The sequence below is a fragment of the Phlebotomus argentipes genome, unplaced genomic scaffold, assembly GCF_947086385.1.
Source record: "Phlebotomus argentipes unplaced genomic scaffold, Phlebotomus argentipes genome assembly contig_42, whole genome shotgun sequence".
In the NCBI taxonomy this organism is placed as follows: Eukaryota; Metazoa; Arthropoda; class Insecta; order Diptera; family Psychodidae; genus Phlebotomus; species Phlebotomus argentipes.
This window is the reverse complement of record NW_026776171.1, coordinates 1,380,564-1,521,933: the sequence shown is the minus strand read 5'-3', so window position 1 is coordinate 1,521,933 and position 141,370 is coordinate 1,380,564. Positions and strand designations below refer to the sequence as shown.

The 141,370-nt window shown below is 41.5% G+C and overlaps 12 protein-coding genes across 15 annotated transcripts; 8 read left to right on the top strand and 4 right to left on the bottom strand.

Moving 5' to 3' along the window:
- Positions 1 to 67,350: 67,350 nt before the first annotated feature.
- On the top strand, positions 67,351 to 68,228 carry LOC132257124 (DNA-directed RNA polymerase II subunit RPB7). Its single transcript, XM_059753896.1, has 4 exons — positions 67,351 to 67,444; positions 67,514 to 67,834; positions 67,903 to 68,040; positions 68,106 to 68,228. Exons 1-4 carry the CDS (start codon positions 67,433 to 67,435, stop codon positions 68,154 to 68,156), a joined length of 522 nt encoding a protein of 173 aa, XP_059609879.1. The 5' UTR covers positions 67,351 to 67,432; the 3' UTR covers positions 68,157 to 68,228.
- A 74-nt stretch (positions 68,229 to 68,302) lies between these two features.
- LOC132257123 (glutaredoxin 3) lies at positions 68,303 to 69,268 on the top strand. The gene is made up of 3 exons (XM_059753895.1): positions 68,303 to 68,450; positions 68,521 to 68,937; positions 69,019 to 69,268. The coding sequence occupies exons 1-3, from the start codon at positions 68,401 to 68,403 to the stop codon at positions 69,194 to 69,196; spliced, it is 645 nt and encodes a 214-aa protein (XP_059609878.1). The 5' UTR covers positions 68,303 to 68,400; the 3' UTR covers positions 69,197 to 69,268.
- On the bottom strand, positions 69,244 to 70,060 carry LOC132257125 (probable prefoldin subunit 5). The gene is made up of 3 exons (XM_059753897.1): positions 69,862 to 70,060; positions 69,574 to 69,789; positions 69,244 to 69,508 (listed from the first exon to the last, which is right to left on the bottom strand). Exons 1-3 carry the CDS (start codon positions 69,961 to 69,963, stop codon positions 69,350 to 69,352), a joined length of 477 nt encoding a protein of 158 aa, XP_059609880.1. The 5' UTR covers positions 69,964 to 70,060; the 3' UTR covers positions 69,244 to 69,349.
- Positions 70,061 to 70,134: 74 nt separating this feature from the next.
- LOC132257148 (ATP synthase mitochondrial F1 complex assembly factor 1) lies at positions 70,135 to 71,616 on the top strand. Its single transcript, XM_059753934.1, has 3 exons — positions 70,135 to 70,245; positions 70,348 to 70,917; positions 70,979 to 71,616. The coding sequence occupies exons 2-3, from the start codon at positions 70,391 to 70,393 to the stop codon at positions 71,568 to 71,570; spliced, it is 1,119 nt and encodes a 372-aa protein (XP_059609917.1). The 5' UTR covers positions 70,135 to 70,245; positions 70,348 to 70,390; the 3' UTR covers positions 71,571 to 71,616.
- Positions 71,617 to 72,907: 1,291 nt separating this feature from the next.
- On the top strand, positions 72,908 to 77,289 carry LOC132257175 (synaptic vesicle glycoprotein 2B). The gene is made up of 8 exons (XM_059753964.1): positions 72,908 to 73,104; positions 73,170 to 73,331; positions 74,364 to 74,526; positions 74,605 to 74,890; positions 75,500 to 75,726; positions 75,791 to 76,047; positions 76,780 to 77,067; positions 77,133 to 77,289. Exons 1-8 carry the CDS (start codon positions 72,978 to 72,980, stop codon positions 77,180 to 77,182), a joined length of 1,560 nt encoding a protein of 519 aa, XP_059609947.1. The 5' UTR covers positions 72,908 to 72,977; the 3' UTR covers positions 77,183 to 77,289.
- A 2,009-nt stretch (positions 77,290 to 79,298) lies between these two features.
- On the top strand, positions 79,299 to 85,248 carry LOC132257174 (scavenger receptor class B member 1). Of its 3 annotated transcripts, none has more exons than XM_059753963.1 (6): positions 79,299 to 79,345; positions 79,912 to 80,059; positions 83,063 to 83,154; positions 83,233 to 84,214; positions 84,364 to 84,608; positions 84,724 to 85,248. In XM_059753963.1, the coding sequence occupies exons 2-6, from the start codon at positions 80,023 to 80,025 to the stop codon at positions 85,012 to 85,014; spliced, it is 1,647 nt and encodes a 548-aa protein (XP_059609946.1). In that variant the 5' UTR covers positions 79,299 to 79,345; positions 79,912 to 80,022; the 3' UTR covers positions 85,015 to 85,248. The 3 variants fall into 3 exon arrangements, with proteins under 3 accessions (XP_059609946.1, XP_059609944.1, XP_059609945.1); XM_059753961.1 differs by lacking the exon at positions 79,299 to 79,345 and adding an exon at positions 79,389 to 79,529; XM_059753962.1 differs by lacking the exon at positions 79,299 to 79,345 and adding an exon at positions 79,564 to 79,584.
- On the bottom strand, positions 85,245 to 89,809 carry LOC132257267 (transmembrane protease serine 9). Its single transcript, XM_059754106.1, has 5 exons — positions 89,722 to 89,809; positions 87,000 to 87,243; positions 86,231 to 86,651; positions 85,904 to 86,013; positions 85,245 to 85,641 (listed from the first exon to the last, which is right to left on the bottom strand). Exons 1-5 carry the CDS (start codon positions 89,807 to 89,809, stop codon positions 85,353 to 85,355), a joined length of 1,152 nt encoding a protein of 383 aa, XP_059610089.1. The 3' UTR covers positions 85,245 to 85,352.
- Positions 89,810 to 91,436: 1,627 nt separating this feature from the next.
- LOC132257234 (glutathione S-transferase 1-1) lies at positions 91,437 to 92,888 on the top strand. The gene is made up of 3 exons (XM_059754070.1): positions 91,437 to 91,566; positions 91,816 to 92,161; positions 92,527 to 92,888. Exons 2-3 carry the CDS (start codon positions 91,826 to 91,828, stop codon positions 92,878 to 92,880), a joined length of 690 nt encoding a protein of 229 aa, XP_059610053.1. The 5' UTR covers positions 91,437 to 91,566; positions 91,816 to 91,825; the 3' UTR covers positions 92,881 to 92,888.
- LOC132257235 (transmembrane emp24 domain-containing protein 7) lies at positions 92,888 to 94,493 on the bottom strand. Its single transcript, XM_059754071.1, has 4 exons — positions 94,197 to 94,493; positions 94,022 to 94,132; positions 93,306 to 93,528; positions 92,888 to 93,236 (listed from the first exon to the last, which is right to left on the bottom strand). The coding sequence occupies exons 1-4, from the start codon at positions 94,350 to 94,352 to the stop codon at positions 93,079 to 93,081; spliced, it is 648 nt and encodes a 215-aa protein (XP_059610054.1). The 5' UTR covers positions 94,353 to 94,493; the 3' UTR covers positions 92,888 to 93,078.
- Positions 94,494 to 94,567: 74 nt separating this feature from the next.
- On the bottom strand, positions 94,568 to 95,590 carry LOC132257233 (protein YIPF5). Its single transcript, XM_059754068.1, has 2 exons — positions 95,370 to 95,590; positions 94,568 to 95,299 (listed from the first exon to the last, which is right to left on the bottom strand). Exons 1-2 carry the CDS (start codon positions 95,467 to 95,469, stop codon positions 94,617 to 94,619), a joined length of 783 nt encoding a protein of 260 aa, XP_059610051.1. The 5' UTR covers positions 95,470 to 95,590; the 3' UTR covers positions 94,568 to 94,616.
- A 33-nt stretch (positions 95,591 to 95,623) lies between these two features.
- Positions 95,624 to 103,221, top strand: LOC132257232 (uncharacterized). Its single transcript, XM_059754067.1, has 3 exons — positions 95,624 to 95,975; positions 97,868 to 98,542; positions 100,981 to 103,221. Exons 1-3 carry the CDS (start codon positions 95,774 to 95,776, stop codon positions 101,820 to 101,822), a joined length of 1,719 nt encoding a protein of 572 aa, XP_059610050.1. The 5' UTR covers positions 95,624 to 95,773; the 3' UTR covers positions 101,823 to 103,221.
- A 210-nt stretch (positions 103,222 to 103,431) lies between these two features.
- On the top strand, positions 103,432 to 122,243 carry LOC132257230 (adenomatous polyposis coli protein-like). 2 transcript variants are annotated; one of them, XM_059754066.1, is made up of 6 exons: positions 103,432 to 104,040; positions 112,088 to 113,386; positions 113,476 to 115,112; positions 115,659 to 116,540; positions 116,899 to 120,320; positions 121,116 to 122,243. In XM_059754066.1, the coding sequence occupies exons 2-6, from the start codon at positions 112,112 to 112,114 to the stop codon at positions 121,160 to 121,162; spliced, it is 7,263 nt and encodes a 2,420-aa protein (XP_059610049.1). In that variant the 5' UTR covers positions 103,432 to 104,040; positions 112,088 to 112,111; the 3' UTR covers positions 121,163 to 122,243. The 2 variants fall into 2 exon arrangements, with proteins under 2 accessions (XP_059610049.1, XP_059610048.1); XM_059754065.1 differs by lacking the exon at positions 103,432 to 104,040 and adding an exon at positions 108,916 to 109,208.
- Positions 122,244 to 141,370: the final 19,127 nt, after the last annotated feature.

Below are 141,370 nucleotides of genomic sequence, written 5' to 3'. Positions count from 1 at the left end.
ACCACAGCATTCGACCCTTAACCTAACGATGCGGTCTGTTTGGTCTGCAGCTTTCCTCGTGTGCCGCCCCTCCGACTTTCCACCCTTGCGACTTCTTGCACATTTTTCCCCGAGCCACGCAGCCTCGTCAGTGTGATTTTATTGCATGTTGCACACAGCATATGAAATTGAGATGAAACGAACCGAAGATGACACGGAGAGGAAGTCAAAGTGGAATTTTAATTAACAAACACACACCGTTTAATTTTCCACAACAACGTCAAACTCTCCAAATGATGAAATTGGATCATATTTGGAATATGTAAAAGTAGAGAAAATATTCTATAAGTAATTTATTGCAAAGTGGCTGACAAAAGTTGCAATATTTCAATTGCAAAAGATATTGGCTTGATTTATATTTTTCATATAAAGACGAAAGGGAGCGGAAAAATGCTTTGTACATGAATTGCTTCACTCTCTTTCGCTGGGGCGGCGAATATTGTATGGAAAGATATTGTTTGCAAAGAATTTCATTAGTAGGACAGTCGCTCTCTCTCACTCAGCTGAGCAAAAACCCCCATTTCCTATTTAAAATACCCTCCACACTTTGATAGTTAAGCGACCATTAAAGTCACACCGGAAATGAATTCAACGAGAAGCTCAAAATGGCTGGGAATGTAGAAGAAAGAGTTGAAACGTCGATGTAATTTACGGTCAGTTGGACACGGGAATTCCTGCAGATGAGCTTTATGGTCTGCGGTTGGAGCTTTATAAAGTATCTATGGCAGCGAGAGGGGCTCTTTTGGAATTCACAAAGAACCCAAATGCTTTCTGCGCTCAAAAGTCACTGTGATTAAAACCATTTGCTCTGCATACGTTTCAAATTTTGCAACTGAAAAGTCCAAATAAAATAAAATCCAAATTTGTTCCACTTTAAAAGCCAGTGAGAGAGGCAAAAAATAGCAACTTAAATAGTTATACTTAATTGCAATCAAATGACTTTGTAGTCACAAAGTGACACTCGCGACTGCGATGTATAGACGATTATCTCGCGCCTGCAGAGGCTGTAACAATGCTCTCTCACTTAAGGTAATGAGATGAAGCAGTAAACCTTGAGTACATAAATGAGTGGCGTGCGGGAATCACACCTCTTTGATCCATCAGTATGGCTGGCGCAATTAAAGCTCATCATTGCCTCGAGTGACTTTTATGGGAAAAGCTCAAAGCTCATCACTGCGAGCATTCCTCGCACTCTAACACGCCATTGTTAATCCTTCAGGGATCAAGAGCACACCTCACTAGACTTGCCAACGTCAGAGGAGGCCAAGGAGTTATTACAGTCAGAAGTGGTGTACAGCTCAGCAGAAGTACTTAAGGAGTGGAAGTGTTTCAATATCTGCAATATTTTCGTTTAAAAATCCGCTTATAACTCAATTTATGCATTTTGTTTGATAAAAACTCGATTATTTTTCTCAATTTGTCCTCAAAAAAATTCATCAAAGTAATTTTCTAGGTTATGTGACAAATGAAAGCAAGATTTACTTTTTTAAAAATCGCCAAAAACATCAATTCTCACCACTAAAATGGAAACAATCTTATTTATTGGCAGATTTAAGCATTTCTATACAATAAAGACGGCGATTTTGGTTTTTGGCTAATGAAAAACACGTTTTAATTTGTATTTGTATTTTTGACATGTTTTTTAGCTGTTTTTTATGGAAAAAATTGCCAGAAAGAATGATTGAAAGCAGTTTTTGTATCACAATTATCCTGTAATTTCTTTTGAAATTCTCGTGAGACGGTTGAGAATCTTTTTAAATTCCAGAAGAGTTTAAGAAGTGTTGGAAGGGTTAGGAAGTGGTGTACAGATTTTAGCCATATTATCCACCCCTTGAGCTGTTGCTTGAGAGTCTGAAGAGCGCGCGATATTTAAAAAGACTTCAAATTCATCAAATTTCGGGTCACTTAAGCAATAGAGAAGGAAAACCAGACTATTATAAGATTATGGTTAAATCAAAATGCATTTAATCAGCACATGCCATTAATATTTCATACATGATATGCTGTTATGCTGTAGCATTGAAGCTTCAGTGCACAGCTTTAATGTCGCTCTGTGATGAAAGGAGTTCTGGGCGAAGGAGAGAAAATGTATGTGGAGATGGAGGACAAAATGTGACTTTGGGGCGAAGGAATTGAAAAATTTGCCATTCATATTTTCGACATGCGAGACAAAATCCCCACACTGTGTGTGTATCGAGAGGAAAGAAAGTACGGAATCGGGTCACAGCTCTTCGACATCCTCTTCCGACCATATCATAATAAATATTTAAGAGATCGTAAAATTCATGTGGTGTCATGAGGTGAATTATTTATATTGAAATTGCATCATGAATTGACTTCGATATGCGAATGTGGAACTGAGACATGCCCTCGTGAATATGGATTGGTGTGTTCTTGTGGAATATTTTTCGGCGGGGGTGGAAAAAAAAGCGCGCCGAGGAGCAAAACGGCCACTTAGCCGGGGCAAATTTATGATAATCACATTTATAATATTAAACCCGTTGCTTTTTCTCTCTGTCTTTATGGAGACACTAAATAGAGTCATCATATGTGCGAATATTGGCCTCAGCCTGGGTCGGTTGTTAAAACTCCTCTCTGATGGTCAATTTCGTATCTCATAAAATGCTCCTTTCACTCTGTGTTCACCAAGCTCCACACCCTCAGACACTCTTTTAACATGGCTCGTCTTATTCACATTTATATGAAATGCTGAGAATGAGCTTTTGACTATGACAGAGAATGCTCGATTTCCACCCCCTCCAGACGTTTAGGGTGTGGAGCAAAGAATTTGGCATCAGCTGGCTCCACTGAGGGATGATGCAGTGAATTTCTTCATAGGCCACCCCCAAGGGCGCGCCCCAACAGGGGGTGGGAATGAGTGGTGGCGATGCTCCAGATACTGGCGAATGGGTTTTGGTGAGAGTTTTCCATCTTCTGGGCCGCCCGAGATACATCAAGACATGTTTGAATTGGAAACAAGAGACAAGAGAGGAAAGCCAAATCTAAGGATCATTTAACAAGTACTGTATAAGGAGAATTTCTCCCATTTAATCCTCTGTAATCAATTAGTCAAATCACTACACCTATTAATTGAATAAAGCCAAATGCTGTGGGAGAGGATTAGAGGTCTCTCACAGCAAAGGGATGCTGGGCTTTTTGGGACGCCCATCTTTGGACAATATTGATTATACGGCCCGGACTACTCTCGAGAGCCATCAACGCAGAAACCTTGACTGGGCTTAAGCAAACAAACCAAAGTGTGTATGTAAACATTACCATTAGGGCTCTCGCTCCCATATTAACGCTCTCGCACACGGATGAAAGCGATAAAAGCCCCTCAGATTGGAATGTTCTCACTCTCGATGAGCTTTTCTGGCCCAAAGTCCTCCCCGGAGACTTGGGCGTGTGGAAACTCTCTCTGTCTCACTGTCTGTCCATATGGATGAGGATCGTGAGGTCAAGCCGAGAGGGATGAAAATCCTCCCCTGGTGTCTCACAATGCAATCAAAATTGAATACAGTGTGTGACAAGTTTGTCGCTCATCGCATTTTTACGATGCCCACCTAATAAAATGCGCACCCAGAGAAACTGTACTGGCACAAGTCCAAACCGCACTTTATCCTGCGCTCATGTTAAATGCCAATAGGTTTCCGAAGAAACTTTCGGGGGATTAAGGCGTCTTGCTGTACGTGAGAGCTTAAGGGTTAATGTACGCCCTGGAATGGCTGTAAAGTGCCAAAAACCCTTTGAATCTCCTGAAATAGAAGTTTCTCCTTCATTTCCATCGACTTTTTGCCAACCTAAAACACCGAAAACAAAAGTTTCACGCAAAAACACTGTGATTTAGCGATAATGACTAAAATAATGAATTTAATTGGTACAAATTTTGGAGATAAAAATGCCTTAAATGCAATAAAGCAGAAATATTTTCTCTGAGTGTTTTCATTTGTAATTCTACGCTCAAGATTATTCCACTCTCGCGTGCTATTGTCTTTTATTCCCATTTCACGAATGTGCACGAAAGTTCCTCCCCACAATGAAATGGGGGTAAAACTCCGCGGGACAAGAGAGGAGGAATATGAAAAATCTTTATTATTATATTTTAATTCCACTTGAGAATCTTTAACGATTCCGTTGAATTCGCATAAAGCAAAAAATCTCGAAAATTTTATTGTAGTTTCTATACTTTTAACGATTATGGCCCGAAGGGAATATGGCAGCTATAAAAATTTTCCCATTGTGTGTGTGTGAGTGTGTCTCCTCTTCTCGCCACCCCCGCGCAATTTTCCCGCGCGCGCCCCACCCAGAGAGTGCTCGCAAATGAGAGCTCCCGGGCGGGTGGACGACAGACGAGGGTGGAAGTGGGACAATTGGAAAGCTTCCACGAGAGCTTCGCCCTTCCTCATCCACTCGCTCTCGCACTAAATAGGTAATCCACACAGTAAAGCTCCAAATAAACACAAGTACCCCAGCGATGAGGAATGGTGAAGCGGGAGAGCTGAGCACACACTCAAATGATGGGCTAAGAGAGGAACTGCTTAAGTGCTTTTCGAGCATCCCCGGAAATACAAGAGAGGCGGGAATGTGGCCAGTCAGCTATGCTTTCTCGGCCATAGAGTGCAGAAAGCTCGCCGGGGTGCTTTTTCCTCTTCCATGCCTCACAATGTGATTTAAATTACAATTTTTCGCCTCGCACCCATCAAAATGCGAGGTGGAGAAGTTCTGCATGGGGAGTTCTTTTCTCTACTTGACAAGTAAACTATGTAAGATCAGGTGCTGTGGGGAAGTTTACATACGTGTCCTCGCAAGCCCAAAGTTGCAAAGTTCACCCCACAGAGGGGTGAACTTCAATGCGCGAAACAGCCCGCGGTGCGACAAAGTTTCAATCCAAGATAATTATGCATCTGAAAATGCCATCAGGATATTAATATTGGAGGATGGAAAGGCAATGAGCTCAATTTCCCCAGTCGAACTTGTGCGCATATCTTCGGGGGCTATTTGATTTATAATTTAGTGAAGCACAAGTGAAATATTGCGGCTGGCCATATTGCGGTAACAAGTTCTTTCATATCTCACAGGGTTACTCCTCCTCGTGGCGCATCATCAAAGGGAAAGAGAGAAGGAGAAAATTCCTATATGTCGGACATTGTGCAAACTTACACAGATTCATAAAGTTCCAAAGTTTCATCAAATATACTTGCCAGTGTGCAGAACTTGATTTATGTGCACAAAGACCACAAATCTCGATTTCCATACCCTTCCACCGTTGTTCAACCCCTTCTGTTTCCCAGACCAATATGCATATTTAGTGGCGGAGCAAGATGAACTCTGCACGGAGAGAAGATATAATGAATGGCGCCAGGAATTGGTGAAATTTTGTCCAACGAATCACTAAATTGACAGTGTGTGAATCCTAATAAAAGACCTGCACAAGCAATTAGTTAATTTCATAATCTTAGGACGTTAGATTAGTGCAGTATTTCTATAAATTCCCATTACAAATTATCGACACATTTTCAATTTACATCCAAATGTAAATTTTTACTCCAAAACACTCAAAATATGCACATGAAAATTTCAGTGAACCCTGTGTGTTGATGGAATGTCTGTATTGGAAGTTTAAAATGATTTTCTCATCATTTGAGATATAATGTGCAACAGTTTGCAAAATGTGGTTTTGTTTATGCATAATCCAACGCCGAGCTTTCATATTTTTGGTACGGCATCCACCCAGAGCTTTTCCAGTGCTTCGGCAGCCACAAACATATTTTTCCCCATCACGTTGATTACAACTTTGACCCCAGGAATTCAACATGTAATACACATTCAGGAAAATTTGGCAGACCGCAAATTTGCTGTAATTGAAATGAAATATTTTAATCAATTAATTCCTATGCTGATATTTTAATGAAGTCTGTGTGACTCTCTTTCAGGTCCATCCCCAACCCCCCGCACACACACACGTGCCCATGGTTGGAAATTAATGTCATCATTCCGCTTATTGTGTTACAATGTAAGGAGCTTTCGCCTCAAGGCTTAACGACATCACCACCGGTGTATATTAGGTAATAATATGAGTAATTGAGTAGTAAGAAGCTATTTAAAAGCGTGTATATTACACAAGAGTTGATTAATTAAATTACATGATGCCATAATCGACTCCGAGGGAGGCTCGGGGTGGCGCCCGCTCAGCGTGGCAGCCATTCACTATACATATTAGGAATTTTGGGGTGCGATCTCCACACCCCCTGCATTTTCCCCATCATGTAAAGAAAATATTGCCATGATCCGTCGTCATTAGTGATTATTATCTCGCATGCGTCATGGTTTGAGGTCTCAAATGGGATTCTCCACCCGCGCGCCGAAAGTAGCTCGCCCCAACTATAGACTTTACTGCGATGTGATTTTGGAAATTCTTGTGTCTTAATGAGGGACCAATGAATTGATTTACTTACAGCTATGAAAAGCTCATTGTCACAGCCAAAATTAACATTCAAAAGCATATTAAATCCCCACATAGAGAAGCCTCAATTTTCATTTAACACAATTACGCAACGCATGACTTTCCAAGCGAGTGCTCTTAAATGGGAAAAGTGGCGTATTGATGAGGAAAATTAATGTAATTTCATTATCAATCCATATCAAAACAAGAAAGCTCAATTTATGTTGAATCCATGAAGCCTTTTCTTCTCTTAAATCTTTTATTTGCAATGTTATGTTCTGTCCATATATTTACAAATGACATTTTACTACACATTTATTAATGTGCTTTGATTCCCCATAAATTAAACTTGAAATTGACCCCTAAATTGTATACTCTGTCATAGAATTCTGACAGAGTTTCAATTTTACATTCTTTATAAAGGGGAAAAAGCGGCAACGTTGACTAAAGTAGATTTTAAGGCGCACGATTAGCATATAGTCCGCAAACAGTCGCTTAAAATTATAATATACGAGATAATCGTCATTATCCGTGGTGTTCTACTGGGTCGATGCTGCCCCACATCCTTATAAATCCATATTCTTAATGCAGCAGCTTTTATGGTATTTTAAGCTTCCGCACAGAAGTAAACGTTTGATAAATATCAGGCCCAGTTTTCTGACTAATAAGGACATTTTTCCTTTATTACTTTGTTGAGTGTTTCATTAAGAAGTTGAATAGTTTCATTTAGACCGAAGGACACCAGAAAAGGATAACTCATTAGTCAATTTTTGAGGAATCCTAATGATCTCAATGAATTATCTTTGCAAAATATTTAAATAAAATTTAAATTTAAATGGAGAAAGTCACTAAATTTACCACAAGCTGGAACTGAATACCTAAAATTAGGAGCAAGAGAGCGAAATTGCCTTTGGAAAACACAATCGGAACTTCTGCATGCCTTTAAGGATTACAGTGCGGTCCTCTGGCGGCAATAAGTGGGAAAAATAATCAAATGTTCAAATATATTTAAGTTTTCTTTAAATATTCATAAAATTATAAAATAATCTCACATTTTTGTGACCACAAAGTTAATGGTCTGCGATTGCTTGTGACTTTTCCCCTCGATTTAGACACTTTTAGACAAATTTAACAATAAAAATTGTACAAAACTAATATGCGAAATTCAGTAGATTTCATTGCCTTTTTGTTCTAAAAATCGCATGCTCCTGACATGCTGCTCTGAATTGTTATGCAGAAATATTTAAAGCATCTGTCGGCTCATTTTGGGAGCGACATGGACAGAGGCTGGCCACTATCGCTGAATAGCAGCTTCGCTGCTCCTCCCATCTTCGAGACACTGGCCCCATTGTACAGCTCCAGTGGTTCGTAACGTATAAATCACTGTCACATTTCCTCATGCTCTCCTCGCCATCGGATATTTCTCCTGGCTTTCTCTGTTTCATGTGTTTTTCGCAATGTAAATTATTTCATGTGTGCTTAATCTGCTAAAGTCCCATTTCACTCATTTCCCCTGAACACAGAGCCACTCACATTTCGGCTAAATTATATTAAATGCTTCATCCCCACTTGAGCTCGGGCGCTTGTAGCGCGAGAAAAAAATGACTTTTAATTAATAATAGCGCCACTTTTTGCCAGATGATGATGTCAATTTGATGCAAAAGCCCCAATACTGTGACTGTGTGTGCAGTTGGGGGTGGGAAAGTGGGGGTGTGAGACTCATCGTTGCCATCAGATATGACCACTTTTATACACCATGATTTTATGTACAGAATCTGTTCGATATCTCCATCATGGACAGTCGCGTAACGCGAAATTTTGATATTTATCCCGCGTGCACATATATCGAAAATTGCCTTCCGCATGGTTATCACGGCGAATTGCATAAATAAAAAATCAATATCGCAAATCAACATTTATATGCGTGAACAAAACGGCTCACCGCCGGCATATTGGATGCCATAAAAAGACAAACACGGAGATCAGCATTCCCAGATTAATTTCGCTCTCCACGAGATGATTTTTGGCTCATCTGCGGATGGGGCGATATGGCATTAGGCCCAGGAATATCTCCTAAAATTGATGGTGTCGGGAATTAGGGACAAGTTTATGGGGGGGAAAGGACCAGAGATTTCTATATCCTCTCCGCACTCTCTAGATTCTAATATGCGGAAGGGATTCGCAACCTCAGACCTAAAAGATATTTCAACTGGAATGACTCTCAAGAGAGTCATTTGGAGGACCTTTTATGATTGATTCAAGCGGAAGAGTGGAGAGTTAATACTCGTGTAATTTAGCACAATTAACGTTAAAACCAACCCCATCGTATTGGGGCTATTTATCAAAATTTATATCAACTTCCGAATCTGCTTAGATACGCTCAAAACGGCAAATTCGCCCAGAGTGTGAAGTAATTGAGCTGAACAGGAGATTCTTTTTGTCTTTTAAATTCCAATATGAATTCAACATTGTATGTGAAATGCGATGACCTACTTTCCGGAGAGAATACGTCGCGTTTCTTCCTATTTTAATTTCCACACCGCGCGCCCGTCATGAGAGCCAAACTATATATGGCGAAGTTGTGAAATTACAGCGTTAAGCGGGAAACGAGACAAGCTAAACTTTGCGCCATTGAAAGCCATAGAAAAAAGAGTGTCTGTGTGAAATTCTTTGCTCCGAAAATGTCGAAAGTTTCTGCACTACATACTTTGAAAAAGTCATTAAATTGAATCGTTTTATAAACCCGCCCATGAATTAGATTAATTTTGCACGAGAGTTCAGCGTGTGTGCATGGCGAGGTATGCTAATTGATGAGCTCGTTGGTGAGATAATCGAAAGCATCAAGGCAAACCATCGACAAGACATATTTCACCAAGCGCACAGAAAACTTTTCCTCCGGCGAAAGTGTGGCGATGAAGATAGCAGGAGAAAAGTGGGGCGAAAAAAAAGAATATAATAATCATCTCTCGATAAACTATCTCACTCGATGGCATTGAGTGTGAAGGATGAAACTTGAAAAACAATAAAGTTCCACACACAGACGAAGAGGGATTTTCGCCCAGCAGTTGGGGCTGCAGATTGGGGTGCAAAAAGGGATGGAGAATCAATCAAAGTTCGATTTGGAGCACTTGAATTTAAAGTGCTCCTTTCGGGTGCTATGTACATACGATAAAGTTGCCGTCAATGTGGAGTTCCGTCCCGGATAACCCCACAGCCAATTGCTCATTAAAAGTCATGAACTAGTTTTTGAAGATACGTGATCGTATAAACTAATAGCATCGCTCTCCCAGACCACCGAGGCCATCATAAATTCGCTACCCCATTCGCCCCCTAATAGCATTCGGGGCGCACCCGGGGAACAACACGGCCCCCGAAGGCGGAGAACATGGGAAAATTATACCGCGCGCGCGATTCTTCAACCCCCAAATATGAGCATTGTGTATACAAAAGTGTTTCGAAGTGATTTTTAACAATTCACCCAAACTTTTTTCAACTTGCTCTTATATATGCCTCGTTCTCGCGCGAAAAGTTGTGTCTTCAGCCAATCTTTCTGTGTGTGTTTTGCCACACGAATTTCCCCGCATTACTTTCACTGTTTTCTTGCCTCCCATTGTACAGCCCCCTCTTTTTCTCGCTACATTTTGCGAACAGCATCAATCTGAGAAGTTGGAAGTTTTGCTCTTCTGTGGCATATAAAATAGTTTTGTCTGCCGAATTGTCTATTTGCTCAAAGTGGAGTCAAATTGGCAAATATTCACGCGTAAAAAAAGAATATTTCACCTATAAAATGTCATGTTGTGAAGGTGACGGAGAGACACAAAAAGACGCAAATATCTCGTGAATGAATGTCTCGCAGAGTAGTAAAGAGATTTCAGGACATAAAGCAAATCAACTCAAGTTATCACTTTATGCTTCGTACAGTTTAAACACAAGTTTTGCTATTGAGAAATAAAATATTAAGTTAAACATGCACTGAGAGAAATTTTGTTGAATGAACTAAAGCATTTTTAAAATATAGTTAAATATGATGAACTAATTTTTCATGGTAAAATTAGACCCTTTTCGATTTATTTCGAGACTCTTTTCCAATTGAAAAATACTAAGAATCAAATTAAGATAATATTTTGCATGATTTCAAGTTTTTATTCTTATTTAGCTAAAGAAAACAATTTTTATTCTATGGAAAAATCGCTCTGTTGTGAGTGTATTTCAAAATCTTATTAATATGATGAAAAAGTTTTAATTTAAGCCGAAAAAGAGTAATAAAGTAATTAATTTAATGCAAAAATAGCCTCGATTTTTGGAAAAGTCAAACCCTAAGTTTGTTTTAAAGGACTACAATATTTCTCTAAGCGCTCATGTTCAGATTTGCGTACATAACATAAATCTGTCACTCTTCCCTGGACCCTCAAATGACTCACTCATCACGTCAAGCCGGCGAAGGACATGCGGAATCCCGATGAAGTGATAGAATAAAAGAGAAGACATCAAGGTCAGTGCAGAGCTATGAATATTTTATGAGGGACAGGCGAGCTTTGGGGTTGGAGAACCACTCAACATGGCACTGATACACTTTTTGCGCCCATTCGGAAAATTGAAGATGTGTGTGATATGAGCAAATCTGGCGACAGATGTTGCCATACAATAAATTTGGTGAAAATAGCATCCTCTTCATTTTCTGCAAAAGTTGCTATGAAGTAGATGTGTCTCTTATTTATGTGGTGTTTTGGGGAGTCAACTTGCGAGCTTTCATGCACAAAATATGGGAAAACGTGGTGAGAGTGTCTCAAAGAAAGCAGATCGACTTTTTGTCGTTACACACTCACTGTAAAGTCACTTCGCCTGGGCGATTGTATTTGAATAAAGTGTGCGTTTGAATATTTTGAGTGGAAAAAGCTCGCCTGGCAGTGGAAAGTTTTGAAATGAGGGGTGCAAATTATGAGCCATCCGTGATAACTCACAAGTGGGAGTTTCATCGTCTATTTGTGTAACTTATAATGAATGCTAGAAGGCGAAAATATATAATATTGGGAGCAAGAAAATGCCACAAGCTGCGCTGGAGATTAAATTACATCGACAACTACTCTATGAGCAGCAACTATTATTTTCCTGTATGATACACGCCCTCCACGCTAAGCAGCGACGACCTGAAGGAGACGCTCTCGCGTTTGGGACACACAAGACTCGCTCTCTCTGGTGAGCTTTGAACTCTTTGATCTCCGGAAATTGCATCGACGGCAGTGGCTGCGGTTTTTAAAGCTCTGCGCCTGGCGCCGTCGACCCAAATTGCAGCTGAAAAGTGGTGGTTGTGTTACAAATTCTTACCGACAACATACTTTTTCGTCGTTTGCCACGTCCCTTGGCTTTTCACCCTCGCGACGTGGGGTGTTATTTTCTTTGAACTTCATCCACTGTGCGCTCAAAACTGTCTCACCCTCTAATGGATAAAAAGCTGCACCGCGCGAATCAATGGGGGGGGAAACGCAGAACTTTCAACTTTGCCAAGTGCATAGGAAAATATACAGGAAAGTGTGTTTTCACAGAGTGAATTGGAAATTGATGGAGTTTTAGCAGTAAAAGTTGATTTCTCCATTAAAACTCGACACATTGTCCGGTGAGAATAGAATTTTTCAGCACACAAAATAGCTCTCAAACATTGCTTTTGTTTAATCTTATTGCCCAGCAAATGAAGCCGGCGAGAATTGGGTAAAATGAAATTTCAACTCAATCTGGGCATTAAATACGAACCCCTTTGAGAGCTTTCGCCTTGGCTATCGCGGCGTCAGGGAGCACAAGCTTTTTGGCACTCTTGCTCATTGGCAATTCTTTGACGATGAAAATGAAATGCACAAAAACCAATTATCTCAAGTCTAATGAGTCCTTTTGAATAAAATAACACAATTAAATGGTGTGGAAAAGTTCCTTTTTTCTGCTGTGTCGGAGGAAAGTTTTAATGTTTCGCCAAAGCTTCCACTTTGCAAGTTTTATTATATCTTCACTGTTGAGGCGGTGGATTGTGAAGCAAAAGTGCTTCGGGGTGGGATGAGGGATGTTTGAGGAACGCCAAGTTCCATCTTCTATGTGTACCTTGCAATTTTTGACGAAGCGCAATATTCCGCGGTGTCTGTCTTTGCAGAAACCGCAAGAATTTTCCCACCACTTGACACTGTGTGTGTGTTAACATGACAAAAAGCATGGCAAATATAAATCATGCTCAGATTCTCCATGCTTTATATTCACACCCTTCATATATACTCCCCCCCTTTATCTGTTTCTTGTAATGCATCTTCACGGATGGTTTTTCACACCTCGACAACTTTCAAACCTAATCGATTGTGGAAAATCTGCGTCAATTGATTTATCTAATCTCCCTTTTTTCACCTCAAGCGCCACATCGTGGGAAACAATCTAGAAGAAATAAACGAAGGATAATCCGCGAGAGCAGAACACACACGAGCCTGACGAAAAGTTTCTCCTTCTCTCTCTCTCGACGTCAGAAAAGCTCGAGACGAGCTTCAAACTCTTTTGTTACTTTGTCTCTTGCCGGACACAATTATTGAGCATGTTGAGCGAATCCGAAATTCACTTCATGTCCAAGATTTCATTCGAAAGCTTTCGCCGTCAGATTCACTTCCTCCCCCCCAAAAAACCACCACCAACACTATGAAGCCACAACTCTCAGTGACTGAGAGTGGCCAGTTTAGTTCTCATAATGAAGGAAAGTTTTTGAAATATCACCCAGTGCCGCTCTAAATCCCGTACTTGTTGATTAACTTGAGCCGAGAGTTGAGCATGTGTGTGTGTATTTTTGGGTGGAAAGCGTGGTGTGGGAATATATTAGAAAAGTTTATCACATTTTGCAGGAAGACATCGCACTACAGTGTGAAAGCTCATGAGCTTTCGCTTGTGGGGGAGGGTTGAGTGAAGAGGTGAGAAAGACAACTTCGTGTCATATCTCTGCATTTCACTTTTCTGTTTCACGCTTGTCACCTGACAAAATGTGATGCCAACAATAGGATTATTCCTATATGAAGTTCGTGCTTCTGCTTAAATATATCGTATTTTTGCATTATTATTTTTACATGTCTCTCGCCGCGCTCTCTTTCACATACTGTCACGACGCGCGTATACCGAAAAGTCAAGACAAAAATCAAGACGAGAGAATAGAAAAGGATTCCGTATTTTTTCGCCCCCGCCTTCGTTGTGAATTGAAATGAGAAGCACCCAGAGTTTGTACATTTGGTAAAGCATACAAAAATTACCATTTTGTATGTTTGTGAAATGCCATTCAAAGGAAGAGAGTGAGCGAGAGAGAGAGAAAGCGCCTCACTGGAATATGTCAAAATGCACATGTATATAATGAATTCATAATGGGTTTTAATGCTAGAAAAATTTCCATTCTCATCCTTCGCCATGAATAATGAAAAGGGTTTTTCCTTGCAGCAACTGTGCCGGTCTGCAGAAGAAGGTTCTCAGCTCTTTTCGACACAATATAATAGACTGTGTAAAATAAACTAGACGAATTGCGCAAGCAAAGTCAGAATTTACAAATTAACCCTTAAACATTCTGAGAATCTTTATTTAAATTACACCAACGATCTTTATTCGTTTCTTTTTCCAATTCAACTAATCGAATGAGTGAAGGATTTTTTCGAAAAATACGAAAGCAAGAGCTTTAATTAACTCTCTGGGCATTTAATTATGTGATGAGCTCAAGTTGCCAACACTTTTGCACACCATTCAACAGCATTTCGCCCGTGAATCTGTGCGATTTCTAAATCCTGGCTGTCCCTAATATATAATTCTCTATGCAAATTTCTGCTGAAAAATCTCTCCACTCGCCACATGCGAAGCAGATAAATTATTCATGGTGTCCGAAATTGAGAGGCAACATGGGCATATTCTTGAATGAGTGGCGCACCATTTGAAATGTACACCAAAAAGCCGTATAAACCATTTAATATGCATTTCAAAATCAATTTTTTCCCACCCCCGCCTGGCAAAATCCACTGCGCCTAAATAATCATATTGTGTGCCTGACAAATGGAGTTTTCTGCAAAATCAATTTCCCACTGTGAGCCACTAAATTTCCAGGCAGGAGTTCAGCATTGGACCATTATTTTGTCACTCGCATTATTGCCATTTTGAGCTTACAAATTCATGAGAGAGCCGCTGATGAAAGCTCCACAGAAGCCCTTCATCGGAATCCATCCCTTGTCGCGCCGCCACTGTGGGGGTGGGGAATTTAATTGAAAAGCGAAATAGTTCGATCGCAAATTATATTCCGGCGAGTGGCTAATTAAAAAGTGTCAGGCGGACTAATTAAACCCAAATCGTTCATCACTGCGTCGAGAATCTCATCCATGGATCAACAGTATTCAGCGTAGCGGAACATTCTTGTTTGTCAAATCCATTTTGGGGTCGTTTTACCCTCTCCCCCCCCTTCGTCTGGCTGCAGGGGTCGAAAGTGGAGCTGCTGTGGATGGGAAAAAAACAGGGGATGCTGGTGGAGAGAGATCAAAAGGATGTGAATTTGTATAGATTTATACCCACTCATCGCCCTTCTATTTTGCCATAATTGCAGACAGAGATTTTTAATGAATGTCGCAGTGCATGGGAGAAAGCATTCTCTTCATGGAAACGCTTAAGGGTTGTGCACGAGGGCAGAAAAAAGGGACGCGCCTCATCCTCCACTCATTGAAAGCTCATTTTGGTGTTTGTTCTACCAGTGACATCAACTGGCGCCTCGTGACATTTTCCCTTCCATCGTCTCTCATGTGAAATGATGCTGTAATTGATAAATAAAACAAGGAAAAGTGGATGAGCAAAAAGACGAAACATCCCCATTTTTTTTTCTCCTCCTCGAGCGAGGAAAAATCACCCGCAGCAAGACTTTGATAATAATCCAAATGACTGAACCTGCCGAGTTGCCAATTTTGCAGTTCATTGATTTAATAACTGCATTGCCTCGGGGAATGCACGGTAACTTTGTAAATGATTTACCAACTTGATGATTCAATATCTTGGCTGAATCAATTAACTCGCCCGTGCGAAAATGTCACTGCGCAATCAATTATTCACATAATAATAAATCGCCGTGTCAAATCAGACAGAAAATAGGATTTTAAGCTAAAAAAAAAGTGAAAATAGCCTCTGATGACTTCATACTGAATCAAGGGGGTGGAAATAAAGACAGAAGTGGTGTTCAGTTCTGTAGAAATTAGCAAACATCTCAGGCTTTTTCTTAAGTAAGTAATATTCTAAAGAAAAATCTATTCTAATGTTTTTTTTCTAGGTTATGTGATAATTTGAGGTTAAACTATACTTTGATAAAACGCTAAAATATCTATTTTTATATAGAAATCAGAATTTTATATTTTTATTTTAGCAATAATTGTGTTTTACTAAAGTTTTTGCAGAATTCAGACTTAAAGAATTATACGCAATTACAACAGTCGAACATAACCTCAAAAATATTGAAAAAGAACGCTATTTTTATCCGTTTTTGTCCGTTTTTCGATATAAAGAAATAGTTTTAAGCATATTACGAAGTTATAATAAATATTATTCACTAATTTGGACCTTAAGAGCATCTAAAAATGCTTTAAAAAGATTTATGAAGCGAAATCATAACCTCAAAATTGTTTGAAAATCATTTTTACATTCTTTTAAACCATCTTTCCAAGAAATATGAAAGGAAAAACATTTTTTATCAAAATGTTTGGACATGATAAAGTCCAAAGTGATGTATAGTCTTTGGGAATATTTTCACCCCTTGAATTGGATAGACTTTGAAATGTGTGTTGTTTTAAAAACACTGTGTTCCGAAACACAATATTAATATGGCAGGGAAATAAAATGATTTGCCCCAAAACCAGTGAACATATTCAGAGATAATTGGCCCATTCTGTGCTTGTGTACAGAGCTTCTGGTTGGATTGTCGCGCTGAAATGAGTGGCGGTTATGAGCGTAAGTCTCAATTGTGGTTTTCCCTCAATGACTAGCTTTTGGCACAATGATTTGATTGCTCTGCGGTGGCAGACTTCCCCTGTGCGACCCTCGAAATGACACCGCAAGTCGCAGCTTTGGCAGCATTTTAATTCTGCGCAGCCAACCCTGCAACAACGCACCCTGCATGTCAATGCATATGCTAAGAACGACACACACAATACACCAGAGTGTTCTTCACACGAGAGCCTAACCCCGGAGTCATCGCATCAGAGCCATTTCAATGTCGACACTTTCGCTCCAGAAGCCCGGCAAACTTCTATGGCCACATTGGGGCGTCTGGGCGGGGGTGGGTGGCTCGGGGGGTGGGACGTTCACTGAGTGAGAATTAAGCGCAAAGTATGAAAACACATGTGGCATTTTAATCCACCTTTTATAGACTTCCACCATATAGACTCACACGTTGGCTCCGGCAGCAATTGAACCCATTTGCCAAGCTAGTGGAGCAATTTCCGCCGAAAGAGCTCCCGAAAACCCCCAGCCAGCGGATGGTATCTATTTCTCATTTTGCTGCCGAAAAGTCAATCTATTGGGTGTTTATACACCAAGTAGTTTTCCACCGCCCAGGGTTGAAGACACGATTGAGTCGGTGACGAGGCGAATTTGCATATTGTCTATAAATTTTCCTCTCACAAACTCCTCTGCAAAATCCCGTGGCAACCGCATCATCCCCGACTAATACCTAATGCCATGTCTCCCACCCCCCACCCCGAGCCGACGTCCCATCTAGATATATTGGAAAGTTCGGTGGCAGAGAGCAAGACCCTTACTTCATCTAATTACAAAACTAAGTTCAATTTAGATAATTTGTTTGATTCGGAACGTGCTCATTTAAGAGTGCGCTCAGCAAAGTGTATGCGAATATAATGAAGAACAAACACCTCCCGCACACACATACCTTGTACTCCATCACTGAGTTGGCCAATTAAATTAAGCTCTCCGGGGGTAGGTTTTGGCACAACCAAGACAACTCTATCTTATTTAGTTTTGTCATGTACAATCACCACCGAAGTGAAAATCAACTAAATGTCAAATTTTGCACATTTCCTGTAAGCAAAATTCAACCAACATCGAATCACTTTTGTTTGTCATCTCAAACTGCTGCACATTTGTGAGTTTTGTATTTTTCCGACAAAGATTAGGTCAAACAACAGCTTCGTGACTTTGGCAGTAGATGTAAAAAAAAAAATATAGCAGTGATTAATGAGAGCTTTGTCGCGGGTTAATGTAATTTCCGTTTAATTAAAATATCACCAATATATGAAAATAACCATTTTTTCAATAATTAATTGCCACACAAATAAATTATGATATGCAAAAATGAACCTTTGACGAACATTATTTGCCCCAGTTCATCAAAGGGACATTTTGGAAAAATGAAATACATTCAATTATAAAATATCACTTTGATGTTTCCCCCAAAAAATTGTCAATTAGTGATTGACCTCTCGCATTAAATGATTTAATTCCCTCTACAGACTGGGTGCTTTCGAGAGGTTAGCAATATAAAGAGCTCACGATTAAAGGCTTAAACGTTTGTATTAAAAGTGCCATTCGATTTCGGCTCGGACGACTTTTATCCCCATCCAAAACCTTACACAGAATCATTGCTCTGCAAGGCAGTATCTTTGGGAATTGCTGTGTCGGATGAAGAGGAGTTACATAAGCCGAGTGCAGACATTCCTGGTGTATTTCTCCTCCAGACGTGACAGTGGCAGTGTTTATTGGGTGAAATCGAAGAGCAAATATTTAAGGTGAGAAGTGAAAATCATATAATTTGTAAAGGAATCTGCAGTATTCATTTAATGGCTAAGACTCTCTGCCCACCCCGTTCCTCGCCATTTCCCCACCATATCTCACAAGATATGTAGCACGGGCAAGAGAAATATGGACGTGATATATAATTTAGAGCATGGGAATTGCATGGTGCCAGATATGGTGCAGTTGTATGGGTGCATTAGATGAGAATTATGGACGTTTGCCGGGCTGTATGGGTGTGGAAAACGTATCTGGAAGCTGTGCATTTACGTTTTCTTTCACATCCTCCGCCCCAGACGGGACTCCGGGCCCCGACAGGGGCCGGGGGTGGGGGTCGAGGGGGGCTCAAACTGATGATGGTGCCAAAAATTGAGTCGCCTTGCACTCGTACACCAATTCTACGGCGCACTGCATGTTCCCCCAGAAGACGACATCAAATAAGAAATATGAACTGAAACAGAGGATGAAATTACGTGTTTTTTCTCCAACCCCCCCAGCGTCTCACCCTCCCTCGGGCGCCCCGGGCCAAGCATCGAGCCTCTCTCTCTCTGTGTCTCTCAATATGCTCGGTGGTTGCCTCCTAAAAAATTAATACATGACACATTTTGCACAGTGATGAACCACAGAAACATGAGTTTGCTTTTTGGGACATCCACTCTCTCTGGGCGGCTCCTGGGCCGCCACGGAAAAAGAGCCCTCATCATTCTCAGCACCGACAGACGCCAAGCGTCGCCATATATCAGGTTGGAGGGAATATTTATGAGGCGTACACTGGCGATGCCACTAAATAATACAATGTGTGTGTGTGTGTGTGTGCATAAAACATTTTTTCCCTCGCGATTCAATTCCTCCGCATCGCGGTCCTGCGTGAACTTGTCTCGGAGCCTTCGCTCTTGATTATGAATCACAATTTTATCTCCGGCAACATTCTCTGACATATTCGCTGTGCCACACCGCATTCATATATCTCAAAAATTCGCCCCACGCGTCAAACGCGCCCTTTTTTTTCAACTCACCCATCGCGAATGCATTGAATGGACGAAGGGATGATAAATTTGTCACGGAAGAACTTCTGTAACTGAAGATAATTAATATCATATTTCAAATAGCACGTGACGAGATAATTTGACACGATGAAAGTTGGCACACATTAGCCAAATACCATCAGAATATGCTCAAATGTTGATTGGATGTGCGTGAAAAATGTGTGTGTGAATTGTGTGACTGTTGTCATGTGGCATTTGAACAAAGCCCGATGGTTCTGTGTTTTCGCACATCATTAGGTGCAACAGAGAGTTACCAAAGCTTTGAATAATCCATCTTCAGCGCAATCAAACAGCGTCATTATGACATTGTTGTCCAGTGCTATAATTTGTGGCACCTTCTTGAATTGCTTAAGACAAGGCTTAAGATCAAGATTGTGAGATTATGAACCAAACAGTGTGAGCTAAACGGTTCCTTTGCAGCTACTTTCTTCTCACAGATCCTTTCATCCAGAGTAGAAAAGATTGACATTTCGCGACGCCGCGTGTCTTGTTTAAGACCAAGTCGCGGTCCTAATTCGGCCATGTATCCAAGAAATAGCTCAATTTGCAGAGTTTTCTATTGTCAAAAGATCAAAAATTGTGATTTTGAAAATTTTGATGATGTCTAACAAATATTTCCTTTTCTTTAATATTCATTTAAACGTTGATAGGTTGAAATTTAATATATTTCATAATCCATTTAAATTCTGCAACATAATTTCCAATTTTCTAAACAGCCATAGAAAATGCCGTTTCATTTAAACAGCTTTTCGTGTAATTTATCTCACCCAAATTAATACCCCTATTTTAATCTATCACTTGCAATTTCCAACACTGGACTGAATTATGTTGCTCTGCACTTCTGGACAATATGAGTTTATTCCGTCCTGATTTTGGCTCTTTCTGTCGCCGTGGTCAACCAACTGAGGCAGGACATGCAAATTCCCGTGGCATCACCTTCACGTGGCTTTAAAGGTGGCTCTTGGCATTCAGGCTGGCTGGCTCTTGTCACCGGGGACTTAATGACGAAAATAATTAAAATGATATTAGGATGCAAGTTGGACCATCAGCGGGAAATTTGTTAAATCCCCATCGCCGCTGACTTTTTAACACACAGTCGCCAGAGGGAGTGGCTCGGGGGTGGGCGATGGGGTTGATGCAAAAAAAAGGCTCCTAAGAGAGATATTTTATGGAGAATTCGCAAATAGTGTTATTGCCATTTTCTCTGGCCAACATTTTCGGTTCATTTGACACGGGCGAGGGAAATGGCAAGAGTTGCTCCGGGGCTTTTCTGGGGTGTGCAGAAAAAGAGAAGCATTGGCAGTCGTCCATGCACCGCTGGGGTTTCGTTCACTGAGAGACACACGATGATGGAATTTAATTCTGTGAATATGTATGAATTGCACATAATACGATATCAAGTACGATATGTACACTGAATAGCTCTTTATGGTTGTGCAAAAGTGTATAACAATGAGCTGAGGCAACTCCCAATGATAATTTTCACCCAGGAAGGGAAACAGACTTAAAATTTAAGCTCCACAATTGGTGTACTTTGGCGCGAGTGAGAAGAGGTGAAACAATTACCCCGCGCAGTTAATTAATTGAATACTAAATTACCAGTAAAATGTTTCATCTTCCACCAAAGAGCACTCCGCCCGCCCCAAATGTACATATCATCGTTGGCATCTCTTGGCATTAAATAAATTCATTTGCATCAAAATGAATAATTTATTTAAAATTGCATAATCTCAGCGCCATACAAATTCATTGTTGCCATTATATGGCATTCAAGAGGCGACGAGTGTTGTTGTAATACAATTAATGCCCACCCCATCGCGAGCCGCCCACACTTGACATTCTAAAACTTATGCAAATGCCCCACCGAAATATTATTCATATTCAAATAAATTTATATATACTTTACACTTTTGACACGAAAATAGTGAAAGATTCTCTGGTGTTTCTCGCCACCCGCAAAACTTTTCCTCCCCGCAGTGCAAAAAAGCCCCAAAAGCACCCCCAAAGTTGCAAATGGCATTGTACTGTGGCAAAATGCTATGTAGTCTATTGAATTTGCAGCATTCACCCAAGTCTGTAAATTACTGATGAATTCCACACTATATAGCTTTATATTATGCAATGAAAGGGAATTTAATTGCAATTTTCTTACTACATCACAAAGCATTTTCAATAATTGAGCATGTTCAGCAATGAATTTGCAATTGAAGAAGAAATTGAGAACTAGATTGTGTAAACACGTCAGCTCAAGTGAGCTTTGAAAGCGCACAATTGCAAAGTGACTGAAAGCTCCTTTCGCATCAGGTGAAGCAACTTGGGTGGAAAAAGACATTGTCAAATTAAAACATTGAATGCGCGCGTGTTCTTAGCTTTCGGCGGACGATTCGGCAGAGGGAGGCAAATGAATAAATTGTGTGTTGAAAGCAAACCGAATTAATAAAACCCCTCAACGGCATATAATAGTTTTGTGTGTGTGTGTGGCTTTCAGTCGCCACTTGCAAGTCGGGACCAAAACTTAATTAAATTCAATTAAAAATTTTCCCGCGCATTGCATGTTGCCGGAAATGTTACCGCATTGAAGCGCACACACACACACAGGCACAAACACACCACAATTTTTTCATCCCCCAATTTACAACTCCTCAACTGTTATTTTATTATTCATTCAACATTGCTTATGTGTGTATTTTGCAGTGGCGGGAGATCAAGAGAGTGTAGAAAGTTGTAATTTAGCATTGTTGTTCATTCAATTAACCTCCTGGAGACGAGTGTGTGCTGGCTGGAATTTGAATAAAGTGCCACGGAGAGAAAAACTTTCCACCCTATATTTTTGCCACCCACGCCAAATCCCACACAGTCAACCTCCAGGATTGCACGTGGCTAAAACATCCGCTGAGCTTTTGCCCGTGAATGACAATGGCTGAAAGCAGACACTTAATCGACTCTCCGCTTTTTTGTCCACCCAATCACTTTAGCAACTCTGTGACAAATTCATACAACTTCAAGAGGGATTAAAGGAGAATTTTGTGTTGGCCCAGCAAGATAAAAAGATCTTTGGCATTTACCAGAAGTGCTTAGTGCATTGACTTTAAGGTTTGGCAGTGTGACAACGCTTCATTTTCATCCCCTTTTGCATACCATTTTCGCCCCCCAACAAGGATCACCACCAAACTATCTGGTCTTTCTTTGTAAGCTTCTTCCTACACAACTTGTTGGTTTAGACACAATCGTGAAAAGTTAATCCATAACAAACAATTGAAGTAAAACAAGTTAAAACATCAGTCATGTATTCTTTACGAATTGCACAAATAAATAATAAAATATATTTGGATAATGATTACAATTAATGAATTAAAGTATTTTAATTAACAGCTAAAGTCTCAACTTTAATTATTGGACAAAATATGAATAAACGAATTGTTACAAAGCATTATTTCGATTTTTGGATCAATTAAAATAAGTTAAAATTACACATTCAGGCGGTACGAATTATATTAACACGTGTGAACCAGAATTGTAAATAAAACACAAGTGGTGGAAATTTTAACACGACTTGTGAGATTTAAAAAAAAACTATCATAACATGAAAATTGATCCAAAATTCATGATTTTGTGTCACAAATTATTTCTGCAACTCTTCAAAGCACGCGATAAATGCTTCACATAAATATGTTCCATGAAAAAAAACCCTTTTAAACCACTTCATTTCATTCCACTGCGTTACATCAGAAGCTCCAGGATTTCTTTCCACGAAAAAAAAACACTTGCAAATACTAAATACCGAATTCAGCAAATTTGTCCCACCTACAATGAATGGTAACCGGTCACATCTCTGCAATTGATTTAAATCTGATGGCAAATATCCCTCAAAATTGCGGCGTACATTGCAGTTCCACAGAGGATTTCCTCGTGCAAACAAATTGCACATGGAGATACAAGTGAATATTAATCATGCCGACAAAACATTCTCGTCTGGAGCATCAGCGCTCGGATATAAATTGGTGGTGAAAAGGGAGGCAGAAGTGGAGGAATCACGCAAGAGGCTCAGCATCCCTCCTGGCAGGATGTGTGTGTGCGAGTGTGTGTGTTAAGAGGGCGAATTTTTTTTCCGCCGTCCTGCCCTTTCTGGGCGGCCTGGCCTGGCAGAAAGTGGGTGTACTTGAAACGTGCCAACACTTTTTGTCAAACGAAAATTCCCGGCGAAATCTTGACGGGTAATTTATATCAGGAGAAGCTCATTCCCACTTGATCGATGAAGCACGAAAACAGGAAAATAATGTTGATATATGATGTTATTTGGAGGGCGCGCAAAAAAATTTATTGAAGTGTACACACACTCACGTAAGGCTCCACGTCATAGGAGGTGAATTCCCAGAGACTTGGACGACCTGTTATGCCATGTAAGACACCAGCAGAAGGGCGTTGTTTGAAGGTTTTTTTTCTCTCCTTTCCTCCCCCCCAAACTCTACGCAAAATGTGGAGAAATCTATAAGCAAATTTCATAGCGACTTTGTAGATTTATGGACATACATATTAAGGTGGCAGAAGCAACTAAGAAGATGCCAGAGGGAGATCAAGTGCGACAGTGTGAATTGAAGGAGAGTGTTTTAAGGAAAAGGTGTTTTCTCAAGAACATCCAATATTTAGTATTCTCCCAGAGACTTCACAGTCAGAATTAACTCCCAACCAAATCCTCTATGCCATGAATTGACTCCTCTTGCATAAGAGCCACGTGTGGAAGGCAAGTTGTCTACCCTTCTATGGGTAATATTCCGCCACCAGTACAAGTGAATATATGAGGGGGGTGAAGTGGGGGAAAAAAATCTATATTCCGGGGATCACACCCCCAGTCTTCCCAGGAGTGTCGACAGTGTGGGTGCAAAAAAAGTATGGGGAAAATATATAAACTTCGACATGTTTCTTTATTTATAGTCAGGGAAAATATAAAAGTTCAAATATTGCCACCCTCCTTGTCGACACTCCCACCCCCCAAGCCTGGTGAGGAGCACGAGAGTCCCCGGGAACTGTGTCAAGAGCTGAAGAGGAGAAAAATAAATATCAATTAACTTTGTGAGTTTATTAGCACAAGTTCCAGATTCATCTTCGCAGCACTCATTTTCACTGTGTCGACTCAGCTTCCGCCCACAACTTTCAGCCCTCTCTCCTTCCACCCACCCCCGCTAAACTGCCCTGATGAGGCCATGAAGTTGTCCTCAGCCCAGGGCGACAATCTCATGAAAAGCGCGTCAAAGCGAGCACAGGTTTCAATGGGGCGAAAGCACGCTCTTTCCCTTCAATCGGTAATTGGACTCCTAAAAGTGCTCCTGAGCACCCCAATAAGCCCACAACGTGTGCTCTTTTCACAGATACATCATGTCTCACTCTTCTGCAGGGAGAAAAAAGGCAGTGTGTATGAACTCTGCGCCTGAACAGCATATGGATAGAGGCAATTTATGAATTCCGTGGCATTATACGATATATGCTCTTCGCCATCCTCACACGACAGACACCCCACACACCGTCGCCCTGTGAAGCCTTTCTCTTTCACATCTCCTTTTTTTCCATCCGACATCCGTTCAACCTTCCCTTTTCGCCACTCTTCTGTGAAATATAATTTTTAATTGAAGGCTCTCGCCGCACAGTAAACGAATCTTTTATGTTTGCCTAACCCATAGAATGGGAAATAACAAAACCGAGTGCCGCCACGAGCAATAAAGAATGACAAACAAGTTGAGAGTGGAAAGGATTTTATTAATTTGTCTCTGCCGCACCGGCAAAAAGGAGCTCCAGGGCGGCACAAAGTGGAGGAAATTGTACCGAGTGTGTGTGTGTGTGTGTGGCGAGAGGATTGAAAAATTAATGAATTTAATCTCGCAATAAAGAAAGTTTTCTTGTATTTAATTATTTTCCCTCTCAGACGCAGGAAAACTTGGGGGAGCACATTATTAGCCAAAGGAGAGGATTTCCAGCGCGCCTCTCTCGTTTTTTTCCCCACCATCAAATTCAACAGCGAACCAGCAGCAATTTTTCACTCTCCTTGGGGAGAATTTCCACCCCCATTTAAGCCCCCCGCCACACAGCATTTGCCCACCGAATGGAGATAATGTGTTGCCAATGAAAGTTTGTTGCTGAGAAGCTATTATTCTATGATAATGAGAAAATTGTCCAAAACTCCATCGCACAAGCCACTCAGTAAAGTAAGCTAACATTTCCCGGTGGAAAATGGGGAAAATAAAATATTAGTTTGGAAGTTCAACACTAACTGACTGGCAAAACAATCATACAGAGTTTCTCATTTTACATCCAATCTAACTCGGGGATTATTCTTTCACCCTTGTTTGGCGCGCCCTCAACGACTCTCATACAACTTTGCTTGAATGAGCTGGCGGAAAAAGGAACCACATTGGCTGCCCGTCTCGTTTTTCAATCACTATCAATGGGATTTGCCCCGCATGTGGAGGTTCTTTTATTCGCCAGGGGGCAAAAAAAAATGCGAAGCCATGAAAGGAAACCTCAGCATCACTTGAGAAGTAGCACACCATTGAGACAGCATATTGTGCAAAAATGAATAACAAAACCGACACTCGAGGCTCAGCCCTAGAAAAATTCCACAGCATCATTCAATCGCACTGGGAAATTTCACTATATGTTGCCCATGTTGCGAAAGCGCAGCAGAGTTGTGCGCTTTGTAGATGGAAAATGAGGATCCGCAGCATGAATTCATGTTTTTCCGCCTCACAATGGCTATAAATTGATCCTTCTCTCTTGCGATCTAGAGCAAAAACTCATGAAAATAATATTATTGTAATATTCAAAGGGAAATAATACTGATTTATATACGAAAATTGATGTTTTCACACACTTAGATTCACGTATATTCGTTGCATAACATAGAAAAAACAATTAAGATTGATTTTCCTTAACAAAATTATCCAAATTGTGTTTAAACTTGATTCAAATCCATTGTCGATCTAAATTTGAAGTCTTCAGCTTCAATTGATCGGAAATCAGAAGAGGAAATCTCCCCAAGAACTAGAAAATATCATTGCAAACTATAAAGGAATTATTGTGCTCTCTCTAATCAACAAATAACCGCCAGTAATGTGAAAAGTTTTCCTACAACACACTTTCACTTTGAAGCTCCTGTAAAATTCTTAACAGCAATTTTCCTGAATTCACTCCGCAGCGAAAGGTAAGGAAAGACGCCAAGAAGATTTTGGGAATGATCTTGCCGTCTAATTAAAATTAGGCATACATTTATTGAGGATGAGCAGATAAATTCGGGGAAATGCTTAATGACACTTCACTTTTCCACCCTGTGAGACTTATCTTCAATTCAACCTCCATAAATCCTCCTCCAACTCTGTCTCAAGTACCCACTTGTGTGGCGCAAAAGAGTTGTGTGTTTCGCCTTTTACATCGCGAAAATGGGCACCCCGGCTTTCCTGGCGGTGGGAAATTCTCCGTTTGACTGTTCAATTTGACGCTGGTGGCAAAGAGCCTCGTGTGTGTGTGCCGTAAATTGACTTTTTTATCCCGACGAACTCACATGTGACGAAATGAGAAATAGCCTCGAAGCGATTTGCAAAATAAATTTGTTCTCCTCACTCCATCAGCACGAGAGTCTCAATGTCCTTTTCCCATGGACGAAAAGTGCCCCGAGGAGTTGGGCATGCAAGTATCATTCAATTACACCGGCTCTGTTTTCATCTCTGTACATAAACACGTGAATAATGGCATTAATGGGTTGATGACACATGAAAAGAGACAAGGGTTGTGGGTGTTTTCGGATCCTGTACGAAATTCTATGGCTGAAATCAATCGGCTTCACATATTTTATTAATCCACACCCGCAACAGACTTTTTTTTTATCTCCTCTGTAGATTCACATATGATGCATTTTCAGCACAAAATATCTCCCCAATCGACAAGGGTAGCAAAAAGTGGGCACAAATTGCAGGAAAATATGCTGAAAATTCTAGGGACTAATTAATTTTAGCCATTTGCACAATGCTGCAGCAGACATTGTTTGCCTTTCAATTGCATTTGACTTTGTAAATGCCAGATAAACGCTGACTTTTTCTGCATTCCTCGCACCACTTTTTTTTCTTCCTCCCTCGCTTTATTTGTTTTCCAAGCGACGAGCTTTCAGCTCAAAGCTCTCCGGCACATCAAATGGTGAAAATGTCCAATTTGAAGTGTGTTTGTGGTCTAAAATGCGAATTTTCTTACCCAAACTTCAGTCACACAGTCATTTTTCAAACTTTTATTGTTGTTTTTATCAAAATTGAACAATCACAAATGCTTAACTCCCATGAAATTGTCATTGTCCCTCTTTGCTTGGCTCCTTTATTGGCTCCCAGTGTTCGTATCTCCGCAAGCCGGGAGAAATGAACCAGTGAAAAAATTAATTGACCATAAAAAATGCCCCATGAAATAAATTGTTAGTCTATATCTTCATCGTTGATTTTGCAATCCTCTCTATACGCTCTATATATACATTTTTTTCCAGCGGAGAGAAAATATTGAGGGGTGGTTGAATTATTTTGCAATTGTTGCATATAAATTCTCCCGAACCACGCGCAATAACAGTGGAAATCGACGGAAGGAATGCACGGGGACATGGCAAAAATAAACACGATAGAATTTGGAAGAATATCAAAAATCAACAAGTCTCACAGGATATTGCTGAATATGAATTACAGTGTTGGGTCGCATGCACAGAAGGAGCCACCTGAAATTGTTCACTATCATGTAAATATGACAGAATGCAGTACACACCCTGTCGGAAGTTGCCTTTTACGACAACTTCCCCATTCACCGATCGCATCTGCACGGGGGGAAATTTTTATATTTTCACCCTCTTTTCCCATCCGCACACAACTTCTTTCATGATGTGCAACTCAAATGCATTTTGAGGCTTCGTCGCTGCGACGAGCAATCTTTATTGGTGCATTCAATTTAATTCGCCGTCCTGAACTTGCTTACGTGTAATTTATGGCTCACTTAAAAAGGACTCTGACTTTAATGATGGCATTGATCTCTGAGATGCACTTTGGCATTCGTAGACGACAAACACTCACAACACTCTTCTCAATTGACGAGTAATATTGTATAATTGCACTGCGATAACTGAACGAACACTTCAAAGAGAGAAAGAGAGAATAAAACAGCGATTTAATCACTATATCAATTAAAAAAGTAATTGTAAATATTTGTCAGAAGAATTATGTTTACCATCCAGGGAATTCTCATTATCTGATTGGCAAATGTAATTACCTATTTATCGATTGACATTTCAATTCTTTATTACACAGCATTTACAGTGGATGCTTGATTGTGATTGCTATTAAGATCGCGACTTGGTCTCAAGACAAGACATGCGGCGCTGCAAAATGACATTTCAGATTACAGCGGATATTGTTCAAAATCACATAAATCGTGTGAACTTTAAAAATAAATCACCTGCTTATTATTGGCGAATTATTTGATCATGTATTACAATCTATTTAACACGTACAATTGATGGTGTTTTACTAATTATTTCAGGATGTTTAAAATAGTCTACAATTTATACCTCTAGTTATACAAATTGTCATCGCATTCATGATGTATTTTTAGAGAATTATTGTATACAGTAGCGCTTTCTATCTACGTGTTCCTTGCATGTGACCCTATTTCACATTTTTCGGCAAGGCACATTCGCGCCACAGAAGGGATGCTAAAGCGAAGGATCCCCCACTGTGTGAAGCTGGAATTGCATGCGAGAGAGTGGATTCATGGGTGTGGCAGAGACGTCGAAGCATTTTCCGGCAGTGGAATTTTCCTGTCTTTTGTGCCATGTGTACCCCAGCAAACTGCTGCTTTATGTGCTATGGCAGTATAAATTTCTATGACAATTCCCCGGTGTGGCGTTAATTCCACCATCGCCGGCAGTGCGCAGGTCGAGGGAGTGCTCTCTCTGCATCCCTTAGCAGAGGGCCGTGCGGTGGTCCCTTTCGGCCAGACGCCTTTTCGAACACGCCGGAGCTCCGTGCTTATTTGCAAGGAGATTTGTCTCCTCGTAATTAAATCACACGTTCACGGAGCGCTCCGGCTTCCTGCGGTGCGAACAGGAGGGCGACTTGGGCAGGACGAGAGTGTGTGTGTGTGTGTGTTGAGGAGGAGATGCGAGAAAAAGCTGCAACTTCATCAATACTTGATCCGGAAATGAAGAGTCCCCATCGTGCACACGGTGAGGAGGCGCAGAGCGCTCGGAGAGCGATTGAAAAATCCAACTGTATAGAGAGCCATCAATCATCCATCTCGAGGACCATTCAAAATGTTAATCACGGCATCCCACATCATCGGATATGTATTTTATTTTATAAAACAGGATGCTTTGACGTCCATACTCGAGAGACCACCCTCCGCCCAGCACGATGCTGCGATGATGAAAAGCAGCATAGAAAGCTTCCCATACAAGAGGATAGCAAATGATGATATCTACCCAGAATCACTTCATACATTTTCCCACTTATACACATTCATACAATTCTTCCCGTTCTTTTTTCTCCGCACTTTCGTGCGATTGTATAAATGGAAAATTCATGAAAATCATAGACAAGAGAATTCAAGACCAAAATTGTAGAGCTTTCTATGTAGCATTTTTCCTCCTTCTGTGCTTTTCGCTCTGGGACAGACGAAGAAATATTTCTAGTTCGATGCGTTTTTAGAATTCAATTTATTCCTTATTTGCCATTTCTACTTATTTGATTTTGCCAAAAAAAAACCATTGAATGCGAATCCGTGAAATGTCATTCTCTACATTGATTTATCAACGACGCGCCGTGTTTACTGTGCACTGCATTATGTGTCGTAAATTAAGGGCAGAAATGAAAATAACAGGGCACAGAAAACCATGAAATTGCGATTGAACTGCGTGGATAAAAAATGGCATTTTCCCTGTCATTTTTGGGTAAATAAAAAGTGTGATATTTTGCGTTTTAATAAATATGACCCGTAGAGTTGATGACAATGTAGAAGAATGATTGTGGAAAATGTGATAAAATAGCCAAGAAATTAAGCTTCATTCTCAACTCTAATCCATCGGAAATATCAACACTTTGGGCAGTGAAAAAAAAGTGTGACATGCAATGCAATTGGAGTGGGTGTGATACTTAATTCGGTCAATAATGACATGACAATAAATATTAATTTTGTATTTTGTAAGCCGTGTGTGTGTGTGTTTATGGATGGGAAAACAAATTCGCATCTCATTCAGTGCTAATTAATTATGCATACGATGATCAATTGAAAGGTCATTTGTTGAAATGGCTAATTAACTCCCCATTAGTGCGATACACACGTGAACTCTTTCCTCCACCACAATTCGCGATATTCAATTAATAACAATTCCCTAATACTGCACCCGGACACCATTCCCCCAGTTCGTCTGTATTTCCGAAATAGAATAATTACGCTATACTAATTATTTTAAATTGATGCTTCGCCACTCTAGCCATTGTTCACATGCCCTTTTTGCCAGAATCCTTCCGCCATTCGGCCTCCAGGATCAGGTTACAAAAATGCACAACATTATATTCTATCATGGCAATGTTCAGCCGCCAAATTTGCGGTTTTTGGTCCAAATTTGTGTGAGCATGATTAAAATTATACCTTGTAATACTTCACGTAGTGCAAAAGGCTTTTGATGTTACAATACATGCAGCTTTTAAAACCCACAACTCTTTGGCCCGCAGTCGGCAATTTCATAAATTCTGTTTCAATTCCGGGCCATTTGTGATACAACCATCCTACAAATTCGACACAGGCCATTAGGAATTTGAGAAGGAGATTTATCAAATAGTGGGTAAATTGTTGGACGTGGGTGGAAAAATTATACCACCCAAGGCATTGTGTTCTGGCTGTGTGCTGATCCCGAGCTTGAAATCTTACACATTTTACCCTGAATATTGACAAAATGAGAAATTAATGAGAATTTAGGCATTAAAAATATATTTAGTGAAAACAAATTTACAAAAATCAACGTATTTCCGGTGCGAAAAGTACTTTTTCCCACTTTCTATTCACCTAATTGATGCAGAAACCGGACTTTTTCTACGCAAAAACTTTATTCTTGCGCTCAAATTTCCTTCTCTCCTTACCAGGATCACATCAGGAAGTCATAAAGTGTGAAAATGCATGAGAAGACAGAGAAAAATCTGTGAGAAATGCAATTGGCGTCCCTCACGTCAACTTTACCGCCCTCTGGTAGCAATATGCGGAGAAAAAAAATCAAATACTCAAGTATAATTAAATTTTGATTAAATAATCAGGATATATTGAAATATAATTTGATTTATTTCAGTATTTTACAATTCATGCAGGAAATTTAATGATTTCCATCCAATTTGATCGAGAAAAAAGTGCAAAAAGTCCTTCAGGATTATCAATGAACTATTTCAAGAATCTGTCAAGGAATTTTCATTAAATCTTTAAAGCAAGTACATAGTTTCAAATTCAGTTCGCAATTGACAAAGGAAAGTAACACAAAGAGCACTCCTTGCAAACATCCTTTCTCCTGAGAGCTCTCGAGTGACGTGCAAGTGTATCGTTGGGCGAAGCAGGAAGAAAGGGAATCAAATCACCGGAAAAGAGAAAACCCATCGATTACCGCATCGCTCTTCCGGCGCATTCAAGTGGCAAGGATGGAGCAATGGAGCACCAGCGGGGGTGGCAAAAGCCACCCCCGCCATCACATATTGCTCCGTATGAGCGCCCGCAGAAATGTTGATTGCTCCTTCGGTCAAGAGTTCGCATGTAAGTTTTGAAAAGAGAGTGGCCCGAAGTCCATTAAATTGGCGGATGATTTGCAGCAATTCAGTAGCATATTTACGATGGGGCAGCAGCACAAGTGAAACTTTCTGCGCGAGGAGCTGTTTTCATCCAGCCAATTTAAATTGCACTACAACACAATTTCCACCCATAGCATTTCACCTCCACCACGCTCTGCGAGAGGGGGTGCGAGGCGCTCTGGGGTGGGACTCTGAGAATTGCCTCATCACTGGGAGAGATGGGCTAAATGAATTATCCTCGGGTCCCTGGCCATGAGATGCACTTTGTGGCCCAATAAAAATGTCTGTTTTATTTTGCAGAGAAAAGCCATCGTCCAAAAGAGAGTGTGTATGTATTGTGTGAGAGCCAATGCAATGGTCCATTTGCTCCGCCAAGCCAAAAGTCGCTCTTTCTGTTGGCATTATGACTTTCGTTTCGCTATTCGATTTTCAGTGGGTGGATGGAGAAAATTGAAAATTTCCCTCTGCAATCGTAATTCAAAATTTTTTCCCACAGTCACTTCTCACCATGACCATCAATTTGCTGGTAGAATTTACCTCTGCACGACCCTTTTTTCCACATCATCGCCCAGCGCCAGAGACTCTTGCTAAATATTCCCAGTCAATTATCACACATCATCAAAGCTGTACGAGGGAAATTGTCCCTTGGGTTCGTGGCAAATGAAGGATATAATTCCACCTCTATCCAAAAGCTTCATCCTGAAAGAAAAACAGCACATAACACACGCTCACAAAAAGCTCCACAGAGCTACATATATTGGACGATCTGACGCACTGGCAAACATTGTAGATATAGTTTTTGGGACAAGCAATTTCCGCTACACAAGACATCCTTTGCGACTTTGCAAAAGCTTTTGCGCTTTGTAGGAAAATGAATTCTGCCAGTGAAAATCTGCAGAAATTAATTTACAGTCTCGCACATGAGATGATCGAAATGAGACAGCAAAATATGAGAAGCTATGTAATTAAATTCCGCTGATTAAAAATCTTTGTGAAACTTTTCACAAGTTATCAGAGTGTGAAAATTGATGACAGTCACATTGTGCTGTAAACTTTTGCTATGCGAGGAAATGAAAAATACAAGAATTTGTCGAAGCTTTCAGCTGATAAATTGATCCTCTCCATCCGCACGGCAAATTCCCGTGACATTTTGCACCATAACGCGACATAGAAATTAAAAAGTACTTTTTATCCCCCACTTATACAATATTAGGGGAAAGTTTATATATGCAGAGGGATTTTCTATGTCACTTGCAGAGATGCACAAATTGGAGAGATCATTAAAAGTCACTATATGCATTACAAAACCATCACGAATTCACGAAGTGATTTTTTTTCCATTGTGCAATTTTAAATTCACATGTTGATTAATTAACATGAAGCTTTCTCAACACTTTAATTAGCATAAAACGTGGTTGGCAGAGTTGCAATTAGAACAATCTCTGTCCATCCCCTAACACACACAATTACGCCCCCATTTTTGCTTCCCCCAGACAGCGAGAGATCGAATTAATTAAAATTATCTCCTCTCGTCCATGTGTTCCGTCGCGCTTCGGCAACATTGCAATTTGGTGGTCAAGAGTGGAGTCCATTAGTCGTGATCGTGGATGAGAAAATGGTGTTCCAATATGAGGAATCATGGTCTCCGAAGCCCAGGAATTACCAGTAATTATGGTAAGCGGCTTTGTTGTTGCGATTACTCGATACGAATCAAATTCAATTAAGCCCCAAATACGCCAACTCATAATTCCATGTATGAATGTTGGCCGATGATACTTGTTTCAATATGAGAATATAGTTAAGGGTGCACTATCAGATAAAATGAGGCCTGTGGCGGGTTCGAACGGTGGCAATTTGTGGGCAAGAAAGTCAATTGAACGCCAAAGGGAATATTAATTTGTATAATATTCAAGAAAATTAATATTTGCCACAAATTACCGCCAGAGGGCAGCGGTTTCAAGGCATGTGGAAGTTCTGATGACATTTCGAGAGTTCCAATCAAGGTTTTGGCAGATTTTAGTACGAAAATACAGAAGATAAATAAGCAGTCCAAGAAAACAGTGTGCTCTTGAAAAACATTTCAAATGTGCACAATTCTAATTGGAATTTAATTAATTAAATTTCATGCTGAAAAGTACATTTTTGCCCATGTGCATTCCGGCATCGATCCACTGTATTCATTCATTAGGTGAGCGCCGAACATTTAGAGCGAGCCATGAATTGTGTGTGCTGTGCTGTTGGAATTTCACTAGCTGTCAGAGTGAATAATGAAATGAGTGACGAGATTTCGAGATATGATTTTGCCAAAAGGCCCCCAAGCTTCACCTTCGCTCTCACACCCGCCCCCCGCCCCCACCGAAAAACCCACCCCCCAAACCCAGCATGTCCCCGACGATGAATTCGTCTCTATCGCTGGAAGGGAAGAAAATGTGCGAGCGCACCAAGTTGTGTGTGTGTAAAGTACATTTGAGAGCAGTTTAATTTCCGGTGTTGTCCCAAAGTTTTGGATTAACTTAAATACTAAGTTTCCACTCCTCATGACTCCCGATATACATGTGATGAAATACTGCCATTATGATAATAAGAAGTGAGCCCCCATTTGAGATTACTTTAAGCGTGACTTTCTGGGGAAACACAATATGACTTGTGATGTTTGAAATTTGATTTTCACTCCGCTAAGGAGTTCGCATTTACGTCTTTTGATGGCACTTGAGTATGTGTGGTGGAGAATTATTAAATTTCATCTTCAAAATGCCTTATAATTGTTCCAAAACCAAGTCAACTTCTCCCAATGTCAGACATATTAATTTTCCACACTTACAGCGACTTGCATTGTTCTTCCCAAATGAATTTAACACTTCTTTTTCATAGTCAAAACTCAACCCAAAAGTCTCTCAATCTATTATATATTGTGTCATATCACATGACACACGGAGTAAAGTGCCGGCAAAGAGGCGTTCTGTGGAAGTGCTAATATTCTTTGGGCGCGCGAAAGGATGAGAAAGAGAGAGAGAATTACTGTGTAGGAAACTTTTCTTATTAAATCCTTTTCAGCTACGGAGTCAGAGTGATATCAAATGGCAGTTTTGATTTACACTCATCCCCCAACCCCGCATAGTGTCAATAGGGGATGATTTTTGCGCTTCAATTGTGTCGGAATTTCGTGAGATTTCCGTCTTGTTTCACCCAACGAATTCCCATCATTTCATCTCTCGCACTTTTCTCTTGTGTATTTTTCCCCCATCCGGACTGGATGGAATTTTCCTGGAGAATTTTCGTCTATTGGGTGGGAAAAATACTCCTCAGTTGAAGAAAATACAATAAAATTCTCACCATGTCACACACACAAAATTGCTGGTATAGCGACAAAGAATCACATTACAACCTCTCTCTCAAGACAAAAAGCAGGAGGCAATACAATAGCGTCCGTGCATTCAAATGTACATAATGAAATAAATTTCCCTCTCGCGAGAGGTGTAACAGTATGAGGGGAGTAAGTATGAAATACCAAGACTTTTCCGCGCATAATCGCATAATTCTCTACAATGATGAGCCGGATTTTCGTAAAAAAAAAAGAAAAGCACGCATATAAATCTTTTCAGCTTCAAAATTGCATTTCTAGAAATCACTGAGCATCTCTGCCAGTGAAGATGCGTCGTAAAAACTAATAGAAAATAAATCAGAGCCCTGAAGAGCATCCCATCACTCTTGGGGAGATTTTCCCATTAAACGTTCTACGCATTTCTTCCACAGCTCTGCGCGCTCTTCCAAGTTTCGGTAGAGGCCATAAAACTTTCCTTCATATTTGACTAAAGTGTCGAAATTTACGATTTTCAATTTTCTCGACAATTGAATTCAACTCAAACCGAATTAACTTTCACGACCCTGATCGATGAGCCGCATTTTCTTCGGGGAGGGTTGAAAGAGAAACTTTTCGCGGGGATCGGATATATCGTGGAGGGCAACTTGGAAATGTGATGATGAAAGTAATCAAAATAGATTTCAATTAAATTTGCTCTAAGTAAAGTGAATTGCTCACGACTCATCGTCCATCTCGCATTTCTGCAAATGCACATCCTGGGCTGAGCGACCGATGCTGACAGTGAAAGGAAGTGTGCGGTTGTGGGTAGAAAAAAAAACTCCGCGAGGATATAATTTACTACATGGGAAATTATCATAAATTAAGTTGATGCCACGCGAGTAAAATTATTATCATGGAGCCGTAGAATGTAAAATGAAGTCAATATGAGGAAGAGGATGATGTTCATATCGTGGAGCCGAAATTTATTGGGTGTATCGCACATGCAGCTGGCCCAATAATGAATTTTCTGTTTTCATTATATGGCGCACATATATATTTTGCCAGGGCGCGCCGGAGTCCATAGTGTAGAAAATACAATTTTCTATGAAAACATCATTAATCAATTTTGTGCATTTCATCAGACACACACAAACACCGCTGGAAGTCCATCGGTAAATACAGACGTGTGTGCGACAGGATATTCACTAATATCCATGGAGCGAATTATACTCCATTAATAACTATTCGTTTTCCGAATAGTTGTGCAATCATTTCGCATAATTAATTCGTCTGTGGGATGAAAAAAAAACACGCTAATTGATATGACTGATGTGGAGTTGTCGCGCGCGAAAAGAGCTGCAATGAAAATTAATAATAATTTTAAATTTTACTCGTTGAAAATCCCCTCCAAGGGGCAGATATTATGGTCTAAAATGGTGTACAGCTTTGCGGAAGTGTTAAGAATTGGAAAAGGTAAATTATTTAAGCTTCTATTTAATAAATATTGCTTTTCTAGGTAATGTGATTAATAAAATAAGCCACAGAATTATCAAATCTCTCTTTTTTGTAGCAGAATTGAGCATTTGTGTCCGGAAAACTTCATATTGAATGAGAAAAATCCCTAAAATCAATCTTAACCTCAAAAATGTCAAATCAGTATGGAAAAATATCTCTTTTTTAAGGAATTTCCGAGGTTTGTGCTTTGGCCAAATCAAAAATCAAGACAGAAATTGTCTATAAGCAAATCCTGCGGCATTAAGATACCTTCTTATAATCTAAAATCTAAGAATTTGAAGAGCTTTAACCTCTTTAGACGGAAAAACCTGGATTAGATTGTGAAAAATTCAAAAATCGCGTCTAAGCACCGATGAAAAATGATTTAAAAAGCGTTCAGAAGTGTTACAAATTCTGCACAGAAACTTGTAAAAGTCCCAGGAAGTGATGTACAGATTTCAGACATACTATCTCCCCCTTGATCCCCGCAGTGTTTATTGAGTCGAGATAATGGCACAAAAACGGAAAAATTTAAGCACAAATATCAATTTTTCTCCCTGCGGCTCCGCAGACTCTATGACTCCTCATAAAAGCTCTAAACTGAGATTTCTCGTCCTGTTTGGGCGAAAATACGAGGTGGAATATCGAACAGGAAGGCGGCGTTTCGTGGCGGAAGAGGATTAACGTTAGGCGTGTGTGTAAAAATGTGTGGAAGCAACAATGTTGTATTTTAAGCATCATTTAGATTATGACATCCAAAGTGCACATCTATTCTCGTTAAGCACTAAATTATATAGCTTGAGGACCTCGTCGGAAATGGAGCATGTGAAATTGCACAACATACACAGAGAGAGAGAGAGAGGAGTTTTTCACTCGGCATTTCCACTTTGGTAAATGCACATACGTATCTTTGTGGTGCTATTTCTGGCCAAAAAGTATATGCGCGACCCCAAAATGAGACTGCAAGAGTTTTTCGCCTTGAGCTCTCTTTGCGGGAATGTTATTTTTGCGAAATTTATTGTGGCCATTATGTGAAATTCCTTTTGAAAGCTCTGCGGATACATTGCTCCAATAAAAGCCAAATTACAATTTGTCTCCTCCTCGGGTAAATAACGTACAACACCGCGCTGTATTCCATGTCCAAAAATCACATTGCTCCACATCGTCAAGGGGTTGTTCTGGGGCTGTTCTGAGCTGTGTGTGTGTGTGCGAAAGCACAGAAAAGCCTCCCCCGTGTTCGCCCCCAAAAGAGGAACTTTTCCATTGTGGGGTCGGCTAAGGAATGCAGGAGGACTCACAGAGTCGCTTTGACGAAAAGTTTTTACCATCACCATATATGTGTATATATGGAGCGAGAGACAAAAATGAGATTATACAAATGCAAGGAGAAATTTTCAAAAGGGTTCAGCGATACACGTCCCACCCCAATTTGGGGCAAATTCCTCACATCTGTATACGCCAGTACTTCGACAAAAGCTCATCTCCATCGGAAATTCTATTTCGTCCTCCAAGTCCTGCATGCTTCATTGGCTGCAGAAGCCAATTCCACCCTCCTTTGCATCGTCTTCCAGTCCTCAAATATATCGTATGCCAGAGCATGGGGGAATTTGTCGAAATCCAAAGTGACGACGATGTTGGAAGCATGTGTGCGAGTAATTTAATAGAGCTTTCCGATGAGGAGCGCATCCCTTTTTTCACCCTCCCCCCCCGCGACGCAATATATATTTCACCATCCTGGGGATCATGATGGAATTTTGATGCAACAAATTGAACAAAATTGCACCGCCCAGCGCCAGCTAAAGCTCCCCCGCCATCTGTCTGTGTAAATTCTCGACAATTTTAATCAATCAACACCTCGAAAGTGAAATATATATGTTGACAATATATAATCTTGGTGCTGCAGAAGCTAAATCCCAGCCAATTTACTCGCTCAACTCCATCACACTTCACCCCCCTCCCCAGCGCGCCAGAGCGCCCAAAAGAGTCGCATCCCCAGGATGAAAATTGTATGATTTGCCTGGCATTTCATATAGAAAAGCCATTTTACGATACACTGACCCCTGCCGACAGGATAGCAATTTCATTAAATTTGTTATTTATAACTGGTTTTTATGAAATAACGTGTTACATATAGATCAACATAAAAGTGGCTGTAAAAAGCTCGCGCGCAGTTCGCCCCAGCTTTATGAATTTTTACTTTCACACTGTGATTCAGTCGAGCTTTCAGCGCGCCACACAGCTTCGCCCCCAAACCGCCACAACTGATCCCAAAGTGCACCCATAAAAGCGTCTTATAATACATTTATTTTTTAATATAAACCCCTCAAATCGCACCCCATAAAAATTGCGATGCGTCTAATAACGATTGAATGGCAGGAAGTGCTTTGCGCGGATCAGGCAGAAAAAGCTCAACACCAGAAAATGAAATTAAAATTATGTCCCATCCAGAAATGCTGGCGAAATCTCTTCCTTTCCTCCTCAAACCCACCCGCGCGCCATCCGGATGGGTGTCCATAAAACTGTCCAAAATACCCCTCATTTATGGACGGACGAATAAAGGAGATGAGAGAGAGAGACATTAGAAGTGGAGGAAAAATGTCACTCAATAATTTCTATGGTCGCCATTCACCATGAATGAACCAAATGTGTGGCGAAGAGTAATGTTCTCGGCGATCATAAAATCATTTTCGCTCTTCATTTGAGGTGCGTGGTCTGAGTGAATATTGTGTGAGGAGTTCTTGTGCTTCGCGAATTATGATTTAATAATATACATATTCCATTCGTGAAGTTGAAAAGCACAACATCTGCAGAAAAGTGAAGGCAAGGAGTCTCTAAACCGCCTGAAAACTTTGTAAAATCGAAGTTTCCACTCTCTTGCAAGATACTTTATTCCTAACTGACTTCCTGCATGTGATATTTTTATCAAATTACGAGATACATCTTACCTCCAATCCCATCTTTTTCTAAAGTCCTTCAGGGTGCATTGGAGAGAACAAAACTCCCCCGAAGAAATTCCCTGCCATCGTGACCACTTTGATGGCAAGCAAGGGGAGCTTAAGCTCCCAAGGATTGAGTTGATTGCTTATGATGTCTGTGCAATTGTACATAGAGAGAGGATTGACTCCCAGGGAGGTAAGTTTAATTATTATGAGTGAACTAACAGAGCTAACAAAACCTAATATCTCCGTGGAAAGTAATTCTATTTAGCTAATTAAATTTTACGGTTACTTGATGCTTACCTATCAAGTTTCAATCAACATGCTCACAATGGAACAATATTGAGATTAGAATTTACCTAATTTACCTGGCTGATGCTGCCACTCCCTTGAAAATCGGCTTTCTGGCATGTGTGAGTGTGTCTCTGCATGTTAACACAACCCAGTCAACATTCAGAGACGTGCTCTATACCTTCAACCAGCTGCACTCCATGGCTACATTTTCCACCCGAAACACTCATTAGCAGACTGAGTGGTGAGCGGTTGAAAAGAGAGAAAATAACTCCGGCAAGAGGTGCAAAGTTGAGCTTGGAATTCGCCCCCTCGCATTGTCCGAGCAGGTGGAGCTTTGGACGGGGGGTGGCTGGCCAAACTCATATCAACAGCCCATCGACTGTCATTATCACTCACGAATACAGAAGCAATTACTGCACGGTGTGACTCACAGGATCGAATTACGTCCGTCCTGAGTGGAATAATTAATCAGCAACAGACACCCTCACCGCAAATAGACTAACTCATCAAAATTATCTGCTGTACTTGATATGGTGCGGCGAATTGAATCTGTCTAGCATGGCTTCTCAAAAGTCCATCATTTCCAGCCCAAAAAGCACGCCCAACTCATGTCAATCACTGATTTTCATCAATTTTCTCCATTTATGTAATTCATTGAAATTTGATATGAATTGAATACATCCCACTCTGTGCGTGCTTCGTTGCTTTGTACACGCATCAGCGCAAGTGAACTCGATGGGCTTCTAAGGGGTGAGAGAAAAGCTCACAAGCGTCCACCATTCGTCCGCGTGTGTCAATGCCGGAATTTCCCCGAAAATCTGCACTAACAGTCCCACAATTTACTACAGATTTCGTTACAGCAGAGCTAGTTGCTCTGCCCAGATTGAAAATAGGCGAGAATTTTAGCTACATTGACTGACATTTCGCAGCGTCACGTGTCTTGTCTTAAGACCAAGTCGTGATCTTAACCAGAATAAGAAATTGTAAATAACTCACGATTTTAGCAAAGATCTAAAAAATTGAATCCCACCAACTCTGGAGCACTTTTCTCAACCGAACCCAAATTGATTCATCTCACACATGAACTAATATCAAATATGAATTCCAGCATCAAAATCTGAAGGGTTTCACCGTGATTTTCAGCATAGAAACTCTTTTTTTTCATGCACTGTAAAAGCATGCCCGATTAAGTGGATGAACGACGGTGGAAAAAGCATGCAACTCACGCTGAATCGTGATTTATGCACAACAATGGGGAAAAAATATTTCAATCGTGCGTCGAGAATCCATCACAGAATTTCAGTTGCGAAACCACAGAACTCTCTAGCATTTGTCAGGGGGTTCTGGAGTGAATTTGGGGGTATTGAAACACGATGATTGAGTATTACGGGAAATACGAGGACATATGGATGAATGCGAAATGTCGCTTAATCGGACTTAAAATGTGCCCATGGGATGGAAATGTGGCGCAATTTTGCAGACAAGTCACTGCTTATGCTACCCTTGCTCCAAACTGATTGGATATTAATCAATTTATTGAGGGGATGACATTTCGGGGCCCTCGTGAGCAATATGATGCCCTCTGAGCTTCGGCCCTTTTGCCATGTACGAATTTCATGGCAATCGTAAACTCAACTAGACTCGATCTCGCGAGTGTGTTTGCTCAATTTTCCTCCCCCTTTCGGTCGACATTGTCTCGATGCTGGGCGAAGAATTGGAAGATACAACCCACTTTTCTGATAAGCTATCAATTCGTAATTTTCCTCTGTTGACAAAGCTCGCATATATACATTCGCTCCCTTGTATCTCACCCGCTCTTCTCCACTCTGTTTACTGTTGGCCCCATAAACGAGGAATCGATTTAACAATTTATGCTGTAACTTTGGAAAAATATTTAAAGAGAGTGTATTGCTACAAGGGATGAACTTGAAGAGGAAATGACGGGGTGGGTGAAATGAACTGTAATGCCATCGCGCGCCCTAATTTTGCTCCGCGCAAAAGCTCGTAGCATGAAATGATTAAAGTTCCCTACCGAAAAGCGTTCATTTGCTAAACTAAACTTTAACATGGAGCTGGCAATAATCCAAATCAGTGTCATGGTTTCTCTCCGTATTCCCACTGTCTGTAATTCCCTCTGTCTCACTCAATATCATGGCCTCGGGGGTGCAAAAAGATCTCCTCAGCGGGTGTTCTTGGGCATCCGCCACACCCGCACCCCCACCCGATGCGAAATGGCATCGGGAGGGGCGAGAGCGATTTAAGCCAATGACTCTACTATTAGAAACTTTTTAATTTCATATTGTGAGAAGTGATGGTATTTTTAGATATTTAAAAAGTCATTTATTCAGTGGCAGGAAAACTTCCATCGCATTTTTCACGTCTCACCCAACCCACCATCAATTTCACCCACAAAAAATCCCCGACAAGTCCTGCAACCCTCCCAACACACACACACACACACACACGGGCCCTAACCCCAGATGAGGCAGGAAAAAGGAGTGTGTTGCACTTTCTTCAAGGATCAAACTGCTTAAAATTCACACAGCGTCTCTCAAATCGATTCATTCTTCTCTCCACTTTTCAAGAATGGAGCATTTTTCATCTTCATCCATTTCACCAAACTGTCTACGAGGCAGATTTCGAAAAAATCTCTTCACTCACTTTTTCCACCCTCCCACACTATGAACTTTTCATCCCCCCCACCCCGTGCGCACGCCTCCCCTGACAGTGTAATCGTGTGAATTTATCGATCTGATTCATCATCCCGAACTACTACACGTGAATATTTAACAGACATTGAGCAAATTTTCTGGAAATTCCTTCCTTCCGATCTCACACGTTCTTCCGCCCCGGAGTCACCCAGCGCAAAATGATCCCCACATTCAGTGAAATGGCTGGGCTTTTTCTACCCACGAGAGGCAGATAAATGCTGCATCTAATATGGCCAGACATTTATTTTGTGCTGTAAAAGGATGTGAATATGGCAGAAAACCTATCAAAATCACGTGAAGGCATAGACTCACACCAATGCAATGTTCTAGAGAGTTGTAGACCATCTCTTTACCTTTTCAAAACGCCACTGATCTTGAAAATCCATGGAAAAATGACTCTACAATGAATATTTCTAGTACAACATATACACATTAGAGACTTGCAAACTGATCTTGGCGTGTTCTAAAGAGTTGCAGGCGATAAAGTAAGGGGAAAAGTTCAGAAAATTTTAACAATCCCTCCAACACTGCTAATCAGTGATTAGACATGAATAAAGCGGAGCAACTTTAGCAGAATACAAGAAAATCTTCCGCCCGTCTTCACGCATGTCGGAAAACTTGTGCGCCCCTCGTTTGTTGCCTCACATCATCTCGCCCATTTCGCTGAAATTGCTGACTATGTATATAAATTAAATATTATGGTGTGCTGTAATTATTAGAATCGTAATCGCACGGCAGACTCAGGGCGAAACAAGACAGACCGATGGGAAAAAAGGGCGATGAGGGAGGCAAAAGCGGATGTCTTACATGGAATTATACAATCTGTGAATTTTACGAGAGACTTGTGTGTGGTAAAATGCGAAACAGTGCGAGCGTGCATCGAATAATAAACGCCATTTTTATATCTCAAGGTTTAATAAACACCAAACCTTTATACGCGCCCCTCATAAAAATAAATTCTTAAACTCGCCCTCTCCACGTTGGGAATTTTAATACTTTATAGAGAGTGGTTTTGTTGGATTTTCCAACATGTCCATGAGACACTATGTGTGCACCAGTGGCCGGGGGTGGGCCTGGGGGGTGGTGGTGGTCTGGAGAATTGTGGCATATCACATTTGCCGGCCGCCATGGGAGCCGCACATCTCTGAGAGATTTCTGCAGTCGACACTCGTATCTACCTCACAATCTCTCACAGCGTCTCGCCCAGGAAAAGAAGGCGTCCCTCTCATGAGAAAATCAGAAAGGACTGTCTTGAGGTGCTGAGCTGGAAGCGCCGTAGATTTCAGATTGCAAATTAAGGTTCTTTCAGCTGCCAAGAAGGCGACATTTTCACGCTTTTAATGTCAGCTTCGCCGGCAACCAATTTGAGGAAGATCAAGGGGGAGATAATGCAGTCAGAAGTGGTGTACAGGCTCAGTGTGAGTTATTAGGAAATGGAAGTGTTAAAAAATTACAATATTCCTTTCCTGAATGCTTTTTTTACTGCCAAATTATTCTTAGAAACCATCCTAATGCTCTTTTTTAGGTTATGTAACGAACCAAGGAAAGATTTAGTACATAATACGAATTCTAGCACATCAATTTTAATGATCAAGCCAGAAAGATCGCCAATTGACAAAATTAAGCATTTTCATGCAATTCTACACATTTGATGCCAAGAAACACTGCAAATTGTGCTAAAGTTAAACATAACCTCAAAAATAATATTTTTAACTTGAAAAATGCTATTTTTTAGAAAACTCTCTGGGCGATTTTGACTTTTTTTTGCTGTTAAAAGTAGATTTTGACAGAAATATCAGAGGAAAACTTGAGAAATCGATTGTATAATTAAATTTATTGTACAAATTTAAGTCATATTATCTTCCCCTTGTTCTGATAAACAGAACAAACCTCTCACGATACAGAATTATAGTTGTTCCTTGAACCAAAATGCACTCTAAATTGGTATTTTGTTTGTGCAATTAATTAAATCCGCCAACATTTGAGTTTCTCTGCTCATAAACGATGCAAAATTGCATAATTAGTAGAGATTTTCACCGAGTGCCATTGACTTTTCACTGGCTCTTCACTGTGTTGTCTGAGAAATTTTACCCAACTTGATGATTTAATGAATTAATTTCGACATCTCTGATACGCTCAGGCTATCTCTGCCACCCCAGTGTCTGTGCTTTCTCAAACAATCCCTTATTTGCTGCATAAATTGACAGAAAATCTTTATGCACCATCTTGCCTTTCAATTATCTCCTATCTTATCTATGTGAATTGTCTACTTGAGACGAGGAGCGATGTGTGAAGACTATGAGAATAGTGCAGAGCTATAAAATGCATAACTGTTTGCTCGAGAATTGCCACAACTCCTCTTGCGGCGTCTTTCTCTCTCTTGAAAACTATTCTCGTCGTCCAAAGTCATCGGAATAAGTGATGCGGACACTTACCCAGCATCCACTTGTATTGGGTGATGATTGATCAAATCGGAATTGCCACAGGATCCGCAATCTCGAGATGCTCTCGAATCCACACAGGGGAGAAGAAAATCCATCCACGGGAGACATTCTTTCGCAATTTTCAATTTTCACCAACTCGCTTCGGGAATACAATTCAAATTAGTGAATTAAGTGAACTGGACAGCCAATCTCATCATCTTCTCCACCTGCCACATGAAATTGAACAGCCACCCGTGGAGATATTGAATTGACAAACAATTCCCATCAGCGTCTTTTGGAAAAGGGATTTAAATTTACCTGGGCGAAATTTCGTGACTCACGGAGGATTCTCTCAATTAAAGTTTTAATATAATGTGTACACAATAAGACACCGTGTCATCCATAAGGAGCGCATAAACTCCCTGACAAACTAAAATTGTGTATAATTATAGGGAAAGACGTGAACTATCCAACTGTGTATAATCTCATAAGAAAATCACACACACAACTTAAATTACACGAGTCTTGCATTACATGACCGGAGAAAAGTTACACTTTCTGCTCTCTCTCGTGTGGCAAACTTTGTATTACGTACATATTTTCTTATCCACCGAAAATACATAAATATAAATAATAATCCCCACCACACAGTGACAATGATATAGTTGAGAATTTACAGTATTTCAGTTATATCAATTTTATGGTTGAGAAATACGACATTTTCTATTATTCCTCAATTCTCTCGCACTCCTTCTGAGTCCCACAAGAGGTTCAGCTCTGTATTTCACCAAAACTACCAATTAACAGAGGGAGAAAATAGAAATTAAAAAGTCAGACAAAATAAGATATTTGAAAAACGTTAGAAATCTCATAATTTCCAAAAATTTCAGGATCTTATGAGTATAATTCCCAAGATTTCACAAAATATTTGAGTGTGTCAAATTTCTGGTCAATCGAATATTAAAAAAAAAATGTTGAATTAAGCGTCGAAACGACGACTTTCACGACACAAGTTCAAAAAACCGTTGGAAAAATGTGCATTTTCCATGTTTTTTTTTATCTCTAGAAAGCTCTCTTCGGGCATCCCGTCGAGCTTATCGCCTCCGATGTGGTGCAGAGCCGAAAATCGTGCCAGTTGTGCAGTGAATACACCCCCATGTGGCACTTTCTTCATTTGCAGTCATGGACTCAGCTTCGCACGAGGCAAAACAATGACTTTTGCACCCCAGCTTCTTGTGACTGATTGCAGAGGGAGAAATTCATATAATGAATTATAATCTCATATAAGTTGGTAATTCGAATCACCCGCTCGCTGCGCATCCTCGAGACTGTATTTTTGGCTCTCGCCGAGGCGCACAAAGGTATGGGAATCATATGAAGATTCATATATGCACTGTACGTTTCTGAATAAAACTTTCAAAGCTAATATATTTCGTTCGTGTTGCTCAACCCACCCACAGATGGTCCCACACTGTCTCCCCATCCCAAACCACCCTTCGGCCCCCAAAGCCCCAGGAGTCCCGGCATGAAGCGCCTTGCCACCCTTTGCCATATACAATTTACATCTTGCCATCGAGCTGCGGAGATGTGAAGCCTTCCTCGGGCGTCCGATCCGAAATAGGAGTCACGTATTGTCATGAAACTCAAAAGGTCATTTCTTTGTCTTCTCCGGCACAGCATCAGCCATGCAGACAGCTTCCCCAGAATTCCTCCCCGGCCCGCAGTAAATTCTCCACCGGGGGTGGATGTTGTGTGTTGACACGGAGTCTTACCAAGTCCCTCATCCACCCACCTCGACACTTATGAATATTTTTATACACACACACACACACGAAAAATGGCACATTACATACTATGGCAGAAGATCCCGTGGACGGAGAGGCGACCAAGAATGGGCAAACGTCTCCATCGCCCGAGTGAAATGATATACAGCACAGCGAGAGAAAATATATTTGCATAAATATTTTGGCATTGTGTGCAAATAGTTGGGGAACAGGACGAGAGAGCGCGGGGTGGGAATGATGGGGTGGAAAAAAAAACTGTGTACGCGGGGTGGAATAAAATGCAAAATGAGACAAAATCCGGTTGAATGTTTCGCAGCCTTGCTCACAGTAAATTTTTAATATATGCATCTTCCCCGACAGAAATTAATACAGCCATCCTTCCGTTGACGCTTCGCTGTTTATTTTGCATCACACGCGAAAAGCTTCATTTTCACCATGCATGTCCCAGCTGACATAGCGTCATGTGCTATTTGCAGCGCATGCAATCGATATTTTCCCGGAATTACTAACATTTCACTCCTTTAATTGTCATAATTTCACTATGGCTTCAACACTGGGCAAAATGCGACATGAACAGTGGCGGAAAAGTTATTAAGTTTCATATTTTGTACATTGAATTTAACCTTTTATGCTAGACTTCGAAGGGAATGTAGAAATGTAGAAAAACTGAGGATAAGTTAGGGAGTTATCCAGCTAGCTTACCGTTACGGATTGCGTGCAATTTCCTTTTCTAAGCACAATTTTGAGGGAAAAATAGGATAAATATGGACTAATTAGTTCTTAGACTGTCGTTTTTAACAATTTATCCCCTAAAATCAAAAGCTTTTGATAAGCTTCATAAAAAATATCTTGACATATCTGGAATTTCGTTACTATTTTATTGTCCTGGAAGTTTGACACTTAATATTCAATATCATAATGTCCACGCAATTGTGAAAGAAGCTTTGGGAATTTGACTTCGCGAAGTTGGGTGAAAATCCTCTTGTGGTCGCAAGAGGACTTGTGTGAAAAATACACCAGCTAAATACGTGCATAAATTCTTGTGCAAATAGCTTGCGTGTCTGCTGGGTTATTTATGAGCGGCAGCGAGGGTGGGAAATGATGAAAAAGCTCGACGCGCATCACTCACCATTTTAAAGACTTTCAATTTCTCATCGTGCACAGCTACACTTTTGGTGCAACTGAGGGGAAAACTTTAATGTTTCACTACATGACATGCCGCCAAATGAACTCTGACACCTCCAAAGCACACATTCTCGGGGGGTGGGGGATAAGGGGGCGGAGGGAGGACGACGCGCAGAGAGTGATTTTGATTGTGTAGCAAAGCAATCTTATCGCACACAACAAAACACACAATAACAATTCGTCAAATGATTAATGGAAGTGTCTGCAGTAAATCACGAAATTCTCTACAGAATATAATTGGGACAATTAGAGAAATTTGTAATTTGATGTTAGACACGAGAGATCTCTGAGGAGTTCTCCTCAAGCATTTCTCAATTCCTCGCACTCAATCCAGCACACTTTGCCCCCAATAAGAATGTGTACATGTGCGAGAGTGAGAGAGGGTGAAGAAGTTAATGACTGTTAAATTGCTCCAGTATTACTTGGCTAAAGTGAGCCCATTTGAGACGCGAACGGCAGGAGAAGTCCCAAAATCCAGGATAAAAGTTTAACTCGTAATTGAATTAACCGATGGAATTCCACTTTTTGGGCGCTACACACCAAATGAAGGATCAGTAATGCTCCATCTCCCATTAATTATTCTCTCTGTATGTGAGAGAAGAGCTTCTGATGTCTATTGCGCTCTTGAATATTCAGAATAAGGGAAAAAGCGTGATAATTTCACCGCATCACGACCTCTGTCGGCCTTTTTCCACCATTCATCCTCGCATGCTCATCAAATTCACGATGAAATGTTCATAATCGGGATAATCAAATAAACTTGCAAATGAAACAGCATTGATTCATTCTGTCCATAATATGTTAGAGTTGCAAGGGGCATTTATAAAGCACTACAAAAGCTTCTGTTGTAACAAATTGAGACATTTTGTACATTATTTTACCTGGAAAAAAATGATTTTATTATTTTTCTAGGTTATGTGATTGATTTAAAACAGATTCACGTGATTGAATAACCGTCAAAATCATCAAATTTGTGTCTCAACTAAGAATATTTCTCTTTTACTTGGCAGTGTTGAACATTTGTGCTCAAAAACCTTCAAAATGGTACAATATTAAGTAATTTACAGAATAAAAGTCAATCATAACCTCAAAATGTCATTTCAATCCGAAAGAATTTGTCTTTGATCAGTTATTTCCGTGGTTTGAAGTGAAAAAATCATGATAATTATCCAGTAAAATCTCTGATATTGAGACTCAAATCAGTCAAAGAAAGATTTTTTAGTCGAATTCATAACCTCAGAATTTTTCTAGTTCGTAAGTGTACAGATTATCATTATAGGAACATTATCTCCCCCTTGCAGAGTCGCTCGAATAAAATGCAGTGTAAAATCTGCCTGAAATCATTAAATTGTCCATCGAGATACGATGCAACTTCACCACTAAATTTGGTACGGCAACATGATTTCTACCTTTTAGTGGCTATTGCTCAAATATCGAATATTAACAAGCTATCCAAATAGGAATAATTGCATTAAACACAAAATGTATCCACTTTCAATTTGTGAAATTGATATTTTTAATCTTCATTATGAATCCACCCCACAATCCGCACCAAATGTGTGCGTCAAATAGCATTTTCGCTAATTGTAATATGCCAAATGATAGCGAAATATCTCTCACACTCTTCCTCGCATCGCGCATATACACGCCTGTATCGTAAATTACAAAGTTTCATGGCAAATCATTGAAAATTCATAAAGTCATATTAAAATTATTTCCCCAAATTTACTTATGCAGCACTCGTGTGTCTCTGAAAGTTTTCCGCCCCGTGAGATATTTGAATAATCAATATTGGAACAATTTGATCATTTTCCACCGCTATTTCATTAATATCGCATGCAAGAGCATTTTCCCCGCAAATATTCCGCATTTTCATGCATCTAACGCCGTATTTTCGGCTGGATTATGTAACTTCCAAATGGTGGAAATGGTTATGTAGCTTTTAGCGCTGTATTTGAGGCATAAATTTGCGTGGGTGATAAAATTGAAAAGATATCGCTGAAAAGATTGTCACCCACCAAAATGTGTGCGCGACTCACCCGCGCTGTTCACTATATAGCATTCGCATTGGGAAAATTCAAAGCCAAAAAGCTCTACACATATTCAATTAAAATTAGTTCTCACGAAGGCACTGCAAGCGAACTTTGAATGGCGCATCAAAAGTGTTTGTGTAGCAAAACCAAATCAAACACAATGACAAGCAATAAAATGGCTATTAGTGGTTTTATTACCTTCAACTTGGCACCACCACATTGGGCTTTTGGGGGTGCAATCTGTGGCTTTCGGTGCTCCTGGGGAGTGAGCAAACTCTCAGACTCTCCCCCAGGCCAAACAACACCCAATTTCATGGCAGAGTGAAGAGACGCCAGTGCCATGAAATGATTCAACTAATTATTCACCCGATGTTGCACCATTCATCCCCCGAGGGTGGACTTTTTCCCACGCCTCGCGTGCGCGAAGAAAACTTTCTGCGCTTCAATCTACACATATAGCTGAAAAGCTTCCTCTCTCTCTCTCTCTGTCTCCCAATAGAGTGTTCCTCCATTTCACAGAAAGCGGGAAAATGCAACAATTTGTGTTCAATTTTCCACATGATCAATTTTTTATCTGCCTAACTTAACCAGCTTACTGACAGCTCAAATTGGGAATAACCCATTGAGATCCCTATTTTATTCCTCCCGCCTCTGTGTGGCTTCGGAGCATTGCAAAATACCCCCTTCTTCGGTGGGCTTATGGGCATAAAGGGCGCCACTGGGGGGGAAAGGGCACAAAGCAGAAGAAAAAAGAGGAAGTCGATTCTCTCTTCGCCACTGCACAGGATATCCACAACAGAGTTGTTGTGGCTGCAGAAGAGATTTGACAATTAACTGAACCATTTCTTCCCATTAAGTGACTTTCAAGGCAAATATTAGTGCATATTCTATAATTGCAAGATTCTTGATCAAATATGATTAAAATTTTGATAAATTGAAATACTTGAAAAGCATTTTCAAGTATTCTATGGTGAACAAAATCCATTCATACTATTTTTACCTTGATGTCATCATTTTCTTGCTCGCATTTGCAACTCTGTCGACCAAAGAATACAACCTCACAAGCAATTCTTGCTTGGGAAAATATCGAAAAATATATGAAAATGAAGCCAGTAATACCATAAAATTTAATAGGCCTTCTCCACACAGTCAATTTATTTTTATTGCGTAAGTTAACTGTTTTCAATTCAATATTTCTGGTGTGTTTCCTTGTATTTGCGCCCTTTCTTTTACCCGAAAAAAGAAATCTCTCCTTTTTTCTCTATGCGCCCATCACTGAGCGTGAGAAACTTTTCACCCTCCGCGTCACGGCGGCAAAAGTTTTGCCCTCTGAACACCCCCTTCTTCGAGGATTGATTGTCTCATAAAATATACATCAGTTGTCACATAAGGGGGTGTTAATTAGCTGTATATAAGTTGGTGGGGAAGGAACTTTTTATTTGCCTGTCTGGGGGGTGGGAAATTCCCTCTCCTGCCTCTTGCATAGGGATTCTTGGCATTGCTTAAGCTTGCCAAACTATCTCACACGCTTTTCGCGTGACATTTTCCTCAATGCTCCGCACCTTTTGCGAAACTTCTTGCGTCACATCGCGGAAAATACAGGCGCTTGAGTTGCAGCATTGGCACTTTAAGGGATGACAGCAGAATATTTTCTTCGTCACTCTCAATAAATATCCTGCGCATCTTGCACTGAGTCACTGAATTTACCACAGTTTTAGCTAAAGAGTTGTTTCAGCTAAAAACTTGATCAGCATTCAGCCAAAATTCTCCATAAATTCCTTCACATTATGCGCGATGCTGGATGAGGTTTGCAATTAAGCAAATTTAACATCCATTGTGGTTGAGTTTCGGTAGAGACTTCCGAGCTAAGATACACCAAAACTCTCATGTAGAAACTTTCACCAGCGCCACACAAAGGAGTGAAATTCCCACCGTTGGAAGAACTTCAATCAACTCCCGCCGCCTCAGTGGCACACAAAGCGTGCAAATATCATGACAAACACATTCCCCTGGGAGAAAAAGCCACTGCATTAATAGACATGTAATATTGATTTTTCGAATAATGCACAAATGTTTTCCCCATTCGAGGTGGCTCTTTAATTAAAAACCAACCACCCCAAAAACTATTTCATGATCCCCGCGCGCACTCGTGTTCTCTCTGGAGTGCTTCCCGTTCATACTTATTTTATACATCATACATTTACTCACAGTGCTCACATCAAATGTGAAAATGGTGCCCAGTGGAAATTGTATAAGCCTCGTGGCAAAATTTAGATTGTATGAAACATAAATAAAGTTTTTGCGTTACACATTTTAATCAAAAAACCCACTGCCTGATGGGGTGTTTTTTTTCTCTCCTCCTGTAACTCCACTTTGGGTGCACTTTTCTCACTCTCAATACTCCACAGTGTGGTTAAGATCTGGTGTGACAGGCACTATGCACAGTGACAAGAGAGGCATCATCCCTTATCTGTTCAGCACTGAGCGGAAATTCGAATCTCCAATGTTCTGGGCTTTCAATGCCTCTCTTCATGACTTAAGAACAGCACCAAAGCTCGTGCACAGCTTGATTGCGCTGTCCTGGACATCTCATATCGCATATTTCGACACACCACACAAGGATGTCCGGAAGGGTGCTTTATGGGGCTAAGCAGGGTGTCCGCCGGGGGAGAAAAAAAACATATAGCGAGGGAGTAACTTTTCCGCCTCAAATGCAGCAATTTCTGGGCTGCGGGAAAAGCGCTGAATCTCCGTCTGGTCACTCAATTTCCGCTTTAAACTTTTATCCTTTTACGAGCACTTATTGCATGTGGTGCGGCTTGAAATACTTCGAGGCTCTCTCTCTCTGGTCACGACACCACCGGATCCGGTGGCTCAACTCATTCCCGCTCGTCGTGGCGCAGAAAAAAAAGCTCGCCAGTGTCTTCCTGTTACATCTCCACCCACCCCTAAAGCTCAGCGGTTCGCCTCCGCCCGCTGAGAAAATATACACATTTTTAAAATAAATTTTACATTGCGTGACCATTTCCTTCCCATTTCCATCCCCGTCAGACAGTGGGCCGTGGAAGCGAGAGCATGGGAAGGAAGTTGAAACGTGATGTTCCATTTTATTGCGACGAAACGCCCCATTTGAGCTGGCTGGCGGCACCAAGAAGAATCTCACGAAAGAACTCCTCTTTCTCCCTCTAATATTCCCTCTTCAGCTCCTACTAAAGCTCCACATCATTACTGCGCTATGTATGCTTGTGGTAAAGTGCCTAAAATGTACATAAGAGTGGAGAGAAAGAGGAAATGATGTGAACAATGTTAATGACATGCTATTAACTTTGAAAGAATTAAATATTTATGAGTTAGAAGACATTTGGGTGGTGAGAAAAAAAAGACACCAATGCCAGAGTGAATTTCAAAAGAAAAGCGAAAAAAATAGAGATATTTTATGAAAATTGCGGGATAACACACAACAAAGAGAGGCGCGCATATCAAAGATAACAAATTAATGTCATAAGAGACGCACAAGGAAAGTTTTCAACAAAAATACCCCGCATTCAGGAGAGCAGCAATGCCACCCCTTCGTCAATCTTACAAACCTCTTTCTCCGCATCCCCCGAATATCGCACAAGAGCGAACAAGAAAAATAAATGCAAGCACCGACGGAATTTAGGAGCTTTTCTGCCCTGTCTGCGTCATCTTCCTCCGCATGAGCGTCGCGATGGGCCAAAAGAGAGGGAATTATTCAAAAATTCATGACTTTGGCTTCATTTTATGGGTGTTGGAGGAGAGTGTGCGATGCAAGGACCTCAGCGAGGGTGGGCAGGAAAAAAATAAAGAGAATATGTAAAGAGGAAAGGGCGCAGAAGAAAAGGAGAGACTCCAATCTTTCAAGACAAACACTTCCCATAAAATTTATATAAAGTTTGAAATTATTGAAATTGATATACTCACATACACCCCTTCTGTCGCCCCAACCTCGCAATATTTCTCAATTTAACCTTTTCCCATGACGATATTTTTCAATGGGTGAAATTACACAGTATAAACCCCAACCATGGAGACCCATTCAAACGCCCAATGGGGAAGTATGGCAATTTTATACCACGTATCTTACATTACATCCATTTCACGGGGAATTTAATTTGCAAACATAAATAATAATAGACAAAATTCTAGCTTGTTTATTTCGGGTCTCGATTTAATATGAAATTCAATTTACTGAGCATTTCTCGTTCAAATGCTAATAAGAAATTGTAAAAGTTGAGCTAATAATTCATTTAATACAGTAGCAAAAATTAGTTTAGGACACATAATTTTGGGCCAATTTTCCTCTTGGTGCAAAATTTCGATATTTCTTTCAATTTTCGAGACATTTATACTACTTTTTTCCACTGAATTTTCTACACAATCCCTTAAACCTTCACTCTGCAGCATCCGCCTAAAGTTCCGGAAAGGCATTGAGCTTTTTTCCTTGGCCACTGGAGAATACACCGTAGCGCAACTTTGGCGCAGATCTTCAATTATTCAAAAAGTCACATTTTATATTATTATGTACCATTAAGTAAACGATATAAATTTGTGTGGGCTGAGACACACACATATCACACTTCTCCACAGGCCATGCCGAGTGTGAGAGAACAAGGCATTGTTGGTCGTATGCTAATGCCGCTGAGATCTCTCAATGGTCGTTTTGGGACAAAGTGCAGAAAAGTTAAATTAAAAGGCAGATTTACGTGAAAATAAATGGATGGCAATAAAGTTGGGCGCGTCACGAGGGGGGGCGGGAAAAAGACACAACTATGCTAACGATTCTTCTATAAAATTTATGGTAATCATAAATTACCATAATGGATGCCACGCGAGCGACATTCATCCAGTTGATAGGAGATCAAACAGGTTACTTATAAGGCTCTTGCCACATGGGGAGTCATGAAAAATATTTTCTCAATATTGCAAGTTAAGCTCACACCCTTCGCCACTTTCCCACGGATTTTAATGGCGCTGTCAGTGTTGGGGAATGAAATGGTCTCTGTGGGGATTAAAAAAAGTTAATTTAATGGCGCAGGCAATAAATGAGAAAATAAATTTTCAACGATGAGAGGAAAAACAGGCAATGAAACTGCATTTGGCACCGCATTTGAAACTCTTTGTCAAATATTTGAACTTTTTTTCACCCTCTAAAGCGCTACACTGCACACACACACAATTTTTACATGAGAAAACCAATATTATTTATTTGAAAATGGGTGAAACAGCCAGAGAGAGCTTTCAGCACAGGCAACTTTCACTGGCGCAGTACAATTGGGGTGGTTGGGTGGCGAAATGGATGTGTGATGGGGTGAAAAGAGCTCTTGATGTGGAGTGGCGGAGAATGGCTGGGAGGAAATACAAAGAAATATTATTGCAATATTATTCGACATTGAATGGGTTGGTGAGTGGGTGGGTGAATGGGGGAAATAAAATCACTTGAAAAATGCCTCGAAAAGATGCTTATACCATATACGAAATATTGGGCATGTTCACACGGTGAACGACAGCAAAGTCCTTTCAGAACATGTGGAAATTGCATATAGGCAAACACAATTGAGTCGCAATGTGAGTAACAATCTGTTGAATAAAAGGCTTCAAGTCTGCGGGATTCAAAGAGAACGTGCGACGAATTGTCCAAGCCATAAATTTGTCGAAATTCACAAGAAGACGAAGAAAGAAAAAAAACAGCTTTAAACAACAATGCAAATTAGCATGGCTGGTGTTTTTCTCTCCTTCCCTGAGAATTCTTCTCTCAACCCAACTTTATATTCTTCCTGCCACCTTCAATGCCATCATCCGGGAGAGAAGGAATTTTAATTATTCAATAAATACCCAGAGTACTTTAAAATGCTCTTCACGATCTTCCGCCCATTTTTCCTACGGACTTCCTTTTGGCATCGAGCAGGGCACGTCCGATGAAATGGATATACGACAAAAGATGCACAATTCTTGCATTCTGTCGATACAGTTGAAAATCGCTAAAGTTATCACCACAGGAAAATCGTGCACAGAAAGAATTTCCCGGCGCTCACTCAGGGAGGGTAAAAAAAAACGACGTTATACCACAAAAATGATTATCATTTCAGCCGCATATATAGTGAATTGCATTTAAATAAATCATCAGCAAATAACTCATGAAATTATAATTCGGGAAATTTTCAATTGCACTGAAAAATGGCACAGCAATGCAAATGAAATGTATATTTAAATGGCGCGTGTGGCGTAGAAAATTGCATTTTGCTGCTGCATTGTTGCAAACTATCCACATCATCACCTGGTTAAAGCATATCGCATGCTTTCACCACTAATTTCAATCTCAAGCACATTGCAAAAGTGCTTTTTCGTGTGGGAAAACAACTTCTCCACACGCCAACATAATCTTTGTGCACTTGATTGCACAATTTGCTTATTATGCCACAGGTTTTCTTCTTCTCCACCTGAAAAAAAAGAAGAACAGACTTTGTTTTCTCTCTCTCATTTTCACCGTGGAAAAGCGATCGAAGAATCACAGTTAAAGTTCTTTGGGGAACTTCTGTATAGTTTTCCCTGTGAAAAATTCTCTCCCAGAACAGCGCAATTAAATGCATTTATCCCCATTGACTTTAAATACTCTGACCGTACATAAAATGCTTTTATTGGGCGCTTCTTGATTGCCTTCGCCAGCGATAAGTTTTATTGGCTCTCCACAGTATTTTTCGGCTGTGCATTTAGTATCTCTCTCTCACTCTCTCGGAAGTATTTTCCAGGCATTTTTCCTGGGCAATTGCAAAACTTTCCCGTCACCCCGGGAAGCTGGGGCAAATGTACAATTTAGCTTGATGTGTAATGGATTTTTAGGTAAAAGGCTGCAATGAGCAAATTGGGTGCTTCCGGGGAGGAAAAGTCACCCCCGCGCGCGCCATGCGAAATTGGGCGCTGATGATGATCCAAATAATAAATACAAATTGGCGCAAAAAGTCCCGAGAGATGGCAAATCGATATTTATTTCCGGGAAATTTGTTAAAATTACGCGCTCGCAGGCAAATGAATTTCTCAACTGGTCTGAGGCACGTCTTGGCTTGGAACATTCTCGCCCAGGAAGAAAATGTTCTCGTGACATCGTGCTGTAAGCGAGTATTAGCAAGTGCTATTTATCTCTGTCTCATTTATCCTACCCCAATGATTTCCGCACACACACACACACACACGTCCCTTCGCCGAGGGGTGGATGATTTTCGGGCGGGGGTTGTGAGAAATCTCCAACATAAACCTTTGCTTTCTTCCTCCGCAGGGCACGAGAGAGGCGTGCAGGAAGTGGATGGGAGTCGGAGAGAGGCAAAAAAAATCCTTGTTAGTTGAAATAGAAGAGCCAATATAGTGATTTCTTTTCCAACTTCCCTCTTATTACCCCAGCGTTTCCACGTCATCTTGTGCTTGGGTTAATCGACATTTCGTCGCTGCGAGCGAACACTCTGCACCCTCGACATGCTCTCATCAAGACATTACTCAGGGGTGTGCGAAAATAAATGAAGATGGAAACCATTAATGTTGATTAGAAACTGTAGAAACTGTTGTGTGCGTGATGATAGTTCACTCACCTCACCATATGTCATCCAATGCAATCACTGTGCCCACAGGAGTGCTTTTAAATTACAGGCCAAAGCGCAGGGATGCACCCCAAGCCGCCTCTCTTATTAACTGTTGCCTTCAAGACGATTTAATACCGTGACAAAGAACATAAAACGCCAAGAATGAATTGAATTTCAAACCATGTATTGAAATACACTTAAGAAATTTGAAATTAGCAGCTCAAATTTCAAATTTATTTTGTTCCAAATAGTTGTTAAGTTTTGCAAGACCTTTTCAACGAGTCCTAAAACACTAAAATTGGACAAAAAGAAAAAAGATTTACAGCAAATTAAAAATTGAAAACTTGAATCACTATAACTTTAGCGCTCCTAGCGGTGTTTTTATCAAGTTATCTTATAAAGTGTTCAAATTTAAGGAACACACTAAAATTTGAGCTCGATCCATTTCACAAGGGCTGAACAAATGGCTGAACAAGGGTTGGAAGTTGGATTTGACATCACCAAACTCTAGCGACCGAAGTGGACCCGACTTCCCCTATATTAATTTTTTTTGCTGATCTCAAGAGCTTTCACCAGGCGCCTCCGCTGCAAACAGCAGATTTGTGCCTTAATTTAATCTTCAAGAACCACCGGAAGTCGTGCATATCGCGTTTCCCTTTGAATGCGACACCCTTTATATGTACATATGGCTCCTTGGCGGATAAATCGCGATGCTGAGTGTCGTGTAATTTTATAGCATTGATCAAAGGAAAGGCACAGAGAGACGCTTAAGACTGTCGAGCGCACCGCAATCATATATGAAGGGCGGGCTGTGTGTGGTTTGCGGAGTAACTGCAAAATGACTGATAGTTCATCTCTTGCTTCTTGGCGTGCGATCTGTATAGTTTGTGGCCTTGTCACAAAATACCATCGCATCTGGAAGATTGTCTAGTGTTGCCAGAGTGTGTTGGTGGGGAAAGAGACTAGAGAAGCTTCCAGCATGAGACACGCCATATATAGTCAATTTACATAAGCAAACAGCACAATTCGGCAATGTTGACGAGAAAATGTTAGTTCAACATCAAGTAAAACGACAAGGCAAGATTGAAGATAGGCAAATTTTTCCTCCTGCGACTCAAGCATTCGCATGTGTTGGGCTGGAAATCCTCACAAGAGAATAATTGATGTCATATTTCCTACTTTAGAGACTAGAGAAGAACACAAACACACACACACACAGTCATTTTACCAACAAATAATTCACAATTTTGCTCAATTTTCCCATCTCATCCCGACACTCATTTTTTTCCTCCTCCTCCTCCTCCTCCTCCTCCTTCATCGCACATCACCGCTCAACAAAATGCTCTTTTCCTCTATTATACACCCCTATTTATATGGCAAGAAGAATATCACGCTTTTTTCCACACCCCCGCGCACAGCCCAGGATGCAAATCCGGAAATTACTCTTTCAGTTACCATCAGTTTTTCCCTCTGCATTTAATTATAAAATAGTGCAAAATCTCCCGCATTCTCCCTCGTGATTCCCACCCCCTTCCATTATGCAGTGCAACAGAGATGGAAGTTCATTTTGCCGAAGGATCGCCTCTCAAATGATACACTGTTTAACATTTTCACTGGGCTGCAAACTTAATGGAATGAAGCTTTGGAGAACTTTCTACATACTTTTCCCCTCATCATCAACGCATTTTATTCTGCACACTCACAATGCAACTCACTGCAAATCCTCTGTGGTTTTCCCTAGAAATTTACATTTTTCATGAGTTTTTCTCCTGTGTTTACAATGTTTGGTAAGATAAAACAAAACATAATTGAGATTAAAATAAATCTAAATTCTACTTAAAATATTTGTAGAATTTGCCAGAAAATAGTTTTGAGAAAATTTCACTCAAAAGCTTTTAGAATTAGTTTGAATTACATTCAACTGTTCTGAGAACTGCTTTTAGGAGCTTATTTGAGTTTCTCCTCTTCTTCGGCGAATTTTCCCCATTGTTGAACCCTTGGCAAAAAAGTATTATTGGCATTTGATATTTACATTGAAAAAGGAAACATAAACACAAAATGTGTTTTTAATACGAAAATCTTTCTGTAATAAAAAAAATATGACCCATAAATCACAATTCGAAGACTGGAAACGAAAAGAAACAGAGAGCAAAAGGAAGTGGAAATAAGGAAAATGAAATGTAGAGAAAAAAAAACCCCTCGAATTTACCTGATTTTCACTGCAAGTCAAAGACTCAATTTCTAACATAAGTTTTACCGCCAATTTTCTTCCACGCCATTTCATCTTGATCAATTTTCACGATATCTTCCAGCCGCCTTTAAGCCATCATTGAGGATTTTCACCATGTTTCAGGAGGGAATGAATTTTCTCAGAAGCGAAAAAAAGAAGCTTTTAATGGTCTCTCGACTCATATTAAAGCCCATCCATAATAAATTATTCGGAATGAATTCATCTAAGTATTTTTTTTGCAGAGAGAGTAAAGGCAAAACCACCCTTGGAAGCCATCCAAGATGACTTGGGAAGTGAAACGGAGGAAAAGAGAAGAGATTTGAATAAGAAATACAGTGAGTGAGAGAAAAAGAAGGACAATTTAAGCATGAATTCTCACATTTCAGCCGTTCCTTATTCAATTGTCGTTCACTGTAAATGCTTTAGTATTTCAGCCAAATAATTAAACGCTGATTAATACAAGAAAATCCTGTATGAATGCTGAGTTGAAGACTTGAAGATGTGCAGCAAAAATAGCGCCTTAATTGAATGTCAACCAAAAAGGGGGGAGAAAAACGAACTGAATTCACCTGTAGGTCATGAAATTGAAATAACCATTGAAGAGAGCAGACTTTGTCTTGGTTATTTTCAGAAGAACACTCATCAACTCATTGCGGAAATGATGAATTTGCTTAAGAATTGGAAGAATATGAAGAAAAATGCAATTAACTGCAGAATCTACACAGAATTAATAGCCAGCGGCATTATCTTCTTATCATCACGACAATTGCTCATCTCATGGACAAGAAGGAAAACCACAATTTTCCTGTCGCGAAAGCTCATTATATAAATAAACTTTGTTCGTCCCTTCAAAAGCTTGGGAGTAACGATGAGAGACACTGGGGCAAATCGAATTGGAAAGTTTCGAGTGAGAGTGTTTCTAAACACCTGATTTATATGTTAAATGTCACGTAATTGACTTACAGCAAAGGGGCGGAATGGAGAGAAATGCGCTGGGTGGCAAAATCACCCGCACTTCCGCTCCAATGGCGAGAGGCCAGAGCGCAAAAAATCCATGATATATCGGAGGAAATTGTGGCGAGACAGAGAAATCTGAGGCGGGGGTGGAAGAAAGAGGAAAATCGCCTATTGATAGAGTCCAATTGTCGAAGGGTGTTGTCCCCGTATTTCTTCCCTCTCTGCCTTTTGTCCTCTTTCTCTTTTGGGAATGTAGAAACACGCAGTGGAAGTCCGGGAGGAAAAACACAAGACATCTCAATACAGCACAAGTGCTTTCAATTGACCCTCGCCAGATTTCTCCCTTAAATATAATACAGTGTCAATCATAAAATGGTCCACAATTTATTATTTTGCCACCCTTGCGAACGAAGAAAGGGTCTCATCCCCGTCAATGATCAAAATGAGTCCCTCGCAGAAGGTGAAGAACATGATGGTGAAATAAATTGTCTATGAACCTTTTGCCACCATCCGAACCCCCGTTCTCAATTTTCTTATATCGCACCCCGCATTGTATATTGCCACCTCACCCTTTTCCACCATTTCCTCCGCCACGAACACACCCCGCACATTTGCCAGCACGAGAGTTGCCACATTTCTGCCAAATGCTTTACAGATAAAGATTAGGATTGATCAAGGGGGAGTTATTGCACCGATAAACAAATTTAGATAATAAATAACCTCAAAAATATGAATTCTGATGCAAAATTAGGGAAAAATTACCAATATTTGACAGAATTCAGTATTTTTAGTAGTAAAAAAAACACATTCTTTAAGTGAAACATAAACAAAAAATAGATTTTCTGAATTTCAGGACGTTTTTTATTGTTTTCTACGTAGTTCTTCTTATAAAAATGTCTTCAAAATACAGAATTTAAGGTTAATACAAAGAAATAATAACAAAACTGCTATTACTTTCATACATAACCTCACAAATTATAGAAGATTGATGAAATTAAGTCAGGAAAGTGAGGTTATAGTTTCAAATATTTCTTAATCTAAGCACAGTAAGTTAGGAATTCTTATTTTAGACACGATTTGCCCTCTTGGAATTTATCAGAAACTAGACTAGAGAGTTTGCAGATTCGCACCGACAATCTATGACTGGATCAACTCAGTCGTGAAGAAAGTGGTGACGAGGAAAACCGAAAAACTTGAACCGAAATTCCGCCAATTTTCTATTCCTATGAATAAATGGGTGGGCGCAAAGAGAGAGGGTTAGAAGACACTGTCACACTCTAAATTGGAGCCCATCCATGGATAAACGCGATACACTTTATCATGATGAAGCTGCTCGTTATTTGGCCGCTTTAAAATTTATGAAGAATGAATGTTTCCTCGCTCACGCAAAAACTCCACGCTCACCCTTCTGCCAAAACAGAGACTCCCCCGGATTGTGCCATTGGTGTCTCACCCTTGGGGCTGCCTTAATGACAAATCCCCAAAATAACTTCAAGACTGATTGGTGAAGATTAAAATACCAGATGGAGATTAAATATTTCCTCTTCTGCCTTATTTAATCACTTTAATGTTTGACCATCTGCAAAAGTCTATTGGGACAAAAAGGAAACTTTATCATCTTCCCCATCCTCACAATCTTGAGGCCCTTTTTTCCTGGCTTCTCGCCACATGAGCAGCCAAAAGGGATCCCCCATTGACTCGCCACTTTATCTGGGGGGTGGAAAAGGTAAGGATTTCAGCGTCAAGATGAGATTGATTCCTTGCATCCATTGATTCTGTGCTGTAAATAATTAAATCGATGATAAATGCGTTTGAAGAAGAGGCAAAATCACACTGACTCTCGCTTGAGAATGTTTTGCAGAAAATCCCGAAAACCACGTGCCAGGATGAGTGTGTTCAGAGTGTCCTGGGAGAAATTTATGATTACAGCATATTTCACATGGCTTTTTATGCGCCACACCACAGAAAATGCCGAGTCCTGTGACTTTGTATACCCTGAGCATTCCTCCGCAGACCACAGGCATTGACGGAGATATTCAAACAATGCCTAAGAAGGAGAAACTGCCAAGCAAAGGTGTTTCTGTGGTTGTCTTGCACTTGAAAACCAACCGCAAGACAAGCGCCATCCTCTTCACACTCGAGGACGCCGAAGTGGTCCTTCGCCTCGTGAAAAAATCATACTCTCGAGTCGCCCAATAAATTATCCGTGAGATATTCTGGTTGAAATGGTTTGCCGGGAGAGCCGTGGGATGGCTTTCTCCGGGTGGCATAAGGAGGAAGATTAATGGAAATTTCCTTGGCCGTGGAGACAATGAATTGAAAGAGGCGTGAGGCAGAAGGGATGTTGTTAGACAAATGGGCCTCTTTCGGTGGTTGAAAGATGCAAAAGATTTCTTTAACTGAGCATTCACTCCCCCCTCCAGGGAAGGATTGACGAGTGATAAATTATTGGTGTAATTAAGTTGAAATAAAATATATTGCACGCAGGGAAAAAGGATGAAAATACACTTGAGGACCACAAGTTACTCTAACTCAAACTCGTTGAACACTGGGGAGAAAATAAATAGAATTACCAGTGACTCCTTTTTCCCTCGTCGCTCTTTGCTAGGCAAATTTCCAAGTTTACCAAAACTTCTTTTTGCCTTTGAGCTGTCTATCGCAAGGGGAAAATATGTCTCCTACTTGAATTTCTTAAGTATATTAATTTTTCTGGAATAATTCTGAATAAATTTTGAGGTTATGAGTCAATTACAGAGTTGGAAATTTATTTTTCTAGTTATTCTATTGATAAATCAGTGATATTGTGTTAAATATCGCGTTCAAGACAAAACTCTATTAAACTTGTTAATTATTGAGGTTATGTTTGATTTTAAAACTGTTTTTCAGCTCTATATCTTTACAAATCGTCTAATTCAGGCGAAAAATAGAAATATTTTCACCTTCAGCGTAAGAAATTCTGATTTTATGTCTTAATTAGTGACTAAATTCGTCTTCAATTGATCATATAACCTCAAAAAAGCATTATTGATTAATTGTTTCTAAGTAAGAATCAAGAGTAGTTTAAAGAAATGCGGTAATTGGTTATTAAAAGGAGCTGTAAAGCACTTCTGATGAAATATCTCCTCCTTGGTGGCGCGGCGAAAGTCTCTCGCAGACGAGTTTTCTGGCCAGCACGGAGACTCGAAGAAAACGCCATTTGCCACATTTTTTATGCACTTCAGGTGCAGTCTGCAGTACACAAATTTTTACCTTCTTTATTACCCCATTAGCTGTGCAAAAGGAGGGTGTATCTTTGGGGTGGAAGAATGTGTTTTTTTCCCCCGGCGAACACCAACATTAGAGCCATAAAGTCAATTTTAGAAAAGTTCCTCCACGGAACACAGAATCAATATTTATAGTTGGACGACAAAGTTTCTCCTCCGCACTTGATAAATACACTCTCGAGTCCCTCGCATCGCCACCCCCTCATCCCTCGCCCATCCCTTCGCACGGCCAGGAGGACAGCATGTGCTTCCTGGACTCCGTCAGGAGTGAGGGAACATCATCACCATTGATTATTTGAAAGCTTTCAATGGCGTGTCATTGCTTTTTGTGTGACAAGAGAGGATAAAATATCGTGTGCAGAAACACATAATATAATCTATTGCGATAATATTCGATAATTAAATCAGTGAATAAATTTTGAGAGTGTAAAACATGGAAATTAATTAACAAAAAAATATATTAATTGGGAAATGGAGTTTTATATTACAAATTTGAATGTGTAGCAGAAAAACAAGAAAAGTGTAATTCAAGGGAATGATTAATAAAAACAGGGGTTATTAAAATAAATCATAACCGAAAATATAAAAACTTTTACAATCCAAATTCCAAATAAGGCTTTTTACGCATTTTTCTGTATATTCAAAATTCCACAAAATTCCACTCTTTTCCACCAATATCGCTTCGTTGAGGGTTAATTATCATTGATACACAGTTTTGGGAAAAGTTAATTTATTCGACATCGATGATTGTTGTTACAATCTTTCTTCCTCTTGTAAACACATTGAGCAAATTTCGGCTCATTTTCTTTTGGCTTTTTGCTACTTCCGTGCGGCTAATTTTCACCCAAAATAAAAATCACCCCTCAGGCTTATTTAATTGAAAATCCAATGAGTTTCCCCCCCTCTCGAGGCCATCGAACGACGGGGCGAGGAAAGCCATTGAGAATGCCAAGTCGCGAAGATGACGCGGTGAATTCTCTTGGAAAGAAATGGAAGTTTAAATTAATTCTTGTTAGAAAACACGCGGGTTCATTTAGTCAATTCATCCTGCCTTGCAATTAAAATTCCCCGGAATTCTTCTTGCCGGATCATTTTTTTTCTTTTCTCCTGCGCCCATCCAACAAAGGCATCACATGTGAGTCCCGCCCGAGGGATGCTCTCTGCCGTTTGAGGGGTGCGAGAGGAAGTGAGAGTCGGAAGCGGGTGAGTTTTTCGCCTTCTGGGGCAAAATCGTGCATCCTGGTTAATAATTTGGGATAAACTGGGAAGCGAAAAGACCTTTTAATTACCTCTCCTTCTCTCTGTGGATTTTTTTCCCCCAGCCCTCAAAGGGGGAGAAAAACTTTTTCTATATAGCCAGAATTCAATTCAAGGGGTTTGTTAATAATAGGCTTCAAGAGCCACACAAGAAAAAAAGGCTTTCTTGTTCTTCTGATTCCATTTTTCGTCGTTTCACAGGAAAGACTGTTTCTGGAATTCTAAGAAAATATCTCAAAAACAGCGGATTCGAGAAGTTTGTGCGGAATATAGAGAAAGAGTGGGAAATTAAGGAGAAAATGAATTTTCTGATCGATGTGATTAAGATCGCTGCTCGGTCTTAAGACAAGACACGTGACGCCGTGAAATATCAGTCTAAAGCGATGTAATTGTGTTCATTAATTTCATATTTACATATTTAAGAGATAATAAGATTCAATAACTATTTGTTCTTCGAGAACAACATCTGAAGCCAAAGTGACACTGAGATTACAATATTAGTAACCCCTTCAATTTTATTCAATTAGATAATTCTAGCCTTCGTGCAGTGACTCCTTGTCTCACCCATTTTATTAGAAAGTATATCTAATAAGAGTGGGAAAAATGCACAAGAGACTCTTTTTTGCAATTCTTCTGCACCGTGTTTGTGCCATTTTCGGCATGTTCCGGAAGTCGTCCTGCAAACAAACTCCAGCTCTCTTTCGCCCAGGATAAATTGCAGACGAAGTATATTCCTTTGAGACTTTCCTCCACTGCAAGAAGGGCAAGCAAAATCATTTTAATAATTTAATTTCATCTCCGCTGAAAACTTTCTCTCCTTGTTTATTTGTCTGTTCAGGTTTTATGCACTCTCGCGCGACTCTTTTTTACCTCCTTGTCTCGCACAACACTCCAAGATCCTTCAGTGATACACAAAAACACCTCACTCGAGACGGTAAAGACATCTTTTGCACAGCAAATGGAAAACTCGTGTCTCCCACGATTCGCAATCTCAAAGACATCACCGTCAAAAGGGGTGAGCGAATTCTTTATGGCCATTGAGAGGGATTTAAAGACAGCAAAAGCGACACGATGATTTCATTTAAAGACGATTAGGATAAGAGTAATTATAGGTTTCCTTCCTCGTTCCCCGAAAAGAGATGGAAAGTGAGAAAAAGTAGATAATTTTGCCTACTTGAGCTCGTTTCAAAATAGTTTTACACACTTTTGCCACTCTCACGAGTTGGAAACAAATATAATTGCTTCTCTAAATCCTTCTTCGCCTTGTTCTTCGCCCATTTATGAAACACTGAAAATGTTATAGAAATAATAATAGTGGAAATATAAAATTGTACAACTTAGAAAAGTGAATTTCTTTAGAGCTTTTTGTTCGCCACTTCTTGTTGTTAAACCATTTGTGATAACAATTGAAATAGAGCATTAAATAAATGGATAAAATTACAGTGCAAATTAAAGAAATTATGCTCTAAAAGTGGATTTTCTCCTATTAAAAGTGTTTTAATTACAAAATAGAAAATCAATCGAAAAGTCAACCGAATTTCGCTTTGTGTCTCGGCTAAGCGTAGCTTTCTTCCCTAATTCCTCAAATTGCGGTAGAACTGATGACTTTTGGAGTATTTTGGCTGGAACTATTAAATATTATTTCCTGAGAAGGAGTAATTTATGCTAAATATCCAGCTTTTATTATTTCCATTCACGGTTTGATCCGATAATTTTTTACGCGCCCTTTTGGCGTCTTTTTACGGCAAATTCGCAGCCAACTTCACAGTGCTAAAGTGTCAGCGCGTGCAAAATAGTAAACAAAGCGGCATTTTCCCCCAAAAAGTGCAAAAATCACACGGAAAAGATGTTCTATCACGTGAGTATCTCTTGATTGTGCATCAGCGAATCCCTTTAGCACCCTGTGCATCTTGACATTCCACTGCAGATCTCCCTGGAGCACGAGATTCTGCTCCATCCGCGCTACTTTGGGCCTCAACTCCTTGAGACGGTGAAGCAGAAGCTGTATACGGAAGTGGAGGGAACGTGCACGGGAAAGTACGGATTCGTGATAGCCGTGACCACAATTGACAACATCGGATCGGGAATAATACAGCCCGGCCAGGGATTTGTCGTGTATCCAGTCAAGTACAAAGCAATCGTTTTCCGGCCGTTCAAGGGAGAAGTGCTGGACGCTGTGGTCACGCAGGTGAATAAAGTGGGCATGTTCGCCGAGATTGGGCCTCTGTCGTGCTTCATCTCCCACCACGTGAGTCCTGTGAACTGTTTTCGCCGCCTTCCCGGGCTTGGGAGTGTAATGAGAGTGTCTTTTTGCAGTCAATTCCCGCTGACATGCAGTTCTGTCCAAATGGGAATCCGCCCTGCTACAAGTCCAAGGACGAGGATGTGGTCATTGCGGCCGAAGACAAGATCCGACTCAAGATTGTGGGCACGAGAGTGGACGCCACGGGAATTGTGAGTAAAATTTATCAATCACAATGTGCAAGAATGTCGATTGATCCCTGTTTTTTCATTGCCAGTTCGCCATCGGCACTCTTATGGACGACTATCTGGGCCTGGTGTGCAGCTAGAACATTCCTCTGGCCGGTTTTGCGTACAATTTTCTCTATTTTGTAATAAATTAACTCCATTTACATCATTTACTCTCTGTGTGTTTTAAAAAATCCCGGGCTTCATTTTCGGAACCTGTCAATGGCATTTCAGCTGAAATCACATTTGTAGTGATTCCCCGGTGATAATCTTCGCGACTTTCACTCGTTCTCCAGTCAGTTTTCAGGCAAAATCCCGGGAAGAGAGGGCATTTTCTGACCAGAAATGGTTGTCTTTATTGTGGCCACTGCCGAGGAGTACGGCAAGCTGATCAGGTGAGTGGAAAATCACCGCTTGAGAGATACTCGCTGGATTGTGAGGTTACGTTTCGTGACTCCTTCGCAGTTCCTCCAAGCCCACCGTGGCGATCTTCACGGCGGACTGGGCGGAGCAGTGCAAGCAAGTCCTGGACATTGCCACGGATCTGTCGGCGCAGCCGGCCTACGCGGATGTGCAGTTCATCAGCGTGCCGGCGGAGGAATTGTCGGAGATCTCCATGAAGCACCAGATCGAGGCTGTGCCCACAGTTGTGTTCTTCCGCGCGGGCAGCGCGCTGGACCGCGTGGATGGCGTGCAGATTGCCGCCTTCACCAGCAAGTGCGAGAAGCTGGCGGGTGTGGCGACGTCGGAGAAGGGGAAACTCGAGGAGCGCCTGAAGGCGCTGATTAGTCGCCATCCGGTGATGATCTTCATGAAGGGCGATCGCAGTGCGCCGCGCTGCGGCTTCTCCAAGCAGCTCATCGCCATTGTCAACGAGACGGGGTGAGTGTCTGGGGTCAAGGGGCGCCTATTTCTGGCCACGCGCGCTGAATTCGCCTCATTTGCATCTTTGCTTCTCAACAGCGTCTCGTACGACACCTTCGACATTCTCACAGACGAGGACGTGCGACAGGGCCTGAAGACCTTCTCGGACTGGCCCACGTATCCGCAGGTGTACGTGAAGGGCGAGCTGATCGGCGGCCTGGACATCGTCAAGGAGCTGCTCGCGTCCGGAGAGCTCAAGGCAACACTCGCCGGCTGAGCGCGTCCGGAAGGCGGTCTTGGGCAGGTTTTGGAACACACGAGGGATGAATAAATTGAAATTTTTAGTATATTTATCAATCTGCTGATGAGTGTCCGGGATTGTGATGCTCCTGGACGTGAGGAAAGTGCGTTGAGTTAGGCTGAGGTGAGTTTAAGCGGGCTTCTGCAGCTGTGCCAGCTTGATTTCCATCACATCCATGATGGCATCTCGAATCTTGGACTTCTCGAAGCCCAGCATCTCGATCTTCTCCACCTGCTCCTGCACGAAGTCCACTTTCCTCTTGAAGTAATCCTTCGCACCGACGACATCCTGGAATTCCCCCGGAAACCCGTGAAAATCTCTCTCAGTCTCTCTCTCTGACATTCCTTGATTACCTTCTCAGCATAGTAGCCCGTGCCCACGTCAATGATCACGTTGTCCACCTGCTTTATCACTCCCGGAACGTACATGCTTCCGGTGAGTGGCACCAAGACGGGCTGTTCCTTCTCCTTCCACTCCGGCTTGAACTGCTCCAGGCTCTCCTTGGAGCCCATGAATTTGCTCTTGGCCATCTTTAGCGTCTGCAGAGACTCCTGGAACACGCCCAACTCCTGCAAGGCGCCCCGCGAGGGCAGGAAGAGACATTAAATCCACCCCCACACTCGCACTTTGAGGTTAAATACCTGATCCAGCTGACTCTTTAGCTGCGTCAACTGCTGCAAATTCAGCTTCATGAGGTCGATTTGCTGCATTCCCGGCTCCTCTGTGGATGAAATGCTCGCCATGGCTGCCGATGTGTGGCCAGGAAGTGCCAGGAAAGGGAATCAGCACAATTATAAACAAAAAAGCACGGTCAGAACTTTTTGTTCGCCACTCTTCGCCGCAGTGAAACCCTTCAATGACACCCAAATTTCGCCTCAATTCTACCGTTAATTTTTTATTGTGAAAAATTTTCTTCAGAAATTTTTTCCCGAGTTTTTAGCAAACATTTCGTGTTGAATTCTCTGATTTGCGGCCAGGAAAACTTCAGCAGAGGATGTATGCACGTTGTCAGCTCAGATCTATGGGTGAGGAGTGTGGAAATATGTGGAAATAAGGGGAATAAACTTCAATGGATTCCTTCGATGTTTATACATTGTATTCGTGTGGCTTCCGGTGCTTCCTTTCAGGGAACATTTCCAGCAAATTGAATTGCCAAGACAACTGCCCGATATGCCTGGACGAGGTGGAGAACGGCGTGGTGACCAACTGTGGTCACGTCTTCTGCACGGATTGCCTGGAGAAACACATGAAGCAGAAGAAAGTTATCGACCAGACAAGCCTGATGCAGGGTGTTATCGAGTGGAAACGCCGTCCGATGCTCTGCCCACTCTGCAAGAGCCGCCTCGACAGATCCCTGTTCGTCAGTCTGCAATTCTTCCGGAAGTGATTGAGATTTTGGCGCTCGTGCAATGTGAGGTTATGTGGCTGAGTGAAGTTTTGTGCTGTGACGTAAGGGAAATGCTGGTGAGGAGGATTCCTGTGTTTTGGAGAGGAGTATCGCGTGGAGTGACCATGTCTGCGAGTGCTAGAGCTAAGGAGGTGGTTGAGGAGCTGAAGGAGAAGAATCCCTACTACGAGAAGTATGCGGAGAAGATAGCAAAGCTGCAGAAAACCTCGCCGGAAGAGTTTCTGTCGCGTGTTGACAATTTGGAGAAGGTTAAGAAGCCGGAAAAGGCAGCTCCGGAGGAGAGAACCAGGTGAGTTTCTCTGCAGATGTTGTTCTCTGACGGAACTCTGAGACTTTCTCCCTCTTTCCAGGAGCTACAGTGAGTTGCTGAAGCCGAAGGAGTCGCTGAAGGAGAAGGGAGAAATTCCGCACAAGAAGCTGGACGACATCATGAAGATAGATTTGGTTGAGGGCAAGTCTGCCGATGAGATCCGGTCCATTTGGCTGGAGTATCACAAAATGAAGGACGTCATCGCGGCGGCGATTCCCACGGAGCAATACGATTTGCAGCAGAATCGTGCCAAGTCGCATCCCATCTTCGTTCTGCCCATCCCACGAAGTCAGGGCTTCGAGTTCATCATGCTGCAATTCGCCGCCAACTCCGTGCACTTCACGCCCCTGCTCTGCTACCAGGTGCACAAGGAGAACGCGCCCGAGTGTCTCAACATTGTGCACTACACGGAGTTCCGGGAGAAGGGAATTGTGCTGATGCGCGGCGAGTACGACAGTCAGGTGATCAACGCCCAGGAGGCGCAGTGTCTGGCCAATCAGCTGCAGCTGTACTATGGCCAGAACTCCCAGGACAAACTGCAGCTCCTGGAGACCTTCACCAACCAGCCGGAGAGCTTCAAGCACATGGACGTGATCGCAGAGCTGGAGAACCTGAAGATCAGCACACCGTGAATTCTTTTCTGTGTCTAGTTTATTGAATATATACGTGGATTAACTTAATCCCCCGTGAAGTCTCTGTCATTCCGGTCATTCCTTGAGTAATCCTGCTCGAAATCCATCTCTTGAGGGCGAAAAGGACTCACAAATCCGCTACTGGACTCTATCATGTCCAGGATGGGCGACAGGGAGAAATCCTCGGCTTCCTCGGCAGTGCTCTGTTGTCCAGTGATGTCATTCAACAGCTGAGTGTCCAAATTGAAGGACGACGCGTCCCTGTCGTCGGCGCTGAAGCTATTGAGCCAGGAAGTGTCTGAGAAGCTTGAGATCTTTGTCTCATTGCAGCTTTCTGCCATGTGGTCAGGTGCATCTTGCTCCACCTCCATCAGCCATTTCTTGATACTGTCAATCGTCTTCACACTCTTCTGACTGCACTCATCCACGAGTTCCTGGTACTGAGCAGCTTTCTGCCTCGTGTCCTCTTCCGGATGCGCCGCTGAAGCTTCCCACCTTCCTGGGACGTGCATTGCAGGCAGTTCAGCGGACTGTGCCTGCTCCTGACCACTGTCAGAGACTCCAGGAGGCCTGAGTGTCTGCCAGTAGATGGAATTCTTGAAAGATCCCGGGCAGGAAACTGAGAATCCAGGCTTCTTCGGTGGCTGCAAAAAGTCAGGATTTTCCGGCACTCTCTCGCCTCTGCGCTTTGACGCCTTGGAATCATCTTCAAGATAGAACGAAGCAAGGCGCGAATTAGCGCCAATTTCCCAGAGAAAATCACACCTTTTCTTACCCATATTTTCTCCACGAGCTTTTTTTCTTCAGCACACTGCTTCGGAATTCAAAATATGCCACCAGAGGGCAAAAGTGGCGCTCATCCATTTGAATATTAACCGTCAAGATCGTCTGAAGATCATCGTGGAGAATTTTAATGAATGGGCGGAAAAATTGGTGGAAAAGCTAGACAATAAAATTTCTCATCCGCGTGAAAAACCCACCTTTGTCAAACGGAGATTGAACCGTGGAGAAAAGTGTGGAGATTAGGCTTGTTTTTCGCCACTGAGCGACATGTTTTGCGCAAAGCAACAAATTATGACGGGCAAAAAATGCATTTCTACAATTCACTTTAATTGCACACACATAAAATTAATACTGCAACACCCTCAGAAACAATAGTCATGATTACCATACAAATTCCGCAGGGCTGATCTTCAACCACGCGTGAAATATGTCACCACTTATCTCTGATCCGCATGCAAATTTGCCCAGAGGATTAGCACGAGGAACACCTAGAGATCACCGGCAGCATCTCGGCGAACTTATAAATGCTGACGCGACTCGGAGTCCCCAGCAGTTCATTATCAGCTTTTCCGTGGGGATTTTTTGGGGCGCTTTTTTTCGAGGGTGACATGCAGTGATCGCGAAATGGTGGCAAATGATCGTGGAATCTTTACCATTGACGAAAAGTTGTCGATTGACAGTGAGAAGAATGGGCGAAAGAGTTGTGACGAAGGGGAGAAAATCTCTCTGGATGAGGCTCTCGACAGGCTCGGTTTGTGCATGAAATCCCCACCAGGCGAAGGACAGGGATTACAGGGATTTGCTTGCTTTCCGCAGGATTCGGCCGCGTGCATATGCTGGTCATCATCGCGGGGGGACTTTGCCTGCTCACGGTGATCAACGAGTCGATGGGCATCGGCATGCTGATGCCGGTGGCTCAGTGTGATCTTGAGCTGACATCCACTGATAAGGGCCTGTTGAGTGCTATCAGCTTTTTGGGTAATTTACACACCTTCGCGCCATCCGGAAAATAACAAACCGCCGTTCGACTTATCACAAATCCCATTTCAATGAGATCGGAGAGTTTTGCTCGTCTGGCGCGCAATTATGCGATTGAACATGAAGATATCTACGCAAGGGGGAGATAATATGATCTAAAAGTGCGGTAAACAGTTCAGTAGAAGACATAAAGTCGACTTAAAGTTATCAACAGTGGATTTTAACCAAGTTTCAACAGAATTTTAGGAGAAAATTACTCAATATCAACAGTCTAAGGACTAATTAGTCCATATTTTTCCTATTTTCAAATAGGATAAACAATATTCGTCCTTATTGCTTTTTGTTCAAACAAAATAGCGTAATTCGGGAAATTCGTTGTATTTCATTTGATTTTCGTGCTAATAACTGCTTTTTTCGGATTCTGTGACTAGTTTAAGTCAGATTTAACCACCAAAAACATCAAATATTACTATTCATTGATAGAATCATATATTCTTTGATCTTGAGCAAATTGTGATCAAGTCAAAAATATATTCCAAAGTAGTATTTTGAGCTTGAAAAATGTCCATTTGAGAAAGCTCTCAGACGGATTTTAGACTTGAAAAACCAGTAATTTTGATTTCATTAGCAAATCATAAGACAATAAGATGTATTTGAATTGTCATAGACAGTTTCTGAGTGATGATTTTACGATATGGTTGGAAAAAGAGGCAGAAAAGGAGGTTTTAAGTGTGTTCCGACGGAAATATCCAGGGAAATATTTGATGAAGACTTGAGGAATTTAACTGTAACTGTGCAAATAATGTGCAAACAGGCTAAAGAATTGAAATTAGGCAGTGATTTGTAGATTTTGACTACTTTATCTCCCCCTTTTGTATACATAAATTCACCCAATTCACCTTTTCTGATAAACAATAAGGAAATTTGAGTTCGCTGTTATAAACTTGATGAATATAATGTCAACCAGTCAAATGGCTGAGCATTAATTCACCTCTCCGGAACTCCATGATGAGCATCTTCACTTCTTCGCAGGAATACTGACATCATCCCACTTCTGGGGCTACTTGGCGGACACCAGAGGACGCCGCAGGATGATCATGTGCACACTATTCGGCACGGCGATCATCACGATCTTGTCGAGTGTCGCGCAGAATTTCACCCTCTTTGTCGTGCTGCGATTCTTATCAGGCGTTAGGTAGGCGGATTAGCTGAGATTTGCACATCTTATCTCGCGATGTTTTGCCTTATAATTGTCTCTCTTCGCGCTCCGCAGCATCTCGGGTCCATCAGCCGCGATCTACGCGTATCTGGGCGAGTTCAATTGCAATCGCTACCGAGATTCCGTCATCTCCTTCACCAGCACCTCAATCGGACTCTCCGCGGTGTTCGTGGCGGGCCTGGCGTGGATCCTGCTGCCCCAAACCTGGGCTTTCGAGATCTACGAGGGCTTCTTCTTCCGTCCATGGCGTCTGCAGCTGATCATCAACACCCTGCCCGGGATCTTGGCTGGTGTGCTAATTGGCATTCTGCCGGAGAGCCCGAAATTCCTTGCCTCACAGGTATGCACGGCCTCAAGGCCTCGATCCCGGTCGTTGTCCTCCCGCGATTCCTGTTTCAGTCGAAAGTCTTCCATGTTATCGATAATTGGCCAAAGAGATACGATTGTGAAAAGGTGAATTTTCGTATAAATTGTGTACAATTTATTTTAATCTTTTTTCCCCAACTGACCAATCCATTAAAAGTAATCTTATTCTCGGTTCTTAGACACTGTAGGCGTATTCCAACGGCAAAAAGAATATGAAAAAAAACAAACGTTCTCCCCAAAATTTTAGGGACTTTAAACATTCTCTTATTCTTCCAAGTATTCTTCCAATTCCAAGACAAAAAAGGCAAAAAAGCCACGAAAACAAGAGACTTTTTCCACTTTTTCACAAGTGTCTCAAGATATCTCAAGATATTTGAATAATACAATAATTTGAGCGATGATGAGAATTTTCAATGGCACAACATTCGATTGTGACAAAGTGATTCTCCTCATGATCGGCATATTTTAGCGGTTCACACAAAAAGACACACTTTTGGGTGAAAAAATTTTCATCTGAAGATTATGCAAAGTAACTCCAATTTATCAGTCTGAATGGAAACCAATTGACCAATTACTTTGCCAGGGAAAAACAGAAGAGGCTCTGGCTGTTGTGAAGTGGATTCACGCCAAGAATTCCGGCACGGAAGCGACTCAGCTGCGAATCAGCGAGATCTCGTCGGAGGCCCAGACGAAGGGTGGGGATTTAGGATGTCTCAAGTCGCTGCTGAACCAAATGAAGCCTCTCGTGTCGTCAACCTATGTGCTGAATTTTATCATCTTCTGCAGTCTGCAATTTGGAGTGTTTTACACGTAAGAGCTTTTTGGCCTTAGCACTAAATTTCAGGGTTCTCAAGAGCTGTGAGATCACTTTCAGGTGCGCAGGGGTTGGTCTCTGGTTTCCGGACATCGTCAATCGAGTGCTGCAGAAGGCGGGAGACGATAGTTTGACTCTGTGTCAGACTCTTGACTTCAAACCCAATGCGACGAGCTTTGAGCTTTTGGAAGACACTTGCGACGACTCCATTGGAACAGACACGTTTATGTACAACATGCTGTACGGATTGCTCTACATCACTGGCTATATTATCCTAGGATTTCTCGTGAAGCTCTTCGGTCGCAGAATACTACTTGGTAAGCATAAGCGCAAAACAAGGGGAGATATCACGTCGGAAGTGGTGTACAGATGCATTCTTTGGCCAAGACTTTAAACTTCTTGTGATTAAGCAAGACTTTATAAGAAAATCAACCCCAAAAACATTAATTAACATGCTCAATTGGGGAACATTTTTATTAATTGCCTTAAAAAACATTTATATGACTAAAAACTTTATTAAAATTTCAGAAAATGCTTATTTTAAGATTTTTCTCGCCAAATTTTGAATAAAAATCTCCAAAAGAGAATTTAAATATAGTAAATTTTTTTTTTAAATGTTCAGAACTTCGAGGCGATTTAAAGTTGCTTAATTATAGTGTACAGATTTGAGCCATATTGTCTTCCTCCTAGTTCAACATCGCGGACGACTGACCCCCAAAACTCTAGATTGTATTATTATTTTTTTTTTAGAAATAAGCATATGTATCTATCAGTTGAGAAAAATGGTTTTTGAATAATTTAATGAAGTCGCGAAACATTGATATCTTGTCGCGCAAAAAATGCCTTCGACGCTATGCTAATTTGTCTTGATTTATTGGGTTGCGAATTGTCCAGCGGGCAGGAATCTTGAGATTAAATTGAATTCTTCTGGGATTGAGCTGCGGAATAAGAATGACTCACCCGTTATAACACCTCTTGACCAACATAGATTTAGAAGAATCGCGTGTCTGTGGAAGATTTAAATCAATTTCAATTCAAATTTCGCACAGTGTCTGTCTTGGGAGGATCAGCGGCCATTGGATTGGCGCTCATTTGGGTCACTAGCCGCACTCTTGTGGTGTTCTTCCTGAGTCTGCACTTGATGTTCGCCGGGGTGTCAATTTCGGTGATCAACTCGTCTGTTGTGGCTGTTTTTCCCACCCACTTGAGGGCAACGGCGGTGTGCATAACGCTGATGTTCGGCAGATTGGCAACATTCACCGGAAGCAACATCATTGGGCATCTCTTCGATATCAATTGTCAACTGACATTCCTCACATCCGTCGGCATGATGATGGGTAAGCTTTCCATTGAAAGCTCCAAAGAGCTTCTTTCGCTCAAACTGTGTCTCTTTTCTTTCAAGTGTGCGCCACAATTTCACTCTTCATCCAAGTCAAAAAGCAATCATCATGAAAAGGATCTCAAACAAGCCAGAGACTGAGAAAATTCATAATCAGAATTACCACCTAAGACTTCACTATATAGTGTAATTTTAGTAAATAAAGCATTGAAACAAGAAAGTGTTTTCTCACCACCAGGCGCCTCCATCGATTTCTATCAGCCAAATTATCATGAGAAAGTGTCGTGAAGGAGACAAATTATCAGAAATCACGCAAGATGACATCAAAATACGCTCAAGTATGACAGATATTCTTGAGATCCACCAGTGATTCCAATAACGCGACACTTAATGTTCACTTAAATGACTATGTGCGTCCATACATGGGAAATATTCACAAGCTCGCGTCACAATAACTACAGTAATTGATGCAGTATTTCTCAAAGCACTTCACCACAGTTCATAAGATCATAACCAGTACGAAATATACGTTTATGACTTCTGATCTTTCCACATTCATACTATTTTGAAAAGTAAAGCAAAAGCAGTAATTAATTAGCTTTTTTTAAATGCTTCTCAGCAAATAATTTACTAATAAATCACCAATAAGAAGAGATTGATTAATTTACACAGCATGTTTCTTATTCTGTATAGAAGCTCACAAAGCTATTCAACATAATCTGTTGGATTTTGCATTTTTTTTCTTCATTTTCATGAGAATATCAGTCACAAGAGCTTTGACCTTTCGCACAAACAGTGCAACTTGACTGCGAATAAATTTGCCACCAGCTGTCCAATGATTTACTGGATCTGGGTAATTATGTAGAACATTATATTGACGGGTTCCGCATTGGAAAAAAGAGGCCTTTAAATGCCAGCAAGTTCATTGATCTCTTGTGTACCGCTTAGTGGCGCCATCTAGGACTCGCTGCAGATCTGCAACGCTGAATCAACTCACGTGTCTCATTGACCAATTGGACAATGTTGCGATAAATCGCGGTCAATGTGCAAAAATGCCCCGCAGAGCTTCTACATAAGGTGATCCGGGCGAGCGTACAGCGCGCGCTGATGGCATTAGATGCGGTTGCTCTCGTGAAGCGTGCAGCGATCACCCTGTCCCGTGTGTGTTTTTAACAATGAACTTCAACACGAGAAGTTTGATGGTGGAGTTCAAGGTGTGCAGGTGTGTTGTGGTGCGTTGACACATTGAATTACATTTTTTTTTCTTATTCTCCCATTAACTCCATCTCACTGCACGCCCAGCTATACAATTTTTGGGGGCTTAGAATGAGCACTTCAGTGCCACATCACATTCTTGACTGCCCAATAGAATATCTCTTTCACTTTCATCGTGCTGCTCATGGGCGAGATCTCCAGTTGCAGTTCGCGTGATACAACCTCGGCACAGGAAAAAAAAAGCCACGACATAAGCCATTACCAGATTTTATGGTGATTTTATGCTAATCCTCTTGCGGATGCATTGCGTGTGATGCAAGCACTGGACAATCTTCTGAGCCCTTTTTTACGCTCGCGCGATCTTCAACCCGTGGCGCATTGAGACATCGAAGAGCAGCGCGAGAGCTTTTCCGCGCGCCACAAAAGTCCTTGGAAGCTCTCTGAGCGCGCGCTTGTCTTCATTTCCCGCATGGTGGAGAGATGACAAAACATAATCGTGAATCACAGATGCAAGATGTGGAAGATATTGGTTCAAGGATTGACCACGCAGAAATACTGTGTTAATCGCTGTTTTTTTCTTATGCGCTCATATACCATCGCGCCATGATATAATGTGGCCAATCAACAAAAATACCACCGTCTTGAGTCGTGTTAAGAGATACGAGCCTGAAAAAAACACCCGAGAGATTGTGTAAAAGAAATTTTCATAAAAATTTCTCACACTCACACACAACTGTCGGGCGTCAAAATACAGTCATTCGCTTCCAATCAGTGAATGGACGCTGTAACAATTGGCACCGCGAATGCATCGATCAGAGGATGTTGGGAACAGCTGTTGCAATATTTGGTTGGCTTTCTCAGTGTATATATATTGCAAAAAGCTCACCAACACCGCGCGCTTTTTTCCCACCCATAGTATCAATTCCAGGGTGATCTCGCCGAGACTATTGGCTGTTGGCAAATATCTCCACTGGGCACGTCAGTGTGTTTCAATGATCTGTGCTGATCGTCCACGGATCCAACTCGTTTCGCACACTTTAGCTGGCCAGCCCGAGGAGAAGGTATAAAAGCCCCGGCGAAACTTTGCAATCCTCATTTAGTCACTGGAACGCCCTGAGTGTCGCGCCGCGATCAACCCTTGCGCCTCGTCCTGATTCTCTGTGCCGTTTGTCAGTGAAACTGTGCGTTTTAGTAAAATTGTGAGAAACAGCAAAAATTCATGATCAACTTTTAGACAAAAATTTGGTGAATAAATTAAAATTTTGCAACAAAAAATCCGCGATATTTAGTGACATTCGAGGTAAAACCACGAAAAAGAATTACTAAAGATAATTGTAAAATTTCGGTGTTTAATTTGTTGTTTAATCATTTAATTTCTCCTTGAATTTCTCTTTCACTAACTAATTAGTTTTGTGGTTTATTTTCCTCGAATTGTGATTAAATTTAATAATCACTTCTTTGGATAAAACTCAATTTTTCACTAAGAACGTCACTGTGAACATCATTTGCAAACTTGTGACTCAAAAAATGTGCACAGAAATTAATTGGTTTTCTAATCCAAAGAAGTGTTGAAGAAAATCTCTAAAAAACACCAATTTAACTTTGAATATTGCCTCTTTTCCGCTAGGCGATCTTAAGTTCTTCAGGACTTGCGATCTTTAAAATAAAAATTGAAGGAAGCAAGGAAGCAGATTTAAATAATTAGTGACAACTTCCAGTGACCACAAACGGCCTCAAGATGATGGGCTTCTTCAGATTCGACATGAAAAACACAAGTAAGCATAAATTGAAGGAAATATTTTCGAGAACAGAAATCTAACACTGAGATTCCGTGAGTTCGTGGCGCTTAAGGACGACTAACAATTGGTGCCACAGCAATCCATCACTGGATGATGGTGGTTGGCAAAAAAGGAGGAAAATCGTGTGATTTATGTGTGACAATTGGCAGAGAGTTTAGCTGTGAGGTTCAGGGACTACCATTTAGGATAATTGAGACACCTTTGATTGTCTCGCTGATCACGATATACATTTAATTTCCCCATCAATAACTCTCCTGCATTGTGTCGGTGCACCGCACTCGCTGAAGCATATAAATTGCCAGACAATGATCGCCAGCATAAGCCCCATTGACACAGTGGGAGAGAAGAGATGAATTTTCAAGATCACGAGAGTGTTTCATAAATTTATAAATTATTCGCGAGATGGTTCAATACACTTGGCGCATGATCGGTGGCTGTTGGGCCGCGGATGTTGGAAGACATGAAAAAAAGATCTCAATGCGACTGTTGGCAAGGCGAAATTTTGCCCACATCCCAAGGAAGAATCAATAATTTATGCCTGGCTTGAGTTCATTTCCCAGCACTTCCTGTACCACTGACGACTTTTTTTTCTTCACGATGATTAATCGACCTGTTTGTGCGCTGCTTTCTTCACGTGGCAATTCGCGATCGCGATCTCATCCAAGGATTCTCTGGTCGATCGTGTCAATGATCGCCCTTTGATGATCGCGCTCGTGCGCGCAAAGGAAAGTTGTGTCACTGATCACGATTACCCAAACGGGCGGATGCAAATTGCAATTGCATCGCCGATAAGTGTCCTGAAATGAGAGCATTTCGAGTAGGGATAAAAAGTGGTTTAAGCGCGCAGAATTAAGAAATCTCCGCTTTTCCAATTCCGCGTAGATTTCGGTGTTGCAAGCCATTACGAAGAATGTGTACTTAATAAAATGAGAGAGTGCTTTTTAATTGGGCATGGGAAAAACAGGAAAATCTGATCGCATTGGCAAAAGTGGAAGGAATTCTCTCTTTTTTCTCCTCAATCTGTGTGCACTTTTCCCTCAATCCGCGCACCATTGCACACACATCAATCGCGATCGCACGTGGAGTTGGGCGAGTGTATTGGAGGAAAAAGACGAAGAGGTGGGAAAAAATCCGTCTATTATGAAACGACATATAAAAATTACCTCTCATATGACAATATTTGAGGTGACGAGAGTGAGAGTGAGTCAGTGAGGATCGCGAATGCAGTCGTGATATTTCTTCCAGCGCTCAGTGAAAAGCGCCCAAGAAAGCGCAAAAAGACTTTTATCGCCGCGCACCACACCTAAATGATCTTGAAACCAGTGGGAACCTTCGCTTGTGGCGCGACGGATATTTGGCGGGAGATCACCAGCAAAGATCGCAATCTTTGAGGTTGATCTTGAGTGTGTCTGCCTAGATAGCGTCCGGAAATCCCTTATCGTGAGCACACATGATTTATACAGCGATAAGTGGATTACTTTGGGTGAGATAATGGAGAGATATGCGCTTGTGAGAGTGTTAATAAGGCGCGCGATGGGTGTGAATATCAAGCGTAAATGTTAAGTAATACCTTTCCGAGAGTGCCTCTCTTGATCTCTTTCACATCACATCTTGAATATACATAAGATTGCATGCGACCCAATGAAGAAACCAGTTTCATCTCCGCCGATGGACCACCGTGTGAGTCTTTCCGCGCGCGCGCACGATCACTCGATCAGGGGATCAACAGGGCGATCACTGCACCGGCCTTGACCGATAATGGTTAATCCATAGTGGAGAAGAAAGCGCTTTTTCCTCACTTTCAGCACTAAATTCATGTGTTATCTCGACAAGTGTCAATTAACATTCTCATCTTATCGGGACAAAAGATCGTCTGTCTCTCAGATTGTCTGTGGACGAAATGAATAATCTCAATTAACGCCAACTCATGCAGTTTCCACATGAATTGCCCGAGGAGTGGTTCAACTTGGAGAATTTCTCCGAAATCTCTCGCAACCCAAAATTTCCCATGATTCACCGCGTGTCCTTTGGCGGAGTTTGCGCTGATCTCGTGGCAAAAAGGGCAAATAGACAGGGAAATATGTGCCAAAACTTGTCACCTTGACCAATATTTCGGACCTCAACACTATAAGTGAAATTGCAAAGATTCAACCTCACAGATTATACGTGTCATCATTGAGAATTTTGCCATTTGACGCACCGAAATGGCTCAATTCTTAATACCTTGCGCAATTAACCCAGACTTTAACTTAAGGTCATCTAACCGCGGGGCTTTCCGTTCGCTATCAATTGATTTGGAAGTGATGTCACTGGATCTCACACAGTATATCATTTTTATTATTCCTCCCAATGCTCGATAATTGGTCTAACAGCATATATTAATACACCTTAAATTACATGAGAAAAGATCAATTGTAGAGCGGCGCCTGAACAATTGATTGAACAAAAGCCACACGTGCTCGTCCTCAATGGGAGAGTTTATATGCAATTATAACTCTAAATATTAAACAAAACTCACAATGTCAGGCATTGTGTAGATATTGTAACGATTACGCACACATTTTTTTCTGTCTTCAAGTTCAATGTGAGCTTTTATCGTTGAAAATCTTGAGGATGAAAGCACGCGCACGTTTATCGCGTAATTTCTTTGCCCATCATCAAGAGCTTTTTGATGTCTTTTCTGGCTGACGAAAAGCTCTCACACATGCGCGGCAAATTGTTACACTTGGTGGAGTAATAATAGTCCATCGCTTAATCACCGGCTGTTGAGCATGAAAGCCACTTTGGTGTAGGTCAAGAATGGCAATTTCCTTTGTGCGCGCAAAGGCATCACTGGATGATCTCTGATCGATTGCTGAGATGGCGTTGAAGTGACTTCAAATCAAAATTAACTAATTAACAACTCGCACTGGCAAGTGCCAATTTGTCGATGCTGATCTCTCTGAATATTGTATTGTCTCTTGTTTGTCTCCATTGCAGATTTTGCAAAAAACATCATTGTCGCATTTATTTGCATAGCATTATCGTGCGCAATCTTCGTCTTCGATCCCCTGCAGATGTTTATAGACGTCGTAAGTATACTTGAGGGTGTGTGAAGTGGTGGAGCGCGTGGAATTAATTGAGGGCTTTTCCTTCTTCACCACACACAGCAACTCAATCTCTCGCAGCACTCCTTTCTCTTCTGGCTCTTCAAGAACCCACCCATTGGGGTGTACATCAGCGTCTACCTGTTCAACGTCACCAACACCGAGGCCTTCATCAGTGGCAAGGATAAGAAGCTGAAGCTGGAACAAGTGGGTCCGTTTGTGATCGAGGAGCGCCTGATTCACGTGAATTGCACCTTCAATGCCAACAACACACTCACCTACACGCCACTGCGCACTGTCACCACGAGGGAGGATCTGTCCGTGGGAAATGCCTCGGAAATCGTCCTGCAGATGCCCAATATCGTCGCCCTGGGCATCTCCGCAGCCGCCGCCGAGATGTCCTTCTTCTCCAGCTTGGCCGTCAGTTCCGTCCTCAAGTCCTTCAATGCTGAGCCTGTGATCAATGTCACTGCGCACGACTTCATGTGGGGCTACGAGGATCCTCTCGTCTCGATAGCCTCGACAGTGGTTCCTAGCTTCATACCCTTCAGCAAGATCGGTCTGGTCGACCGGCTAACCTCCCAAGGCGTGGACGTGGTGACCATGAACCTGCCGAGGAAATCCTCCCAAAGAAACCCAGAAAATACCACGGAAAGCAGCAATTCTTCCACGTCCACAGCTCGGGATTACTCCATCGACATGTGGAACGGGAGTCCAGGACTAGGACACTGGAGCTACAACAACGCGCCTGGATATGAGGAGGAGAATACGCCGTGCAACACTCTCAGAGGGACATACGACGGAGGGCTTTTCCCCAAGAAGTTCCGCAAGAATGAGCAATTCAGCGTGTACAGGAAGGCCTTCTGTCGGAAGATGAGGATCGAGTACACGAAGGAAGACAAGCTAGGCCTGCTGCCAGCCTCGTGGTTCCACTTTGCCAAAGACATCTTCTACAACAGCCACGACGATCCGGACTCGGAGTGCTACTGCAGAGACAAGAAGTGCCTGAAGCAGGGCCTAGGAGACATCAGTCCGTGCTACTACAGTGAGTTGAAGAGTCAAACTTTCTCCGCAATATTATTATTTAACATCTCTTCCTCTCCTTTACTTGACATTTAAAAAATTATCTCGCATATTTGAAAGTATCTCTGTCGAGATCGAAATCAATATATACTGAATCAACTTTTTCCCCAGATATTCCTCTCGCCGTGTCACTACCGCACTTTTACAATTCAGACCCGACTCTGCTGGACCGGATCGATGGTCTGTCACCGGACAAGGAGCAACACGAGTCCGTTCTTGCCATCCAGCCGCAACTGGGCGTGGCAATGAAGGCCACAATGAGGGTTCAGCTCAACCTTATGATAGGGCAGACAAGGTTTCACTCCCGCGTGAGTCCCTTCAACGACATGGCGGTACCCATTCTCTGGGTCGAAGTGGTAAGTTATCCATTCTGTATGGTTTACACGTGAAGAATACGCAAAAGTCTATGAATTTTGCCAAAAGAATTTTACAGAAATAAGTTTAGAAGTTAATTCATTGTCTTCTTTGCAGTCCATGGACGACTATCCCTTCTATTTGACTGCAGTTCTCACAATCTTCCTCGTCTTTATGCCACCGCTTCAGGCCATTCTTGCCTACATTCTGATCATTGTGGGCTCGTCCATCATCATCGCCAGCGTCTTCACGTTCATCATCAACACCAAGTCTTACTACGACGACAAGAACAAGAAGATCCGCTACTCCTCAGCCAGCGTTGTGCCATTCTTGCAGCCAAAGGGCCTCGACAGGGACATCGACAACAATCTGCTGGAGAAGCTCCACAGCATAGAGACTCACGACTGAGTTGCCGAAAGCTCCAGCAGAGCTTTGCCGCTTTGATATCACCATCGATTTTTTTTTTACAAATTCTAAGTGCTATAAGACTGTGATAAAGGTTGCGTCAGAGGGAAAATATTCTTCTATATTTAATTACCTTTTTTTATACAATTAAATGGATGATGGTTCGTTCCATTGTGGGCCTCTTATTGATGGTTCTTCTATTTAAGATTACACTCACTTCTATCCTTTTTTTTGTAATTTATTACTGACTAGATATTATTTGTAACTCAGAGTTTAAGCCATTATAATGTCCTACATTCACTAAATTCGACCATTTGTTGTGCGAAAGTTCTATGAGCGGATCAGAAGTAGTAATCCGGATACTGATCGTCGCGCGGATCGCCAGAGATCACGCCGGAGATCCACTGAACGTAGAAGGAGATGCGCGTGAAGACGTCGGGCAGCTTCAGGGAGCAATTCCAGCCGAAGGACGTGAGCCCCACGAGGATCCACGGCCCCGAGCGACTCTCGCGACACTGCAATCCGCCGCCAGAGTCGCCCACGCACGGCGCGCCGGCCTTCTTCTCCAGCTTCCCGCCGCAAATGTGACCCTCGTGGATCCGGATGTGATCGCCATAGGCCTGTTGGCATCTGGATAAAGCACTCAGTTAGACTTGTATGCACAGAAGACGCAAATGGAAGATGATAGCTTGAGTAATTGTATTGTTTCTCATTAATCATAGAGATTTGATTATACTGAATTATGAGATTAAGTATGGAAAAGTGAAACAATGGAAGAAAAATAGTAAACACTTATTTTGCAAACAACATTAACGAAATTGATTTATACACAAACACAACACATCGTAATGAAAGTTGTGTTACTCACAAAATGTTGCACAAATTATCTTACTTTGTATTAGAAATAATAGGAACTCGGGATTGAAGCAGGATATTTGTCAGATCGCCCTCGATGGTCTTCTTGCCCCATCCAGTCACACGGCAGTCATGGTAGAGTGGCAGCTGCGAAAGAGGGAGAGAATCTCTTTGAGTGCAGAGCAACAGAAGACCCTGAAAATGCCAGGGAAAGTGTGACAAAAAGGCCCGAAAGACAAGTGTATCAATTTACGTGACTGAAGCGGCTGATTTACCGCTATATTGTCTTCTGCACAGCTCGCGATGCGAGAGAGAGAGTAAAAGTTATCGTGACTCTGAACGTGCTGAGTGGCCATAAAATCACCTGCTGGTATAAATTGAAGTCATCTATTGTCTTGGAGCCGAAGAAGAGGTCATTTTCTCTGTTTGTTATGTGGCGATCTTGGAAGAATTTATCATTTCGTCGCTTCTGCGACTTTCGCGGTGGTTTGCGCGTGAACATGCTGAACAGCCTGCGGAGGAAGTTGTCGTCACGATCGTCGGCTAGAGTCTCGTCGGCGCCGGCTTGGCTGGGCAGGCAAATTGGTCGCACAAATGAGGGATAATGAGTGTCGGCGGGTCGTGAGAGGCGCATGAGGACGAGATCATGCTGGTAGTTCTGGTAGTTGTCGTGCATCACAATCTTATCAATGGGGATCCGCTGCTCTTGGCCAGACTCCCACGATCTGTCGTGATCACCCAGGATGGCTGTCCACAGCGCCGGCAAGGGCAGATTGAAGAGGTCGCTGGAAAATTGAATTGGAGGCGATAAAATCACTCTGATTATACCAAAATAAGTGTCTTTCATTGATGAATCGTGAGTGAAAAATCGTCAGATTTTATCGACAATCAAGAAAATAATGCGATAAATTTGTAATTAGTCCAGAATAATTGCTAAATTTCCATCAAAATAGTCTCTAGAAGATTGAAGTTATTAAAACCGTGTAAATTCCCAATTAAATCCTCTGAAATCGAAAGATTTCGACTATTAAATTCAATTTTAGGCCGTATTCCAGCAGTGATAAAGAACATCATCACAGATTCAGACTGAGAATCCTTAAATTTCACTCCTTTTGAGCAGCAAAAGTCCTTACTTGTGGACACAGTGAGCAGCTGACAGGATCCAATTCCTGTCCACCAGAACAGCGCCGCACCAGTGCCCTAGGAAGCCCATGGAGGGATGCAGCAGCTCGAGGGACACTTGCCACGGGAATTCTCCCTCTTCCGTCGGATTTCCCGCGATGATCTTGCCTTTCCTCCGGGCGCGACTCTGCGATCTGTGCCTGGAATTCTCACCATCTCTCGGTTGGCGTCTGAGCGGCTGAACACCACAAGAGTCTGACAAAGAGATGCAGAAGACTTGTAAGGAGAAAATCCACCCAACACGGAGGCTGTAATTTCGTTCCGCGCCATATAAAAATTCGATTTGAGCGAAAAAGTGAGAGAAACAATAATAATCTGCATGGTAAATTCCATAATTTACAACTTGGCGCCATGAAATGCCAATGATTTATTCTTAATACAAGACACACACAGAATCAATGGGTGTAAAAGGTGGAAAAGCTAATGAAAGTGAAAAGCAATTTAATCCCATCGTCACAGTGTGTTTGCTATTAAGAATTAATTTACGGGCGAGTGTATGTACTTGACGGGTAAAAGTTTTTCATGGACGCGCCGCCCGAAAGCCGAGAGGCTTTTTGGGGAAAAAAGTGAAATTGCAATGAGACAAGCGCACAAGAGATCTTTTTTTCTTCTCCTCTCAGTGTCTCTCTCTATACTTATACCCAGAGCCAAATACCTAATCTTCCTATATCTACGTCTTCGCGGTTAAACACAATAATTGGTGGAAGAATGAGCGAAATAAATGTGAAATTACTATGGAGATCTTTTTGCCACGCTTTTCCCTCTTTGACACACTGGCGAAGGGGACAAAAAAGGCTGGCCGGAGGAGAGTCTCTTTCGTGTGGGCACACTATGGCCAAATAATTGGAATTGGTTGTGGTCAGAGGCGACAAAAGAGGCTGATGAATTCGATTAGGCCCGATAAATAGGCAATAACCGACAATTTTGCCTTCTGCAATGACCATGTGAGAGTCCAGCGAAATGCCCTACAAATTGAATTAACCATTGCACACATGATCGCCACGCGGGGAAAAAAAGCGCCTAAACACACAAGAGATTGAGTGGCAAAAAGAAACTTAAAATAGAACAACAACTCGCCAACCCGGAAGCAGAATCAATGAGATTGAATCCGGTGATTAGATGGCATGAAGGGATTGAAGCATTATTAAATTTATCAATGAGGTGAGTTTTTGCAGCCACTCTTGATCTCTTTCTCTCTCTTTCATCACTTTTGTTCCTTTGACTCAACTGTTTTGTTAATTACTTGGTTGGGAGAAATTTTAATTGCAAATTTATTGCACGTGAGATCAGTGGAGGATGATGGAAAAGCTCATGCTGTTCGCTGTTATTACATTTAATAATTGTTTATTTAGCTTTTGCAAGATCACGGCTTCTTGTAGACGATCGAAAAGTTGATCATAGATCACAATGAACTTATGATGATCTTGTGTATGTCTTATAAACTGCTATCGAGGGAAAATATTGATAGAATCGATTGGAAGTATTTCGGAGTGAAAGTGTTCCAATATTTGGTTTAGAAAAGCTCATTTAAGACGAATTACTGCAAAAAGTTAAATTTCTTTGCAATTTTTTCCCTTGAAAAATCAATCTTATCTTAGATAATCAAATATAACATCAAAAATACATAATAGAACTTGAAAAAAATGTATTTTTGAAGAGTTTTTCTTTGGTTTTCACTTTAAATTAAGAATTTTGAGCTTGAATGTGTATTTTTCAGGAGTTTCTCAAAGCGATGCTCAGGTTTTAGGCACATAATCTCCCCCTTGGACAGAACTTGAGAAATATTTGCTGTCTTTTCGATCGAAAGTGATCGTTAGTCTAATTTTTTTTGCAATCAGGTGTGAAAAAAGATTTTTATTTCCCCCAATAAAGAATCACTTTCTGATCACTTCTCGGACGATCTTTTGCATTCGAAAAAAAAATCATAAAAATCTTGCAAAAAGTTTGTAATCTTGTATTTATTGCCTCTCAAAAATGCCACGAGAGTAAAAAGTCCGCAATCTAAGCAGAGTATGCAAAAAAAGCTCCACGCTTCACTCATTGATCACATTTTGCATTGTTTTCTTTCACATCCAATTCCTCTTCAAGTGAACATCTTCGGCATAAACAAACCTCTTCGCATCTTCCAGGTTTTGTACACACACACGTCTCTGACCTACATGCATTAATATTGTAATAACAACAAATAAATGTGATGTTTTTACGCATAGAAAAATAATCGTCATTGTGTGGCAATAAATAATTGTACATTTCCTCGAGACGTGCGGATTTTCACTTTCACACTTTTGACGTAGACAATTGAAGAAGATGCTGAAGATGAAAATGCGAAGAGTTTTCCGCAATTCACGGAATGTATTAACACAGTTTCTTCTTCATCTACACACCACTTCCCCATTGATCATTTTGATGCATTTACCTGAATTAAATTTATCACCTGCATTTGTACAATTTATGAGCACGATGAGAATAAGAAATGATGAACAGCAGCAGAGGAACAGAAGTGTGTTGGAATTATTCATTTTCCCGTCACTGCAGATTACTTGGGAAGATCATTAATAACGCCTGAAGAGGGCTTTCTTCTCTCTCTCTCTGTGCCACTCGATCGTTTTTCCACCCAGAAGATAATGTAGAATTCTTTTTTGCACACCGCGCGTCACAAGATTATTTCCTTACAATGTTGCCGATCATTGGCAATTGGGAGTGTTGCATTATTATTGCATTCGGAATTGAAACTGCACTCGCGATTAAAGTACTTTTTCATGCCCACGATCGCATGATCATCCAGGAATGTCTCATCAACACCTTCACTTTGTCTTCACTGCGCAAATCACTTTGTCCAGAAGCACGTGGGAAAACGCAACTCAGCGCAATCCTCTGGGCCCTCGATCGACTTGATCGGTCTACTCGCGATCACGGCTGTCAGCGGAATGGCGGCTGGTGCCGGAACAATTGCCATCGACTTCTTCGGCGCAGAGGTAAAAGTTGATCTCACACGGAAACCGATCGCGCGCGCGCGGAGAATGAAACTTTGTGGGGCTTTTCGCGCGCGAAAGATCCACAAGCACATCGCGGGGCGAAAGAAGAGAAGTAATTTCACTCTTCAGCGGCGATCCCATGCATACACAATTTTCATTTTCCATTGTGACCACCCGAGAGCGCAGCGCGCCTCGTGATCAATGCTGAGAATTAATTGATCTGGATTCTTGTGGGAAAGTCACACAAGAGCGCAGCATAGATTTAATTAAATTCCATTTTTAAACCAATGCAGAAATCGCGATTGAGAGCTTTTTTGTCCACACAAGAAAGTGATTCCGCGTTCAAATGCTTCTGCTCTCTCCGGTGTCTCCATTCTTCGTGTTCGACATATTATTGACCAAATCGCGTGATAACAACGGGAAAAGGCTCTTGGTCGAGGCGTACAGTGGAAAACACAGCACAAGGGGGAGATAATATGGCTAAATCTGTGCAACACGCCAAAATTTACCTGAAAAATAGTCTTAAATCATTGGAAAAATGATTGAAAATGCTATTTTTGAGATTATGTTGCAACTTTACACAAATTGTAGATCATTATTTAGTTTAAATGTACAGAACGGCAACTCTTTCTCATTCTGTCAATTATTCAGCATAAAAAAGACTTTTACACCATTTCTGACTGTATTATCTCCCCCTTGGAACAATGCATTATTGATTGAAATACCGTTTTTGATCGCAGTCAAAGAAAATTAGAGACAAAGATGATTCTAATATTACTTCAGTCACAAATAGAGACATTACCATTAATTTTTTTTATTGTACAAAAGCGTACAAAGTGTTCAAATTTTAAATTTCCTCCTTGAATGCATATAAACTTGACCTGCAGAGTTTCGCGCGCCGATCAAGTAATGTTCAATTGGAAAATACAGTTGAAAGAATGGAGCTTTGTACATTTGGGCGTTTATTGGAAAAGTGGCTGCGATTGTCGTCTTTGAGAAAGTAAATAGATTAGCCGGCAAATTGGACGAAATTGCCAGTCGGCAGCAAATTCCATCCACTTTTGCCATCGCCAAGATCACTGGTGGTTTACTCAGTTTCACTTCTTCGCGGATGAACACGTCGCCAGGAGATCGTTAAGCCTCATCTTCAGGCCCTCAGCTTCAGCGGCTCTCGGATGAGAAGGAAAGTGATTAATGGGCTCCGCGAGACGATCTTGAGGATCACCCTCTCGCGGGGATCCAACACAGCCACGCTCGCCAGAGAGTGAAAGTGCTGGCCGAGATCGCATGCGCCGGGAAAACACTCTGTGGGAGATTTCTCGGTGGTGTTCGTGGCCAAACTGGCACGAACACAGAGACACGCTCCGCGGCTCTGGCCTCGCAGAGCCTCCATCTCGAACGCACCGCGCCAGTCTTAGCTAACCGGTTGATCGCGAGTTAGCGTCGCATTCCTTCAATCCGTCGCTTTGTCTCACATTTCTTCCAAGCTCACCCGGTTATTCCCAGGGATATTCCTCAAATTTCACCCCTGAAAGCTTCGAAAGTAAGTACTTGTCCTGGTGAGAGGGAATTTCTAACTGCGCGTCATTAATTAAACACTCCCAAGAGTTGCATAATTCAACGCACAGACATAGACAACGCCTGGAGAGTAACCTTCGTTACCACAAGAGCATAACATTAGCACTCTCATTGCCCACAATCTCTTTCCATGCAAATAGACAGATTCAATCAACCCAGTCAACCCACAAGTGCAGAGATAAGATTAATGGTCTCTCTTTTGACCGTTTCCCAGGAGTGGCAATATGAAACTCTACGCTGTGTCCGATGGACCCCCGTCGCTGGCCGTCCGGATGGCTCTGAAGGCCCTGGACATTCCCTTCGAGCTGGTCAGTGTGAACTACATGATTGGCGAGCACATGACGGACAAGTACGCCGAGATGAATCCGCAAAAGGAGATTCCCGTGCTGGACGACGACGGATTCTATCTGCCTGAAACCGTGGCGATTCTGCAATATCTCTGCGACAAGTATCGCCCGGACTCTGAACTCTATCCCAAGGATCCCAAGGCTCGAGCCATCGTCAACCATCGGCTGTGCTTCAACTCAGCCTTCTACTACAGCAGCATTTCCATGTACGCGGTGAGTAAAGTCACTCCATCAGATTGAGCTGGGCTTAATCCTACTCTAATCTGTAATCACGCAAAATCGATTTGAGATATCGACAAAAGTCGCTTTGAAGATTAAAAGGCTCGTATCTCCGGTTATAATTATCCAACAGGGTTTGATATAACCACCGCTTGGAGCGCTAAAGTAGCCAAATTCATTTCAAACTTTAAACTCGATTATCTCGAGAACAAGACGACGAATTTTCTTTAAATTTCAATATGTTGTAGCTGAAGTTGAGACCTTTTCAGCGAACCCCCATTTATGGGGGTTGAAATTTTAGGAGCGGAGATATGGAGGGTCAAATTTTACACCTTTCTAAAATTTGATTATCTCTGCAGTTGGCGCCGATTTTCTACGACTACAAACGCACCGAAGGCGGTCTCAAGCGTCTCCACATCTCTCTGGCCACCTTCGAGACTTACCTTAAGCGCTCCGGGACAAAATATGCCGCCGCTGATCACGTGACCATCGCAGATTTCACTCTCATCACAGCCACTTGCGGCCTGGAGGCGATCAACTTCAGCCTGGACGAGTATCCCGTGCTGAAGAACTGGTACGAAACCTTCAAGAAGGAGTACCCCGACTTGTGGGCCATCGCCGAGGGCGGCATGAAGGAACTGGCGGCGTTCGAGAAGAATCCACCAGATCTCAGCCACATCAACCACCCCATTCACCCCGTGAGGAAGAATTGAGGAGGTGTTTTCCGTTTGAATCTTTTCTGCATTTTTTTTTTCTTTCTTGTGTCCTTTTGTTCACATACACGCGTGAAATGAAATTTATCTTTGCACGGAGGACAATGAGAGTTTTTCTCTGGTTCGCCGTCACTTTAAGCACAACATCATTATTCAAGTGTCCACGAATTACAGCTAAGAGGTCCTAAGTCTTGCAGTTTAGCCCACGAACTTGCCGCCCATCTGGCTGGGCTTGCGCTCTGAGAAGAAATTCCTGAGGATCACGACCTGCGACACGGCGATGATCAGCATGGCGCACAACTCGAAGAAGGACCACCAGAAGACGCGCTCGTTCAGCTCCTCGGCGCGCTTTCGGCCTGAAACGCGAGTCAGAGAGAGAGATATTTACAGACCTGCCCCAGAAAACAGCCCGCAGAGTCACTCACCTTGCGCCTCGCGCAGGCGATGGTGGGTCTGATAGTCCAGAATGTGGTTGAGACTCTTGTGCACCTCCTCGGCGGACGTCTGGAACTGCGTGAGAACCGTCGCGTGCTCATTGATGCCGGGCAGCACCGGATCGCCATCGCCCACTTGGAAGTCCATGTAGACCAGCTTGTGCGAGAACGTTGAGAACTCATTGCTGAAGCACGCCACGTAGACTCCAGTTTCCTGCAATTGCAACAACAGAAATTAGCGTGAGGATTTTGCATCTCAAGAGTCTCAAGATTCAAGTTCAAAACTGGTTTTCTATAAATATTTCTTAAGTTTAAAAAAAAACTGCTAAGCAAGGTCAGTTTAATGAGTTTGTAAAAATGCAGAAAAACACCTGATTATGCAAAGGTAAAAGTCTAAATACTTCATTGACTATTTTCACTATCAAAAGACTCAGAAAATTATTACTTCTCTGGTAGATCTTGTGTTAACAGTTCTATTATGCCATATTGTTGATAAAACAAATACACTGATGAAAATCATCTAATAAGAAATTTCTGCTTTTGCTCTCTTCCACGAGGAAAAGACGTCCGGATATTGATTATATCAACAAACCCAATCTTAATGACTTCCCAGAAATGCCTGATTAACTGATAAAAAAATCAATAATGTACACCGCATGGGAAATTCAGTGACCCTTGGCGGTTCGTTGGCTTTCTTGGGAACTCACCGCGGCTGTGAACTGGTGAGAATCGAATTGCGTCTTGATCTGTCGGTAGATGATCTCCTTCTTCGGGGACTCCAGCGTCACATCCACGTCGTATTGCCCGCCGGTGACGACCTGAAAGCGGGGAAAACCGTGTGAGTGGAGAGAATACATATCGGGAAATGTTTTGGGGCCTCACCTGGAACTCCAGGGTGGCGGACTTGTTCTTCTCGATCTCCTGGTAGAAGCACTCCCTGGCATTGTCCGGCAGTTCGAAGGTGAGCTCCACGGCGTGAGCGGCCCTGTGCAGGTAGAGGAGGACGGTGCAGGTGAGGAGGTGGATTATACTGTTCATGGTTGCTGTGGCTGTGGCGAATCCCTACGGCTTAATGCTAGAAATACAGGAGATTTGCAATCCCCGGAACACACACGTAAGAACCGCCCGACGTCTGGACTTGACAGCACAAGATGGCCTCCTTGGCGCCGCCAGCGACACCACCATACGTGGCCAAGAAACGTCATCAACTCCCGGACAGCCGAAACGACAGAGCGCAAAAAACGACCAAAAAATGGGTCAAGGAGTAGAAATATTTAATTTAACATGCACTCTGGGGCGTCTTTAGAAGAGCACGAGCAGGGAGAAGATGACATAGACCAGAGCGCAGGGATATGCTATTAGATATCGTTGATTCACGTCGCCGGTCATGAGGCAGAAGATTTTGCTGGCGCCCACGGTGGCCAGGATGATGGCGCAAATGGCCAGAATCATGCCGAACATGCTGTTGAGGGACATGACAATGCCCAGGATGGACAGCCACACGATCGGAAGGATGCTGTAGCCCAGAATACTGGCCACACCCGTCAGCGACACGAAGTTCTCCGTTGCATTGCACATGAGCGAGATGAGGGCGTACATCACCAGCACAGACATTATGCAGAGGCCGTAGATGTAGCCAAAGTGCGCCCCCTTGCCGGACACGAAGAGACAGGCGGCCAGCGTGAGGCAGAACGTGATGGGACCCGCCAAATCAGTCTCCTTGAAGAAGTACTCGGCACTGGTGGTGAGTCCGCCGGCATGGAAGGGATTCAGCACAACCAGAGACTTCTCCCAGATCCGCTCCGGGAAGATTTCCAACTCCTCAAGCAGTGGGGGCTCGTCAAATTCATTGGTTGACGTGGAACCCTGACCACCGAAGCCGAGAGCGTCCAGTGGCTCTGGTGTGAAGATGTTGGGCTGTTGCTGGCCATATGGGGCTGGATAAGATGCCTGGCTGTAGGCGGAATTGTCAAATGACTGGAAATCTGCGGTGGGATTGAGGAAAATCACACTTTATCGACACTTTCCGGGAGACTACTTTGAGTTGAATCTAACCTAATTGTTGCGACTGATCAGTGAATCCCGTGTTCACGTCGTATGTGTTGTACTGCGTGTTGGTGTTGCCCCAGTACTGATCCTCCGGATAGTGAGACATCTTCTCACCGGTTCACTTTCCCAAATCCGCTGCTGAGAATCGCGAAAGACCGCGAGAAAAGCACACACGCAAATATTTGTTGACAAATTCCAACTCACCACACAACAGTGCTGCCGCGCAATCGGGTGTCTTCGGTGGAGTGGTGAATATCAACGACGATGGCAAACGACGATTGACGCGAGAAAAGCAAAAATACATTTTATCTCCTGTGCCTGTGGTTCATTTTATTGAATTTGTGCGGGCAGATTCGGTGTTATTGATAGTGTTTCCTCCTGCGGGAAGAGTGCACGAGGCGTGTGTGAAAATGGATGAGTTCGCGCTGTGCTGGAACAACTTCCAGGACAATATTGCCACTGGTTTCCAGAATCTCTTCGATCGTGGCGACTTAGTGGACGTCTCTCTGGCTTGCGACGGCAAAATTTTGCGTGCCCACAAGATTGTCCTGGCCATCTGCAGTCCCTACTTCCAGGAGATGTTCATCACCAACCCCTGCAAGCATCCCATCAGTGAGTATTTGTGTCTGTTGTGCGCGAGGACGAACATTGTTGACACTAGCTGGCGTTGAGAGAAGTGCCGAGATGTCCTGGCAATGATGACGGTCATCATTGTGTCAGGAGGCGCTCTTGTTTATCATCAGGAAAAAAAAACACTCCTTGCCACCCGCAATTTGCGCCTCTTTTTGCGCACAAGACAATAAGAAAATCTCCGCCGATAGCCAAAGACGCTCGAGGGGAAACGAGGGCATATCATAAATTACAGTGAAAGATAAAATTTTTCTAATATCTTTATCTTTCCAGTTGTTTTTTGAGCTCTTTGACTTGTGGCCGGACTGAAAAGGCACACATTATTGATACCCTCTCTCTGTCTCAAGTGAGAATTTCTCATGACTCGCAGATTCTCCGTGCGTGATAAAAGATATTAGCGGCGGCATTGATATCAAAAAAAAGTCCCTCTCTCTCGCCCACACCACGCAAGGAAGGAATTCCTCTTCTCCCTCTCTCTCTCTGGAGACCTCAATCACTTTCTGCCCCATATATTTTGCCAGGCGAATAAAAAGCCTTACATAATACATATTTATCGACGTCAACACGATTCGCAAAGAGATTAATGCGGAAAAAAATGTGAAGGAAAAATCAGGCGCACATGCAGAGAGCAATAATAAAAAAAATTTCACCCAATCCAATCAAACAAAAAACCACACAAAATCTATCATTCCCGCGCGCGCGTCGCAGGATGATAAAAAGCCCCAGAAGCGCTCTCTCTCTCCGCCAAGGAAAGCGCGTAGGAAAGATCATCGGGCAGCAATAGAAGACGATAAGTGCATTCACAGCCCAAGATCACGATGTCGATGTAATTAATTTTTATCAAAAAGTCTCTCGCTCACTATCAATCTCTGGCCTGTGTTTGGTGGGATTATTTTCATAAACATATCGTGATGTGTTTGCTCAACAATATCAAACATTTTCTCTACACAAAAATACATTTCAAATCTTCTGCCTATGGGAAGATTTTTGGTTGAGTCAAGAGACCGACCAGAGAGTGAAAAATGTAGCTTTGGGGCTCATTTTTCCTCCCTCTTCGTTTTGAGGAAAAGAAAAAGTTTCTGTTTTTTCCACTATTAAGTGATGGTATTAATGAAAAATAACTTTGATTGGGGATTTTTTGAGCAATCAAAAAATTATTTGCACGCAAAGAAGCGTGTTTTTGCGATTGTTTACATCGTAAAGTGTAGAAAATGTGTAAAGAACTGTGTGATTGATTAATTGTTAATTCATTACATCGTTTATCATGAGATATTGAGCGCTTTCTTAACTAGTTCACAACTTTATGGCCTTTAAACACTAAAATCATTGTAAGAAAATGCACTTTGCGTTATCAGACACAGAGTGCCCTTGATTTTTCTAACCCTACTTTTTGAACTGTCTCTTCAAGCAAAGTTTTCAGTTGGAAATTATTTTAATTGACATACAACAGCTTAATAGCCTTAATAGTAATGAAAAAAGCACAAATTTACCGACTAAAATTGATTAAAATACCTAAAAATTCTCTGATTTTGTGTAGAAAAGTGAGGTTAGGTGTGTTGAATCTCGCTTTTAAGCAAATTTTAATGTCAAGACACACTTTAAAGAAGAGAAAATATTTGTCACAAAATTTTACGCTTAGCAACAACTCCGCTCAATTTATCCCAATGAAATTGTTGACGCGTAGACAATTCAACTGATTAGATACATCGTCGACAATGGTCCATCCCGTGTGTGGGCATAAGAGCTTTTATCACTCTGTTTTTGAGGAATTTATCGGTGTTTTCGGGTAGATAGCCAGTGCGATTGTGTGAGAGAAAGACAGGGAATTATCTGGCGTTGTACAAAGTTGATCACAGCGAATTTCTCGTTTGCAGTCATCCTCAAGGATGTGACTTACACGGTGATGTCGGAACTGCTGCAGTTCATGTATCAGGGCGAGGTGAATGTGAAGCACACCGAGCTGTCGTCGTTCATGAAGATCGCCGAGACGCTGCAGATCAAGGGTCTCACGACGACGCAGAAGCCGTCGTCGGAGAGGCACAATTCGGCGTCGCCCAAGGCGGCGGCCGACGGCCAAGCGGCGCAGGTGGCCGTGAGTGGCAGCAATAACAATGTGATAGAGACGAAGATCAACACGGGCGGGTATCCGAAGGCGCTTGAGGCGGGCCAGAAGCGCTCGATGGACTTCCCGGCGGACGGATTCTCCATCTATCCGCGGAAGCAGATGCGCACGCGGACGTCCGAGGGTCAGGACGAGGGTGAACTGCACTCAGCGGACTCCATGGACCACATGGCGGCCGATGAGGTCTTCCTGCCGCCCATTCCGCAGATTTCCATGGGTGAGCCGCGCTTCGACCTCAACAACGTGAAGCGGGAAAGTGTGGAGCCCATCAACAGCACAGGTGGACCAATGAGGTCCGTGCCTGGGCCGGGATTCAATCTAGAGTACAACAGCGGCGTGTATTTGAACAAAAACATTGAGTATCCCAATGAGCTGCACATGGCCAACGATTTCTCCAAATCCAACATTCACATGGACATTCCGGCGGGTGAGTTTCTCTAATCTTCTGTTCTATACTCTTGTTGTGAAGCTTAACGCCAAAGGGGGAGATAATGTGACTTAAATAAGAACACTGTTGTAAAATTGCTTAAAAGATTATTATTGACACTGCAGAAAATCGCATTTTTAATGAATTGTTAACTATTTTTAAAGGTCTAATCTAGACATATCTTAGAAGATCTCTTTAGAACAAAGTGTAGATGATTTTATTCAAATTTGAAGAACATAATCTAGCAAAAGCATTAGTAAGAATTGTTTCTGAGTGAAAATCAACCGAAATTCAGCGTATTATGCTAATTTGTTGGAAAATAAGCGGTCTGTAATTGAATAATTCAGCTTCATGAGATTTCTGCTGAACTCTAAATGATTTTTATGAGCACAATATCTCCTCCTTGGGCATTTAGATGATGGGCAAAGAGGGTCACTAATTGCAGGAGAGTTTGTACATAGTTTTGACTTCTGTGTTGCTTCTTTTGCACTCAATCCTGGTGTGTTTCTGCTTGTTTTGCATATTTTCTTTTGCTTGCCATTCATTTTCTTCACTCACTTTCATTTCGCTTTCGCGATGCCATCATTTGGATCAGGAATCATGCATCATCAGGATGAGATGAGAATGATGATTGAAAATCTACTTTTCTGTATTATTCAATCTCGTGATTATTTTTTCTCAACTTTATCTTTTATTTTAATTTAAAAATCTTGTGTGGAATTTACAACACGACGACACACTCTTGCACTCTGGGCTCGCGGAGAGTTCATGTATGTGACGATGATGATTTTCATCGTGTTTAAACATCCATTACAATGTTGGGGAAAAGGCAAGTTTTCTTCTATCATGAGAGGAGGACGCACAACTGATGAGTTGACAAGCGGCCACAGAAAATGCGATGGGGGGGAAAGGAGGGAGAGAGAGACAGAGAGATAAAGTTGATACTTATTTTGATGATATTACACAAAAATAATATCAATGATGTTAGACAAATGTTTTCTGTGCTGCTCGAGAAATATTAAGGTCAAAAGGTTAGGCACTAACTTGAACTGAGAGCCTCAGATCTCGGCGGACATTCTATATTTGACTGACTTGTGTGGCATAGAGATGAGAGTGGAGCAAAGAATATGGGAGGGAAAAAAATGAGGAGAAAAAAGAGCTAATTTTATCAATTTTATCGCAAAATATGAGATGATGTTTTTTTAGAAGGAGAGAAGAAAAAAAAGTCGTATAAAAGCGAAAAAAGTGTGAGAGAATGAAATTTATATGCGATTCTTCGTTTGTCTCTTCTCCTATTTCTCTTATTTCCTTCCTTAAAGCACTGCCCAAACACTCTAATATTAGGCTATAAGTATTCAATTTGTGATTAACACAGAAAATTTCTGAGGCGGAGGAGTTAAATCTTCTGTTATAACCTTTTTTTGGGGGGGTTTCTGGCGAGCGATGGTGGAAAAGAATGAGGAAAGTTTAATTTATTTCTGCCAGACAAATGGTTGTGGATTCTTTTAATTTATTCTTCTATCTTACCTAATTAATTACACTGCTTAATTTATAGTGTGTAGATATAAATTTTATATTTTGTCTACAATGAAAGCTTTTTCTGGTCTTTCGAAAGGGACATGCGGAACGGATGGTATTTTTTCTTCTGTATGAAAGTCTAACAAGATCGTTATTTTATGAGGGGGTAATCATTAGGAAGAATTGGATTTTTCTAGATTTTTCAGCATTTATTCTGTTTTGATCTTCTCCTATTTCTCGTAAGATTTATATGCGTGTTTCTTTTCATCTTTTAACCTATTTAAGTGGTTTAATTTGCGCTTTTTATCACTAATTAAGCATTTGCCTGTTGATTTTAATCTTTTTCTACCCAAAAATGTGTTGAAAAAGGGCAAATTGAGCAAATTTCGCGTCGCAGGAAAAGCTTCAGGTGTGTTAAAGACGTAAGAAATATTACACCGTTTGCACACTTGCTTTTTCCTCGTCGGAATTTGGCTTTTCGACACAGTTTTTAGTTGGAAATTGTTTAAATCGGAAGGCAAAAGCTTAATTAGTGACTAAAAAACATGGAAAATTGTTCTTTTCACTTGGAAATCTAATAGAACTGATAGATTTATTTCCAATTCATATAGAAACAGATGTGTTAAAGCCCTAAAGAGTTTAAGAAAGACTAATAGAGAGATTAAACTCTGTAATGATTACCCTCTTGGCTTACTAAGTAGGACTATTTCTTCTTCTATTCTTTCTTTTATATCTCTTTTGCAAGATTGAGGCGGGAAGTTTTGGGGAAGTTTTGAGGGAATTTAGGCCGATCGCCGGCTGTAGAATTGTATTTTAGTATCTTATTCTGTGTTCTTTGCAACTCTTTCTCGCCCACTGACTCGATAGCGCGCGTGAGCTCAGTTGGTTATGTTTGACATTGCCATGCTTTTGTTGATCAGGTAGCAACGTGAAGATGCTGTCGACGACGAGTCTCCTGCACGGCAATTGCATTTTCAATCGCAACAACACCGTGGCCACGCAGCAGGGCATGAAGACGTACTGGCTGTGCAAGTCCTACCGGATAACCATGTGCCGTGCGCGGTGCATCACGCACCAGGGCCGCGTGATCTCCGCCACGGGCGTGCACAACCACCAGCCGCACATGAAGGGCGCCGCGGCGGCGGGTGAGATGATGCCGGGCGCCGCGAGCATGCGACTGGCGCAGGGCATTGAGGCGTCGCCGGCGACGTCACAGCCGCAGATGGCGAGTGTGTCGCCGCAGCAGCAGCAGAGCATGAATGCTCAGCAGATGCACCAGCAGAACCACCATCACCAGGCGCCGGCGCACCACCACCAGCCGCATCCGAATGTGATGCACAACGTCCTGAGTCACAACAACCTCATGCAGCTGACCAACATGAGTCCCATCATCAATCCCGGGCAACAGCAGCAGCAGCACCACGTGAATGTCCATCAGCAGGGCATCCATGGGCCGCCAGTGCACAACAGCGGCCACCATCTGAGCCCCAACAATGCGGCGCCGCCGCAGCAGCAGCGAGGCTCCGTGGTGCAGCACCAGCAGCCGCAAGAGGCGGCCAGTCTGCATCACAGCGCCGCGCCAAGTAGTCAAGCCATGCCCGTCACGCCCACGTCCGTTGCTGTGTCGCCGGCGGCCAGTCAGCAGCAGCCGACGCCGCCCAGCGAAGAGCCTTGCCAGCAGCACGACATCCCCGTCTCCACGGCCGCCGGCCTCATGTCGCCCGGCGGCGGGCAGGCGTTCAAGCTGGAGCACGGCATGTAGGATCAGGTGAAGGTGGAGCGAGAGGAGAAGGACTCTCCGCCTCACGGCGTCTGTACTTAAGTTTGCAAGGGAAAAGTTGTACATCTTTTCACACTCATTCGCATCATGAAGTCATGCATTTTGGGGGGGAAATTTGGGGATGTTTTCAATATTGAGATGAACTAACAATAATAATGAATGCATGCGTTTGTTGGGAAATTATTTGATTTGATTTGTTTTTGTGAAATATGAGAGTGAAACTGGGTTTATTTTTATACAATCATGCTTTTGCCCTTCGATTTAAACCATTTTCAGCTGAAAATGGTGTTGAAAAGCCAAAATTGGAACTAATTTTGATACGAATTGCGCTCAATTTGTCTTTTTCAACACAATTTGGGGTGGAAAATGCATCAAATTGAATGGCAATAGAGATTGATTAGGGATTTAAAGAGTGACCTAATCCGCTTAGAATTTCATTGAAAACAAATATAGATTGTTAAACAAAGAAGTAACTTTGAAGTGATCGATATTAAAATAGGAAAATTGTATGTTTCAAGCTGTGAGGAAGAAAATTCAATCATGTTTCACTGATGTTTCACGTTCTTTTGCTGTCTTTTCGTCTGTTTTGTTAAGTTTTTGGTCATTGAAAGTCCATTTTGAGGATCACATAATTGATGTGTTTGGATAAGATGTACACCGTTTTCAATGCAATGTTTCTCCCTCGATTGGGAAGATATTCAACAAAGTTCCAAGTCTAGTGTTTGGCAGTTAAGATGCAAAAAGGGTAGCAAAAAATTTGGGGGGATGAAAAGTAGATGAAAAATCATCATTAAGCAAGCTATATGTATATGTTCATTTAGATTTCATAATTGTACATGTATTTTTGTGTATTTTGTGTATAAAATGCGCTGAGGAAATTGTGTTAAAGAGGCGGAGAAATACCAAATTGTGTGTCATAAGGTGGAAAACAAGAAAGAGGGAGAGAAAGAGAGAGAGAGAGAGAGAGAGAGAGAGAGAGCGAGTGTTGCTGAGAATGTTTTTTTAATGCATTACTTAAGGCAGATTCTTCATTATTTGTGTGATATATTTAAAGAGAAAATATTCAGAATTGAGATCTTTTGCGGATCTCTTGGATGATTTTAGGAGTCATGCTGAGCGTACTTTCCCTATATTTCCTATAGATAGACCAGTTTTTTTTGATAAATTAATTTTCACATTTGAGTGCAGAAGACGGAGAAATATAGACTAAAATTAACACGCACCCTCTTTGCCTTCTGTTCTTCGTCCCGCTCGCGATTCCCCGCTTCAGTCTCGCCCGGCGACAAGTGGTTCCACGGGAAGCTGGAGTTCATGCTGAGTCAACGAGGGAAGCCGCTTCTCGTGCACGACGGCTACACGTTCGGCATTCAGTACATACGCAAAGACAAGAAGTACTGGCAATGCAATCTGTCCAGGAAGTTCAACTGTAAAGCGCGCGTGACGACAACTGACTTGGGTGAGATTATTGTGACGAACAACGAGCACTGCCACACGGAGATTCGGCAACATCTGAGGAAGGACTACAAGCAGAAGATGGCCAGTGGCGGCAACAGTTCCAGGGACAACGCATGGTCGCAGGGAAGATCGTGAGAAGACGAGATTCACGCGCGCAGATGCCAAAATACAACGGATTCACAGTACAAATCAACGAAATTATATTTCTATTTTACCACTAAGAGAGAGAGAGAGAGAGATAATCAACTCGTGGCTGCTAACTTTACCTTCTCCTCTTCATTTATACACTCTATATATTACATTTCTTCTTCTTTTGAGATTCTGCCATTAAGCAACATGACATCGAAGCGAAGGTCTTCTCTTTATTTTGGATTGTTGGACAAAAATCATAGGGAAGAGATTATTCTATCCAGAGGGGCCAAATATACAAATCTTCAGGGCAATATTTTCCAAAATATTGGAGCAATAAATCATTTATAAACATGGGCTATGAATAAAATAAATTGTTAAATATTATTGTGTCTGATCTTAAAAAAAATCCTCAGCAGAGATTTCGTTACTTTTCAATTTCTTCTCTGGTAATTCCTTCGCCCACCACCAGACATCGCTCGTGCTTGACGTTTCATCCCACCGCGCCAGTGTGGTGAGTTTCTTCAGTGATTTTGTGCTCGTCCGGTGTAGTTTCTTGTGCAGAAAATCCCGAAAAACCAGTGAAAAATGTCGTGCAAATACTATAAGAATTGAGGTAAGTCTCCACTGAATCACTCTGTACAGTGAAACATCTGCAAAATGCACGTGAACAGTGAGAAATGTGACTTTTTCGTGAGGGTTTCGCGGGTGGCAAAAATGGGGCTTGTTCTTGTGCGCAGACTGGGAAAAATGTCCTTGTGAGACGCATTTCAACTGCGGGTGGCTCGGAAAATTCCACAACGAAGCCTCCTCCATCCACAAATCATCCACCGAAAGGGTTTTCCGCCACACTTTTCACACCACTCTTGTCGCACTGCCTCGAACTCCAACTTGACCGATTTCACACAGATGTTTGGGTTTTCTTTTTGTTTTCCTCCGCATCTTCGTCTCATTTGAATGCCCGTCCGGAGAGTGTGTGTTCCGGAGAGTGAGGGTGGAAAATCAATACTTGACCGCATGCACCATGCCACCCTCTTTGTGTGATGTTTACAAAGGAGGGTCGCGCCACGGGAAAAAAACAGCCCTCGCGATGAGGAAGAATTTGACACCAAAAGTGTGTGGATTTTGGGAGGCATTTTCGTGCCTCTCAGCCATTTGGGGGCCACAAATTCACATTCTGCAGAAGTTGTGGCAGTGCAGCTGAAGGTCGCGCTGTCCCCATCGGTTCTATTGTTCGGTTCAGTCCAAAAATAGCGGACTTACTCCACATGAGGAATGCTAATTGGCCACAAACACACCCGGACAGGCAATGCGGGCAATTCTGGAGAATCTCTCTCTCTTCAGCTGTGGCGCATTTTTTGCAGCCAAAGTGCGATAAGGCGCATATCTGGCACGTTTCCCGAACGATAAGCAACTGTAGCGTGATTTTGATATGAGGATTATCGAGCGAGGGGATCTATAATAATAGATTAGGCCGGGAAATTGAGCTGACGAATTTGTGGGGTATTTTTAGACTGTGCGAAACTGGAAATTCGGTGGCATTTTGCAATTTTGAAACCCTTGAAACTATTATTCTGAATATATTGAGGAAGCTCAATAAGTGGCTTGCTAATCAGCTTATCTGTGAGGCGTGGATGAATCAGTTCTTGAATCAGCATCGCAGCCAAAGTTCCGGCGAAGAGGAATTTAACTTCACTTTGTAGGGGAAAACAAGGTTACTTTGAACAGTAACATTCAGTTGTAATAATCTTTTGGAAAATGGCAAAAAAAAATAACTTATGACAAATTCTGTCCGCTGAAATGCCACTGAATCTTCCATAAAATTGGGAGACTTTAAGTTTGAATGTCATTTCAGATGATTTTCAGTGTATCAAAAACAAGACGTGAAATTGCAATGGAAAATGAGACGAATAAAAAACTTCTCTGATATTTCTTGCAAAATGACTAAAAAGCAGAATAGAATTTATGCAAAACTACATATCAACATATTTGGCAACATTCCCAGAAAATTTTCATGTATTTTTTCTTCCAATTCTCTCTCGCCCAGGAAGATTTTCATATTTCCCATGGAAATGAAGCATAAAAGTTGGAATTTGCATTTCCCACGTGATTGCACGTAAAAATTCAATGACTCCACGATGTCTTTTTGCGTCAATTTGCCATCCGACTTATGTAAAATCCTTGGACATTGTATGATTTCGCGAACAGCAAATTGTCTCTTCATGAGTTTTGATAAAGTTTTTTTCTTTTATGATTAATACACGCATTTTTATTATTTATTTTCATGTCAATTCATTTGAAAGAGGAGCGAGAGAAGAAACACTTTAATTAATTGAATTGCTGGTGTGTTGGCTGTGTTGTAGAGTCAATATTATGGTTTGTGTGGCAGATGAGCGAGGAAAGTGTGTGAATTACTTTCAATTTTTATGGTCAGACAGACTGTTATCTGTGTCCAATGATCCTCCCACGTCAATTCACTGCCATTTTTCATCACTCATTCCTTTCTTCTCGGGGCAAAATCGGCGTTGGAAGAGACGCGCCAAGAAGTGTTTCTTCGCCTGGTCATTTCTGTGAAATTCTGTGAAGGGGAAGAGCGAGGATAATTTGAATAAATTTGCCATATTGCACGATGTGGAAGACGAGGAAATTGAAGAAGGAACGTTTCGACGTTTCGCTTTATTTTGTGAGGATTTTGTGAGGTGATTACTAAAATGCCCTGCAAATATATATGCACATGTCGAAGAAACACACAGACAACAAATGGATAGAAGAAGAAAATGCATTTGAGACGCGTGCACGTCTGACGGACAAGCCAATGACCGAGTGGCTAATTAAATGAATAGAGCTAAACAAAAGTGAGTCATCATATATGAAGATTGTGATCGTTTGATTGCGAGAAGAGAGGAATCATCTTAATTTTCTTCTTTATCGCTCTTGTGCCTTCTCTTCGTGGCCGTTTAGAGATGCTTTAATGGGTGGATGATTGACTGTGAAAACGGAAGGAGTGAAGATGTGTGTCTGTCTATAGCATTTTTCCTCCTACAAGTTGGCATTGACTGAATGTCGAATGTACAAAAGAGGAGTTGAATCTCTTCAATTATTACATCACGCTCGAGTGTTGCTTTTGCTTTTGAGATTGTTTTCAAGACACTTCCTCACCAGGGCGGCCTTAATATTGTCTCTGTCACACGCAATTTGACACAAAGGTCTTCACACTCTGATCTTATTTGTCACCCTTTCTTCTAAAGTTGATAATTTTGGGTGGAAAATGAGTTGAAATACGATAATTTTTGATTTTTATTGAAATTTTAATACACTTTCATTCATTATTTTCTATTCTTGCGTGCACTTTCTTGCTCTTCAGTGAAATGTTGGTTTTTTTGGTTAACTTCTGCATTTCGATCTTTACGCTCTATAATTAACGCAAAAACAGAGAATGTGAAATTTTATTTCAGTATTATTTGCATTTTTTCGCGCCAAATTCATGTGAGACTGAAAAAATAAGATTTTAATAATTAAAAATGGGTTTCAAGGCATTTATTTGCGGAAAATAATCATACAAAATTCCATAAAGTTTTCTACATTTTTCAATTTGAAGCAAGATAATTTTTCTATGGCATAAATCGAATAATGAGAAGTGATTAAAAAAGCGTCAAAAAGACAACAATTTATAGAACAATAAGTTCAATGAAAACGTCTTTCTTCCCCGGCTTTCTGATGTGCGTATTTTCACAGGGAAAGTGCTACTCTATTGAGGCTTAGTTTGTAAGATTAACTAATGTTTAATTAAGTGATTCCATTATAGAGAAATTGCCCAGACACGTGAGGCTACGTTTTTTTTTTTTAATGTGGTTATGAAATATAAATAGGCAATTACAGGTTATCTAAAAGGTGTTGGAATGGAAATTATGAGGTATATAATTAAATTTTTTCCTCATCTTTTTTCCTCTTTTTCCTCTTGTGTTGTGACATTTGTGGAAATTGAGCGTGAGTTTTGCTCATCTTGAGGTCATCTTATGTGTGAATTTTTGTGTCACCTCAAAAATGTGCTGTGAATGCGCATTATGAGAAAACTCCACCCAGAAAATCCTCCATTGAGTGATTAAGTGCTCTGGAATGTCTTTTGATGAATTTTCTCGTTTAACCATCAAACACTTTTCCCGATGTTTTTGTTTTCCTCAGTGGAAAATGTTACACAATATCAACATGAAAATCACTCTCGCGGCGCACTTTGCGTCGCTCTTTTCGTTTGTGTGTGTGTCTAATCAAAATATGCGCATGAGGAGGGAAAATCTTGTGGCTGAAGAAGTGAAGAGTGGATTTATATTTAGAATGATGGAGATGCACAAAATGTTAAATTTATCAAAAGTCATTCACCACTCAAGACATATTTCTCCGATGGGGGGGAGGGAATAAACAAAAGGGGCAAAAGGAGTTTTGTGTTCATGGAAGAAGAGTTATAAGAGACATTTCAATCATCACAAGCGCGCGCATCTTTCGACAAAATTAGCTAATAATACTAATTAATAATTCCCTCATTAATAACTTGCAATCAACGCCGTTCTTCTACAATCCGCCAACATTCTATTCTGAGCTGCGCAACAATGTGTAAATAATAATAATTATGAGCGCAAAAGTATGATATTTCATCAAATGAATTTTGATATCGTGCACAGACTGTTATTGCATTTCCCACCCAATTAATATATATTTATAAAAAAATATGTGTGTGAATGCAGAGGAAAGAAGAAAAAAAGTCCAACAACAACAATATTTCTGATGATGCGTGAAAAATGAAATCTGCGCGAGCGCGAAAAGAAGTTGTGGTCAGAAAAAGTGTTTGTTCTAAAATATAATTTACGACTTTCCATTTTCAAAATGCAAGTCTTTTGCACGGAAGAAGGAAATCTTGATATTCATTCGTTTATTGGATATTCAATCTCTCCACTCAATGTTCTCATTTTTCTTCCGTCCTCAGCATTTTTTTTTTAATTATTTGTTTATTCAACACCATTTTATCTTTCATCCACTTGACTTTTTACGACTCTCATCAACATTCAGAGTGTCACTGGCTTTGGCGTGATCTTATTAATGGAGGAAAATAGAGTAAAAGAAGGCGAACACGCAGTTATTGATCTAAATTTGGGAGGGCAAAACTTCAAATATTCCGGAGAATTTCTCTCCACTCAAATTAAATTGATAAATCCTAACAAATCTTGAGCTCCACCTCAAAATCACGACTTGCGTCTCAATGGTGAAAAATGTCTGTGGTCTGGTTAATGATTGTATAATTTTTCTCTCTGTGTTCTTCTTTTTTTTGTTGTCTATAATACTTAACACTACTTCTTGTCTTGATGGGGTTAGACTTTGTAGCGATATGCCATGGTTTGTGCGCTGTGTTTTTGTGTGTGTGTGTGTGAAGAAGTGAAAAATTAGAGTGGCTTGAGTTTGTAAGAATTCATGTATTTTCAGTTTATTTTCGAACGCCGGCTCGTGAACATTGTGTGTTGGAGAGAAAAACCATATTCTTCTTGACTTCTGTTGAACGTATGTGTTGAGGAAAATTTTCTCACTGAAAGTTGTGTTTGTTTGTGTTTTATTTTGCAATTGTGAGAGAAGAGAGAAAAGTGCTTGAAAAACATGGAAAATCATGCATCATTCATAACACTTGAAGATGTCTTTGGGCGATATAACAGAAGACGGCGCGAATATCGGGCTAATGGACATAGAAATCGACTCCCGTTGAGTGTTTCGAGGATGAAATTTAAAAATAGGACATGTAGTGTAAGTTTTACCCTGTCTTGTGAGTCTTTTTCTCCATCTAATTCTGTCAATTTGGGTCAAATATACCCACAAATAGAGGGGCTTTTTGCACACACGCTGATGGCAATTTCTGATTCCTGGGACGCTTAGAAAATGCTTTCCATCCTGTTTGGTGAGAAATCGTGAAGACCTGCAGTGTTGGGCATAAATCAGGGAAAAGAGAGAGACTTCTAATGGGTTTGAATTATCTGAAGTGTATCTTCGGTTCAAAATGAAATGCTGGTGCAGACAATTTGTTGGTTGGCTGTGTTAGAAATGTGTCTGATGTGACAAAGTGGGTCGCTTCTGGTGTTGATTCTTTTTTCTCCTTTTTTTTGTTGTCCAACTGCTTATATATTTAGGTTTCTAATTACCTTTAGAATGTCTCAGTGAATCGGAGACATCTTGACTGACACTGTGTGTGGTGCAATGGTGTAAGAAAATGAGTTTTGAGAGAGGAAATTGTACTCATTGGAATTTATCACTTAACTCAAAAATCTCTTAATAGTTTTTCTCTCCAAAATAGAATGTGAATGGGAATGTCTGTCGTTATTTTTCATTTTTCAAGTGAAGTGATTTTAATACAATTATAACTCCAAGTAACAATGCTCAAATTTCTTTTCAATCCTCTCACCTTTCTTTCATGCCTCTTTTGTACATTAAATACAACAAGAAAATCCAATCTTTCTCTCTCTCTCTCTCTCTCTCTCCGTTACACTCGCGATTGCTGCTATATAAAGTATGGTTTTTTTTAATTTAATATGCGGAGAGAGAAGAAGAAAAAAATTGTAAGAGTGTTTGTTGCAGTGCAAAATGATAATTATCGCTGATCAGGCAAAATTCAATTAAAAAACTGTAAATTGCTTTTTTATTGTTCTTCTCCATCGCAAGTGAAGTTGTTGGAATTAACATGAGAGATTGTCTTCAATTCCATGCGGTGTGTTTATAGTAAAGAACATGCACAATTGAGGGTGTTATTTTTTTGCCATTTCGGCATGAATTAATTGTAAAGAGCGGAGATTAACTCGAGCAAGAAGAAGGAGGACTTTATGGGCTAGAGATGTGCTGTGACCCAAAAAACATGTAGATATTGTGCAAATGACGTTTTGACTGGCTTCACAGTGTTGGAAAATGTGATGGAGTTTCTCGGATTCTAATGATAAAATCTCTTCAAGAGTGTGTTATTTCATCTGGTTGAATAAGATCAAATATAATAAATAAACATAGAAGATGAAATATAACCATTTAGAAAAACTTAATTGCGTCTTATGTATTCTTAGAAAGCTTTTTATCTGTTTTACCATAAAAATTTCAAAATTTTAAAGTTTTGCTTAACATATTCATAATATTTTTGCATATTTTTCTAATTACTTCGATTGAAAACTTCAAAAAAAATTCTTTTAGGTATGAAAAGTTGTTTTTTGTGCTTATTATACAAAAATTCACAAAATAATTACTTTTAATAAACGATTAGAAGGTGTTTGATGAGAACTTGGTGAATTTCGCTGTGATTTTGACGCTTCATTTTCAATTTTCTCCCTTAAAAAAATGGCAATTTTGCCTTTTCAATGCTTAAATCGTCAAATGGGTGAATAAAATGGCCCCGCTTTTCCCTATTTGCAAAGAAAATTCCTCTGAAAGCTATTCATGTGCATCGATGACAATCAAAATTGTCATTTGCACGCCTCATCGCTATGGTTTTGTTGTCTTGTCTCTTGGCCAATTCTTTCCTCCTTTTCGTGTCTTTTCACGCGGTGTTATTTTTTTCAATTAGCACTGAGAAGAAGGTAAATTGAAAAGAAAAAAAAAACCTCTAAGGGTTCAATTTCAATTGAAATAATACTCATCGATAATCTGCTTCACGGTGGTAATTTTGGGTTTTATGCGCTCACAATTCAACCTTTTTCTTCTCTTTTTCTCGTTCGCTGCGTTGTTTTCTGGTGAATTCTGCAAGAATATCGACAAGGTTGTTTAGAGAGAAAATGGTTAATGTGTGTAGTTTACGAGTTTTGAGTGTCGCTTTATGACATCCGGAGTTGATGGAGAGTGAAATTGATTTGGACAGTAGAAATACCATCGAATGTGAATTGTCTACGCAATTGACTTATGTCGACAATGACTTGTTTATGGTAGAAAATGATTGTTGTTTCGCAGAAGAAGTGAATCAACGTTTATGCATCAGTTCATTATTCCTTGAATGCTTAATTTCTTTGCTTAATCAATGCTGCTGGAGGTGATTTTACAGCTCTTGAATTTCACACGATAAATTTCTTAATGTATATCAATTTTTTAAAATGAATTACGCAACAAAATTCGTTGGATTTTATTAACTTTGCTTCATTTCATTGCTTCCTGCCAATCAATACGGAGTATTTTTTTTCGTCTTTTCCGCATTTTCGCTCTTGTTTATCTGTGTGTGACAATTCTTCTCTCAGCGACTGTTTCGGAGAGTTTTGTGCATCTTGTTCACTGCAGCATAAAAATGTTGTTGTGCAGAGTTGTAATCAATGAAAAATCTCTCAGCAGTTGTGCTGAGTTTGTCTTCTTCTCACTCTCTTTCGCTGTCTTGACTTGCTACTATATAATTTCTTGCAATTCTCCTTCTGTCCACTCAAGTGTGACGATTTCTTCCTCTGTGATTCCCTCTATTGTTTCGCCATGCGACAAGAAATTGACGACTTCATTGAAGCGCTCAGTTTTTACTCTCCCTCAGAGACAGAAAGGCGCGCATTTCCCAGACGTTCACTGCAGTGTAGAAGAGGGAGAAAAAAGTGAATTGTTGTGAAGACAATTATTGGACAATTGGGAAAATATTGTGATTGTTTTGTGAAAGAAAGTCTAATTGTATTTTTTCTTTGCAGAGTTCAAATGCACCGCGCATAAAGATGGATTCGTCATCGGAGGAGTTCGATGTGGATCTTGAGGATCTAGACATTTCTGAGGAGGGTGAGAAGAAGAAGCATTTCCTGGACTACGATGCAATTCCGCCGCCGGAACTGGAGGAGATGCCCAGAGCGGGACCTTCGGGTGGTCAGCAGGGCGAAGGAGCGGCGAAGTATCCGAGCGAGAGTGTGAAGATGGACAAGAGATTCGAGAGAGATGGTGAGATTAGTGACTATGAGTTGGCGGCGTGTGAATCCATGAGGTTGCATAGGAAAGGAAAGAGCGACGCCACGACGACGGCGGCTGTGCTGGAGGAGGCTGAGGCGGCTGTGCACACGGGCACGCGGCGGAAGAAGAGTCTGTCGACGGGTGGCGAGAGGGAGCATCACAGTTTGGGACGCGAGCCAATGAGTCACTTGCATCGCATGGCGGAGTTTGATCATCTGAAGTATGAGAGGAAGCATTCGCTGGATCGTGAGAGGATGAGAAAGGGTCCTGTGACGTCTTTCCTCGACACACCATCGACTTCCTCGCAGGTTTATCACGGCACATGGCCAGCTGATCGTCCGTCGGATGTTCATGCGGCGCTCAGCTCGTCATCCCTGCCGCCGGGTGGTGTTTGTGATCTGGGACCGAAGGTGGAGTGTGTCTATTCGCTGCTCTCCATGCTGGGATCTCACGATGCTGTGGAGATGTCATCGAAATTCCTCGAGTTGTCTCGCTCGCCAGAGACTTGCGCCACTCTGAGGCGATCGGGATGCATTGCACTGCTGGTGCAGATGATACATTCGGACAGTGATGAGGTGGCGAGGAAGAATGCCAGTGTGGCGCTGCACAATGTGGTTCTCTGTCATCCGGACGACAAGGCGGGGCGGCGGGAAGTGAAAGTGTTGCGACTTATTGAGCATGTGATGGAGTACTGTAACTTCCTAAAGACACTCAAGCAGTCCGGCGAAGCGGTGGCCGATGACACGGAAAGGCACCCCAGTCAGGCGATCAGTAGTCTCATGAAAATCAGCTTCGACGAGGAGCATCGGCACGCCATGTGTCAATTGGGTGCACTGCAGACCATTGCCAATCTCGTGCATCTCGATCACGCGGCTCACGGAGCCAAATCGACGGATCCGCGCTGCATCTCATTGCGACGCTACGCTGGAATGGCGCTCACGAACTTGACATTCGGCGATGGAAACAACAAGGCGCTGCTGTGCTCCAATAAGGACTTCATGAAGGCTCTGGTGGCTCAACTCGACAGCAGTGCTGATGACTTGCTTCAGGTCAGTTGATGTTCTCCTTGAAATAAGTTAGTTTAAGTCATTTTCGGTAAGATCTTGGGCTCTTCTGATGTGTGTTGTTTGTCTTTCAGGTCACTGCCAGTGTGTTGAGGAATCTCTCGTGGCGCGCTGATGCCAATATGATATCTGTACTGAATGAAATCGGAACTGTGACTGCTCTCACGCGTGCAGCGATGAGGAACAAGATGGAGAACACGCTGAAGGCCATTCTTTCAGCACTGTGGAACCTCTCAGCTCACTGCAGTGCCAACAAGGCTGAATTCTGTGCTGTTGATGGTGCTCTGGCCTTCCTTGTGGACATGCTGACCTTCGAGGCGCCCAGCAAGACGCTGACAATTGTGGAGAATGCTGGAGGAATTCTCAGAAATGTGTCGAGTCACATTGCTGTGCGGGAGGATTATAGGAAAATTCTGCGACAGCGAGATTGTCTTGGAATTCTGCTGCAACAGCTGAAGAGTGAGAGCTTGACTGTGGTTAGCAATGCCTGTGGAACACTGTGGAATCTCTCGGCGCGATGTCAGGAGGATCAGAAGTATCTCTGGGACAATGGAGCCGTTCCGATGTTGCGGAGTTTGATTCACAGCAAGCACAAGATGATCTCGAATGGTAGCAATGCAGCGCTGAAGAACCTCTTGAACTTCCGACCCGGCGTGGTGAATCAAATGGCGATGGATTCAATCACAAAGTCGTTGAATCTGAAGGAATTGCCGACGCTGAATGTGCGAAAGCAACGAGCATTGGAGCAGGAATTGGATCAGAATTTGGAGGAGACTTGTGAGAATTTGGATGTGACAACGCCGCCTAAGGAGGAGAAAACTGTCCAGGATTTTGCCAATCTTGAGTTACTGCATCAGAGGGATTTTGTGCAGCGCATCTCAAGGGGTGAGGGTGTGAAAGAGAGTGGATCAACGCCACCAATTGCTAAGAGAACAACTCTGCCGGATAAGAAGCCCGTGCCGGCGGTGAGAAAGCCTGAACCGACGCCGCGACGGCATGTTTCGCAGCAGCAAACAATCAAAGAGCCCCAAGATGAGGCTTCGTCGTCTTTTGGGGACTATCAAGAGACGGATTTGGATCAAATCACTGACTATTCTCTGCGATATGCGGAGAATCAGTCGGATGTGGAGGAGAAGAATCCATCTTCCGTGGCGGGATCGTATGGGAATGAGATTATTCTCATTCTGGAGGATTCTGTCAAGTGTTACCAGACTGAGGGCACTCCGTATGCAATCTCCAATGCAGCTTCCATGAGTGACTTGAGGCGACAACCCAAAGACGACGTGCCAACGAAGAGTGCCACAGTGTTCAGCTCGGGCATTCACACGCCCGAGAAGCCGGTGAATTACTGCGAAGAAGGCACTCCGGGCTGCTTCAGCCGTGAGTTTAGTCATCATGGATCGCTGAGTAGTCTCGAGGGTGGCTCACCGCCCACCACAGCGGGCCAGGGTGTCGCTCAGGGTGGCGCGAAGCCCCGCGAGGGTGATAAAATCGAAGTCAGCGCACAGGAGGCGGACGACGTGGCCCCAATTGTGGAGAGTGGATCAAACAGCGCAGGAGCGGGCAGTGGAAACACCCCAAAAGCTGTCACATTTGTCGACAATGCACTGGAAACGCCGCTGATGTTCTCTCGCACCAGTTCAATTGAATCCCTCTCGAGTGCTGAGCCAAATTGTGCTGACGATCGGAGTTCTGTCGTGAGTGAATTCAGGTAATGTTGTTGTGACTCTCTTCTTTTGACCTTTCGCCAGAGAAATGAATTTTTGCTCGTTGAGGATCATTAGTAATTTCCGGTGGACGTGAAGAAAGTTGCAAAACACAGAGAGAAAGAGAAAGAGGGAGAGAAAAGTGAATGGAAATTGTGCCTTTGATTTATATCTTGCACAATTGCACATCTTTAATGGTTTGGGACTTTATTAGGCAATCTTTTTGTCTCTCGCGTGTGGCAAAATATGGGAACTTCTTCAGATGCACTTTAATGACTGTGTTAAATTGTGATTTGAGGCATTCTCTGTGGACTATTTTGGGAATTATGGTTTGTCTGAAGTCATTTCTTCTTCAAATAATAATAATTACTCTTTGGCGAGACTTTATGATACATTTATGGTAAACCCTGTAAAAAAATATCGACAACATTTGTATATGAATCTTCACCGGCTAAAGGCCAATGATTAGAGCTAATAAAACATCCGTATAGCGTTGCATAAGGTTGAACTTGATGGTAAAATTATTAATAAAATTGTGTTTAATTTCACAGTCGACTGGCCAGCGGCATTATTTCTCCGTCAGAACTTCCGGATTCGCCAACACAGAGCATCCCTCAGTCGCCGCGGCGCACGCAGGAGGGCGCCGCGTCTCTGCCGCCGCACGTGTCCTCGGCTCCGCGCCTGAGGAGTGTCTTTGAGGATGACACAAATGCGTTTGGCGTGGAAAATACACCGGCTCAATTCTCATGCGCCACAAGCTTGAGCAATTTGAGTCTCGATGATGAACCGAAGATTGTCACTGATTGTCTGACGAAGGAGATGAGATTGATTAGTCATCCGAGTGAGGAGCAAGAAGAGGAGGAGGATGAGGAGATTATTGCTGTTCAGACAGTGGAAAATGCAGAGAATCCCAATAATTCAGCCAATATTGTGTCTGATGGCGAAGAGTCGGTCAATGATGAGATGTTGCTGGCGTCGTGCATCAATATGGGCATGAATCGGCGAGCGCCTGAAGGTGAAACGTCGGCCAAGAGTAAAATCACGCCACCGGACATGGTGAGGCAGTATTGCACGGAAGATACGCCGGCTTTTCTCTCCAAACCCGGCAGCAATTCAGATCTCAGTGTTCTGTCGCTGGACACAAATCGATGCGAAGCTGTGGCGTCAGACAGTTCGTCGGACGGTGGAAATGAGAATCTTCTGCAAGAGTGCATCAGAGATGGAATGGGAGCGTCGAATATGCCGCTGATTAAGGAGCATCCCATTGAGATGCTGCGCAGTGGATCAATTCTGCCGCCCTACTTGCCAGTTAGGGATGAAATTCAGCAATTTGCGCCGCCAGTCGAGGGCACGCCGTGCAATTTCAGCGTCATGTCTGGACTCTCTGACATCACAGTGGGATCTGGTGTGGCGGGATTGGCCAAAATCAAAAGGTATTTGTGCATTTGCTGTCATTAGAAGGCTTATTTTCACCTGTGTTGAATTGCAGATGAAAAATCAAGTAATATTCATTGAAAATCAACGGAGAAATGTGAAAATTTGCCAATTTGTCATGTTTAGCGATATTTCTATTTTTGTCTTTGACCTGAAATGTTGAAGAATCAATATGAAAATTGAGGAATTTGATGAAGAAATGATAAAAGCGAATTATTTTAAAATATTTCACACATTTAAGATTCTATATCAGAACTTTTAACCTAAATTGATTCATTTTTCGGCTCTTAATTGGCTTTTTAACACGAAAAACAGTGAAGAAACTGATTTCTGATGGTTTTTTTTCATCTTCTTCAGGTCACCATCTAAGGATCAAACTGTGGGACAGAGTTCACAACAACCGCAACAGCAACAGCAGCCTTCGGGAGATGATTCTCTGAGTTCTCTTTCCGTGGACTCTGAAGATGACACGAATTTGCTGAGTCAAGCAATCGCAGCGGGCAGCAATGCGTCGAGACCTTCGACATCAGCTGCCAAGGATGATCCGCGCAGTGGTTCGACGTTCACCGTGCAAACGGCTCTGATAAGTGTTGCTGTGAATTTGGAGGCAAACGATTCCAGTTCAATTGAATCGTGCGAAACGAATGACAATCATGCACAATTGCTGGAGCAGTGCATTCGCACAGGGATGGGTCAGGATGTGAATAAGAATCCGGCGAGTCAATCGCGGACGAGAGTCACGAGTGTTACTGTGCAATCGCCGAAGAAGTCGCAATTGCCGCAGCTGAAGACGTCGCGGTATGACAGGCACAAGGAGCGCGAGAAGAAGGATGAGCAGTTGCTGAAGGAGTGCATCAATGTGGGAATGGGGAAGCAGTTGCTGCCGGTGCGTCGTGATGAGATGCCAAAAAACGGGGAGACTACGTCTGCAGCTGTGCCGGATTCAGTCGGTGTCCCCAGCACAGCTCCAGACGTAGAGATGGAATTCCGCGACGTCACAAGAGGGTCAAGAGGAAGTCAGCTCACGCCACGTGCTCAAAAGCATACCAGATTGACGGGGAGTCACACAAGTGGGTGTGACACGGACGTAGATGGGGTGATGTTTAACTTTTCGGGGGAATTGGAGAATCTGCTGGAGCGATCGAATGAGTATCCGGCACAGAAGTTGACCAATATGGATGTGATTGAGGATTCAATGCATGAATCGTCCTTTGACATGGAGATTTCCAATGAATTCCTGATGGAGAGCATTGAGGCGGCGGCGGCACTTGAGAGTGGATTGAAGGATAAGCACAAAGATCCGGATTTGATGCTCAAATCTGTGGATAGATTGACACAAGTTCTTGTCTCTCAGGCGGAATACTTGCGATCTTCCAATCATGCTGATGATCCATCGAGGAAATCCTCCTCAAACAACACATGGAGTGAAGACACTTGTCCCAATGACGTGTCTTTTCCCAGCATCAGCATGACGGCACCAATGATTGGATCGCTCAATGATGATGACGCCACTTTCAGTGACTTCTCGAAGGGGAAGAGCAACATTCTGCCGCCTGAGGAAGAGCCGACGCCAACGAATGAAGTCAAGGAGTTCGTGGACAAGTGTCCATTCACATCTGCACCACTGTCAAATGGCTGTGAGGAGATTAAGAGCATTCTGGCGCATGCTGATCTCGAGCAAACACTGCGCTTTGACTATGGCGAGAGTGAAGGATTCGCTTCGCAGCCAGACTCAATGGACACTGACACAGAGACTGTTGTCAACTCCTTAGAGAGTGGAATCAATTTCCAAGTTGGTGGTGAAGTTCTTTCCAGTGTGAATCACAATTCACTTCCATTCATCTCTTCGGGACCGATGAGTTTCGATCCGTCGAGTTCCCTGACAAATTCCACGATTATCGCCATGGAGGCGAAGAAGATTGTCAATGAATTGTCACAGTACAATGCCATGACGGAGAGTGCAACGAGCTTTGATCTGGAAAATGTCAGGCCACCGTCTGGGATGGATAGTTTGAGTGCTGTCTCGGGATGCTATGAAATGCCACAGAGTCCGAATTTGTCCGCCAGAGCCAGGAAACGCTCTCTGCCGCCGGGATTGCTGGCCAGACGTGCTCTTGGTGGTCACATCATGACAAATGGGAGTTTGGAGAGCATCAATTCCACGTGCAATCTGGACAGTGTTGCTCCACCGTCAGCAATGGATGAATTGCTGGATTCTATGATCTCAGTGGCGAGTATCACGTCAGAAGTGGCGCCGCTTCAGACGGACGCCACATTCTCACAGTACGACACGGCTGTCAGTGAGATGGATGACACGCTGACAGGAGGAGGAGTGTGGCAGGATGTGTCCAGTGATGTCACTCCAATTCCATCGGACTTTAGCAGTGCGGAGTCCACGCCGAAGAAGGGCAGGAAGCTGTTGACGCCAAAGGAGAGGCGAAAAGTGCGAAATGATCGCTATCGAACGTATGTGATCAGTGATGGTCAGACCAGGGATAATGCCACGGATGCGGAGTCCATTGAGGATGACACTGAGGAGGTGTTGCAAGTGGTGGAGACTGAGGCCAGTGGCAGCAAGAGATTGCTGCGGAAGCAACGAAGGGAAGAAGATCCGGCGCGCTTTAAGACGCACACACTCGATTCGCCCACAATTCCGCAGCTGATGAATCAGGTGAATGGGATGCAGAGTGAGGCTTGTGCTGTTGTGGAGGACAATGCTGATGCCACGAGTGTGGCATCGAATGATGATGGTGAAGATATGTCGTCAATTCGTGCTCTGACAGCGCGATTCAAGCACTTGAGTGATCTCAAGCCGCCAGAGAGTCAGCAGAATAACACGGATTTGAGTAGTTTGGACTACGAACAGAATTCAGGCACGGAATCGTGTGATCAGAATGGACGATCGGACAGTAATGAGTCGCTGGTGAAGGGAAAGGCGAAGATCTCGCGGACGGAGGACAGTGCTGAAGGACAGGAGGCAAAGAGTGTTCGTGGAAGGAAGAAAGTTCCCTACGTTTCACCATATCGACGCTCTGTTGTCTCCTCATCCAAGTCCTCCTCGCAATCGGCATCGCCGACAAAGAGTGTCTCACCGGCATCGAGTGGTGGAATTGCCAGAACAAATCTGGCTTCCAAGGCGACAGATGCAAAGAAGGCCAAAACACTGCCAAGTGGCACAAAAGCGCCGGCCAAGGAGCATCAGAGTTTGGTGGGGAAGACGTCGAATTTCATTAGCAAAGCCAATTTGACGAATAAAATCAACTCCATCAAGTCTGGACTGGTGCGGCCGGGATTCAGCAGTAAGGCGGGTGTTCTGGAGAAGAACATCATCAATAAGATTAAGTCTTCCGCGCCGGCGAAGGCGGCTGAGGAGCCGACGCCGAGGGTGTTGGAGCGTCAGAGCACTTTCACGAAGGACGAGCCGCCATCGAGCCCGAATGTGCCGATTGTCACGGCGGATCCGCCACAATCGCCCAGCAGAGTGTCCAAATTGCCGGCCAAAGTCACGCCGAAGGCCAAGACGAGCTTCATTGCGAAGCTGCGAACGCCGCTGCAGAAGAGCGCCACGCTGGACATCAATCCCGGCGGTGGAGCGACGAGAACTCAAGCGGCCAGGAGTAGACCATCATCTTCCTCTGGTTCTGGTGTCTACAAATCCACAAGTTTGGCCAATGTTCCGACATCCAACAGCACGACGAAGAGTGCAAGAACGCCGCCGTCGCGAAGCACGACAAATGTGGCAATTGGAAGCAGAATTGCGTGCTTGTGGAAGAAATCGAGTGAGTTTAGAGATGATTTTTTTTTATTAATAATTGAATTTTCTTTCCTTTTTTTCTTGTCTCTTCTCAAACATTTCATCAAAGTTGTTGTTGTTGAATGATGAAATAAATCAGTGGCAAATACGAAAGCCTGATTAACACTTAAAGACCGTCTTTAGCGTGATCTTTAGTGCATAAATCTTCAATTTGCAAATAGCCTCAGGATTTTATTGACTTTATTGTATGGAATCATGATTTGATCACCTCACAGACAACTTTATAAATTGCCTTTTCTTCACACACAAACACACAAATACGCGCTCAGACAGTTTTGCACAAGAAATGTGTGTTTGAAAAAAACTCCCTGAATTTTTGCGCAAAATCATTATTATAAAAGAGATTTTTGAAGTGTTATAATAAGCGCGGGAAAAAAAATGGCAATTCAAAATCAAGTTTATTCAGTGTTTTTCTTTCGACTTGTTAATATTTATTGAATGTAATCAATGCTGTGGTTTGTATTTCATTACCTAATTTATGAACTTGTCACATAAATAAGTGATATTTATGGGTGTTTCTCTTGTGTTTGAGTAATTTCGCGAAATTCGCTCTGATTCTCTATCGCAATTGAGCTGATAAATCTTGGTTAGAGTGTGTGTCACAATGAGTAATTACTGTTAAATATTGTGGTTTTAATTGCAAATAATAAATGATTTAGTGGGAATAAAGTCTATTTTGGATGAATAGTTAATCTTTCACTCCCTGTTTTATCATGATTTATCGACTCACAACGCATTTTCCCTTCCTTTTTCTTCACAGATGATGACCAGAAAGCGCCGAAGACGCAGTCAAAGGTGGCGGGATAAAGTGCGGAATTTTGTTGTGAAAATCAGGATTTTTCTTCTTCTTTTGAATGCGCGCGCGCGCGCGTGGGCACAAAAATTTAAGTGATTGTAGTGATTTTTTGTAGCAAAAGTGCTATTTTGTAAAAAAAAAAAATTGTATTTCCCCCTTAATTTTATCCTTAAATGTATTTTTCATTTACAATCAAATAAGTTTAGGTGAGAAGAAGAAACGTGAAAGTAGCAATTATAGATTTGTGTCATTACATATAAATGTAGATTTAGAGGAGTGTAAGAAAGAAGATGAGAAAGAAAATGTGTATCTAAGAATAATGTGTAAGAAATATAATATAGCTAGAATTTAATAATATTTACCTTTTATGTTAAAATAATGTAGATGAAAAAAAAAACCAAGAGTGATGTAAATTTTCAAAACATCCCTTGGCAATCACTCAATCATTTGAGCACTTTTGATCGTGTGAGATTTACAATTTACACATCTCGAGCGATGAAAGTGAATTGAAGAAAAACTACCAATTTTTTTCTAGTCTCTTTCTCTCAAATATAAACCACAATTTTATGGCTCTATCAAAATGAGATTGCAGATGGCATTTATGGTATTAATTGGCCTTTCTTCTTGTCTCAATTGCGCCGCGCTGAGATGGTTGAAAAAAAAACGGAGGAAAAATATTTGAGACACTTTAATAACTTCCTCATTACGAAATTCTTCTTATCTCGTCTGCTTCGCGTGAGATATTAAACTGAGGCGCGCATTTTGAATTGTTCCATCAATTTTGTCCTGATTTTTATTACCTAAATATTATTATTGAAATGCATTTCGAATTTATGGAATTTTTGTCGATAGAAGAAAATTTTTCATTGGCTTTTTGTCCAACCTTTTTGTTGTTTTGTTGTGATAAAAGAAGGGAAAAAAACAATTTATTTTCAAGACGAAAAGGCAAAGATGAATAAGAAAGAAAAAATCACGAGTGTGTAAAAGTCAAAGTCGAAGGAGAAATAATTTTCAATTCAATGTAATTTGGATTTTTAGTGAGAGAGAAAAAAAAAACATAATAATAATAATAATATTAATTATGGAAAATTACATCAACATATGGATAATTATAAAAGAAAAAAATGATAATAAATATAGCGAAAATAGAGAGAAAAATTTGCATTTTATCATGCCATATAAAAGTTTAATTGTGAGACTTTGCAATTAATCCAGATTTTATTTATATGAGCCTATTAATTGCCAGCGCGAGAATGTTTTATATTTCAACTTGTGCGCGCGCGCGACTCTTAAACTCTATTTAAATGAGCGGCTCAACGCACTGGCGTTTGAAATACAATGTGTCGATTGGCGTTTTGCATAAGATCTCCTGCACTAAAATGTTGTCAGAGAGACAAACATTAAAGCCTTCTTGTTGTGCGTTGAGAGGCGCATTTTGTACAACACGCAGCGAATGCTATCGCACAGATATGGGTCGAAATGAAAGTCTAAGAAAAACTAATTATAATTTAATATCGCACCACAATATTGACCGTGGGTGAACGCAAAGCGCATTCATTCACGTGTGTTCGCTGAGTTCTTTTTTTCTGATAAAAATGAGTGCAGGAAATCATGTTTGGGCTGAGGCAAAAATGTGAGGATTTTTCAAATATTCATTTTTCCCATAATCATGTGAAAAATATTTAGGGTGTGTCAAAGGCAGTTATAATTGCTTCATTTTGCTACAAATATTGCACACACAAAATGCGATCACTTCGCGCCATAAGTTTGTGCTGTGGTGATATATTTTTAAAAAAGGAAAATTAGAAGGCGAAAATCTTAATTAATACATAAAGTTGCCTGAAGTTCACGCACAATTTTAATCTCTCGTGAGAGATTGGAGAAAAACACAAAAAAGCCTGGTTTAATGTGGTGCAACAGTCAATTTTATTGGCATGCCAGGCGATCCAATGAATCATTCATGAGTGGTTGGAGCAAATAAAATAATTTATTTCACTCCCTCTCGCCAAGTGCGGGCGCGCGAGAGAAGGTGGATTGCGATGAATTATTCAAGAGGGATCGTGGCGCTTTTTGCCACCCAACAATCACACTTTGTGTGATCGAAGGGGAGCGATAGCGAGTGGCTGAAAAGGTGTCGCCGTTGAGATCTCGATCAGGGCGCGGAACCTCTCAAAAATAAGAGATCCGATCACGCCGATGATCTTCAGTGGCAATAAAGAAGTAATCTTCATTCACTGGACTCACCCAAGGGGGAGATAATATGGTCTGTATTCTGAAGAATTATTTAGTGAGAAACTCAATCGCTCTGACAGAATAAACTGAACTTCTCTGCGTAAATAACCAATGAAATCAATTCAAGTTAGCTAATTCATGAATATCAATAATAATAAAATCATAACCTTTCAATGTGAAGCATTTTAACCTCGCAAATGAGTGAAAATGGAAGAAAATACGAATTAACAAATCGTTACTCATTTCGTTTTGTTAAGTTCAACGCGAAAGAAATGCAATTGCGATTGAGAAACACAGAAAATTCTCTTAAAATCAAACATAACCACAAACTTGACCACAAAAATTCGATTCAAAATGTTCATTTCCAGAAGTTTTCTGAGCTTGTTTTGTATTAAAACCCGCAATTCCAACAGAAAGACAGACTTTGGACTTCCCTGACAAATTCTTCAAGATCTCTTAAGGTTATCTTTAAGGTTATGATAACGAAAAATTGTAAAAAAATCGATTTCCACAAAAATAGCAATTGAAAACTTGCAAAATCTACAAAATCTCTTTAACAAAAATCTACTCAATAATCTTCAGGGTGATAGGATTGAGTGATTAGCAGATTTTATCCATATTATCTCCCCCTTTGGATTACCTCAAAATCTCTTTCACTTTAATTATTATTAAGTGAATTCTATTGCACGAAATCCACGCCAAAGTTGGTGAAAATGAAAGCACAAACGCGATATTGATCAGCCGAGTCTGAGATGTTGGTGATTTTATCCACACGTCCAAGACATTGTTGCTGTTGACAAATGCAGCGCGATCACGCAATTTTCACTCAAAACTAATTAGTCGATCTTGTTGTGATCGAAGTTGTAAGAATTTCCATCAAACTGATCGCACTAGAACGGGAACATTTTCTGACCAAAACACAAACACGAAACATGGCATTCATTATATTGGGTACTTTTTGCAATAATTGTCTGAGCTTTTAATTCACTCTGTCCAGACTTTTGTGCCTACGCCAGGTGATCTGTCGATTGGGAAGGTGAACCAGTAATTTATCGCTCGGCGCGCATGGATTTTTTTGTTGTTGTTGTTCGTTTGGTGGATGAAAATATGGCGCGTAAGAGATATTTTACGGAGATCAGCCAACTGGCAAAATACGGGTGAATTTGTCGTGATAAATGCAGAAAAAGTGCTCCAAGTTGTGAATTCACAATGAAGTAACGGAAAAATCATACGCGATCGTTTTTTTTCTCTTTTGCTATTATTATTATTATATCTTTAAGCACGATATCCGAGTTGTAGAGAAGGTGTTTTGAGAGTGGTAGAAAGAAAAAAAAACAGTGTTCATGAACAGTTTGTTATTTATTCGGATTAATTTTTACAAAACATTCTTTTCACTTATTGATTGTTTTAGGAAATATGTTTTAACAACTTTGTATGATTTTTCGGTTAAAATCCATGTTTTTCTCTCTCTAATTTGTTTGTTTTGCAGGAAGAATCGTCGAACAAGTGAATGTTGAGTGTTTTGTGTGTGTTTTCCAGCATTATAAATTAACTTCAGTTGGCGATGATCTGAGTGAGTGATTTTTGCTTAATACGTGATCTTCGGCAACCTTGCATTTTGCAATAAGCACACATTTCCCACTGGCAAAAACACCTTCTCTCTTAATAGACCTCTCCTAATAGACCCGTGATATGAGATTTGTGCATTTTTCGCACTAATGAGTCGTCCAATTGCATCCAATGTGACCACATTTGGTCACATCGGGCTGAAGAATTGAGTGTTCAGTGGAAAAATTGACGGGGATTTAATTAGTTTTGTGTCCGGTCGACCAGAAGTGCACCAATTAGCTTGTGCATTTGCGGCATCGTGCGATCAATATTTTGCCCACAAGATCACTCTGCAAGATCGGCGGTTGCTCAATTGTTGAGGTGAGATCGCAGGAATTGCACCTGCTTCTCGTTTGCAAACTGCCAGAGAAAGATCGCGGGGGTTTCTCGAAATCGAGTTTGTGGACTGTGTCAAGGGGGAGAGAATGCTGCTGACATTTGTACAACACTTCCTGACACTTCCTGGGACTTCAAACTCCCAGGATTGTCTGCTCATTGAGATTTAAAATGCCTAACGAGGCTAAATCAGTGACATTCTATCAAATATGCTGTCAATTTTGCTTCTATCATCCGGAAAATTACCAGAAACTAACCGGAATCTAACCGAGATCTAACTGAATTCTAACTAACCAATTTAGAACTCAATTTTTAAATATTTTTCAAGGATTTTTTACACAGTATACTTTTGGAAATCTGTGATTATCAGAATGAGTATTTTTTCTTGCTCAAAATGGCTGCTTTGAAGTGAAAATTTGAGGTTATGTTTGGCGTTATAAATGTTTTTCTATCATTAGATGCTCAGAATCTTGATTCTTATGGAGTACAAATGCGCAAACCTACTATAAAATGAAAATAATTTGATAAAAATGCATAAATTCCCTTTCAAAACTGTTATTTTTTATTAAATAAGTCACATAACCTAGAAAATAAACATCCAGTTACCCAAATATTACATATATTTAAAAACTTTCACTCTGTAACACTTCTGCTGGGCTGTACACCACTTCTGCTCACACTATCTACCCCTTGGCATCGTGTGTTTGTGTATAAAAATCCCATCAAGAAACTTTTACTGGGGCGCGCGCAAATGAAAGGCAATGAAACGAATTGATATATATTGAAAATGGAATTGGAAAAGCACGTTTTCAAGAGGTTCAATGCTTTTTTTCCTTGTCTTTTCACATGAAACTCAACATCATCAAGAAGGTGATTTTGCGAGAGGGCAGAAAAAGAGTCGAGAAAATGGGTGAAGGGTTTGCAATTTGCTCAAATAACAATGGATTTTGATGAAAAGAGAGAGAGAGAATTTCACGGCACGTGACATCGGAAATTGTGTGGGTCTTTGAATGCGCGAAAAAAACAAATTCATAAAAGATTGCGCAAGATCGTTGAATCTATTTTGAATATCTGTGCAGAGTTTCCATTTTTTTGATGAGCAATTTTTATTCATCGCCAGCATCTCTTTAGTTTTTATCGCTCGCTGTCCATTCATGAATATTTCGATGATGATTTTCTCTCTCTCTCTTTTTTGTCAGCAATTATTTCCGTTTTCCTCTCGAGATCTCCTCAGGCGCGTCGCGAGAGGAAAAATTGTGCCTACATCAGTGTGTACGTGTGTGTGTGTGTGTGTCGATGGCGGGAAAAAAAGAGTCAAATTGATTTAGAGTGATTGTGGGGTGTTGCACAAAAATTCAAATTAAAATTGCGCTCTCTGTGTGTGATTGGAATTGAATTGCGGTTGGAGAGAATTATACATTTTCGCGAGAGAGCAAAAGCATGCAAAGATCTCAGTGTGGCGCACGTTCTTGCGATTGTTTATGCAAATTAGATCATTTATCTCCCTGTGAACACACATAAAGTTATATAATCTAATGAAATCAAATTACATCGCAACTTTGTTAATTTAAAGTGATACAAGTTGGATGTTGGGGGCGAGAAAGGCAGCGCGCGCACACACAAGAATGGGGCCTTAAATGTCGCACGTGATCTGTGATGACTGATCTTCCGCGCTGATCCTCCGTGATCTCTGATCACTTCATCATGTCAACTGATGGTCATGGACAATTATTGTGTTGATCGCGCAGTAGTGAAAGGCTCAGGCTTTTTTCTTCCTCCTCGGACACAGCAATGAGAGCCACTTGGCGTTTGGGGAATCCGTAAGAATGCCGATCAGTGGCTGTCTTTCCCTTCCTACTTTCGAAAGATTGTGTGTGCTTTTCCAGTGAAATGGTGAATGCAATTTCGCGTGGTTCACCACCGATTGCACTCGAGAAACTCAATCACTTTTGTGGCCAACAAGAGCCGGAATTGATGTTTGATCTCAAGTCATCACCGTTGCAAAAATCATCTCTAATGATAAGCTGCAAAGTCTTGTTAAAATCTCCAGAACTTCTCATGCGCGAAAATCCTCTCTCAAACAGTGGCTATTTGTGTCTTTTCACCCCTGGAAATCGTAGGTCATCTTCAAGATCACTCCATCACATCATCAAAATTGATTTCATCGCGAAAGGAGGAACTTTTTCCCTCTCCTCTCACACATATTTTCCCCCGCCCAAACGCCCAAAGAAAGCCAAATGAATTACACTCAATTGATTCAAATTCATGTTGGTTTTTCAAATTGATTGCGAACAGAGAGCAGATAAAAAAACCGAGAGGGAAAATTTCTTAAATCAACTCCAAAGAGACACTTGTTCTACTTCTGGCGCTATTTGCATATATCAAGAGACTCCTTCTGAATTGCTGCGGTGGCACAAGTGACTATCTGGCAATTATCTAATCACAATTATAAGTTCTCCAGTTACAATGTGCGTTCGGTGGGCAATTTGAGAACACACTTGAGCGCTGTGTGATGAATTGTTGCTGAGAGGAGGTGTGGAGATCTCAGGTGGATTGTGACAATTTGTGTGTACACGCAAAGCAAGAGAAAGACAGTGTGACTGAAATATGTACACCACATCCTGACTCTTCCATCATTCTAGCTTTTGAGGCTATTTGTGCATTAATTTTCAATGTATGAAGAATCTCTTGAGGTTCTACCCGAAATTTCTGTAAATAAATCGCTGTTTTGAGCATCTTTTCAATCATAACCTTAAAAAAAACCATTGCGAGATCATTAGAATCTTCGTTTGGAAGCTTTCTAAGACAAAATTTGAAGATTTTAATCCGTTTTGATTTGATAAAGAACTAAAAATTACTGATTTCAAGAGTAAAATAAACCTATTAGCTTTCTAATGAGTTATTTTCTAAGTCTGAAATGCTGTTTTTGAGGTTATGTTAGCTTTAAATAGAATTGGCAGTATTACTTAGCCATGAAAATCCAGAGAAACAATATTTTTCGCTTTCAAATGCTTCTTTTTGCCAAAGATAAACATAAATAATTGATCGAAACTTCTGCTGAACTGTACACCACTTCTGACCGTATTATCTCACCCTTGCCCAAGAGTGTAGAGAGAAGATTTTCTGCTCTAAATTTGATCAGTGCTCTCTGCGTGCGATCGGCCAAATCACGGGAAATTTGCAATAGAGGTGCACAATTATTGCTGAGCAATTAACGACCATTTCCACTAATTGCCTCACATACGCCAAATTGTAGTGATTTAGTGGGTAATTCCTATGCCAAAGTGTCTTGCAAATTTCCATTCAGACGATCACACACGGAGCACACAGAGTGAATCGTGTGTACTTTTGTGAAAAATCCATCTCTCAGACGACGTGATGTCGCAAGACGTCGGACGCCAACCCCCGGCGAATCAGCCGAAAAATCCATGTCACTGGCCGATCGCCGGGAGTGATTTATGGCAGTGGCGGAGATCACTGTACCTGTCACGTTTGTGGTGTTTTGATTGAACTACTTCAGGCCTAATGGGCATTTGATGCAAACACAACACTGCAAATGATTTCCATCGTTCGGCGTGAGAGAGAGAGACATCACACAATATTGCATTAAATTTCATTATTATTATACCTTCCTTCGGGTGTCGAAGATCATTGCACGGATTGGCGATCATGGCGATTGTTTATGGCAATACAAATCGATTTGATCGAAATATTGGGCGATTCACTGGACATTTTGACACTCATTCATGAGGTGCCGTTTGCCAGGCCTTAAATGGTCATTCGTATATAATTAAGATGTGGACTTTATGCGCACTGTGTGCGCATAATCCAGGCCTTTCAAATGCTGCGCTCTTGAAGATAAATGTGGCGCATGTGATGGAATTTTTCGGGGAAAACGGTGGATTTTTTTTCTGAGCACCTCTTTTGGTCCACAGAACTAATATATTATTTTCCATTCGCACGAGGCGGAGGAAAAGTAAGACACTCTGTGAGTGTGTGATTTTTTTTCCGCTTAATTGCTGCAATGACAGTTTTTGAAATCGCCTGCGGAGAACACACGGCAGAGATGTTTCATAAAGATCCCCTTTTTATTTGATTTAATCACTGTGGGTACTCGTGAGTGAGATGAAACACATTTTATGTAATTTATGCTGTGCAATGAGGTCTGATGATCTCGCTGTGTCTTCATGAGCGTCACGTGACGTGAGAGGAATGGAAAGGGGCATTCCTGGCGCGATCGTGCCTGAAGATCACCACAGCAATCATAGAAGCGTGTGTGTGCGCGCGATGTTGTGAGAGACTAAGAGAGTCACATGACTGAAATTCCTCAACGGTGGCATCTTGAGTGATCCTCCGAAGGTGATCTTTGCCACCCAGAGAAACATCTCAAGATCACACCGATCGCTCCTCACATTGCTCCACAACTCTGTGGGCTGTGATTATGATTGAGAGTGGAAATTTTTACGATCATCATCGTAAAAGATGCGATGGAAAAAATGATCTTGCATGGCGTTTATTTGCAAAAGTAAAAGTAAACATCCCACATTTTATTGAGCCTAAAATCGCCATAAGATACAATTGAGAGATTATCCACCTTTTACCTTCTCCAATCGCCGCCAATAGGTGTGATCTTGCATCTCACATTTCACTCATCTGGGGCTGGAGAATCACTTTGTGGACAGAAAGTCCGATCTTCTCGATCATTTTTCATTCTATTCAACCGTTTCAGTGTTTGTATTTTTCGCCACAAACGGAAATGAAGAGACGGTGGGTTTTTTTTTCTTCTTCTTCACTGTTTCGGTGAAAGAAAAGGTGAGAGAAAGAGAGATGAGGCAAAATCTCATCATTTTAATCTCTTGATCTTGCCAATTGCGCAACACACAAGAGATTGCTCCAATATGATGGTTGACCATCTTCAGCGCCCAGTATCACTTGTGTTGTGGCTTTCACTTGAATTTTTCAGCCACACGTAATCGCATTGCATTTGAGAGGTGCGCTGAAGAGACGGTCTTCCTTTGTCCATCGCAGGGCTTTTGATGGAAAAGAGTGCGAACTTTCGTTGCAAAATGTCAAGATGCTTCCTTATCGAGATCTCTTTGTTGAATCGCCTTTGCTAAATTCAATTTCAATCCAATATATTTTCTTTGTTATGCGTGCGGAAGAAGATCATTATACTTCTTGTCTTGTAAAAAGAAAACTTCTTTACATATTGAATTTATGGTATTTATAGTGTGTAAATTTAAAGTGAAAATTAATTAATAACCGTGTAATTATTGGTCAGTTTGTGGTTGTTTTCCATGAAATCTCAATTTTAAATCTTTTTATCGCGGTTTAATGTAGGAATTATATCAAATTTGACATGTTTGACCAAGTTTTTGGCTATTTTTAACACCTTGTGGATTCCTGACATTCTTCTTTCGTTTTCTATCACATATTTGCCTCTATCTTACAAACTTCTTATCCGTTTGCTGAAAGTGATACAAATTCAGAAAGGTTACTAAACAGCCTATAAATCTCTAGAACATGTCATTTATGTCAAAACACGTTTTTATTCGATTTTAAGGTGTTTTGACAGACGCTCTTTGAATTGAGCAAAACGTCTTCTTGTACGCATTTTCTCTAAAAATTCTCGTATTAGCGCTAATTTTTATCGGATTTTCTAAAGTAATAGCATTTTGAAAAGAGCAGAAGAGAGTCTACAAATCTCTAGAACACATCCTTTCTATCAGACCACATTTTCACATTAGAAAATGCGTGCGCATAGTCTTCCCACATATATTGCCAATTCAATCCATTCCGCGGAAATTCTTGTGCAACAACTGAAGCTGGAAATCTCGGAGGGTTTTTTTCCGTGTCTATCAAGGTATTTTGTCATGTGACGACTTGCTTCCATGTCAATTGCGCGGTATCAGTTTTTGATGCAATTCACCAGACATTGTCAGATGCAGAGATCAAAGAATCTCATTATTGCACCGAGTTTCTATGCATTTTCAATTTCTTGTGCTCTGCATTTTGCCTCCTCATTCGCATTCTGTCGCTCTGACCAATCTGTCTCGCGTGGAAATTCTTCGCGCACACTCACGCGGCAAAGTGGATTATTATATTGGAAAAATGTCGCAACCCGCGGAGTTTTGATCGTGGCAACAAAAGGGGGAGAGGAAGTGTGTGTTTATTGCCTGATTTTGCCACGTCACTCAAAGTTGTGGTTTGAGTTTATGTGATCAATTGTGGCTGGATGGAATTTCGCGAAATTACATGTAATTTCAGGTGGTGAAGAATAGAGTTTTGCCAATTAAATGGCCAATTGTGGGTGCTCAGGTAATGTGATAATCGATTATTTGTCAGCTGATGACTCTCAAGAAACACTGATGCCTTTTTATCCATTGTTAAACCCAGATCATGGCAAATCGTTGAAATATTCATCATTGGTTTGAAAGATTCTCAGCTTGATCACTAAATTTCCTGGTCAATTGCAACCACTTCACGTGGTCGGACAGTCAATTGTGCAGTTGCGAACATGCAATGAACTCACCACCATTTCAGTGTCCCGCCGCCAAATGGACTATTTGCATGTGATGCAAGCCGATCAATAAAATCCAATTCTGCACGCCAAGAGAGACCAATTAAGGCAAGAGATGAAATTCACACATTTTCCACAGCCCGACAGAGACGCACATGAGCGGAAATGAGCATTTTCAATCGCAATGTGAATTACATGGCGGTGATCTCATTAAGTGGATGCTTTTCTAATTGTCCGCGGTGCAAAATGAGAGAACTTTGTGCGCAAAGGAGCAAACACTTAGCCGAAGCCCGTTTGCAGGATTTTGATTAATGAGCTGCATTTCGCACGCTGGCCTCAGATTTTCTATGTGCGCGACAACTTGTGATAAATTGAATTGGAGAGTGGCTGTGCGAGAGATTTTTAGCATTAAAAGGACTTTATTTATCTACTCCATTTAAAAAGCATTTACATGTTTTGACAATGATCAATATTGACAAATTGCCATTTAACATTGCACACCATGTGCGTGATTATCAATCATAAAGTCCCCTTAAGTGGATTCTGTGCTGCCTTTTTTCTGGTGCACCACATCAAGAGTCAGGAAAAGTCGAGACAATCTCCCAGAGCTTGTGCAGATATTTTTGCTCCTAATAATTGTGTTGAGCATGAAAATCTCATGCTGATAATGAAAGTTTGTATATTGAATTTAGCGCACGTGACAAGATATCCATTACAAGAACTTTAACACCGCTTCAACCCCGAGAGATTGAGGGCAAATGCCAAGAGAGGGAGGCTTTTATGTGCAAGATTGGGCCAAAAGCACTTCATTATTATGACTTCTCCACGCGATTGCGCACATTTTGGGTGTCTCGCGTTGACCCAGTTTTAAGTACAACTGCAGCTCTCCTCCTCGTTGTTCACAAACAATAAATATTTCCCACAATTTTTACGCAATAAATAATTAAGACCATCGGCCGGTGTGCTTTTTTACGACCATACATTGGCGGTGAACAAGCGAAAGAAAAAAGTTAAACGCACTCAAGAGAGCCTGTAATTGATAATTTGCGGTTCTTATTCTTTCATCAATTTGATTCATGAGCGGGCACTTAATCCAATTTGTGTTTAACAAATTGATACAATAATATACGCTGCTGATAATTAGAAAATATTGAGTTGGTAATTTATATACAAACATTCATTATTATTATGGCAGATTTTGCTGCAATTTTTTCCTTCACTCATGCGCAGGGACTTCTTCGCGCGCTCAACTCAGTCAGATTTGGGCATGACGAGATGTGTAATTTGCTCTTAAATGACCCGTGTAATTATGCTAAAAAGGTAGAGTATTTAAGCTTTATTAAATTTGCGTAAATCTTTATTAATGCCATCATTCAATTAAGTGCGCATTGGTGATGATTGAGAAATTTTCAGGGAGATTTTCTCACGAGAAAACTCAAAGAAGTCTTTTATCTGGTGGGCCCAGGAAGTGCCAGCAAATGCCCAGAAACTGGAGTGTGCTCAATAATGTGGATTTGCAGACAGTCTGACTGAATGTTAACATGAAGTGATACAATTATTATTGTCTTGGCGAGACACTAAAAAGGTAATTTATGTATGGCAATTGCGTGGTCAAAGTGGGGGAAATTGGGCGCAATTTGTCTGATGGCAAAAGGAGAGCCGAGAAAGAGAGTCTCAGAGTCAAAATAAATCGAAGGATTGTGTGTGTGCAGATTATCGAAACACAAGGAGGGGAAAGGCGATGTCGTGAGTCACACGGAGAGTCTCAAAATCGAAAGTGCAGATTTAATTGCACGTCTTCGACATACATTTTAATGCAAACGACTAAAATGCTTCGGCGCGGCATCGCAAATTTCAAAATGCAACCACTAAATGCTTGGTGCAAATGAAGTTGATGCAAAATTCTGGCGTAAATAATTGTGAATATGTGTCAAAATGTTGGTGGGCGGGATATTTTTTCACCACTAAGCGCAGTGAGAGGCCGAAAAAGGTGATTTGGAGTCACATAAATAATCCAGCACAAATGTGGCCACTTGTATGCCGCGGATGGCGCGCGAGAGAGAGGCAAATCACCCCCCAAATGACTTGAGATCTCACATGAATTTCAGTGCAATTTATAAGGCAATTTCAGTGTCGATCAAATGACTCAATTTCGGTCTCTCTGTGTGAATATCTAACAAGGTATTGACCATTTAAGATCTGGGTGGCAATTTTTATTGCGCCTTGCGGGTGTCCTCGTATCATTGATGTGTTGTCGATTAATTAATTTAATAAATTACACTAAACATTTTCTGATTAAAATTGATCCAGTTTCGACGTTATTCTTTCTTCTCAAACTCATTTTATATATATATATATATACTCTCCGTGCACTTGATGTCAGGCACTTTAATAACACTTGTATGCAAATAATTTCGTAATTTTCGACATGGAGAGCCGCTCAGTGTTGGGCAAGAGATATCAATATACACACATAAAATGGGGAAAATTTATGCAGATAAAGATTGAATTTTCAGAATCGGCCTCTTCAATCGATCGCGCGGAATTTATTCTCCATCCATTCTTACCATGAATAACTTAACTTTTATTATGTGATTTATCACAAAAATCTGACATTGATAAATATATCATTCGACGCTTATTTGCGTATGTTTTATCATGTTTGCACTCAGAGAAATATTTCAGTTTAGAAATTCACTATCCTTTTCCTCAAACTCATGCCTTATCTGGGGGATTTATCTATGGCTAAACTCTTGTCCAACTTTTGGGCTCCTTTGGCACACTCACACGCGCGGTTGACTTTCAAAAAGGCGGACATGGCGAGGAGAATTTACATATTTTGCAAATAAACTTGCGAGACGAAGAAAACGTGTGAATGAGATACAAATGTGACTCTCGGCTCTATTCACTGTGATCTTTATCTAATGAAATTGAACATAATCGCAGAAATAGTTCTTGGACACTTTTTTGCTGGTGCCTCAAAAGCGCATATAAATACAAATATTGACTCTCAATTTGCGCACACAGCGCGCGTTGAGAGTGAAAATCATATGCACGCGCAACTTGGTCAAATTCAGGCAACATTAATTCATTATATTTTACAATAAATTGAAGTGCTTACCTTGGGAATAGTGCGGGAATTTTCATGGCACTTTGTGCGCCTCACATTGGGACATGTGTGAATTTTACAAGATGCAAAGAAGTGATTGCCGTTGGTGGATTTAAATTTGTCTGTGGAATTGTTTAACACGAGACGGGTGACCAATTGAGTTATTTCACGTGGATCGAGACACAGAAGGTGTGAATGGCGAGACCTCTGAGCTAAAATCGTTACACTTTGCTCACAATCAGGCACGCGGTGTGCATTAGCAAGACAATTGCGAGTCACCATGTGAATTAATATGCATCAAAATGATGCTAGTGGGAGGGTTAATTCAGCCAATTGACAGGCTGGCAATTGATTTTTTATGGCCTATGCACTGGGGCGCAATTTGCCAATGCATAGACATGGCTGGTGGACGCCCGCATTTGCACAAAAATTTAATTAAAATTTGCTCCAAACTACCACACATCATTTCTTGGGCATTCGTTTATTTTACGAGGCAAAATTACTGTAATTATCGCGCTTGGATATTGTGTCAATTTGACGAGATGTCGAGGAGATTTATGGAATTCAGGCGGCGATCAATCTCTCAAGCCTCACTTGAGGGAAATTCAATCTGAATTTCAGTCAAGCAAACATGTTGAGAGATTTCTCTGAGTGTGTTTTTTTTCGATTAAGATTATGTTTCGCAAAATTTCGACCGGCATGTCCAAGGAAATTGAGCTTCTGGTCATTTTTGGTGCAATCTGAAGACTCAATCTGTGTTGGCAAAAAGTCATCATCTCATCATGATTGCTTGATTGCCTTTCTGAGAGTTGTTTCAATGAGGAAAGTTAATTAAACACGGTGTAAATTGATTTCCCACATCTTAAGCAAACGAAAGCGAAATTTGCGCAGAAAGCATAATGAATTCTGATCAAAGTAAATGCAATTCTTAAGCAATAAATCCAGATGACAAGGCAGAAATGATGCTGAACTTGAAAATATATGTACACGATCGAGAAATGAAAATCAAATTCTCGCATTGAGAAATGTTGTTGTAAATTTACACAATCTTATTGGATGTTAAAATTTGATTATCTCGCGCAAATGGCAATTTCTCTCTCTCTCTGTCTTTGGGGAGACGGTGTTAAGATTGAGGTGGCGATTGTGGAGTTTATAACGTGATTCCAGGCATAATGTTTTGTGTCCAGAGAGGAAATTTCAGATTGAGTTCAATACTTAATTGATCAATTTAAGCGTTGATCATTTGGCCAAAAACACTATTCAAATTGATGTTTTGTGAAGTCAATAAAAATTCCCCGAATAGCCAAGTGTTTCAGCGCTCAAGACGCAATGCTTTTGAGTTGGAAAAATCACGTGAATTGAGCTATATATATGCCTTTATGTCTAATATAAAATTTATAAACACTATCGCGAAAAAAAGCGCCAAAGTGGAGGAACATTCGCCGTGTGCATTCTCGCAAATTAAGCGCCATATTTTAGCCAATCAATTGATTGCAGTGTTCCTGCACGCTGGAGGGAATTGTGTGGAGTTTGAGGCCCATAAAACCACACCTCGTGAAAAAAGACAGACATTAAATTGTGCGACAGTCAAGAATGAAAATTCTACATGTCATAATGCGTGTCCCGTGAATAATTCAGCTGATTTATTGTACAATCAGTGCAAAATAAGAGTGGCCGATTGAGAGGCGCTCTGTGTGGTATAAAAATAATTAAGTGACTCAATTCGTGACAAGGAGTTTCACATATGCATTGGGAGGAAAAAAGAAGGAGGAAAAAAAAAATAGAGAGTCACAAGAATATTGCAAGAAAGGCGCTCTTTTGCGCAATTTTGATCCGGAGCGTGTGTGTGCCTTCACTTTGCCCGAGAATGCAATTTTGCTATTTTATACGATTGCCAACACTCTTGGGGAGTATTTGCCATTACCCATGAGAGAGACCATTTCTCGCCAGCCCACCAATAATTAATGATACACTCACGATGGAAATTCCTCCAGTTATGCTGCTTAATTTCAAGAATGCCTCGATCGCTTGATTGATTGAATTTAATCTCACGCGACATGAGCAATCACAAATCCGCGTTGGTCAGTCAAAATACACTCTGGGCGCGCGATGTTCTATTATATGTGCTCAAGAAGATGTGTGTGGCGACGGAAAAACAATCTCTCTTGCCCAATCGACACGCGAGATAGACCAATTAGCAATTAAATGCATTATGTCACTGTTGGCGAATTTAGATGAAAGTACCCACAAACTGTACAATGGTTGGCAGAAAAAATTCAGTCAACATGTGTCGCTTTTTTATGTAACCATCGGATGAATATAAAATTTTAATTACTTCTCCCATTCATTGAGAGCTGTGTTATGTGTGAATCTCATAAATTCATGGCTAAAGGCATATCAAAACAAACAGTACCTCATGTGACAATCATGTAAGAAGCACGAGAAGCATTATCCAAACCCGCTTTTGTAAAGGTTAACGTTAAACAGATAAACTGTAGCGCGCTTTCTTCTAATTGCATCGCCAGAGAAAAATGCATAGCACTTTTTTGCAGATGCCATTAAATGCTGTAACTTCTTTTTTCCCATTCACTTTCACTGTCCTCAAGTTGTAAATTGATTTGAAGTCACTCTGATGGTCTGAATTAATGGTTCACATTTGGTGTCTTTTTTTCTTGCGCGAAGCCCACTCTTAATTCCTTCAATGTCACACACAATCAGCACACAGTTTTGAAAAATGATAAATAATTTCCCATGAAACTTGGCGTGGTCTATTTACCAAATCGTCTGCAAAAGGAGGCACTCTTTGGATGGACATGCAGAGGGCAAAAAAAAACTGATTTTTGGCCTTGAACAAATTATTCAATTGAGCCAATTTCGCCCCAAAAAACCACTCAAGTGCCTCCAAAAGTCAACAAGGTATTAAAAAGAGACCAGTAGAAAAAAAATCGTGCTACACGTGGTGGTGGTGTTAAAAGACACTTTCTTTTTCCTTGAAAGAACAACATATTAAACTGCTTTGGTGCGCTGTGTGTGTTTTTGGATTGTCACCTGCACACGGCGTGCATACAATTCGCTCCTGTCCTTTTTATCAATTTGCAAAGAGACTGGCTTATATAGAGAGCTATTAAATTTGGCACGAAATGCAGTTTTGTCTGGTGGCGTTTCGTGACAATTTTCTGTCACTTTAATTAGAGATTTAGCAGTGATAATTTTGTCAAAGTATCGACAGAGACACAGAGAGAGAAAGAGAGCTTTTCATGCTTCTAATGTCAGTCAAATGTGCAAACAATTACGTGAATTCAGCGTCTTATCAGATGCTGTGGATTTCCCTCCTGTTGCGCTCTAATTTGATTTTGAAGAATTGCCCAATAATTCTCAATTGTTGCGCTCCTGACAAATTACTGACCTTAACATGTGAGAAATGTGCCATTGATCCACTTCTGCATAAATAACGTCAATACAGTGTATCTGAGATCAATCACGTGAGGCATTCGAGGAATTTCTTGACCCCGCGTGTGCAACACAGAGGCTGGTGGACAACCAGTGTTTTTTTACTGGTTTCTTTTGCAAAATATCACATCCGCTGCGATGTCAAATGGCACAGAGAGTTGGCTTTTTTTTCTATTTGGGGCGTCTATGCGCTATGTTGCCCAATGAAGAATAAATAAAGTTGATCATGTGCGCGATTGAACAACACTTTGATTTACTTTCATTTTTCACGAAAAACTTGCACTCCCAGCGCTCTGACCCATGAAATGGATGGTTTATAAACAATATTTAAATTTCCCCTTCTATTGTACAGCATAACTTCATGGCCCTCGTGTGAACTCATTTTCGGACCTCTCATCGATATATTTCAAGACGCGATAGAGCTGTCATGTTTATATAATTTCACGCATTTTTTCTCTCTTTCATTCCAGAGTCCATGAAATTGTTGCAAATAAAAATGATCAGCATAATTGAAATCTTTGCCAACAAATTTACACTATATCGCAACGCGTGGTCAATTTTCTTTCCCCCTCAAATTACCATTCAAAATTGATGTTATTGTGAGACCCAAATAACTGTGTAATGCCTTCTACTGTACTGAATCTCTCAATTTCAGGTCGCGCCTCTGTCCATAATTTAAATCAATTTTTCATTATATTCAAGCCAAAATGCCACACACTCAGACAATTACTCTATCAATACTTGCTCTCTATTCTCGCTAAATTTCATATTCATCGCTCCAAATTGTCGAATTTCACGCTCTGCCACGGATAAAATTACGTCTTTTTTGCCATCTCACACGAAGAATTGTGTTTTTTGGTGGCAGTGGAGACGCCTGGTGCGATGGAGACGCCGGGTGACTTCTTGATTTTTGGCAGAATTCCTTACATAATCCCCCCGACGATTATGTTGGCGATACGCGAAAAGTCTCTTTAACTGTGGCATAATTCGGTGAGAAATTTCCCATAATGTGGAGCGAGGGCCCTCAATGGGTTTTCTTTCTCTTCGCCTGTCTTGGCACTCTGCGTGTGGCTTTTTTGTTACACCTTTTACCCGAAGCCCAAAGAAGCAGAGAGAGAGAAATATGCGGTGTAAAGTGATACTGGAACGGAAAACACATGCATAATAAGATCTGTAATGAAAACAAATTCAATTAGATTGTGTCAATTTGTACTGTAATATCATTTGTGGAGTCTCGGAGAGCCAAGAGCGCGCGATGGAAATATGTAATTTATGAACAACTCATTTGAGATTCCATACTCGAATTTCTTGCCCATATAAACCCAGAGGAGAGGAGAGAGAAAGAGAGAGAGAGAGATCATTAATTGGTGTTTATTAAATACACTTTTTATTCCCTCGGCCATCAATAAATGTGGCGATGTGGAATGGCGGGGAAAAGATAAATTTGCTGACGATTGAAAATTATGCCAAATGGACGTGTTTATATGCAAACGGTAAATGTGGTGTGCAATATTGCAACATGATCTCATTGAGTGCGAGGAGATACACTGGGCAAAAGTGGCGGGCAAATTAAATTAGATTACATTGCCAATTTGCCATTGCGATGGTCTCTCTGGCGAAGAGTGGCATCTCAGCGCTATTAATTTTCATGTCACTCTCGCCCATCCGTGGGGCTCTCTTTTGCGCGCCAAAGCATAATTTCACGATGGCAAAAGGGAGTCAAGGTGACGTCTAAGATTATATTTTGTGAAGTGTGCGCGATCATGTGACTTTCATGGTGCGTCTCAGCGACTGGCATCGACTCATTGATGATGGGGAACCTTCGCAATATCCATTGAAGACGATTGACTCCAATTGTAGCAACACAAGAGGGCTGAACCATGAGCTTTACAGCTCAATTAAAAGTGACTGATGAAAAGCGTCAATCGCTTTTTGTGTCTGCCTCACCTCCTGAGCCATTATATTATATTTTAATAAATAGCCAACAATCCAGGGTTGCTCACTTTATGGTCAAGGAGTTCATTTGAGAGCTTCTGTACAGGAAATATCAGTCAAGCTCGATTAATCGGTGGTACTTTAAGTTCATGTTGTGCCGCGCGCAGGAAAGATTTGCCCGCGCTGACCAGACGCCGTGGATGCCGTGTTGGATGTGTTCTTGACTTGGGCAAGAGAGTAACAGTTAATTTTTACATAACACAGCGCACAAGAGGGACTCAATAAAGTATGTTGAGTGATGTTATTCACAAAAGTTGCTCTGCACCGATTTATCAGGTGTACCAAGGGCGTCTGCACGGCGATGATTGTCAGGTGACAGGTCCTCGAGTCCAACGGCAAACTTGGTGTCTTGCAGACCTTTCCAATGTGCGCCACACAGCGCTTGTGCTGCTGTCGTGGGATGGAGGGAGGCCCAGATCCACATTATATGCTAATAAATGCGCCACTTGAACATGTTCTTCCATATTAGCATTTTTCCATACCGTCGCAGACCAGAGAGAACACCTCTAAATCTTCTCTTTCACCGCGCGCACATGCTCTGGAAGGTTTTTGCGATGATTTCCAGCAATCCCAGCCACTGATTGCACCAGTAAAATGCTCTTTTTGAGTTATTTATACCTCCCAATAGACATCATGTTTGGCTCCAAAGGAGACAACATTCACTCTCGTTCGTGTTTTATGAAAATAATCGTTGGTAGAAAAGGCATATTTGCTATATGTTTTGGAGTTTGTTTATAAATGTTTGAAGCCTGAAATTGTTACTTGTTCTATTAAGCGGTGGAAAAACTCCTTTTGCCACAAACAGTGCGCGCACCCAAAGCTAAATGGGTGGCTTTCATGCCAAATGATAGTGAAACTGTGGAAGGGAAAAAAAGATTGTCTCAAGATTGGAATTTGCACATATTTTTTCACCTCAATTTTTCACACTCACGACAATCTCACGGAGAAACACTTCTTATTTGGGATCAC

Excerpts from the sequence above, each read along its gene's own strand:
- LOC132257124 (XM_059753896.1), top strand. Across the intron at positions 67,835-67,902 it reads CGTGCTTCATCTCCCACCAC|TCAATTCCCGCTGACATGCA; the intron begins GTGAGTCCTGTG and ends GTCTTTTTGCAG. Across the intron at positions 68,041-68,105 it reads GAGTGGACGCCACGGGAATT|TTCGCCATCGGCACTCTTAT; the intron begins GTGAGTAAAATT and ends TTTCATTGCCAG.
- LOC132257123 (XM_059753895.1), top strand. The coding sequence starts at position 68,401 with ATGGTTGTCTTTATTGTGGCCACTGCCGAGGAGTACGGCAAGCTGATC. Across the intron at positions 68,451-68,520 it reads GAGTACGGCAAGCTGATCAG|TTCCTCCAAGCCCACCGTGG; the intron begins GTGAGTGGAAAA and ends ACTCCTTCGCAG. Across the intron at positions 68,938-69,018 it reads GCCATTGTCAACGAGACGGG|CGTCTCGTACGACACCTTCG; the intron begins GTGAGTGTCTGG and ends GCTTCTCAACAG.
- LOC132257125 (XM_059753897.1), bottom strand. The coding sequence starts at position 69,963 with ATGGCGAGCATTTCATCCACAGAGGAGCCGGGAATGCAGCAAATCGAC. Across the intron at positions 69,790-69,861 it reads TAAAGAGTCAGCTGGATCAG|GAGTTGGGCGTGTTCCAGGA; the intron begins GTATTTAACCTC and ends GGCGCCTTGCAG. Across the intron at positions 69,509-69,573 it reads CGGGCTACTATGCTGAGAAG|GATGTCGTCGGTGCGAAGGA; the intron begins GTAATCAAGGAA and ends GGGGAATTCCAG.
- LOC132257148 (XM_059753934.1), top strand. The coding sequence starts at position 70,391 with ATGCCTGGACGAGGTGGAGAACGGCGTGGTGACCAACTGTGGTCACGT. Across the intron at positions 70,918-70,978 it reads GCTCCGGAGGAGAGAACCAG|GAGCTACAGTGAGTTGCTGA; the intron begins GTGAGTTTCTCT and ends CCCTCTTTCCAG.
- LOC132257175 (XM_059753964.1), top strand. The coding sequence starts at position 72,978 with ATGGTGGCAAATGATCGTGGAATCTTTACCATTGACGAAAAGTTGTCG. Across the intron at positions 73,332-74,363 it reads GAGTGCTATCAGCTTTTTGG|GAATACTGACATCATCCCAC; the intron begins GTAATTTACACA and ends ACTTCTTCGCAG. Across the intron at positions 76,048-76,779 it reads CGGTCGCAGAATACTACTTG|TGTCTGTCTTGGGAGGATCA; the intron begins GTAAGCATAAGC and ends AATTTCGCACAG.
- LOC132257174 (XM_059753963.1), top strand. The coding sequence starts at position 80,023 with ATGATGGGCTTCTTCAGATTCGACATGAAAAACACAA. Across the intron at positions 80,060-83,062 it reads ATTCGACATGAAAAACACAA|ATTTTGCAAAAAACATCATT; the intron begins GTAAGCATAAAT and ends TCTCCATTGCAG. Across the intron at positions 84,215-84,363 it reads CATCAGTCCGTGCTACTACA|ATATTCCTCTCGCCGTGTCA; the intron begins GTGAGTTGAAGA and ends CTTTTTCCCCAG.
- LOC132257267 (XM_059754106.1), bottom strand. The coding sequence starts at position 89,809 with ATGAAAAAGTACTTTAATCGCGAGTGCAGTTTCAATTCCGAATGCAAT. Across the intron at positions 87,244-89,721 it reads TGCCAATGATCGGCAACATT|ACTCTTGTGGTGTTCAGCCG; the intron begins GTAAGGAAATAA and ends TCTCTTTGTCAG. Across the intron at positions 86,014-86,230 it reads ACTTCAATTTATACCAGCAG|CTGCCACTCTACCATGACTG; the intron begins GTGATTTTATGG and ends CCTCTTTCGCAG.
- LOC132257234 (XM_059754070.1), top strand. The coding sequence starts at position 91,826 with ATGAAACTCTACGCTGTGTCCGATGGACCCCCGTCGCTGGCCGTCCGG. Across the intron at positions 92,162-92,526 it reads GCAGCATTTCCATGTACGCG|TTGGCGCCGATTTTCTACGA; the intron begins GTGAGTAAAGTC and ends TTATCTCTGCAG.
- LOC132257235 (XM_059754071.1), bottom strand. The coding sequence starts at position 94,352 with ATGAACAGTATAATCCACCTCCTCACCTGCACCGTCCTCCTCTACCTG. Across the intron at positions 93,529-94,021 it reads CTCACCAGTTCACAGCCGCG|GAAACTGGAGTCTACGTGGC; the intron begins GTGAGTTCCCAA and ends TTGCAATTGCAG. Across the intron at positions 93,237-93,305 it reads TCGCCTGCGCGAGGCGCAAG|GCCGAAAGCGCGCCGAGGAG; the intron begins GTGAGTGACTCT and ends CTCGCGTTTCAG.
- LOC132257233 (XM_059754068.1), bottom strand. The coding sequence starts at position 95,469 with ATGTCTCACTATCCGGAGGATCAGTACTGGGGCAACACCAACACGCAG. Across the intron at positions 95,300-95,369 it reads TGATCAGTCGCAACAATTAG|ATTTCCAGTCATTTGACAAT; the intron begins GTTAGATTCAAC and ends ATCCCACCGCAG.
- LOC132257232 (XM_059754067.1), top strand. The coding sequence starts at position 95,774 with ATGGATGAGTTCGCGCTGTGCTGGAACAACTTCCAGGACAATATTGCC. Across the intron at positions 95,976-97,867 it reads CCCCTGCAAGCATCCCATCA|TCATCCTCAAGGATGTGACT; the intron begins GTGAGTATTTGT and ends TCTCGTTTGCAG. Across the intron at positions 98,543-100,980 it reads TCACATGGACATTCCGGCGG|GTAGCAACGTGAAGATGCTG; the intron begins GTGAGTTTCTCT and ends TTTGTTGATCAG.
- LOC132257230 (XM_059754065.1), top strand. The coding sequence starts at position 109,065 with ATGGAAAATCATGCATCATTCATAACACTTGAAGATGTCTTTGGGCGA. Across the intron at positions 115,113-115,658 it reads TCTGTCGTGAGTGAATTCAG|TCGACTGGCCAGCGGCATTA; the intron begins GTAATGTTGTTG and ends TTAATTTCACAG. Across the intron at positions 116,541-116,898 it reads GGATTGGCCAAAATCAAAAG|GTCACCATCTAAGGATCAAA; the intron begins GTATTTGTGCAT and ends CATCTTCTTCAG.